At 38.4% G+C, this 114,048-nt stretch overlaps 2 protein-coding genes across 2 annotated transcripts; one reads left to right on the forward strand and one right to left on the reverse strand.

Moving 5' to 3' along the window:
• The first annotated feature begins 39,092 nt into the window (after positions 1 to 39,092).
• Positions 39,093 to 87,455, forward strand: ADAM17 (ADAM metallopeptidase domain 17). Its single transcript, XM_036748928.1, has 19 exons — positions 39,093 to 39,440; positions 55,087 to 55,219; positions 59,055 to 59,185; positions 59,982 to 60,070; positions 62,068 to 62,236; positions 64,151 to 64,281; positions 65,790 to 65,879; positions 68,056 to 68,169; positions 69,944 to 70,088; positions 70,279 to 70,367; positions 73,712 to 73,864; positions 76,599 to 76,798; positions 77,878 to 77,981; positions 80,699 to 80,833; positions 81,112 to 81,242; positions 83,435 to 83,513; positions 84,411 to 84,499; positions 85,982 to 86,032; positions 86,733 to 87,455. Exons 1-19 carry the CDS (start codon positions 39,344 to 39,346, stop codon positions 87,075 to 87,077), a joined length of 2,475 nt encoding a protein of 824 aa, XP_036604823.1. The 5' UTR covers positions 39,093 to 39,343; the 3' UTR covers positions 87,078 to 87,455.
• A 1,270-nt stretch (positions 87,456 to 88,725) lies between these two features.
• On the reverse strand, positions 88,726 to 113,616 carry IAH1 (isoamyl acetate hydrolyzing esterase 1 (putative)). The gene is given in 7 exon segments (XM_036748929.1): positions 88,726 to 88,845; positions 88,847 to 88,990; positions 97,837 to 97,958; positions 102,360 to 102,521; positions 106,370 to 106,518; positions 109,082 to 109,134; positions 113,493 to 113,616. Coding segments are annotated over 7 exon segments (771 nt in total). The 5' UTR covers positions 113,580 to 113,616; the 3' UTR covers positions 88,726 to 88,791.
• Positions 113,617 to 114,048: the final 432 nt, after the last annotated feature.

Below are 114,048 nucleotides of genomic sequence, written 5' to 3' on the forward strand. Positions count from 1 at the left end.
ACTTTTCAATTTTACCAATCAACTTTGTTATAGCATCCATTTCACCGTTCTAAATATTATAGATTTTTATTTCAGATTATTACTGTTAAGGATCATTTATAAGCCTCTTGTCTGTCTCCTCTGCAGAAAAGATTAGTACTTTAAGAGAAGGCCAGTACTGGATTTCATTCTTCGTGACCTTAATCATGTCTCAAAAGTCTCATTTTTTCTGAATAGCTGCATTTCAGTGATATTATTTGTGAGCGATTTTGTCATAGAGATGATCCTTCAGGTAGCAAAGCATTCCCAGGTTAGATTTTGAGATTTGGGCCAGTATGGAACTTGATCTGCTTATTTTAAGTCCCTAATATATTTTCATCTTAAATTTGCAAAGCATTTTTAGGGTGTTGTGGAAGATTCTTTTGGGGCACAGGTTGGATTAGATACTGGATTTCAATGTTATCTATATTGAATACTCAGATTTTATATATATGTGGAATATTTCCCACATATAGTATTTACAGTGAATTTCAGTTTAGCCAAAGTGATTATGATGTCAAATCTGGAGCTGAAGGCACTTTAGATCATCTAGTTCAATACCCTCATTTTATAGATGTAGGGGGCATGAGTAGTCTTCAATTCAGAATCTTGAAGACCTGCATCTGGTTATTGCCTCAGTCTCTCACAGGAATGTGCTCCTAAACAAGTCATTTAAATTCTGTAATTCTCAATTTCCCTAATCTATCTTTGATGGGAAAACAGTCCCAGAGCTAGTGCATTAATAGGTTCATGGGATATTAGGGTTTAGAAGACTACCTTAGATCTGTCACCTAGTCCAGGGCCTGCAGGCTACAGGTTCCCCACCCCAATAGTCCTAAATTTCATTTTATAAATAAGGAAAGAGGTCTAGAGACCTTGTGATTGCACCAAGATAAAGACAGGTAGCAGTGCCAGAGTTGTAACCAAAATCTTATAACTTTAAATCCAATGTCCTTTTCACTACATATTCACGGGAATGTGATGGTGTACATACTTTGACATATGTATATATAATAGTGTAGAGTGGATTGTGTATCCAGTGTAACTTCCTATCCATGTCCTCACATAAATCCTTCAGAAACAAGTCCACCCAGTGTTTTCAAGGTCTGCCTTCAAGTCTCATGACACTTGAGCAGAACAAGAACTCTCAGGACACGACTGGCCCACCTTTCCTCTTTATCCTTTATGCCATTTGTTGGTAAAATATCTCCTATGTACCCTCACTATTGTTTGTATAACACCACTTTAGCTCTTAGGATACTGTGGCATTGAAAGATGTGGGCCTGGGGCAGGTAAGTGGCACAGTGAGTAGAGCACCGGCCCTGCAGTCAGGATGAGTTCAAATCCGGCCTCAGACATGACACAATTACTAGCTGTGTGACCTTGGGCAAGTCACTTAACACCAATTGCCCTGCCTTCCCCCCTGCAAAAAAAGATATGGGCCTTTGTTTTGGAGAGAAATTAAAGGTGGTTAAAAGAACTATAACTTGCCCAAAACAATCTCATCTACTCTTAATTCAGGTTCCTTCCATTTCAGTCAGAGTATGCAATGATGAACTTGAATGGCTCTCTTAGGTTGTCCATAAGACTGCTTTTGGTCAGGACAATAGACATTCTTTATCCACTTGGATTTTCTTGTGTGGATAATTAGTATAAACTCTTTAAGTGAATATAGATCTCACTTAAGACTGCAATGTTCAAGAGCCTGATACAGTCAGCATAGTGTCCTCTGCAACTGATAACACCTGGAATATTTTGCTATAGGGAATTCCTTTCCCATTTGGACTTGCCTGTTAACCTCAATGAGAATGGCTTTAGCCAATATATCTCCCTTTCTTGATGATAAGGCTTGTTGAGAGATAATTTATTCATATTCATTCTCATGTTTGGTTGGACTCAAATTTTGGTTAGCTCAGGTGGAGCACTGCTCTAGGAAATTGTGGCCTCCTTAATAGTAGCTCAGTGTGGTTTGCTCTAAAGAAGTTAGAAACCTCTTTAGGAAATTAAGGAGTTTACAATTTCATCAATCTGTTAGGTTGGACTATAGCCAGCTGACTGGTTGCAGGGGTTGGGAACCTGCAGCCTCGAGGCCACATATGGCCTTCTAGGTCCTTGGGTGCCACCTTTTGATTGAGTCCAAGTTTTACAGAACAAATCTTTTTATTAAGGAAATTTGTGAAGTTTGGATTCAGTCAAAGGTCCACATTTGAAGACCTAGAGGGCCTCGTGGCCTCAAGGCTGCAGGTTCCCCACCCCTGTTTTAGGGTCATTGTTAATACTACATTCCCCAGTTTGGTAGTGGTTTATAATAAAGATTTGCTGATGTTCATCAATGTTAAGTGACTTACAGTTTCTCTTCCTGTGGCAGCATAAACTCACAGGGAATGCATATGAATGGCACTGTCAAAAAACTAAAATTTTTTAAAAATTAAAAAACCTTTTAAAGGGCTAGTTGAAATTCAGCTCAGTTTGCAGCAGTAGATATCCTGCTTCTACCCCCTTCCCCAAGAATTATAGGTGACCAAATCTAGCTATTTGAGATACTCAAAGCAAGCTTTATACTGCCCAAATCAGAGATGAGTAATCTTGCCCTTCACTTTCATCTTGGATCTCCGTCTCCCTGCTGGTTGGAGGCCACTACAGGTCTAGGAAACTCTTAAACCAGCAAGTTAGAGGAGGACAACTTTAGGGTTGTGGCTCTGGAAGTGGAATTCTTGAGTTCCCATCGCAGCTCAGCTACCTGCTACCCGTGTGGCTTTTTGGACAGGTTACTTCCCATCTACAAAATGGGGATAGCACCTCATCCCAGGGTTGAGGATTAAGTGAGATAATTGTAGAGTGCTTAGGATACCGTGCCTGGCATATAGTAAGTGCTAAAATACTAAATTGGTCCCTTCATTCTCTTGAACCAGCTTGGCAAGTAAAAAGGTTTGGATCCTTGCAATTTCCCCTTCAGGCAAAACAGCATTGATCTAGCAGCAGACCAGCTTTTTCCCATCTTTTGGCCAGGGATCTGATCCCCTCCAGCCCAACCATTCTTTTTAATAGCTAACATGTATATAGTACTTTAAAGTTCTCAATGCTTTACATTTCTAGTCTCTTTTGATCTACTCTATGATTATGTGAGGTAAATTGTTATCCCCATTTTACAGATCAGGAAACTGAGGTAGGTGGGTTTTTTCCCCCCAGGGTCCTGAGGCAGGATTCAAATTCAGATCCTCCTGTCTCCAAGGCTAGCATTCTGTCCATTACATCACCTAGCTGCTGTGTTTTGTACCTGATACCTAGATTTAGGAAATATTTAGTAGATATAATGAGGCTATTCTTTTAGAACCACATGCTCTGCATCCAGATTGAGCATTTCATCTGGAAGCCCAGCTCCCTTCTAGGATCCAAGGAATTACAGTACTAGGTGCCCTCTGATGGGAAAAATTTAGAATTAGAACTTGTATTTCTAGTATTTCAGAATAGGCAGCCTCACTACAATTAGGTAAGGCCCGTGTCTGGAAGACACGACGATTTCAGGGTTTAGAGGTCTTGGAGACCTCTCGTGTTGATGTAATCAACAACTGCTTCAAGGAAGGTAAGAAATAGGAGTGGTATTGGGTTCAGTGGCCTGTGGGGTAACTTTAGGCCATTCTTCTGTACCTGTTCTGACCCTGCTCCTTCCCACATTTGTATAACATGGCCATGGGAAGGTCTGGAATGGCAGTCTGCATAAGTGGTGATGAGCATGATTGCCAAGAATGGAAAAGTCTTAGTAAAACAAGATAGACCATAACGTATCTTAGATTGGAAGGGCCTTTAGATGGAAATTCCAGGACATTAGCAAGTAGAATATGAGAATTATAGAAACTGGAGATTTTTAAACTGGAGAAGAAACTTGGGGATAGGATGTAGGAGTGGCACGATAGCTCTGTCACCTTCTTGTGAAATCACATGGGAAAGGGATTAAACTCACTTGGCTTGGACCCAGAGTGCCAAATCAGGAAGAATGAATTCAAGTTCCAGAGGCCCATTTCAGCTTGATGTAAGGTGGTGAGAGGGAGAGCAACTTCTTAACAATTGCCCCTAAATTGAATGGTCTGCTTTGGGAGGTGGTAGATTAACAGAATCTCGGAATTGGAATGGCCTTTAGATGCCAGTTAGTTCAAACTGTCTAAGAATCCCCTCTACACTATCCCCAGCAAATAAATGGTAGTCCAGCTTTTGCTTAAAGGCTTTCCATGAGGGAACGTAGATTTCCAAAGAAGCCCATCTGACTTTTGAGTAGCTCTAGTTGTTTGGAAGTTTTTCTTTATTTCCTATTAAGACTAAACTTAGTTCTCTTAATTACTTGCTCCTAGGTTTGTCAACTGACACGTAGCAAAATAATGTTAATTTTCTTCCGTGACAGCCCTTCAAATCCTTTGACAGTTATATTCCCCCCAGTTTTTTTTTTCAGTTTTTCTATGTTTATCTCATCCCATTAAAACAACAACTCTTGTAATTTATGCATAGTCAAGCAAAACAAATTCCCACAGTAGCTATATCCAAAAATGTAGGCCTCATTCTATACCTTCAGTCCATCCCTTCTCTGTCAGGAGGTGGGTAGCATGCTTCGTCATTGATTCATGAATCTTGGTTGGTCATCATGTTGATAAGAGTTGTCAAGTTTTTCAAAATTGTTTTTCTTTTTAATGTTATGTAAATTGTTCTGGTTCTGCTCACTTCATTTTGCATCAGCTTGTACAATAAGTAACTGTTGCTAACAAAGGAAACCCAATTGAAAGATGCCAAGTTTCGTATTAGAAGTCAAACTTAGTTCTTCCTGAAAAAGCTACTTCAAAGATGTCTTTTCCTTTCTAAGACTGATAAGAGCAGGGAGAGCTCGTTTGAACCAGCTCTGTTCAAAGCCAGAAATGGGTGTTTTGAGAGCTTATGAAAATCAAACAGAAATGTAGGGTTTCTACCCTGACCCTTTTCTGAGCAGCTGTTGCTACATTCTGCCAAAGAGGGAACATCTGAAGGGCTGCACCTCCTTTCAGTGGGCTAGATTTCAGACAGCATTCAAAACACCAAAACAAAATGTAGCCAGGATTCAAACAGCCTGTCTGGCTTGGGAAACTGCCTCATTCCAGAGAAGTATTGCAAAATCTATACATGCATTCTCAAGGAACAAACAAATAAATTAGTCCTTGTGAGGCTTATTATGACAGAGAATCTTCATGATTGGGTGATGGATAGAGTTTTTAAAAGGCGTTGAAATATTAAAAATAAATACAAAACTTCCCATTTTTCCAGAGCTGAAGAGACTATCAGTGTGAAACATTACCTTATTGTCGCATTCTGTTGATCTGTTGGCTAATTTTGCTGAACTGCTTCGTTTTCCTTTCTTTTTCATTACAAGAGATGATTTCCTGGGTGAGGGAAGGGGAAGTGATAACTTGGAACAAAGGTGATATAAAACCAGAAAATGCTAATAAAAACTTTGAAAATCAGAAACTTGTATATAACACATCAGAAATACCTATGATATCAAAAACTGAGATTACTTCATGAGGTTCCACACTCCTGTTGGCTCAAGCTGCCAGCCACCACTATGCCTCGGACAACTCAATAGACTGACACCAACTAACTTCTTTTGAAAACATAATTCCCACAATGTATCAGAAAAATTTTCCATACCTCAGGGATCTCTGATTCATTTGAAGGCTTGGTGTATAGGAGAGGAATTATTAGACTTGATCTGCTTGGCCACAGAGGGAAGAACTATAAGCAGTAGGGGGAAGGTACAAAGAGGCAAATTTGTGCTAGGTGTAACGAACACCTTCCCAAGAATCAGAGCTGTCCTAGAGTAGAATGGACTGCCCTGGGAAGTAGTGGGTACCCCTGAACTGGATGCGTGTGAGCAAAAACCAGATGATGACCTTTCAGATATAGAGAGGATTCTTATTCAGGTATAAGTAAAGCTAGAGAGACTTTGAGGTCCTGTCCAACTCTGGGAGTCTGTGATCCTCCTGCTACTTTCTCTTCTCAGCCAGTCAGGACATTCACTGCTGCCCTTCCCCCACCTCTGGTACCCTCGTTGCCAGGATCTTACTCTGATGTAGCCAATGGCCAAGTCTTCCAGCAGAAGTCACAGTTTCAGCTGTTCCAGATCAGGAATCCTTATCTCCATTTGAGACTCAGTCCTGTTTATAGAAGTGCCACCAGAAACAGGACCATTGTGTCTCTTCAAGTTGTCTTCTCTCCTTTGTTGGGAAATTTCTGCCCTGGAGTCCAGTTTAGTCAGAAGCTTGGCCTATACTTGTAAGTAGGATGAGGAATAAAACCTAATCAGGTACACTTCCTACATCTCAGCATCAGGGTTGGATGGTTTTTTCCCCAAGGGACTAATCCCTCCGTGTTCAAGGGTTATCATTACTCCTCTGTTGTCCCCCTATTTACTCTCAGCCATGTGGTAGTATTTCGAATCACTTAGAGCACCCAATATAAGTACTGGTCCCACCCCATCTCAGGTGAAATTGTATTAATAGTCACAACTTATATTTACACAGCACTTTACATGCATGCTGCTTTCCTTATAACAACTCTATGAGGTAGGTAGAGAAATACTATTTTATAGATGGAGAAACAGGCTCAGATAAATGATAGAAATAACCAAAAGAACATTGAAATTGGAATCAGGAGAACAGGGCCTGAAACTTAGCTCTGTTATTTACTACATTCATGATCTTGGATTTTTTTTAACCTTTCTAGGCCTCAGGTTTCTTCATCTGGAAAATTGAAGACTTGGAGTAGATGCTCTCTAAAATGTCTTCCCGTTGCAAAATGTTATGATCCTATGTTGAACAATGAGAAAATATGGAAGAGATTTTAATTTTGTAAATTTACCTAAGTTCATAACTAAAAAATAAAATCCAACACGAGACATTGCCCTAGGTACTGGGACTGTAGTAAAGATGAAAAACATTATAGCTAGCCAGGGGTGAGTTGTTCTGATTGGTAGGTTAGTGTGTCAGTGAACTCAGCTAGCGCACTACAGATGGGCCCTCAGAAGCCAGATCAGACCATACTTCACATCCCATCTAGCTGGCCACTACTCTGGCCAGCTTGCCATCTAGGGCATAATTGTATAACCTCTTTCTATTTTGTACTGGACTCCAAATTAGTACTAGCAAATTACCATTGTCTCTGGTAAGGGAGTATCATTTGACTGTCCTATGGGTCAACTTACCATCCCTCTGATTCACTAAACATACCTATATATGTTCTGCCTCTCCCTAGGAAAATGTAATTTCCTTGTATACGATGTCAGATTATTTCAATGTATTGACTGCAATATTACCCTTCCATTTCCCTTTTCAGATTCACCTTATATTTACTTTGTCAGCACTCTCTTCATCAGTTTGCCAATGCTGTGTAAACAAGTTATGCAGTTGTTCCAGAAATAGAAAAAGCTCAGTTTTTCACATCAAGAGGCACTGAGGTACACAGTGTATTCAGAGTACTGAATATGGAGTTGGAGGAGCAGGGTGTGGATCTCGGCTCTTACAGTTACTGCCTGTGTAACCTCTCTGGGTCCAAATTCCTTATCTGTAAAATGAAGAGTTGCACTAGTTTGCCTCAAAGGTTTTCCACCCCGGCCCCTGCCCCCCCCCCCCCCCCCCCCGCCCCAGCTCTAAATCTGTCATCTTATCATATGATCCTAAGTGAGAAAGATTTCTTGCTTGCTCCAAGGGCTCCCAGGAAGAAGCAAAAGCTTTTTATTTTCTCTAAAGTTGGCCCTTTAAAGGGTGAAATTCCAGAGCAAGAGATGCAAGGTTGATTCAAATTTAGCATCCCTCTCTTTCACTTCTAAGGAAACAAACAGTACATGTGTTCTTCAGCTCCACTAAGTGACTAAGAGCTCTCTGGTAGGTATGAGAGCACTTCACGTACTGACCACTGCTAAAGTAAATATTTCACTAATTTAGATACATGGGCAAGAACTCAACTTAACTATCCTATAATTGAGGCAATCTGGTACAGTGGAAAGAAGAGTCACAGGATAGGAAAAGGATAGGATATCAATATCCCACTTACCACTTGAGACCTTGGGCAAGTCATTTAATCTCCTCTGCCTCAGTTCTCTTCAGAAAATGAAAGGGTTGAACTACCCTCACGTCCCTTCTAGCTCTAAATCTATGACCCTATAAAATTAGTTGATGTTTGCATTTCAGCTGTTCTTTTCCATTTTCTCTCACTGAGTGAAAGCCCCTAGCAGGGCTTTCTGAGAATTAGCTGGAAGCATCTGTTGCTGCTAAACACAGGGTCTTATTTGTGTCTTATCAACTGACAGCCTCCCAGAAATGTATCTTATACTGCCATCTTTTGTCTCCAAGTTTTAGGTATGTGAATCCCTGCCTCTAATGGGAGTGCTCATGGCCTATAGGAGATAAACCTGGAGGGCATATCTACAGGATGTCCCTAACGTCTGGACACACATGAAAATTGATGGCAATGTGGAGTTATTGCATCGAGTTCACGTGAATCTTGCAAAGCGCATCAACATTTGCATCACAAATGATGTTTGAAGATGTTATTTGTTAACATTCTAATTAAATAAAATGTGGTTGAAAAGTTCATTCATTTCTTGAAAATATGCATTTTTGCCTATGTGTCCAGACTTTAGTAACACCCTGTATAACGACAACCAGGAAACTTCAGCCTCTAATTCAATTCCACAAACACTTCTCAAGTACCTACCACATGCAAAGCACTGTGTGGAATAATGGGATTACAAAGATAAGAAGTGACCAGTCCCTCTCCTCAAGAAAGCCTACATTCTAGTGCAGTGGATGGAGAGGGGCAAGGTGGTACAATATGTGTCTCCTCATCTTTGAAATGAAGGGGTTGAACTCTAGGTCTCTTTCAGTTCTACATTCATGTACCTATGTACACTCATAGGTAGGGGATGAAGGGAGACAGGAAAAATCAGAGAAAAGTGATCTAGGAAATTTTGAGAAATCAGAAAGCACTGGAATCTCAAAGGATAAAGGAAGGTCCCTCAACTGAGCCTTGAAGAAGAATTCTGAAAGGCAGAAATGATGAGGGAGAATATTCCAGGCAGATTGTGCAAATGTAAAGAGGTTAGGCATGGAATGTCAAGTATGGTGAACAGCTGGTAGTAAGTAGTCTAGTTTGGCTGCAGTATAGTGTGTGAAGGAGAAGAATGTGAAATAAGGCTAGAAAGATAGCTTGGAGCCAGGTTATGGAGGGCCTTCAGTGACAATCCGTAGGGTTTATGTTTTATTCTAGAGGCAATACAAAATTGCTGGCAATTTTTGAGTAGAGGAAGGACATTAGTGAAACCTATATGTTTGCAAGATTATATTTGCATCATTATTCCTCCCCTCTCCCAACCAACCCCTCCCCCAAATTTCCCAATTTCTATTGAGGTACCATTATTCTACCAGTCACACAGGTTCACAACCTAAGAGCCACCTTTGATTTTTTTTTCTCCTTTACACCTGTTGTGAGGGAGAAAGAAGAGTCAACTACCAAATTCTGTGCCTAGGTGACTGGAAAGAGGGCAATAACCTTAAGAGAAACAGACAAGTTTAGAAGAAGGGTAAGTTTAGTGGATGAAATATTGAGCTCAGTTTTGCACCCGTTGTTCTTTAGGTATGACAGGACATCCAACATTGGCAAAGCAAGTTTCTCTAGATTAAACCAATTCTTCATTATTTAGGAGCCTGGTTATCCAAATCTTTGCTCCTCCTTTTCAGTCTCCTGCTGCTTATCTATACCTATATCCATCCCTTAAGTAGACAGTGAGAACAGGATATGACAAAGAGCTCTAAAAAGAAGAATTTAAAGGTATTTATAATCACATGAAAAAAATGCCCCAAATAACTAATAATAAGAGAAATTCAAATTAGAACAATCTTGAGATTTTATCTCATACTCTGTAAATTGGCAAGGATGACCAAAAATGGCAATAATCAATGTTGGAGGGGTTATGGGATGGTAGGTACACTGGTTGTCCTTCATTCTCACTGATACACTAATACATTGTTGGTGGAGCTGTGAAATCATACAACCATTTTGGAAAGCAATTTGGAATTATGCAAATAAAGTAACTAATATATTCATACTAAAACGTTCATACCAGAGACTCTGCTACTGGATTTTTATACTCCAAAGGAACCATCAACAAGAAGAAAGTCTCCCTCAAAATATTTATAGCAGCACTTTTTATGATAGCAAAGAATTGGAAACAAAGTAGATGCCTATCAATTGGCAAATGGCTGAACAAATTGTGATACATGAATGTAATGGAATATGACATGCTACAAGGAATAATGTATGTGATGAATATAGACAAGTGCAGAAAGATCACATGAACTGATACAGAGTGAAGTAAGCAGAGCCAAGAAAATAATACACACAATAACTACAATGTAAATGGAAAAAATGACCACACACACAAAAAGTGAATGTTGAAAAATTACAAAGCTCAAACATGACTCAAATGAAGAGAGTGAAAGGACACCCCAACACACCCCTTCGTGGAGGTGGGAGATCCACAGGTGTTACATATTGCACATGTTTTCTGACTTTTTCAATGTACAGATCAGTTGTGCTGATTTTTTCTTTTTTCTTTTTTTTTTTGTTTTTAAAAAATACTATTTGTCATATAGGATGGTTCTTTGGGAAGAGGAGAGGGAGAGATACTAAGAGATAACCATAATGACATAGAAGCCAAGATTTCAATAAAAACTTATTTTAAAAAAAAAACCTGAATTCTAATCCCACTTCTAATGCTTATTCTCTATATGACTGTGGACAGGTCACTTACAAAATAGTTTATAAAGCTACAGGTTGAATTTATTATAAACTTGAAAAGCAAGCTGTACAATAACAGAGACCTACAGTTTCATGGGTAAAATTATATATTCTCATCTACTATATATGTGGTTGCAGCTAGGTGGAACCTAGCTAGATAGAGCGCCAGGCCTGGAGTCAGGAAGACTCATCTTTGTGAGTTCAACTCTAGCCTCAGATATTTTCTAGCTGTGTGGCCTCTGGACGAGTCTTTTAATAACCCTGTTTGCCTCAGTTTCCTCATCTGTAAAATGAGCAGGAGGAGGAAATGGCAAACCACTCTAGTATCTTTGCCAAGAAAACCCCAAATGGGGTCACGAAGAATCAGATACAACTAAAAAATGATTGACAACACCACTACTATATACATGGAAATGCCCATTTTATTTAGTGTTTGTTCTGAATAAAGATACTTTTTTTTTTCAAAAAAAGCTCAGCCACTTAAATACTCTGAATCTGCTTCCTCATCTGTAAATTGGGGTTAACACCTATCTTACAGAGCTATTGAGATGATCAAATGTGATAGTGTATGAAGAGTTCTATAAAAATGTTGGCTACAATTACTAGTGCCATGCTAGGGTACTTTTGATTCATTTAGCACCTGGTCCAGGGGCACATTTATTTTGAACCATGTTCAATTATTAACTTGAATTATAACAACAATAGATATGAAGTAGAGGTAAGGATGAGGATAAGGAGGGATAACAAAGGGAACGCTGCCTGAATTATGCACACTGAGTTGTGATAGCCAACAGGTAGAAGAACCAGCAGACCACTCACTATATAGTCCCTTTTTTAAAATTAAATTTTATTTTTTTAATCAGCAAAAATCTTCCTCTCCCCCATCCCTTCCCAAATGAGAAAGAAAAACAACCCCCTTGAAACAAACATGTATATTTAAGCAAAACAAATTTCCACATTGGCCATATCCAAAAAAAAAAAGAAAAAGAAAGAAAGAAAGAAAGAAAGAAAAAAAGAAAGAAAGAAAGAAAGAAAGAAAGAAAGAAAGAAAGAAAGAAAGAAAGAAAGGAAAAGAGAAAGGGAGGGAGGGAGGAAGGAAGGAAGGAAGGAAGGAAGGAAGGAAGGAAGGAAGGAAGGAAAAGAAAAAAGAAAAAGATTTCGCTTTGCACTGAGTCTCTCACCTCTCTATCAGGAGGAGATTAATATGTTTCATCATAAGTTCTCTGGAATCATGGTTACTCATTACTCTGATCAGAGTTCCTAAGTCTTTCAAATCTTTACATATTTTAAGTCTTTTAAGACTTTACATTTTGTTGCATTTGTATAAATTTTTCTCTTGGTTCTGCTCACTTTGCTTTGCATCAGTTCATACAAATCTTCTCAGGCTTCTTAGAAACCATCCCCTTCATCAGTTCTTACAGCACAGTAGTATTCTATCACATTTATATACCATAACATATTCAGCCATTCTCCAGTTGATGGACACCCTCTCAGTTCCTTGCCACTGTAAAAAGAGCTATAGAAATTTTTCTTACATCCTCAGATTTTCTTTTAATTAGGATTAATGCCTCCCTTAAGCTACTTTCTCTCAAATTCCCGCTTCTTTCTTCCCTTTCCCTCCTGTTTCTATGAGTGAAATGTGTATCTGTGCCCAACTGTGCATGTATGTATTCTGTCAGTTTTTCGGTGGGTGTTCTCTTACTTGTCAGTTCCATTTGAATAATTCTGCAAATTTTTGAATTTATTGGATATTTAAGTATTGTTTTTTTGCTATAAATAAACTTTGTATAAGTATTAATATTGAGTCAGCTAGGTGACACAGTGGTTACAGCATTGGGCCTATAGTCAGGAAGACAAGTTCAAATATGGCCTGTGTGGTCCTGGGCAAATCATTTAATCTCTGTCTGCCTCAGTAACCTCATCTATAAAATGGGGATAAAAATAGCATCTACATTCCAGTTTGTTTTGAAAATATAATGAGGTAATATTTGTAAAGCATTTTGTAAAGCAAGCCTTCATAACCCCTGTCCCAAAGCCCACTGATATGGGACTCTCCTTGTTGGTGGAGATGAATGCTTCTCCCTGTGTGAGGGACAAGTGTTGTTGAGAAAAATGAGAAAGCTTTCACCAGCCAATCCTTCGGGACTCTGCAGGACCAGTTACCTTTAGGGATTCACCAAGCTCTGAATCTTGTTCAATCAAATCACTTTGGGCTCTCCTGACTCCTGGCTTCCAGCTTCCAGAGAGAGGATGGAAGAGGCCAATACCACTTGAGAATGCTGAAGGAAAAGACTCTGGGAAGACATGAGAGGAGTGGGCAGTCTCTTCATGACCCTACTCCCAGCTTGTTACTCCAGACTTTAGGAAGCTTCCCCTTGGGTGAGATCTTGGACACTCTCTTGGTTGAGATGAGTTCTCTCACTCCTAATAGCAGAGTTCCTTCACTCTGTATTATCTGGTATATTCTCCTATGTGTACCTTCTCCGATTTCTGCTTTGCTATGATTTGGATAACTGGGCTTCTTTGCTAATTTGTGTGTTCACTGTGGAATTGGTATTTGGTGGAAAAGGGGTCAAGCCTTGGAAATAGAGCTTGGGATCCTCCATTCCTCCCCAAAATGACAAATTATCAGAAGTTAGAACCTGATTATATCCCTAGACTAACAATATTTAAGGGACAGATAGACATAATTCTAGTCCAGTATCCCTCCTCTGAAGAGAGCAGAGTGGCCTCCAGCCCCAACCTCCTGCTTCCCCTCCTCGCAGGAATGAAAGTCTCCCTTGGAGAAGGATGGAGTGAGAAGAGGCTAGAGGTATCTATCCTGCAACATACAACATGTGTATGTGGGCCCCTCTCTACACAGGGGGTTCATCATTACTGCTACTCTCTTCACTAGACCTTAAAGCACTGCAGAAATACTAGCTACTTTTTGGAAGTCATGGTGTAAGGAAAGTGCATTGGAGGGACTGGCACATGTAAAGACATTCTGTAACTGGCTTCAGCTACATAATCAGGAGACTTTCAGCTGGCTATGTAGTTGGTAAATGGAGAGGCTTCAACAAAACCTGAGTCAGCTCCACCCTTCTCTCTCTGATTCATTCAGTAACTCTGCTCATGCTATCTGATGAGAGACCTTGCTTATAAGCGGAGACATCTTGGGGCTTGTTCCCCATGGAAGCCATGAAGCCCTAAGAAATAGGCTTTGGTCCTTGGTCTCTGCGTTTGTCTTCCATTTTAGGTGAAGGAGATTGGAACCTTCAAATTTGTGAGTTCAAAAGGTTAGGAGGGCACTCCAGCATCCTGGTATTCCAGAGTCTAGGTTCTAGTATGTATATCTAGTGGCAAAGAATGACAAAGAATGGAAGGGAGGGAGGGAGAAAACAAGCACATATTAAATACCTACTCTAGGCACTAAGTGCTTCTACAAATATGATTTTATCTGGTCCTCACAACAACCCTGGGAAGTAGGTGCTCTCTATCATTATCTCCGTTTTTGTAGTTGTTCAGTCATGTCTGACTCTTCATGACCCTGTGGACCATACTGTCCATGGGATTTTCTTGGCAAAGATACTGGAGCGGTTTGTCATTTTCTTCTCCAATGGATTAAGGCAAACAGAGATTAAGCGATTTGTCCAGGGTCACACAGCTAGTAATTGAGGTTGGATTTGAACTCAGATCTGCCTGACTCCAGGCTCAGCACTCAATCCACTGAGCCACCTAGCTGCCTCGACTGAGGCAGACAGAAGTTAAGTGACTTACCCGAGACTGAGATACTGATCAAAACGTTTGCACATGTATTCTTGCTATGTCTTTGAAGCAAATGTCCTTTGTAAAAACTCCCTGATGTTAAGTGGTTAAATGGAATTGAGGTGCAATTCCCTGACACCCTGACAATGGGGAGAACATCAGAGTGTATTCACCACCTAATAAAAAGATTTGTTCTTTAAAACTTGGACTCAGTCAAAAGGCTGCACTTGAGGATGTAGAAGGCCACATGCGGCCTCAAGACCACAGGTTTCCCACCCCTGAAAGGGTTTTGTTTTTATCTGGGAGTTGAAGGGAGGAGGGAGAGAAAGTAATTTTTATGTTACACTGGAAATAAGATCTTTCAGGGTCAAGCACTTTTCTGGGGTTGTCTACATCTTGGCACTTAGCATGCTGATGGCACGTCATAGATTTCAAACAATCCAGTAACAACTCCACAGTAACTATAACATTCAGCTTTTCTGAAGAGCACTGAGAGGGTAGGTTATCCAGTTAAGGCCTCCAGTAATTATGTGACTTGGGGAGAATTGCTGACAGTTCCTGCCATCACGGAAATATTGACTTGGGAAATTAAAACTTAAGCTCATTTCAGAACTTCATAAGCTTTCATTTGTACCATTTGTTCAGTCAGTCTCAAGAAGGAAATGCATCTAACAAGAAAACTCAGTTCCATGCTGCACATGAAATAGGACGCCCTGTGTGTTATCTTTTCACTGAGTTGCAACTTTCTTAGGTCTTGTGATTTCATTTCTGGTAAGAATATCAATCGGTCAGTAAAATATTTATTAAGCACCTACTATGTTTCAGGCACTGTGCTAAGCAGTGGGGATGCAAAGAAAGGTAAAAGACAATTCCTGTTCTCAAGGAGCTCATGGTCTAATGAGGGAAGAAAATGTGCAAACTGCTATGTACAAACAAGCTATATCCAACATAAACTGGAAATAAATGACAGAAGGAAGGCATTAGCATTAAGGGGGATCAGGAAAGGCTTCCCATAGAAGGTGGGATTTTAGTTGGGACTTGCAGCCAAGGAAATCAGAAGACTGAGATGAGGAGGAAAAGCTTTTCAGGAATGGGAACATCCAATAAAAGTGCCCAGAGTCCAGAGTGTCTCATTTGAGGAACAATAAAGCAGCCAGTGTCACTGGATCATAGACAACATGGGGGAGAGGGGAGGCAAGAAGTATTAAGATGACCGGAAGGTAGAAAGGAGCCAGGTTATGAAGGGCTTTGAATACTAAACAAAGGAATTTATCTTTGATCCTGGAGGTGATTGGGAGTCACTGGAGTCTGTTGAGTAGGGAGTGACATAGTCAGACCTGTGTAGGAAAATAACCTTGGGGGTCAGTTAGGTGGCACAGTGAGTAGAGCACCAGCCCTGGAGTCAGGAGGACTTGAGTTCAAATCCAGTCTCAGACACTTGACACACCTACTAGCTGTGTGACCTTGGGCAAGTCACCTAACACCAATTGCCCTGCCTTCCCCCCTCCAAAAAAAAAATGAAAAGAAAATCACCTTGAGAGCTAAGTGGAAGATGAACTAGAATGGGGAGAGACTGGAGTCAGGCCAACCAACCTATTATAACAATCTAAATGTGAGGTGATGAGGGTGTGAACCAGGGTGGTGGCAGTGTTAAGAGGAGAAAAGACAGGGTGTGTGAGAGATGTTTTGAAGGTAAAACCAATAGACCTTGGCAAGAGATTAGATATGAGAAGTGAGAGAGGAAAGTCAAGGATGCCCACCAGGTTTTGAACTTGGGTGATGGTGAGGATGGTAAGGGAAGTGTAGAAGGGGAAGGTTTAGAGAGGAAAGAAAGAATAAGTTCAGTTTCGAAGATGTTGAGTGGAAGATGTCCATAGGACCTCCAGTTCATGATGTCCAATAGGTAGTTGGAGATGTGAGACTGGAGGTCAGCAGAGAGGTGAGGGCTGGATAGGTAGATCTGAGAATCATCCGCATACAGGTGACCACTGAATTCATGGGAACTGATAAGATCACCACGTGAAATGGCATGAGTTTCTCTAGTGGTGTGTCAACACATTGGTCAGTGGACAAGGAAGAGATGGCAATGCAGTTCTACGGTTTGTACGCAAGGTGAAAAGCAGAATGATTTTGCTGGTGTACAGAATGGCAGAAACAACAGCAACAGCAGAAAAATTAAACCAGAAAATTCCTCAAGTGAAAAAAGATTTAGAGACTATGCAGACATGTGACAAAGAGAGAAAAATGTAGTTATTAAGATTGTAGAAAAACTGCAAAGGAAAAAAAGTATTTGACTACATACAAATAGGTGGCACAGTGGATAGGCCACCAGGCCTGAAGTCAGGAAGGCCTGAGTTCAAATCCAGCCTCAGATACTTACTAGCTGTGTGACCCTGGGCAAGTCACTTAACCTTTGCCTCAGTTTCCTCATTATTAAAATGGGGATAATAACAGCACTTGCCTCCCAGAGTTATGAAGATTAAGTGAGATAATAGTTGTAAAATGCTTAGCACAGGGCCTGGCACATTGTGAGCCACAGTAATAAATGTTAGTTATCAGTTATTTAGGCTAATCACACAATAAAAATTTCCAGAAGTGTTTTCAAAAAAGAGAAACTATAAATCAATAGAATTTAGAGGGTACTGACAGCGGTAGACCCTCAAATCAATTTACTTAGACACATGATCATAAAATTGTAGGCTTATAATTAATAAGATGATCTTTATAAGAAGCCAGAATTTTTTAAAAAAACCCATGATATATTAAAAACCCCAACAATTTGAATTGCACAAGAATCTTCTATAATAATGTGAAATAATAGAAAAAGTTGGTGTAACACATACCATTGTGGCCCCCACCGCCTGAAGTCTAGGTATATTACATTTCACCCTACCCTCAGGATTCTTTGGTTTCATCTGGGGGGCACCTAGTCTCTCTGCCAAAGGCTTTAGTCCCCAATAACGGTGGTCCCCTGCTCTCCAGCTCCCTTAGCCATTAAAAGTCAGGTTAGCTTTTTTACAGAAATACTTATTTCAAAAGGTATAATTACAAGCATACAAACTTATTTCCTAGGTATGTGAGAGTCATAATGCTCTTCTCTAACTCACCACCTTCTCCCCTCATCCTCTCCATCCCTTTCCTTTCCCTTTTTTTTAGAGTCAGGATCTTGACTTGGCAACTGATTCTCCACTTTCCATGTTCACATCTGCTTGGTTTGATCTCTGAGGAACAAGATGCCGCTTGGTGTCTCCCCGCTCCACCTCTACCCCTTGCTTTTCAGCTTCCTTTTGTGTATTGTGTTCCCCCATTAGTTTATAAACTCCTTGAGGACAGAGACTGTCTTTATTTCTCTTATTTGTATTCCCATCATCTGTTAACACAGTGACTGACAATTAATAAGTACTTAATAAATATTTATTAAATTGAATTGAATTGGGGATTAGGTATGGCTCAGCTCAGCTCCTACAGAGCACAGTCTCACTTCCAAGTCCAAAAATCTCACTTAGGTTCATGTCTCAGGCACCCTGGCTTCTCAGGCTTCCATGACAAGCTAGCTTGGCTATACCACCCAGTCCACAATCCTGGCTCCAAAGGTCACCACTGCTCAAACTCTTGGCTCTGTGAGGATGCTTTGAGTATCATTTTTTTTCAAAGAGACCTAGAGTTTGAAGACGGTTCTTTTAAATACTGATATACAAATCCGAGTGTTATAAGAAGCTATTCCTCCCCAGGAATGTCAGAACTGGCCTCTTGATTCTTCATTTAATTTCCCATTCCTTATTTTCTTCCTGGAAGTGTCTTTTCCACTATAATCTCTATTGCATACACAACTTTTCATTATTCTTACCAATGCCTGGGTGGATTAATGGAGAGAATGGAATCAAATCAAATAATACTTTCCTTCAAAATTTTACTTTCTGGGCAGAGTTTGGACAATTGCTTTTGGAAAAGAAAAGTCAGAGTTGGGATCACAGAACTGCTTTTTACTTTCTGTCATCTTCCAGAAATAGCAACCATTAGCTCAACTGATACACCATATGTATTTTAACACTGGATTTGGCTAAAAGAAAAAATGCTGAGCTTATTGGTTAGATTCAGTACTAGTGTGCACAATTTATATTTCTTTGTTTCTTATTAAAGTAGAACATCCCTACAATAAAATTTATTTCAAAGATGTTAACAGCCATAAAAGTATTTAGCTGCAAACTGGGTAACAGAGCACATAGTGTAAGGGGCATTATTCCAGTCAATCGCATCTGCTTTTGGGAATCAGAAGCTTTCATGGAAGAGGCGGAGCAGCCAGTGATGCTTAAAAGCAATAGGCATGTCTTACACATATATTTTACTCATACGAGGGAAGGAAGAAAGGACAAAATGAGATATTCAGGGGAAAAGAAGGGCAAAGGATGAAGGTTCTAGGTAAAGACCTTCATCACTAGAAAGAAAAAGGTAAAAGAACATTTCAGTCAGCAAAGAGACATTGACAAGCCTCAGGTGCAATGATTGTCAGGACAAAGAAAGAAGAGGAAAGTTAAAGATTCTGCGATGATTCTGGCCCTGACACCCAGGTTATATACCAAGCTCTGGTTACTCTCCTTGTTCTGAATGTTAATATTTAAGTCCTTTGTTCTCTATACAATCAGAACATTTCAACAATAGGAGCATAGACCTGGGTTTTATAGGGAGGGCTGATGTTTCTAGAAATCACATCTTAATTGGTTTCCTGCCTCTAATGTCAGAGGCAGGGAGATATCAAGGATTGGTTTGGAGACCTGGTTGGGTAGAGTATGGGACTGGTAGTTGTCAGCATAGCCTCAAAGAATCCAGAAAAAGGAAAGTATGTTGTATAAGAAGAAGGGACATATCTAGAGCAGAGGCCACATGCTGCAAGAAAGTCTAGGCCCAGAAAACCTCTCTGTACTGTACTGGGAGTCAGAAGACATGGGCTCTGTTCTCAGTTCTGCTACCATCTAGCTGTGTGGCCTGGGTAAATCATTTCACTTCTGTGAGACTGATAGGGGATGACTGGAGTTAAACCTAATAAAATTATAGTTTGAAAAATGATTATGCTACCAAACCTTCACTTCAACCTGTTACTATTGTTACATTTAGTCAATGGAACTAAACTTAACTAATGAACATATCTGGGCTTTTGTAAAATTGGATTTTATATAGTGTCTAGATATTCAATCATACCTGAAAGCTAAAAATTCGGTGGATTCCAGCTAATGTTCTAGCTATTTGGACAAAGATGAAAACAACAGGTGATTATGGCATTCATTGATTAAGGTATTCAGTGGTTCTATATTGTGATGAGAGACAACAAATTTGAATATAAATATATTAATAGTAATTATTTAAACATAAAAATGATACCATGTTGTATATCAGAATCCAAATGAGAGATCCTAAGGCAAAAGTCACTCTGAGTTGAACCCAAGACCAGAGAACATCATTTGAACTGATGGAGAGGTGAACAGAAGGATGAAAGATAGAATAATACTGGACAGGTGATTTCCTTTCTCTGGACATAGTTTGCTCATCCTAAAGACAAGGAGGTTAGATTTTAAATCCTATAATTGTGTAAAATTAATTTCAATTCAATTTAACAAACATTTATTAAATGTCTATGTGTTGGGTGCTAGGGATGCAAAAGACAACAAGATAATCCTTTTCCTCAAGGAGTTTATGTTCTATCATGGGGATTCAATCCCACACAAATAAATAAAATACAAGGTAATTTGAGGAGAGAAAGAGTATTAACACTTGGATGGCTCAAGATAGGCTCTAAGGAGGTTAGAGATGAATCTAAAAGGAAGGTAAGGATTCTGAGAAGAGATGAAGAGGAAGTACGTTTCAGGCATGAGGGAAGGCTTGTACAAATGCATAGTGGAAAATGAAATGTAGCTGGGTTTGGCTGGAACACAGAGTGCATGAGGAAAAAACTGTGACATAAGGCTGGAAAGGTAGGTGGAGGATTAAATGCCATTTGGGGATTTTGTGCTTTATCCAAGAGACAAAAGGAAGCCACTTAACATTTTTGATTAGAGGAGTGATATGGTCAACCTTCAAGAAGATTATTTTGGTAGCTGTGTGGAGGATGGTTTGGAAAGGGAAAAGACTAAAGGTTGACCAATTAAGGGGCTTTTTCAAGAGCTCCAGGGGGAAATGAAAGTAACAGAAATGATAGATTGAAATGGAGATGGAGGCAAGAGATGTTGTGGTATCAGCAATAGGCAACTGTTTATATGTTGGGAGTGGTGAGAGGGAACATTTAATAAGGATGACTTTGTAATTATGAGTCTGAGTGCCTAGGAGGGTGGCAGCAGCCTCCACAGAAATAAGGAAATTTGGAGAAGGGCAGTATTTAAGGGAGAAGACAATGAGTTCCACTTTGAGCACGTTGATTTTAAGATGCTTGTGAGATATCAAGGTAGAGCTGGCTAGTAGGGATTCGATGATGTGAGACTGAAGTTTTGGAGAAAGATTAGAACTCTGATAAACCCAAAGAATCCAGCTTCTGGGTTAAGAATTCACTATTTCACAAAAACTGCTGGGGAACCTGGAAAACAGTATGGCAGAAACTGGGCATAGACCAATGTCTTACATCGTATACCAAAATAAAGTCAAAATGGGTTCATGATTTAGGAAAAAAGGCTGATATGATTAGCAATTTGGGAGAGTAAGGAATAGTTTACCTGTCAGATTTATGGAGAAGGGAAGAATTCATGACCGAACAAGAGATAGAGGGAATTACAAAAGGCAAAATGGACAATTTTGATTATGTTAAACTGAAAAGTTTTTGTACAAAGCCAATGCAACAAAGATTAGGAGGGAAGCGGAAAATTGGGAAAGAATCTTTACAATCAGTGTCTCTGATAAAGGCCTCATCTCTAAAATATACAGGGAACTGAGTCAAATTTATAGGAATACAAGTCATTCTCCAATTGAGAAATGGTCAAAGGATGTGAACAGACAGTTTTCAGAGGAAGAAATTAAAGATATCTATATATGAAAAAATGCTCTAAATCACTATTGATTAGAGAAATGCAAATCAAAACAACTCTTAGGTACCACATCTCTCCTGTCAGATTGCCTAACATGACAAAACAGGAAAATGATAAATGCTGGAGAGGATGTGGGAAATTTGGAACACTGTTACATTGTTGCTGGAATTGTGAACTGATCCAGCCATTCTGGAGAGCAATTTGGAACTATGCCCAAAGGGCTATAAAAATGTGCATACCCTTTGACCCAGCAATTCCACTTCTAGAGCTGTATCCCAAAGAGATGTACAAAAATATTATAGCAGTTCTTTTTGTGGTGGCAAAGAACTGGAAATCAAGGGGATGCCCATCAATTGGGGAATGGCTAAACAATTTGTGGTATATGAATATAATGGAATACTATTGTGCTATAAGAAATGAGGAGCAGATGGACTTCAGAATAACCTGGAAAGACTTATATGTACTGATGCTGAGTGAGGGGAGCAGAACCAAGAGAACATTATACACGATTACAGACACACGATATCTGTAAGAACTAACTTTGATAGACTTGGCTCTTCTCATCAATGCAAGATTCAAAGACAGCTCCAAAGGACTCATGATGGAAAAAGCTATGCACATTCAGAGAAAGAATTATGGAATCTGAATGCAGATTGAGACAAATTATTTGCAATTTTTTTCCTTCTTTTTTGGTTTTGTTTCTTCTTTCTCATGATTCATTCCCATTGGCTATAATTCTTCTTTACAACTGGACTATTATTTAAATAAGTTCAATGCTAAGGTATATGTAGAATCTATATCGTCTTGGCGGGGGGAAGGGAGGAAAGGGAGGGAGAGAAAATTTGGAACTCAAAAACTTCTGGAACTGAGTGTTATAAATTAAAAATAAAAAATTAATTTTTTTTTAAAAAGAAAGATTAGGACTATGGGAAAGCAAAGAAGTACCTCAAGGATGAATTCAAGTATGGGGTATAAAACAATGTAAGCAAAGCATTTTATAAATATTAAAGAGAGTAGGGGGCTAGAACTGTGATTTTGTTGGAATAGAAACCCCAGGGAAGAACTTTCTCTATGCAGATGGAGACCTTCTCTGCAGTTTTAGGTCTCAGAGAGTTGCCTAGAGCAGTGTTGTCAAACTCAAATAGAAAGAGTGGGGGAGAAGCACTAATCCATATAAAAGGATCCCTGGGGCCACATATCAACAGTTTTAAAATGTAATATTATCTAAGTTTTATTGAATTTTTATCTATTTGTTAAATATTTCCCAAATATAATTTAATTTTGTTCTCAATGCACTAGGGAGTGTTGTGGACCCCATCTGGCTGCCAAATGTTTGATGCTTCTAGCCTAGAGCATTGAGAGTTTGTGATTTGCAGAGTGAAAAGTCAGTATGAGTCAGAGGAAGGACTTAAACTGAGGTCTTCTTGACTTCGAAGCCTGCTCTCTATCTGCCAAGCCATGCAGCCACGTGCAAACATAAAGGTACATAAGCAGCAAACTTAAATGTCATTTATTATAATTGTGGAAAACAAATGAGAAATAAGTGATTGATAGAAGATTCGTCACTTGTACATCTGTAGGATGGGCTCATTTTTAGCAGAAAACATGAAGAGAAGCTGTTCTCTTCTTGTTTCTAACAACTCATTCATCCCTATTAGGTTGAAGTAGTTTCTCTAATAAAGGACAGTATTTGCTTAGCCTTTGGATCATGTTCCTCTGGCTCTGTCTCCCCCTTGTGGCACTTAAGATTCTCAAGATTTGGGCAATGAGTAAGGTAACCAGTTATATTCTGGAGAAATGCTTTTTGGATATTTGTCCATAAATTCATCAAATATGATGAGGCTACTATATATAAGACTCTACATTGTGCCATTGGTCATAAAATTAAGTATATTGCCTCTTCTTCCACTATGACATAATATAGGAGGAAATGTTTCTCTCGGGAACTACATCTTCCACAAACCTGAGCAAAGTGTGGCAAGAGATGGCATTACCCTGGTGCAGATCTAGGAGCTGGTTCATAGTGTTGTCTAAATGATACTAATGTGACAATGTCTTTTTTATGCCTTGGGAAGTAATAGTTGTGATTTCTGTCCTGAGGAGCCAGGATTTCAAGACTTCAATGCTTTTCAGGCCCTGAAGATGCTGGGTTTTATCATTAGGACAAGTGAACATTATTTACTCGCCCTTGAGTTGGTTGCTGTGGTCTGCTGTTACTGCAGCCCCAGAAGTGCTGAGATCATAAACCAGTTTTCAGTTTTACTTGTTTATGGGGGCTGATAAACTCAACCAGCAAATGGAGCAAAGAGGGCTTACAACCTCCATTTCCTGACGGTTTGGGAGGTTATACTCAGAAAGGACTTGTGAAAGTGTTCCATTTCTTGATTTTTGTGTCTTTTTCCAAATCTTGAATTCTATTTTATGTAAATGTTCTTTGACATTACAATGATGAAACGTGACTAATTCTGGTTCATTGGGGAGGTTCAGAAAGAAAAATGGCTGGGGGGGGGGGGGGCGCTATAAGCAGCAGATGAATAGATGATCAATGTATTTAAGGAAGGGAATAAGCTTTTAAATAATACCTATTGTGTGGCAGGCACTGTATTAAGTGTTTTGTTTATTTGTTTTTATAAATATTATCTCACTTGATTCTCACAAGAACCCTAGGAGGGAGGTGCTATTATTATTCCCATTTTATAGTTGAAGAAACTGAGGCAAACAGCCGTTAAGTGACTTGCACACAGGGTCACACAGCTTTGTTTTTCAGTTGTGTCTGACTCTTCATGAGCCCCTTTGGGGTTTTCTTGGTAAAGATATTGGAGTGGTTTGCCATTTCCTTCTCCAGCTCATTGGGTTTAAGTGACTTGCCCAGGATCACATAGCTAGTAGGTATCCGAGGATCTGAACTCAGGAAGATGAGTCTTCCTGATCCCAGACCCAGCACCCTATCTACTGTGCTACCCAGCTGCCACATCACACAGCTAGTATATACTAAGTAGTTCCACTACAAATCTGTTACCTAATCTCAACTGGACCTTCACTTTGGCAAGGCAATACTTTTACACCTCCATAATTTAATCATTATTCCTTTCACTATGGAGGTTTTTCTAAACCTTTTCATCCCTCCTGAAACCTCCCATACATTGTTCCCCCCACCTTCTCAGCTGAGAATCTTGACTCATAATTCATTGAAAAAATTGAGGCCATTCACTGAGAATTCCCACTTCTCCTTTCCTATCCCACATTTCTCAAATGCCTTACTCTACTATCTCCTCCTTCACCCTTGTCTTACATGAAGCTATAACCCTTCCCTTTGTCAAACCCCTCTCTACGTAAAAGTGGGCCCATTCCGTGCTATCCTCTCCAGTTTATTGATATGGCTATCATCCTTACTCCCTTACTCATCTTCAGTCTCTCCCTGTTGACTAGCTGCTTCCCCATCACTCATGAACATGCCCAAGTCTCTCTTATCCTCAAAATGTTCTCATTTGATTCATCTATCCCTACTGGTTATCATCCTATATCTTTTGTGGCCACACTCTCTTAATGCAAATGCCTTTCCTCTGTTATTTCCAATTTATCCAGTATATATCTTGTTTGTTCATAGTTATTTATATGTTGTCTCCGACCATTGGCTGTGAACTCCTTGACTCCAAGGACTCTCTTTTACTTTTAATTTTACCCCTACTGCTTAGCACAGTGTCTAGCATGTACAAGGTATTTAATAAATGCCTATTGACTGACTGACTGACTATAAAAGTCTTCTTTAACAGCCAAGAGACCTCTTTTACTGATAAAGTACAGAATCTAAATGCCTTTCTAAGGGGATTTCAGGGAATTCTAAGCAATTACCTCAGACTATGAGGCTTGCCTGAAAATCAAAACAAATCAAAGACAGAGCATCCAAAAGAAAGGGATAATAAGTCAAGGCTATATTTGTAATGGTAAATCATGAAAAATCAGTTAAGATGTAGCCTCTGAGGACTAGAGGATTTTTAAAGGTGTTGTAAATCACACATATTCCAAACAATAGTAGCATGTGAAGTAGACTAATGATTTCTAGTCATAAAAGATTAGTGTCCTCTGATATTTTATAGTATATATGCTAGCATTAGCATGTAGGCTGTTAACTTTGATCAATAACTAGTAGCTTAAAGTTAAATGTCTAATAAATTCAGTTCTTCAGTAAGACCTTTCTTAATTTTAATTTTCTAATAAATTTTCTAGTCTTATATTCTGCTTCTATAATGGCAAACCTGAACAGATTCAAGGAACTTGAATATGACAGTGGGGCAGAACATTCACATAGCCCTTCACATCTCTATTATTACACTTTTGTATATTTTGTATATTTATGCATTCTGTTTTTTGTGTGTGGACATTTCTTATACTCTCTACTAAACTGTAAACTCCATGAGGGCAAAGATTGGGTTTTATCTTTCCTACAGTACTCAGTATAATGCCATACAAATAATTGGTATTTTGATGATTCAAAGTGAGGGTATTCCTTCCAAATGCTGCTGATCAGAACCCTTTCTTGTCTTAGGTCCATAAAATTTGGAGCTAGAAGAGACCTTAGAGATCTACTAATACAGCCTCTTCATTTTACAGATGAGGAACTTGAGCCCTAAAGAATGATAACAACTCAAATTTAAAGCAATTATTCGATAACCACCCTGTGGGTTAAATAATGAAAAGTGTATCACCTACATTTTACAGGGATAGAGAGGTTAAGTGACTTGTTCAGGGTAAGAGAGGTATAGTAAGTAGTAGACCTGGGATTTGCACATGGATTCTAAGACTCCAACTCCAATGTTCTTGCCATTATACCACAATGCTTTTTCATCCTGTGCAATCCTTATTTATGTCTTTCTATAAATCCTTTTTTAGAGGATATACCTAATGCATTGGTGGCTTTCCTCTAATTCTTCTAATAGTTGTGTTAAGTACTTTTAAACTCCAATATTCTCCTAGTAATGCCATGTGGCTATGAATCATGGAAGAATACCACCTCAAACAATCAAAATTGCAGGTGATCTTTGCACAAAAGATATATGCGTGATGGTGGGGAAGTAGGGGCTGGCTTAAAGAGACCAAGAATACCTGCATGTGAGAAATGGAGCAAAAGATATTTAAATACTCTTATGAACAAAACTCAAAAGTTTGATTTCTTCATTGCAGTCATTCCTTTTAATGGCACAGATTATAACAGTACTATGTCTTCTAATCAAGTAAGACTCTAGAAAGAATGAAAAAGTATTTATTTTTTTAATTTAATTTATTTAATATATTTAGTTTTCAGCACTGATTTTCAAAAGAGTTTGAATTACAAATTTTCTCCCCATTTCTACCCTCCCCCCCACTCCAAGATGGCGTATATTCTGGTTGCCCTGTTCCCCAGTCAGCCCTCCCTTCTGTCACCCCACTCCCCTCCCATCCCCTTTTCCCTTCCTTTTTTGTAGGGCAAGATAAATTTCTACACCCCATTGCCTGTGTATCTTATTTTCTAGTTGCATGCAAAAACATTTTTTTTTGTCTGTGAACATCTGTTTTTAAAACTTTTAGTTCCAAATTCTCTCCCCTCTCCCCTTTCCACCCACCCTCCCTAAGAAGTCAAGCAATTCAACATAGGCCACACATGTATCATTATGTATAACCCTTCCACAATACTCATGTTGTGAAAGACTAACTATATTTTGCTCCTTCCTAACCTATCCCCCTTCATCCAATTTTCTCCCTTTTTGAAAGTGTTTGTTTTTGATTACCTTCTCCCCCATCTGCCCTCCCTTCTATCATCCCCCCTTTTTTATCTTCTTCCTCCTTCTTTCCTGTGGGGTAAGATACCCATGAGTGTGTACGGTATTCCCTCCTCAGATCAAAACTGATGAGAGCAAGCTTCACTCATTCCCCCTCACCTGCCGTCTCTTCTCTTCCTACAGAACTGCTTTTTCTTGCCACTTTTATGCAAGATAATTTACCCCATTCTATCTCTCCCTTTCTCCCTCTCTCAATATATTCCTCTCTCATCCCTTAATTTGATTTTATTTCTTTTAGATATCATCCCTTCATCTTCAACTCACCCTGTGACCTCTCTCTCTCTCTACATATATATACACACATACTTGTATACATACATACACACACATATACATATATATATATATACACACACATACACACACACACACACACACACACACACACACACATATATATATATATATATATATATATATATATATATATATATATACATATTCATATTGCCTTCAGCTACCCTAATACTGAGGTCTCATGAATCAAACACATCATCTTTCCTTGTAGGAATGTAAACAAAACAGTTCAACTTTAGTAAGTCCCTTGCGATTTCTTTTTCTTGTTCTTTTTCTTGATTACCTTTTCATGTTTCTCTTGATTCTTGTGTTTGAAAGTCAAGTTTTCTATTCAGCTCTGGTCTTTTCACTGAGAAAGCTTGAAAGTCCTCTATTTTATTGAAAGTCCATATTTTGCCTTGGATCATGATACTCAGTTTTGCTGGGTAGGTGATTCTTGGTTTTAATCCTAGCTCCATTGACCTCCGGAATATCATATTCCAAGCCCTTCGATCTCTTAATGTAGAAGCTGCTAGATCTTAAGTTATTCTGATTATGTTTCCACAATACTCAAAGTGTTTCTTTCTGGCTGCTTGCAGTATTTTCTCCTTGACCTGGGAGCTCTGAAATTTGGCAGCAATATTGCTTGGAGTTTTCTTTTTGGGATCTATTTGAGGAGGCAATCTGTGGATTCTTTCAATTTCTATTTTGCCCTGTGGCTCTAGAATATCAGGGCAGTTCTCCTTGATAATTTCTTGAAAGATGATATCTAGGCTCTTTTTTTGATCATGACTTTCAGGTAGTCCAATAATTTTTAAATTATCTTTCCTGGATCTATTTTCCAGGTCAGTGGTTTTTCCAATGAGATATTTCACATTGTCTTCCACTTTTTCATTCCTTTGGTTCTGTTTTATAACGCCCTGATTTCTCATAAAGTCACTAGCTTCCACTTGCTCCAATCTAATCTTTAAGGTAGTATTTTCTTCAGTGGTCTTTTGGACCTCCTTTTCCATTTGGCTAATTCTGCCTTTCAAGGCATTCTTCTCCTCATTGGCTTTTTGGAGCTCTTGTGCCATTTGAGTTAGTCTATTTTTTAAGGTGTTGTTTTCTTCAGTATTTTTTTCTGTATTTTTTTGGGTCTCCTTTAGCAAGTCATTCACTTGTTTTTCATGGTTTTCTCACATCCTTCTCATTTCTATTCCCAATTTTTCCTCTACTTCTCTAACTTGATTTTCCAAATCCTTTTTGAGCTCTTCCATGGCCTGAGACAAGTTCATGTTTTTCTTGGAGGCTTTTGTTGTAGGCTCTTTGACTTTGTTGACTTCTTCTGGCTGTATGTTTTGGTCTTCTTTGTCACCAAAGAAAGATTCCAAAGTCTGAGACTGAACCTGGGTGCATTTTCGCTCCTGGCCATGTTCCCAGGCAACTTACTTGACCCTTGAGTTTTTGAGCGGGGTATGACTGCTTGTAGAGTAAAGAGTACTTTGTTCCAAGCTTGGGGGGATGCGTTGTTGATTTCAGAGCTATTACAGCCAGCTATGCCACACCAGCACTCCTCTTTCCCCAAGAACCCCCAACCTGGACTGGACTTAGATCTTCAGCAGGCTCTGCACTCCTGCTCTGATCCTCCACTTAATTACTCCCACCACGTGGACCTGGAGCCGGAAGCAACTGCAGCTGTAGTTCTGTAGCAACCCCACCTCTGCTGCCCCCAGGGCGGTGGCTGAACTGTGAACTCTATCCCCCTGTCCCCAGCAGCTTTTCTCACTAAGCTTCTCTGTTGTCTTTGGTGTTTGTGGGTTGAGAAGTCTGATAACTGCTGCAGCTCACTGATTCAGGGCACTAGGGCACTCTCCGCCCAGCTCCTGATCTGGTTGGTCCGCACCGCCCATGCTGGGCTCTGCTCCGCTCCGCTCCCAGCTCCGTGCACCATCCAGGGTGTTCTGGGCTAGAGCCCTGCTTCCCTCTGCTATTTTGTGGGTTCTGCAGTTCTTCTCTGTTGTCTTTGGTGTTTGTGGGTTGAGAAGTCTGGCAACTGCCACAGCTCACTGATTCAGGGCGCTAGGGCCTGCTCCGCTCAGCTCCTGGTCTGGTTGGTCCGCGTGACCCACACTGGGCTCTGCTCTGCTCAGATCCACTCCCAGCTTCATGTGCAAAAGACCTCACCCAGCAACCATCCAGGCTGTCCTGGGCTGGAGCCCTGCTTCCCTCTGCTATTTTGTGGGTTCTACAGTTCTAGAATTGGTTCAGAGCCATTTTTTTATAGGTTTTTGGAGGGACTTGGCAGGGAGCTCATGCTAGTCCCTGCTTTCCAGCTGCCATCTTGGCTCCGCCCCCCGAAAAAGCATTTATTAAGTGCCTACTATGTGCCAAGTACTGTGTTAAGTACTGGAGATATAAATATAAAAGATAGTTTCTTCCCTCAAGAAGTTTTCATTCTAAAAGGTAGCTATAACACACCAATGGTAATCAGAGTGGGACTTTTTTTTACTGTTTTCTCTTTTGGAATGCAAAGGTAATCAAGTACCTTTTATGAGTCTTGCCTTTCAAATGCAATGGTAAGTAAAGTGGGATATTTTGTGGTCTTGAAATGCTTCTCAGCACTGAGGTAATTGGGTGTCTTTGAGTCTTGTTTTTGAAGAGTCATTGATTGGAAACTATGTATATGATGTGGTGCTAATGATTAAAGATCTTTCCCACATCCCTTTTGCTGAGCCCTCAGGGCCCTGAACAGGGTACGTGAGCTCTGAGGTTGGCATTTTGTTTTGGGGCTCTGAAATAGTAAGGCAATAATAACAATGTACGTGATAATTGTCAAAATGCCTATGTAGTTCTGTGTTGCAAAGTATACAGAAGGTAGAAGAAGTAAACCATTTATTCAGACACCAGAGAACCATATCCCACAAGCCATTTATCCAGTCAGTCCCACTTCATCACAACAGCAAAGAACCCAAAACATTCAATACACAATATAACAACCCGGAGCCTCACCATCTCAAAACCTCTCTGACTCCCTGCTGGGGTCTTTCCCAAAACAAACTCACAGTACAGCTAAGTCAGCCTGTTCAGTTCTAACAACCACGAGGGTGGCCATTAGCAACCACAACATCTCTAGCCATAACATCTCTTTCTCTCTCAGCATTTCCTGTGACATAACTTCCTTTTCCTGTCAGGAAGCTCCTCCTACCACATATAATTTAGGCTTCCTGTGACTTGAACAGGTCATATGCCCTGTTAGTGGGTGGGAAAGATCTTCAAATCTAATTGCTACTATAGGCTGTCACTCACTGGAACAGTGTCATATGATTTGACCAGACAAAACTCTGGGTAGCTGTCACGGAGCCCCCTGGCTTTGCTTCTCTCTCTGGTGACTGTTTATGTATTGCTATAGTTAGATGGTTAGAAGCCTATCTATTGATTTGTGTTTATTTGCTCTGTTTATATAATGTATGCTTGTAATTTCTGTTTGTACTCTCTCTGAAGTTCAGGGTACTGGCTTTTCCCCCTGAACTAAGTGAATGATATATGTATGTTTAATTAAAGTAAGATTGTTAACCCCTTAAAGTTGCTTTCCTTAAAAAAGCATATCAAAGAACCTGTGCTAAGCAGCCCCTCCTGTGTGCTCTCATCGTTGGTCTTTCATCTCCACAGCAGCTGCTAGCAATACTGTTGTTACACACACTCAGAGGAGTAGTAACCTAGGAAGGGTGTTTTGGTTTTTGAAAGTCTCAGGAATATGTGAAGGGTGAAATCTGAAATAACTGAAGAAACAAAGGTTCGAGCTTCTGAGCATATCCATTTATTAAGCAATGTATACCAACTGCATATAACAAGTTGGGACCAGGCCTCCTCAGCTTGGCACTGGACCCCAATTACAGGGGGAGACATTTTTTTTTTGCACTAAAAGAAAACATTTAACAGGATATAAACCAGGATACAAGATTAGGTAATCTGATTTCTAAAGGGGGGAAAAATTAGGGGCTTTCCAAATTGGGAGATCAAACAGGTTCAATTCCCTTAAATCAGAAAAAGAGGTATCCTACTTCCTTTGTATTCAATCAAAGGAAAAAAAAAACAGTAACTAGTATGGAGCCAATTTTGAGATAAGACATATGAGTTACTTGAGATGTATTATTGTGATAAAATTCCTTGTATCAGTCTTCAGATCTGACTGCACTTCTGGTCAACATAACCTAGGTCCTAAGTTAAGCACTGGAGGGGGATCCAGCTTCCCGGCTATGCAGGACTAGGTTCAAACAATGCAATAACGTTTTCTCATAATTCCTGTAATTGAATAAAAATTTCTCACAAGACAGAAATTGGACTAGACTCATAATTGAATAGAAAGGGAACTGAGCTAGATTCGGAATTGAGTCACAGGATGGAGTCAGGGTGGTTCACTCACTTCCCACAAATGGGGAGTGGAACCACTGGGGACTAGAGTGACCAAGCTTTTCCAGTAGCAGTGGTAGTATCGATTTTATTATGGTTCCAGAGCTAGAAAGTGGGAGGTGCACAGGAAGGAGGGCAAGAAGATGTCTGGGGTGTAAAAGTGAAACCTGGCTGGTGCTAGCTAGCTAGAGTGAGTCACATGAGGCACTCACCGATCAGGACGGAGACAAAAGATTTAAGTTTCCATTTTTCCATGTTATCCTAGAACTCCTCCCTAGGATATCCACAGTGTACTAGCAACCTTTCTTCATATCGACTGCCATTAGATGGATACCAGTGAAGCATGCAAGATGTCCATCTGTTATCACTTGATATCATAATGATATCATGAATGACTGATTAAAAGAATAACTGAGAAAAGGAAGGGGACCAGGCAAGTTGAGAGACCAAGTGCTAAACTGGTTCTCATGGAATGTTAAAACCTAGAGGAAGGCCTCTAGCATATTAAGTAGATACTCCACATATAATTAATGAGAAGACATTCCTAAGAATGGCTTAGAATGAGAAAACATAGATGGCTTATGCTCTGTGCCATTAAAGAAAGTACTTTTGTTTATGAGATCACAGATTCATTGATTAAAATTATTTATATACTTCAGTTGAGAGTTTCTCAACTGAAACTGCTCTAAGATTACAAATGGTTGCTTAGTTCCCAAGTCTGGTAACCATTTGGTCCTCCTTATTGACTTCTCTGCATTTCACACTATTAACTACCAATCACTCCCACTTCCTAGACCTTCTCTCCTTTCTAGGTTTTTGTGATATTGCTATTTCCTGGTTCTCCTTGCCCAGGTCTGGCTGTTGTTTCTCAGTTTCCTTTGCTGGATCATTATCCATCTTCTACCCTGTATGTGAACCCTAGAACTCTAGCCTGGATTCTTTTATCTCTCTATACACACATTCTCTCTGTCTCTCTCTTTGTCTTTCTGTCTCTGTCTCTCTGTGATCTCATTAGCTACCATGGGTCCAATATCATCTCTAGGCAGACAATTCTTATAACTATATATTTACCACTAGTCTCTCTCTCTTCAACTACATTCTCACACTCATTGGATATCTCCAAATGAATGTTTCATAGTCATCTCAAACTTAACATTCCAAAACAGAACTCATTATGTTTCTTCCTAAGTCCACACCCCTTTTTTTTTTTTTAAACTTTCCTATTTCTGTTGAGGACATCCCTACCCTTCCAGTCACCACTGTTTGTAACTTATGAGTCACTTTCAACTCTTCCCTCTCTTCACTGCTCAGATCTAATCAGTTGCTGAGTCTTGTCAATTCTACTTCCTCAATATCTTTTCCATCTGTTCTCTTCTTCCCACTCACACGGCCACCACCCTAGCTCAGGCCCTCATCACCTCTTGCCCAGACTATGACACTAGCTTCCTAAATGGTCTCCCTGCATCTAGTCTTTCACCTCTCCAACCCATCTTTCACCAGGCACCAAACCAATGCTCCTAAAGTACAGTCTGACCATGTTGTTTTCCTGCTCAAGAAACTCCACTAGCTATTCCTTGCCTTTAGGACAAAATACAAATTTCAGCTTTGTGTTGAAGGTCCTTCCTAATCTGTCTCTAGACTTGCCTTTTAAAGCTTTTTTGCACATTACCCACTTTCGAATACTACATTCTTGTGCAAGTGGCCTACTTGCTATTCTCCGCACACAATCTCCTGCCTTTGGGCTTTTGTTCAGGCTGTTCTCTATGCCTGGAATGCTCTCCCTCCTTGTCACCTTTTCCTCAAAAAATCCTGAACTTCCTTAAATGCCCAGAGCTCAACTTAAATGCCTCCTCCTACAGGAAGCCTATCCTTCTTTCCCTGAAATTATTTTGTATATATTATGTATTTATTCTTCTGTGTACAGTGTATTCTCTCCTCTCCCGGCTAAAAGAGTGTGAGCTCTTTGAGGGCAGAGAGTGCCCTCAGGTTTTTATTGTTGTATCCCCAGCACTTAGAAGAGGCTTGTTGAATGAATGAACAAATGAATACCTAAGTAAGACACCTTTAGAGTAGGGATCGTTTGATTCTTTGTATTTGTGTCCTTAGTGCCTGAGACACTGAAGGCACTTAAGTCAATGCTTGTTAACTGATGCTTTTCTGTTTACCTTGGACAAGTTGCAACCTTGTGGGGTCTGTTTCCTCACCTGGAAAATGAGAGGGTTGGACCAGATGGCTGGCTCAAGAGGTCTCTTACAGCTCTAGATCTAGGATCCTTCAAGGATTTTTCAAATGAATAGAGTATGCATTCTAATAGATGGTGTCAGGTTGTGTACCTTGGGTATACAGAGTAGGTAGAAAATTCCAATCTCTGAATGTTAACCTTTTTGCAGATGTTGATGGTAGATTTTTGAACTGGAAGCATACTTAAGCATCCATTTTTACAGATGTAGAAACTCACACCTAAATAACAAGTCATTCACTATTTGTTCAAAGTTATATGGTTAGTAAGTTGCAGAGACTGAGTTCAAATTCAGCTTCTGTCTTCAAATCCAGTTTCCTTTCCATGACAACTACTTCTTATTCCTCTGCATAATATGTTGGAAAACGTTGAACCTGGAGTCAGGAATTCAAATCCTGGCTCTGACCTTTACCAACTGTGTGACCTAGGGCAAGCCACTTTGCCTAAACCTCATCTGTAAAATGGATATCATAATTTCCTACCTATTATAATTCTTAGTGTCATACAAGTGTTATTACTGTTAATTCTCAGTACATTAAAGCCTGTGTAAAGCAAACAAATTTTATACCCTCTCTCAGATGAATGAACAGATGAACAAATATTATTTGGCTGCTCTTGAGCCAAGGGCCATTATGGTTTCAATGGTTTTCAACCATTAATGATTTCAATCATTAGTGGTGGGTGGGATAAGTGAAGACCTCTCATAAGAAAAAGAGACAAATTAAATAAGCGGGAAATAAGTGAGATAGTAAGGCCTCTCATGAAATTTAAAACTCAGCTTTCTACTTAAGTTTTTTTTTTCTGCAAGAGAAGTCAATAACTGTGAGATCCTCTAAGAACAAGAATAGAAAGGGCAAGGGTCTCCTGAAAGAGAAATGGATGAAAAGCCGGAAAGCCAGATGCAATGTAGCCATGCAAGACCTGGTCAGAAAGACCAGTTAGGTATAAAAATGATGGGAGACAAATGTAAGGGTGCTGGGGGATATCCGTCACAGATGTAAGGGTGATGGAAGGCATCTGTTGCAGAAGCAAGGGTGGTGGGAAAGGCTAGTTTGCCACAGATGTGAAGATGAGGTAACAACTGGCTTCTGCTTGTCACAGACAACCAAACCATTTGTTCATTGTCACTGTCACTGAGCTAGATTTATCACTTAAGATGTAAGAATGGGGGCAGCTAGGTGGCACAGTGAGTAGAGCACCGGTCCTGGAGTCAGGAGGACCTGAGTTCAAATGTGGCCTCAGACACTTGACACATGTACTAGCTGTGTGACCTTGGGCAAGTCACTTAACCCCAATTGCCCTGCCAAAAAAAACCAAAACAAACAAAAAGATGTAAGAATGGTATGTCACCTGCTCGTCAAAAATAACCATACCATTTGTCCTTTGCCATTGTCACCGGGGTAGATTTATCGTGTCCAGATTGTACCCTCAAAGCTTGCATCTTCAAGCCGAGAGGAAGGAGGTTGAGAGGGGGAATTGCAGTTAGGAACATATAAAAACACCTGAATTTTCTGTGTCTAGTGCGCTCTGACACTGGGAGAACCCTTAGTGCCTGAGTTGCCCTTTCCCGTGAGATCATAATAAAATTTCCTTTCTACTTTCTACCTGAGATGCCTCTGATTTTAATTTGTCAACTGTACCACACAGTGGGAAATAAGAACTGCTGGGAAAAGAGGCTGAGGTCTTACTGAATCATACACCAAAATGAACACCAATTTAAACCATATCATGAGGAATTTTTTGGAGCAAGTGCCAAAGCACTAGATAGTTCTCATATTATTGTTTTATTTATTACCTAATACTACATTATAATTGAGGAAAAGCTACCAAACCCAGAAGTTAAGGATTGTCTCTTTCGTACTGTATTACTTTTTTTAAAATTTATTTTTTATTTTTAGTTTACAACACTCAGTTCCACAAGTTTTTGAGTTCCAAATTTTCTTCCCCAAGTTTTGTATTACTTTTATAATGTTTCATTTAGTGACATAAACAGGAACTGAGTGGACTACATCACTACGATATTGTACTGAGTAGTAGTAGACAATAAAAACTTTCTGGGAAATTTCCAACCTAGGCTAAGTCAACCAAACACTCTGCAGTTTTATCATTAGGAGTTTGCTTTTCCCATTTTGATATACGATAATGATTTAGCCCTAGGATTCTAGTTTGTCAAAATGGTGATGATAATTCTACCTTTTAGCAATGTGGATGGGTGTGGGGCGTGGGCACCAGGAGAATAGTTACCAACCTCGTTTGTCTTTATTTATAAACCATCCTCTCCCACAAAAGTTGCCATTGTTTAAGATGATAGATTCAGAGCCAAAAGGGAGCTTAGAGGAAGAGTTCAACAAAGGTACAGTAATTTAAAAACCACAATGCTACAAAAATGTATGCTAAACGACTGATTTTATTAAGAGCAGTGTGGTCAAAGTTAAATAGAAAAGATCCCTGCTGGCTGCATAGTGACTTAGGAAAACACAAATTAACAATATCTATGTTGGATTTTAATTTATTTTGTTAAACATTTCTCAGTTGCATTTTTATCTGGTTTGGTCACCCTGGAGAGTTTTGGAGAATACTTGCTACCTGAGGGGGCTGAGTTTGACACCACTGAGTATAAGTATCTAACATTGTCAGAATACACCATAACTTTAAGCCAAAAGAACAAGAGCCTAAGGAGTGTATTTTGGGATTATTTCCTTGAAGTCACTGACCTACATGCCTCCGCCTATTGGGCTAGTACTTATGAAAATTTATTGACATTTTTACATCAGACAAGGCAGTGTTATAATAGGGATAGCTGGTACTTGACTGGCCTGCCCAATACTTTACTACTAAAGCTGGATATTGTCATTGTTAATGATAGTAACTTGCATTTATATAGTACTTCCTTTGTTGTACAGCACTTTCCTCATAACCTTGTGAGGTACAAATATTACATTACTACCATCTCCATTTTACAGAAGAGAAACCTGAATATCCAAAAGGTTAAGGGACTTGCCAGTAGTCACAGTTACTAAATGTCTGATGGGTAATCCATTCCCAGGTCTCCTAATTCCAAATCCAGCAATATTCCACAGAGGGTTACCCGTTTACTTCCATAGGAAACGGTGACAAATTAGAAGCTTAGAGCTTAAAAGGATTGAAGTCATCTAGTCCCATCAATTCACAGAGGAAGAGGGAGGTCACATGACTTCTCCAAGGTTACATAGCTACTATGGTGATAGGATTAAGAACCAAGATTCTCTGACCATCTCGCATTCTTTCTACTCTACCATTATGGTCCCTTATTTTTCAAGTAAAGTTTTGATTTTGGCAACCTTTGGAATTGTTATGAGAATTTTGGGTTTCCTTTTATTGTTGTTAAGGCTCAAGGCCATTCCTTCTGCAACTTTTGGTTCCCTGAAAGCCTGTCTTCTGTTAATATTAACCTCACCTGACCAAAACCTGACTTGTGGAATAATGGTGTCAAGGGCAGACTGTTTGATTTTCCTCAGATAAGAAGCCAAAGGAGATTCAAAGTGACATTATTTGAAGAAGAATCCCAACTGCTCCCCACTCCTTGGTTCTCTTGGAAACATGTAAATTTCTTCTCCCTCAATCAGTCCATTGTGAACCCTCTAAATGTAGTTTAATCTGTAACCTGACTTAGTGTACCTATAGAATCTGTTTAACTATGTTTGTTTCCTTGGTGTATATATGAGAGCATGTCTCTGTTTAACTGTCCAACTTTTATGACACTGAAGGAAGCACGGGATTATGAATGTCTTTTTTAACTTTTATAGCCTAAAAGAATGTACAATACTGCAATATATAAAAGAATTATTTTTCTGTCACGCTGACATAATTTTGTTTACGAAAAGTCTCTTTGGAATCCTAATTTTTGTTCAGGTTTATTCCCCCCCCCCCCTCCCCAGGCCTGAAGCTGTGCTTAAGCATAATGAAACCTAGGCTTTTACTTTTATAATTTCTGCATCGTGGTAAATCTATTTCTATAGCAGACACCTACCACATGAACTCAAAAAGGAGGTATTTCTTCCATAACAGAAGCTCAGGAAGAGGAATACTACAGAATCCCAGGCTTTGACAAGAACTCTGGAGGCTTGGTTCTCTGGGTATAAATAATTCCTATTAACATAGCATAATACATTAAAGGTTTACATAACCCCTTTCTTAATAGCTGTGGTCTTAGATTTGAGCTAGTCCAACTCTCGTTTGACAAAAGAGGAAACTAAGACTCAGCCCAGACGGCTAAGCTGTGGGCGCCTTTGAGAGCAGGGTCCTTTTTATATCCCCATCATTTAGCACAACGCTCGGGAGCACAGTAAACGCTTAATAAATGCTAGCTTGTCGCAGATGGAACTTTAATTCGGGTCTTTTGGCTTCAAGTCCAGCATTCTTTTCCTTATACCTTTACCTCTCAGAGACTTAGTTTTCTCCTCTGTAAAATGGGGCTAACAACCCGGCAGACCTCCCGGGGTTTTAAGAATCTAAGCAAACAAAAGACGTCACGCACTTTGTAAATGAGGAGCTTCAAGGGCCCAGCGGAGATTATTACGGATCGTTTGGGTGGCTCCTCGACGATTCCCTACACCTCAAAAGGCGGTCGGATGGAGCCGTCACACCCCGGATGAGCCCCACGGCCTGCTGCTGAACGCTGAGCAGAGCCGGGGTCGCGTCGGGGCATAAAGCTCCGCCCCTAGGAGGCGGGAACAGTCCTATACGACAGAAGATAGCGACGGCGGCGGTTGGGCGCCCAGCGCGGTGGGCGGGATCTCACCCGTCGTTCCCGGCATGCCGCGTTCCAGGCCGGACTTCTGGGTGTGGGCGGCAGCGAGCCGCGGGACGTTCTGGGAGAGCGGAGCGTGCGGGCCTCGCGGGAAGTCGTCTTTCACGTCTGACTTCCGGGGGCCGGCGAGTGAGCGGCCGGAGGAGGGGGCGGTGAGGCGGGAGAGGAGCTTGGGGCCGGGTCTCGGGTACGAGCCGAGCCCCAGGCCCCAGGCCAGAGACAGGGAGGAGTTTTCGGGGCCGCCAACATGAAGTTATGCATCCTCGTCCTTTCCGTCTGGTTCCCCCTAACGTTGGCGTGGAGACCCCCAGACGAGCCCGGTTATGACTCTCATCCCCCGAACGGTGAGCCCCGGGCTCGTTTGGCAGTGTCAGCGCGGGCTGTGGGAAGCTTGCGGGCCAGGGTGGTAGCTGGGCTGGGGGGTGGGGGTGGGGAGGAAGTGTGTGTCTGCAGGGGGCGGGTATGTTTGTGTCTGTGTATCGGCGGGTCCATCACTGTGTGTATGGTGGTGGCCTCTTACTGTGTGTTTACAGGGGGAATCTGTCACCGTGGAAGTAAGGGGGGCGGTGTCTGTCGCTGTGTATGAGGGGTCTCTTGCGATGTGTAAGGGCCGGTCTGTCACTGTATGAAGGTGTGTAGGGTGTGTCCCTAAATAAGAGGGTGTTGTGTGCATAACGTGGGTCTGAGAAAGTGGTCTCTCTAAAGGATATCTATATAAGAGCGGTCTATCATTGTGTATAAAGGGGGGTCCCATGGAGGAAGTCGGTCACTGAGTGTATGGGCGGGTGGCTTTAAGGGGGATCTGTCACTGTGTTGGGAGGAATCTGTCCGAGGGAAACGGCCTTAACAAAAGTAATGGGAGGACAGAAGGATAAACCTTAAGTGGGTAAGTGTGTGTGGGGAGGCACCAAGCTCCTAAAGGATGTGATGCGGCCGGGGATTCCATCCCACAGGGTGTTTGTTTAACTGTGTTTGGAAATTAGATTGAAGGTGAAGTTTCTTCTTCCCTCTGGGGAATGTGTGAATGGGATTCCTTTCTGAAGAGGAATGTCAGAGTATGTTCCCTGTTTGGGGGGGAGGGAACCGTGCGTTTTCTGTGTCTCTTTGGGGAAGCGAGGGTGGGGTGTCTTTCTGTCTCTGCTGAAGAATGGAGCGGGTTGTCTGTGCTCTCAGTGGGGAAGTGGGTGGCCGGATATGTTTCAGTTTGGGAGTGCCAAAGAGAGGAACATTTGGTGTAAGATTTGGATCTACCTGGCTTCTTGAGGGCTTATCTTTTAAGCAAACAAGTAGGAATGCATGATTTTTTGGCCTTCTTAAAGAAGGAAATGAATTGTAGCGGGCTAGCATCGTGAGTTTAGAGTCGGAAGAAGTGAATTTCTATTTAGAGTTTCAATAGGAGATGTGTTTTGAAGGTGGAAGTTCATAAAGTGAATCACAGAGTGCTTCTTGATAGTCGGAAGTTTAGTTTGAATTACATACACTATATTAGATAATATGAGGAAACACTTTTTTGACAGGTGTCCTTTCAGGACATTTAGCCATTTGCCTTCTGTAGTTAATAAAAAGCTCTTAAATGTCTTTCCATTTGTAGTATTACGCTATAGACTATGAGATATATGTATGTGTATCTGTTGTGGTGTACCTATAAGTCTTTTTTATGTCTTGGTTTTAATTTTTTATTGTCCTTTTTCTTATTCAGCATGCAGTAGAATCCGTTCCTTACTTAGATATGAACATCCATGAGCATGAAAATGATGAGAGCCAGAGCCCAAACCACTTGATCCCATAAATCTACCATGAGGAAACTTTTGTGTGTGTGTGTGTGTGTGTGTGTGTGTGTGTGAGAGAGAGAGAGAGAGAGAGAGAGAGAGAGAGATAATGATATTTGGAGAAAGGAGCACTTGGATTGCTTGAGGCACTTAGTATTTTTGGTACTCCACCCCCTCATCCCCCAGCACAGGTAAATTTATATTCAGTTTTACTGTTAGGTATAGGTATTCAAGCATATAAACAAGAGCGAAAGAAAAACAATCAAAATGAAAAAGGATTGTAAACAGTTCATATACAGTAGTAAACTTTCCTAGCCATGAAAAAAAAGTAATTTGTTTTTAACGTGGATAACCAAATTATCATGTTTGTTTCTGTGATGCTTTTAAACTTTTCTGTGTGTTTTATAGATTTGTTGCTGTTCTTTTTGTCTTTAATTAGTTGTAGTTGGAGTGTATATTTGGGTTCTGTTTCATTGTGCAATTTTTTCTGTATGTTTCTCCGTTTCTTTGACTTTTTGTTATTGTACAGTAAGAGTAATATTAATATGGTACTGGAAGACCAAGACATTGAATTCAACCTATGTACTGATGGAATAACTCAGCATGCTGACCTAAATGCCCGCCATAATCTAGAAAGTTATTTTTCATCCACTTAATTTTTGCTGTGGGTTATAAGCCTGAATTTGAGCAGTCCTCTAGGAGGACCTGTAATATTCTGGGGCTTATTCATAGACAGGGGTATCTGGAGGACCTCACTATAGGAATTTCCCCTTTGATTTGAACTCTGCGTAGGGCACAAATAGACTATATAGCCCATTTCTAGTAGTGACCTACATATGAGAAGTGGCATAAGGACTTAGACTGGTTATGTGCTGAGGGAAGGATGATAATAACAACAGCAAAATGTCAATACATGACTGAAGCAACGAGGCAGTGTGCTTTTTGTGTCAGCAACACTTCAGGTCAGATTTGGCCTCAGACCCTTTAGCTATGTTGACCTTGGGCAAGTTACTTAATCTCTTTCTTCCTGAATTTCCTCATCTGTAAAATGAGGCTGTATAATAAAAACACCTACCGTCCAGGGTTGTTGTAAAAATAAAATGAGATGACATTTGTAAAGTGCTTTGCAAACCTTAGAGTGTTGTATAAATGTTAGCTATTATTATTATTATTACATATTGGAAGGCAATATTGTTCAGGCATTTCAGTTGTGTTTGACTCTTCGTGACCCCATTTGGAGTTTTCTTGGCAAAGATACTGGAGTGATGTGCCATTTCCTTCTCCAGCTCATTTTTACAGATGAAGAAACTGAAGCAAAGAGGGTAAAGTGACTTGTCCAGTGTCACACAGCTAGTCAGTGTCTGAGGCTAAATTTGAACTAAGGAAGATGAGTCTTCCTGACTCCAGGCTTGGTGCTGTATTCACTGTGCCACCTTATTGCCCCCTCTGAAGGGAATCTATCAGTGAAATAAATCATCAGCTCATTGATGTATTATCAATAAGGAGTACAATTCACATTGGTTTACTAGAACCTTAAACTCATGTGTTTAACTTTCGTCTTTATGGAAAATACTCCCGTATCTATAATGACCTATGATATATAGATAGAAATGTCACTTTTTCTTCCCTGTTTTTGAGTCTTGCATGGTCAACTTCCTGTTAGACATTTCAAACTAATTATTTTCAGGAGACATCTTAAACTCAGCATGTCCAAAACTGAACTCATTCTCTTTCCCCCTAAAAACTTGCCTCTCTCAAACTTTTGTTTCTGTTGAAGTCACCACTGCCCTTCCAGTGTTTCAAGTTTGTAATCTCAGGATCATCCTGGAATCCTGTCTCTCTCTCCTCCCCCTAAATATCCAATCGGTTGCCAAGTCTTGCAGTTTCTAACTTCACACTATCTTCCTCATTCTAATCCCTTATCTCAACTCACAGAGCTACCATACCACCTTAGTTCAGGTCCTAATTCACTTCTAACCTAGGTTGTTGCTATAGCCTCCGAAATGTCTTAAGCTTCTCCCTACTCCAGTTCATTCTACACAGTGCTCCAAAGCAATTTTTCCTTAAGGTGCAGATCTGACCATGTGACTCCTATTCAACCAACTTTGGTGATTCCCTGTTACTTTTAGGATAAAATGTAAACTCCTCTGTTTAGCTTTTAAGGCTCTATACAACTTGGCTCAAATCTGTCTTTCCAAGCTTTTTGGATATTACTCTCCTTCCTGCATTTTGTGATCTAGCCAAACAGACCTTATTTTCTCACAACAATATTAAACTTCCCATCTCAGTTTTCATTTGTGATTGGTGTTCCCAAGCCCTGGAATGTATTCCCTTCTTATCTCCACATTCATAGAGTCCCTCCCTCTCTTCTCTTAAGATGTAACTCTGGCACCATCTTCTGCTTGAAGCCTTTCCTGATCAATCTATCGTGTATTTTGCCATTTTTATGCATTTTCATTTATTTACTTTGTATATATTTTATATGTGCTTGTTGTTTCCATTAGAACTTAAGTTCATGGGAGGAGGCATTCCATTCTTTGTACTTAAATAGCCTAACATATTTTGTAGCTTGTTTTCGTTGTTGTTCAGTTGTGTATGGCTCTTCATGACCCCTTCTGGGGTTTTCTTGGCAGGAGTGGTATGCCGTTTCCTTCTCCAGCTCATTTTACAGATGAGGAAACTGAGGCAGACGGGATGAAGTGATTTGCCCGGTGTCACAAAGCTAGTCATTGTCTGAGGCTGTATTTGAACTCTGGAAAATGAGTCTTCCTAACTCCTGTCTTGCACTTCCTCTCCCAGCCTGGCATAAATTAAGTACTTTATAAGTACTTGTTGATTGATTGAGAGAATTCGTCCAGTCTCAGTCTTTACACATACACTTAAACACACAGAACACTAAATATAGTTCCTAAAAATATCTCTATATATTTTTCAGTGGTTTAAATTTCCCTGCTTTTTTCTCTTTCTGCTTCAAACCTTTCCTACATTAGCATACAACACTATTTGTGATGCCCACAAAGTATTCCCTCATTTCTCTTTCCCTTTATCTTTGTTATTTTGTTGTATTTTTGTTCTTAAATATATGCATATATGTTTTTCTAGTTTTTTAGATATAGTTATATCAAACATCTGTTAATGTTCTCAAACAGGATTGGCCTTGGGGGGAATTTATTTCATCCCCCTTATCCTTTTAGCCAGTCCTGCTTGAGATCTTTAGTGGGCATATGATAAAACTTAATTCCCTCTTTGGGGCAGCTAGGTGGTGAAGTGAATAGAGTGCCAGACCTGGAGTCAGGAAGACTCATCTTCCTGAGTTTAAATCTATCCTCAGACACTTAGTAGGTATGTGATACTGGGTAAGTCACTTCACCCTATTTCCTCATCTGTAAAATGAGCTGGAGAAGGAAGTGGCACACCGCTCCAATGTCTTTGCCAAGAAAACCCCAAATGGGGTCATGAAGAGTCAGACATGACTGAAAACAAAACAAAACCAAAAAAAAAAAAACAATCCGGGGCTAAACAAAAATTCCTTCCTTGTTTTCTCACTGGGAGTGGGGGTGGGGGTGGGGGGTGGGCTTTGCTGTGCTGAGGCATTTGCCTTGAGGTAGTTTTCCTTTGCTGATTCTATTGGGAGCCTTATTTGAGCCTATCTTCTGGCTTTCAGTTTTGTTCCCGCCCAAATCTTGTTCCGCCTCCCTACCCTACCTCTTTGGTATGCTTTATCTCTATAACTTGAAAAGCCTGGACTGCTCTATAGCTATTTAGTCCCCAGTGGGAATGTTCATGGAGGCTTCTCTGGCTTCTTCTGACCTCCCTGTAACTTCCTTGTAGCTAAGAACTGGTCTCTGTTCTTTCCAGAGAAAGGTGATGGGGTGCTTGTGCTTGGACCCTAATTCTAACATCACATTTCTCCTTAGCCTCCGCTTGGGCGCCTGTGCCAGGACCCCAATTCCAAAATCACATCCAGTTCTAAAATCACATTTGGCCCTAGCAGTTTCTCTCCAGTTCAAGGGCAGCATACCTTAGCAAAACACTTATCTCTCCTCCTGATACTGCGGCCAGCTGCACATATAGAATTTATTGATCCCACTGCTTGTGTATTACTAATTGGCTGTGCACTGGAACATAACAATATTTACTACTCACTGACCTTCCTGATATGTATCCTAGACATAGTCAAATGTATAGTCCCTTATATTCATCTTGTCTAACAAGTCATTTGATGGGAGCAACCTGGCTATCTTCAGCTAGCCCTGAGGGATAGTTAACTTAGTGATGTTTCATGGTCAAAACCATATCCCCAGGTAGCCCTGCCTTGGGCTATTTCCCAGTGAACTCTGGGTAATATGCCTTTGCAGTAGATACAAAAAGTACATGTTCCTTTAAGAACTGACCACCCCTTAACCACTGCCTTATCCCACCCCAAAACACTTAATTGACAAGTTTTACCCCCAAATCTTGTATTTGAACTTCTCCTGTAGCCCTGTAAGGTTGCAGGTTCCCTAAGAACTCTTGCCCACTGTAAAGTGTAACTAATCTTTGCCACCTTGACTTAAATAATGTTTGAGATCGTGAGTTCATTCCAGAAGGCCCGACCCTCTCTAGTACTCAGGTTCTTGAGGAGCACTCCCCCTTGATGACCCCATCTGGAAACTAGTCTTGGGGTTCCTGGACCTTGGCTTCCTCAACCCTCAACAAAGGGACTTACGAGGTGACAAGTCTGTTCAGTTCGATTCAAGGAACTTTTATTAAGTACTTATTATTTGGAAGACACTATCCTAGGTACTAGGCAGCCAGGTAGTACAGTGGATAACTGGAGTCAGGAAGATTCATCTTCCTGAGTTCAAATCTGGCCTCAGACACTTACTAGCTGCTGTGTGACCATAAGCAAATCACTTAATGCTGTCTGCCTCGGTTTCCTCTTCTATAAAATGATCTGGAGAAGGAAATAGCAAACCACTCTTATCTTTGCCAAGAAAACCCCAAATGGGGTCATGAAGAGTTGGGCATGACAGAAAAATGACTTAACAACAACAAAAATCCTAGGTACTGTAGATACAAAGATAAAAGTGCTTGCTATTTATTCTACTCAGGAATATAGCACCTACATGGATAAGGTTGGTGTGATCTTGGAAGTGCAGTAAATACCCTGGTCAGGTTGTTTTGGTTTTATGATGTGTTGCGGTGGAACCTTCTCAAAGAATTCAGAGTCAGATCACCTCTAATCCAAGTATAGGCATTTATTGAAATTGATACCTCTCATGAGGTCGGCAAGTTCCAAGAGGAACCAGCAACTTCAGAGAAAGCAAGAGAGATTTTTATGAGGTAAAAATACAATTACATAACAAAAATTATGAATATTAAGTAGGCAGGAGGGGTTGTTAAGGGATTAGGTAATAGGGGAGGGGTCCCAGCCTCAGTGGAAGTCCTCATACAATTACCTATAATGCCTGCAGAAGAACCCATTGGGGGGGTATATATGTATGATAATGATATTATAATAAGCCTCTCTACATCATAAATTCACCTAAAGGACAGCTTTTGCTATTACTGCGCAGGTACCTACTTAGGAAAAGTCCTTCTATTGTTTTGGGGTCCACATCCTGCTCTAGCATCCTGCTGGTACTGCTTTCTGATTGGCTGAGTATTGTGGTTCTGTCTGAGACTAGATGAATGTGGTTGTGGCTGAGTGCCTGGACACACCTGCTGTTTCTGTGGGAAATATTTGGAATGGGTCTGGGGGCATTGGCTAGCTAGAGGCAGTGACTGGGATGCCATTACATGGATACTCCTGTTGTTTCTGTGAGAAATATGAATTCACAGACATACCTGTTGTTCTGGTGAGCAGTGAGGCATATTTGAAGAAGTTAAGATACTGACGTGTGGGAAGTGTGGTGAATGGTAGGGGCAGTAGGCTTGCTGTTCAGTGGGGCCTATAAGGAAGTTAGAATATTGGGGTTGGGGGCAGTTTTATTAGCATTCCATCAAAGTGTTAGGAATCCATGCCATCTACTAACATGTTGCCTCTTGTCCCTTTCCCACCCTTTCTTATTTTCCATTTTTTCTTCTTGAAAGCTGAAGTTTTAGATTGGTACTTCAATTTTCAGACAGGCTCCTAAGTCAGATATCAATATATTAAGCCCTAGGTGTCCAGACTTCATTCTAGGAAAGAATCATGGTAGAACAATATATAAATACTCTAGGACAATTTATAAAATATTGAGTGAATGGTGATGTTTATCTTCTCATGATCTGGATGTATTATCAACATACTGTCAGATTGTACATTAAAAATGTCAACCCTGTGGATTTTTTTTAAAGAATTACTTGTTCTTTTGGTTTGCTCAGTATACAGTGTATTATCTATTCCTACCAGAGTGACATAGATTTCAGGACCCACTATTTTTCAGTCTCTAAAAACTTCATTCATCGTATTTGTGTATTTTTGTCTATTTGCGTAGTACGTACTAACATATGCAAGGTAGTGCATATTGAGTAATCATTACAGAATTGACAGTAGCTTTCATTATAGAAAAACTCATAACTAGAACCATAGAATTGGATGGATCTCTATCCAAGCTTAATTCATCTGAATTGTAATGAATTGCATAATTTGGGAAAATTGTGAATCATACAAACTTAGTCATACAATATCTTGTTAAAGGTGTAGCTGGGGTATTAACTGCACTTTGTGATTTCATGTTGTTTTTCCCTACATGTTGCTTTGAAAAAAAAAAGACCATGAGAGGAAGAAAAGTATAATTCACAAATGAAGGATGAAAATTTGTGCATTGGAAATGTGTATTTTGAAATTTTACTTGACCAGATTTCAGTTATCAGCCGATAGATCCCCCACATGTTAATTCTTGCTTTTAAGTTATTCATAACATCTATTTTTACTTCATACTTCTTTTATTGATAGCTCAGATATTTTTATCATCGTAAAATGTGTACTAATTATTTACTGTGTGCCAGACACTGTACTAAATGCTGGGGATTTTTAAAAACAAAAGCCAAAACAGCACCTTCCCTTAAGGAACTTATATTCTAACTAGGGAGCTAGCATGTCTTTGTGAGTGAGTGAGTGAGTGAGTGTGTGTGTGTGTGTATACACATATATGTGTATATAAAATATGTTTGTGCATACAATGTAGATAAAAAGTAGATACAAAGTTGCTTAGAAGGGAAGGCCCTAGGAGTTAAGGGAACAGGGAAAGGCCTCCTATAGAAAGTGGTACTTGAGCTAGATCTTGAAGGAAGCCAGGGGTTTTAAGAGGTGGTGGTGAAGAAGGAGAATATTTCAGGCCCGAGGGACAGCCAGTACAAAGGCACAGAAAAGGAAATGGAGAGCTCGTATTCAATGAATAGGAGGTAGGCTAGTACCCATGGATGGAGGAGTGTGAAGAGGGTAGTTAGAGCGTAAGAAAACTGGAAAACTAGGAAGGCCAAGGTGTTAAAAAGTTTTAAGTGTCAAACAAAGGAGTTTATATTTGATCCTGGCCGTAGTAGAGGGTGATTGAAATTTATTGAGTGGGGCCAACCTACAATTTAGAAAATACTTTGGCAGTTGTGTGGTAGCTGGATTGAAATGGGAAGAAACTTGAGGCTAACAGTTGCAGTAGTCCAGGTGAGAAGTGATGGGCCTAGACCAGGGTGCTGGCTGTGTGATTGGAGAGAGGGGGACATATGAGAAATGTTGTGGAGAAAGGATTTAGAAGTTTTGGCAACTGATTGGATAAGTGGGGTGAACTTTCATTGATGGAACTAGAACTGTGATATTATGAATAAATTTATGTCAGTTGCACTGATTATAATCTTGAATGATACTGAGGTCTTGTACTAACTTGTACCAGGGCAGCTCAGGAGCTAAAGATTTGTGTCAGCAACACAAAACTGAAAACTCATCTAGACATGCTTTTGGGAGGCAATATATTGTAGTGGAAAGATTGTTGACCCTGAGTTCTCCAGTGATGCCACTTATCATCAGTGTGACCTGCTAATAATGCCAACTCACTTAGCCAGAGTTTTAACTTTCTCATTTGTGAAATTGGGTTGTAACACATATCTTTAGATAGAGTGCTGGGCCTGAAGGCAGAAAGACTTATCTTCCTGAGTTAAAATCTGGCCTCAGACACTTACTAGATGTGTGACACCAGGCTAGTCACTTCACCCAGTTTGCCTCAGTTCCTCCTCTGTAAAAATAAGCTGGAGAAGGAAATGGCAAACCACTTCAGAATCTTTGTCAAGAAAACTCTAAATGGGATCGGAGAAGAGTCAGACATGACTGAACCAAATAAACAATAACATGTTATTTCTCTCAGAGTACCTGCTTCACAAGGCTGTTGTGAGGGCCAAATAAGGTAACACACATAAAGTGCATTTTAACTTATAAGCTGTATTAATATGGGTTTTTTTTGTTGTCCTGCCAATAGATTAAAACAGTCTTCTTTTGTTGGGTTGTAGGAAAGTATCTGAAATACAGTTGGAGGTTTTTAAAGAGAGGCTAAATGACCAGTTAGAGGTGTTGTAGAGGGGATTCTTGGTAGACATAGGTTAGATTAGAGGACCTCTGATGTCCTTTACCAGCTCTTAGATTTATTTGTCTCTCAGGACCCTCTTTTTGCTTTTTCAGCATGACAGCTAGGTAGTCTGATAAACTAATCTGTCTGTGTTAAAATTTTTAATAGAAGAACTCTTAACCTATGACTAATTTCCCTCTACTCTTCACAGGCCACATGTACATTTTGTGGTCCTGTTGGGCAAGATAAACTGCTCTTTTTATGTATTCCCATGTTCACATTAAACTCACCTGTTGATGATATGGATATTCTGAAAAAGTGTATGATTCTTAAAAAAGAATCAATCATCAAACATTTGTTAAGTGCCTGCTATGTCCCAGACACTGGGCTAAGCACTGGGAATACAAAAAGAGGTAAAAGACAGGCTCTGCCCTCAAGGAGCTTACAGTCTAATGAGGGAGACAACAGACAAATGAATATATACAAATCAGCTATGTACAGGATAAATAGGAAATAATTAACAGAGGGAAGACACTAGAAGAGACAGTGGCAGAGGCTTTATATAGAAGTTGAGATTTTGGTTGGGACATAAAAGAAGCCAGTAGGCAGACATGAAGAGAGAAGGCATTCTAGGTATTGGGGAGAGCCAGAGAAAATACCCAGAGCCAAGAGAGAGAGTTGTTGGTATAACAGCAAAGAGGCCAATGCCACTGGATTGAAGAATACTTGTCAGGGAGTAAAGTGTAAAAAGGTTGGAGAAGGGCACTAAGTTATGAAGGGCTTTGAATGCTGAGTAGTTTGCATTATGTGATCATGTGATACTTTGGAAATGGATTTATTTGTCCAATTATGTTTTACTCAGGCCATTTTAAAATTAGTTGTTTCCTGAACACAAATCAGTCATAGAATTTTAGTCTTTGAAGTAATCTTAGAAATCATCTGGTCTTCCTTTATACACATAGTATCTGTCTGTGTCTCTCTCACTTCCTCCCCCCCCCCCACAAAATTTATCATTCCCTAATAGTGAGGAAACTAAGGCTCAGAGCACTTAAATTACTTAACTGAAGTCATTCAGGTAGTTTATTGCAGTCAGGGCTTAAGCTTTAGTTCTCTTGACTACTGGTTGCTTAGAAGGATCATAGCCAGTTGGAAAAAGTTAACTTGGCCTTTAAAGTTTCTTCTGGGTAAGCTATACATGGATAATAGAGTGTTGATTGCATATAAACCTATACTTCTGTTTTCTGTAATTTCAGTTGGTGTGATTATTCAATCCACTGAGACAGATCACCACCCCTTTATTACTTAGTAGATGATTTTCAAGAGTTGCTGTAGCCAAAAAATTCATCACCTTTGGGCCATCCATGTGTTAAAGCTCTCTAAATTTAGCTAGGCTAGTCTTTGGGTAGTAGATATATTAGGCTCTTAATTTAATCCTTTCCAGTTTGGTGTAGGACCTGCCAGTGCTAGGCACTCTATCTGCCTGCCCTTAGAGAATCAAGGGTCGCTACCATATCATGATGAGGCAAAAGCAGTACCTTGAGTGAAGGAAGTTTACTCAGTATAAAAAAATTCTTATCCTTGTTAGAAACTTCCACTGAAAAATGTGATCTTTAAACTAACTGTTTAAAACTATCTTTTGTCAAATCATTGGCCTTCTAAATTCAGCACTTCTAAGATGACATGATTAGACTCCAGTTCATTCATTCAGCAAACATTTGTACCTTCTTTATGGAAGGCATTATATTAGGTGCTACAGGGAAGGGAGGGGGTGATACAATAATGAATAAAACTTGGTCTCTGCTGTTGGGGAGCCCATATTGTGGTTGGCAAGAGAAAACAATTATAAGGTAGAAATAGGTAAATGATGTAAGAGAAGTACAGGCTGCTTTTGAGAGTTCAGAGGAGGAAGGTAATCTTTAGTAAATTTATGGCTACATTGTCTTCCTCCTTCTGCTCATTATTCTTATATTCCAGTTCCATAAAAGCTCATCATACTTCCATTCTGTCTACTACTTCTTCAGTAGTGAACAGAATTTCTTCTGATTTCCTGTCAGGAACCTTAGAACAGGCCCTTCTTACTGAGATTAGCGCAACAGCCTCCTAACTGATCTTCCTTGTCTTCATTCCCTTCCTTCTGTCACTTACACTATTTCTGTTCTTGATGTCCAGATCTTTTAACACACTTTCTCTCCTTAAAATCTCTATTGTAGGTGGTATGGTATGCTAGGAAAAGAACATTTGAACAGAGTAGTAACATGACTAAATCTTTGTGTAGAAGAATAGATTACAGAGGAGAGTAATGGTATAGGAAAGCTCTATTAGGAGACTCTTCCTGTAACCTGGGTGCTTGTGTGGTGGCCAAAGGTTATGAATGCAAGAGATGGAGGCAGGACCAATAGCAGAGTATAGTAGAAAGAGCTACAGATTTGGAATTAAAAGACCTGGGCCAGAATCCTGGCTTGCTATTTATTGCCTGTTAACCTTGAATAAGTCACTTAATCTCAGCATCACTTATTTCATTAAAATGAGGAGTTTAATCTTTTATAGCGTAGTAGCATAGTATTTGGAACTGGAAGGGAAAAGACCATTTAGATAATTTTACAAATGAGGAAACAGTGACTTGGAGAGTTGAACTGACTTATCCAGGACCTGACAACTAGAAAGTGACAAAACTAGGAATCTAATGCTTTTTCCATGATACTGTGTTTTTCTTTAATATTTAGTACATAATGTGTGATTGCTAAATAAATCTTGCAACTTTAATAATTGAGTAATTATAAAAACTGTGTTATATCTAGTCTAGTGCGAAATTAAAGGAAAGGAGGAGGAAATACTTAGTTGCCATAGCAATCTGGTATCTGGGATTTATTAGTCCTACTCTGCTTGCTGCTCAGATTGTGAACTTTTTTTCATCCCTGTTTCTGTCTCCTTTTTACCGTTTCATTCAGTATTCTGATTGTTATAGTGTTTTGAGGGTTGGAGAATTTCTTTAATATAACTGCTTTATTTTATTTTTAAAAATATTTATTGATGTTCCTTTTTAGTCACGTCTCATTGATTCCCTGCTAATGATACCTTTTCCCTTGTTTAAGTAATTTTTGTTTTCTGTTTTATCATACACTGGGTTATTGAGTCCCATTGTTTCTGATTCACTTGTCTAGTCTGTTCCATTGATCTACCTCTCTTTTTTTTAATCAATAAGAGATATTATGACTGTTGCTTTATAATATAGTTTGAGGTCTGGAAGTGCTTTTTTCTCTTCATCTCTACCACTTTTCATAATTTTCCTTGATATTCTAGGTCTTTCATTTTTCCAAATGAATTTTGTTAGGATTTTATCAAGTTCTATAAAGAATCCCTTTGATAATTTGATTGGCATAGCGTTACTACTTTGGTAGAATTGTCATTTTTTTTTAAATATTGACACAGTCCAGCCATGAGCCCTGAGTATTCCTCCAGCTATTTGAGTTGCTCTTTATTTCTTTAAGGAGCGCTTTGTAATTGAATACATAAAAGTCTTTTATGTGTTTTATTAGATTGATCCCCAGGTGCTTTATGCCCTTTGCAATTCTGAAGTTTTTTTTTTCTTTTTTTTTTTTTTTCCTTTACATTGTTGTGGTCATCATGAAGATTGTTCTTTTGGCTCTGCTTACCTCAGTCTTCATCACTTCATATGTCTTTCCAAAGTTTTTGTTATAGCATAATAATACTCTATTACATTCATAATTTATTTAGACATTCTTTAATGGTTGGATATTCATTTTTCTTGAATTTTTTTGTTATTATCAAAAACTTTTTTTACATATGGGTCTTTTTTTCTGCTTTTTACTTTCTTGATGTATATACATAGTTTTAGTATTACTTGGTTAAATAGTTATATAATAGCTTTAACATTTCTTATTGCGTTAAGGGAGCACAGCACAGTTAAAATAGAAAATCTAGACTCAGACTGCCTTAGAATGCTCAAGGAAAACAAGAATACAGAATGATAAAGATGCTTCTTTTGGCACAGACATTTACATGGAATATAATGTTATAATTGGGGGAAAATGCAGCTAGGTGTCACAAAATATTGAGTTCAGATTCATCCTCAGACACTTAATCACTTGGACAAATCACGTAACCTCAGTTTCCTCGTCTCTAAAATGAGAATAATAGCACCTATTTTCCAAGGGTTGTTGTGAGGATAAAATGAGATATTAGTAGAGCACCTTGCAAACCTAATTAAATGAATGTATGAACTTTTAAGATTAATATTGCAACATTGTATAGAACAGATTGAATGGGGGAGAAATCAGTTAATTCAATAGTTTAAATGAATGTTGATGAAGGCCTGAAGAGAGGTGGATGCAAAGGAAAAAGAAAAAAGGGAACAAACAGATTTGGGAGAGGATTGTCAGAAAGTGGCAGCTAATGGCTTTGGGGAGTAAGTGAAAGAAATTTTGTAAAATAATTCTAGTGACTACAAGATTGATGATGCCAATAATATTAATAGAGAAGTTTGAAGGAAAGAGGAGCAGGTTTGAGGGGGTGGTATTAGCGTAAGATAACTTTGGCAGGTTACTGTTTTAGAAGTGGCAAATTATTTTTCCTTATATTTTTCCTCCTTTTTTTTAGTTTGTATCATATTTTTTGATTACCATTGTGCAGTGGGCAGAAATGGTCGCTAACTTTCTGTAACGTCTCCTTTTCATCACTCTTGAGGGACACATTTAATTTAGAATTTCCATGCAGTAAAATTGGCTCTTCACATAATGAAAACTATGCTATGAAAATTACTTTTAGATGACAGTAAGTGTTGAAGGGTAGCTAATAATGGAGTCAGGATCCTAAAGGATCTTAAGAAACTGGAGCATTGTGCTAATAAGATGAAATTAAATAGGTTTAAGTGTAAAAGTCTTGAATTTGAGTGTAGCAGTTGTTCTGAATAAGATCTTGGAGTTTTAGTGGCCTTAAGGCACAATACGAATCAACATGTGATGAAGTAGCTAGCAGCCCCAAAAAGCTAATTTGATCTTGGGCAGCCTTAAGAGAGCATAGCTTCTAGGCACAGGGAGGTAATAGTGACACTGTACTTTGCCTTGGTCAGACTTGATCGGGTTCAGTTCTGGGCACCACAATTTAAAAGAACATTGATAAGCTGAAGAGGATTCAGAGGAGGACACCAAGATGGTGAATGAGTTAATGCCATACAAAAAATAGGTTGAAGGAATTGGGCATATTTAGCCTAGAAAAAAAGATTCAGGAGGACATGATAGCTGTCTTTCAGGTATTTGAAGGATTGTCAAGGATTAGACTTGTTCTGTTTGGTCCCTGAGGGCCTAATCTGGAGCACTGGGTCCAAGGTGAAGAGATAAATTTAGGCATTACGTTAAGAAATAATTTATTAGCAGCTAGAGCTATTAAAAAATGGAATGTACGACCTAGAGAAGAGATGGGTTTTGCTTTTTTGGCAGTCTTCAAGTAGAGGAACAGTCACTTGCTAGGTATGTTAGAGGGGGGATTCCTTCTGCATATGGATTGTGCTAGAGGACAGGAGAGCCCATCTAAACTCTATGATTTGGTGAAATGACTAGAGAAGATCTGAACAGTATGAGAAAATCTATTTATCACTAAAAATCTGAGTGTTCTGATTTTACCTTGTCAGATTTTTTTTTAAATGTTCTTTTGAAAATCTATTAAATTTTTCTTATTTATTTCAGAGAAGCTTGATTCCATGCTATCAGACTATGATATCCTTTCTCTGTCAAACATCCAGCAACACTCTTTGAGGAAAAGAGATCTACAGACAGCATCGCATTTAGAAAGATTATTGACTTTTTCAGCCTTACATAGGTAATTAGAATTATTCATATTGAAATAATTTATTTTGTCCTTGTGCTTTATTTGCTTTGGTTAATATAAAAAATAGTTATATTGAATCTTTTGAAACTTTTTTTTTAAGAGATGTTAAAGATAATTGTAATGTGCCATAAATGACTCTTCCATAGTAGGTCATTTGTTCTAATAAGTTTTTGCTTACTTGAATTCAGTCTTAAGTCCAGAGGAAGCTAGAAAATTCCTAATGTTAGTACTGTAATACTGTGTATTTTCCATTTCATCCTTTATGAATTTTAGTTAAAATTAGACCTCCTTTAGAGTATCAATTATATTGCATTTGAAGAGTCGTTAACACTGTTCCCTTGTTTTATCTTACAAATTTTGAAGATTTCTGAAACCAAACATCATGGCACACAAATAATTTGTCTGATGTGGAATTGCCTTTTCTATTTTTCAGTGTTCTGATAACTCTTTGTATGCACTTCTGACAACATTTTCAAATTATTCCTAAAGACTTGTAAGGATCATTAAAGGGCAAGAATTTGGACAGCACAGTGCTCCATGAAGTTCCTTCCCATGTACAACTTTGAGAAGACTAAAGACTGAATAACAGTTTACTAACATTTCATTTTCCTGGCCCGTCTCCACTATTAGGGATACACAAAAAAATGAGACCTTTAGGAAAACAAGTCACAAAGACCATGTACTATTCTTATAGAAGAAGCTCCTCCTCAGAGCTTATTTACTTTTATTTGAGACTACCTTCATTGTATGTGTCCAATAAATATTTATTCATAACTGCTCCGTGACATTGTACAAGACTGAGAAGTCCAGCTATCTGATTTACTGCTTACTGCCTCAAAGCAGGTCAGAAGCAGGACTTTAAAGAGGTGGGAGATGTGTGTGTGTGTGTGTGTGTGTGTGTGTGTGTGTGTGTGTGTGTGTGTAGAAGTGATAGCTACCAGTCTGCCTTGGAGGAAATAGAGAAAATATGAAAAAATGGTCCAAGAACTCCAAAGTGCATCATTATGGGTCCGATAGCTTTACATAATTGAATAGCCTCAGAGGGGATAAAAACTATATATTATAGTATAATAATTGATGTTAGTAGAGGCTTCATGGTCTATTGAAATGGAGTCTTGGGTTTGGGATCAAGACATGGTTTCAGATTTCTTGTACTCTTTATCTCTGTGATCCTCTGTGTGCCATATATCTTAAGTTGGATACAGATTGTGATCTATTCCCACATCAGGAGTTCCCTATACGGATGAAATCACAGATCCTTTGCATAATTGGTGTTCATGATAATAAACCTGAATAATTGAGAAAATGCTGAGGGTGTTTTGTTTGAGAAAGTATAGCATTGTATGGTCCATTTTACATGTTTTTCATCCAAAATGCTTACAATTTTTAAAAAAAGTTTTGACATGAAAAATTACACTTTAGTTATGTGAATAATTCTCTTAATTTGAAACTTTTGACTCTACCATTGATGCCAGATAAATAAGACATTAAAGAGTAGAAGTACATAGATATGGAACTATGGGAAAAGTACTTTTTTCCTTTTTAATGATAACTTTTTTCTTACACTTACCCAAGAATTTATGATCATAAATATGAGAATAAATTTTTGTTGGATGGGAATAAATATACTTAATATAAAACACCAAGAGGATTATACATTTTAAAAAAAGTAACTGTAACAAAGCCCCAAAATTTTAATTTTTTTTTAACTTAATTGATAGGTCATTTTCTTACATTTTTAAAGCCCATGGTTGCTTTGTTTCTAAAATAGTAACACTCATAAATACTATACTAATAAATTTTATTTTTCTGTTACTTTGATTTTGAGATCAAATTAGGTGATGTATGTGAAATGTTTTGCAAATTGCAAACCTATTGTAAGTGCTATTAATATCATATAAACTAAAAAAACTAATTTTGAGAGAGCTGGATAATTATTGACCTTTCCCCCCAAAAAATCCTGAAATAAACTTTATTAAATATTTGAAAGGAGACAGAAAAAGATCAGCAAATATAACTATGAAAAACCAAGAAAGAAAAAAACTCATTAAAAGTAGATAAAAAAATAAGGCTAGTAAGCCAGAAGGCCTCTGACCTGTTAAAGTTCATTAAAGCTTCACATCAGGAAAAAGCAAGAGAGTGGTGGAGCACTTGTATATAAAGGGACTAACACAGTTTAGAAAATGTTTTAAATAAGTAAAATTAATATGAATTATTGTCTCTTAATGATACCTGATCCAGCCAGAAGGTATGACTCAGGCTAAGTTTGGAGACACAGAAAGCAAGACTTCTAATTGTTAACCAACTTTCTTTGTAACTTTTGACAGAAGATTTTTAGCTACCAAAAGCGTAGATCTTCATCTAGAAAATGAGGACTGCTTTACCATTGTTGAAGGAATAGTGAATTAAAATGACACTATAAAACACTTATAAAGTTCTGTGAAAATTAAGTAAACTATTTCAAATGATGCTTTTTTTCTTTGCTTTTTCATTGTACGCTTCATCTTAGATGAAGGAAAAAAAGCATGGTTATGAGTGTGTAAGAAGATATGCTTAGAAGAGCAGGGAGAAATGTTCACGGATTTTATAAAATAATATTCTATTGTCTGTCTTTCCCTCTGACCACAAATGCATTTCCAAAAGAACAACTAAAATAACTTGTTATGCTTCAGAAATTAAAAGTACTTATTGCCATGGTAACATTGCCAGTCCATTCTTTTCCTGGCAATTAAAGACTTACATAAGTAAATATGGAAGCAATATATTATCACTATCATAGCTAGCAAAAATTTTTCCTTCTGCTCTCTGAGACAGGAAGTGAAGAGACTTTCTAGTTTAATCCTCCTTTTTTTCCCTCACATTTTTTTATTTAATATATTTAGTTTTCAGCATTGATTTTCACAAGAGTTTGAATTACAAATTTTCTCCCCATTTCTACCCTCCCCCCCACTCCAAGATGGCGTATATTCTGGTTGCCCTGTTCCCCAGTCAGCCCTCCCTTCTGTCACCCCACTCCCCTCCCATCCTCTTTTCCCTTTCTTTCTTGTAGGGCAAGATAAATTTCTACACCCCATTGCCTGTGTATCTTATTTTCTAGTTGCATGCAAAAACTTTTTTTTTGTTTGTTTTTGAACATCTGTTTCTAAAACTTTGAGTTCCACATTCTCTCCCCTCTTCTCTTCCCACCCACCCTTTATCCTCCTTTTAATGGAGGTTTGCAAATGATAACCTTTGAAAATTTGACAACTATACCCTCATATACTCACCTCTTCTGAGAGCACTAGAATTGTTAGGGGACAGTTGGAAAGCCTACTATAAAATAGACAAGACTGTTTTAACATTTACACTGAGTATCTCACATGTGTATTTACTCAGTGATAGATCTGGACTGCCATGTTTCAAGATGAAGTATATAGACTAAGTTCTAGAAGGAGTGGGAATTCTAGAAGTGCTAAGAAGCATAAGAGGTTGTAGTTGGTATGTGTATTTAATATTTATGACAACCTGATAGCTTATTAGATTTGAACTTAAACTATTCCAAGACCTTTGGTGTTACTTACTCTTTAGATAATCTAGGGAAGCTGAATATACAAAACCTTTTGGTGAAATTTTCCATTGTCAATAACTTATGGCCTATACATGCTTGATTTCCAAGCCCAGTGCTTCTTTTGTAATTTTTGCCCACTTCTCCTTATTAAATGAATATTACATTTCATCCTTAGTGATTCTGACAAGCTGCATAGCTGTTTTCCTGACCTACTGGGGAAAATTCATAGATTTATATTCTGATGTTTGCTGAGAATTAAACAAACCCATTATTTTTCAGGCATTTTAAGGTATATCTAACATCAAGTGCTGAACGCTTTTCACAAAATTTCAAAGTGTTGGTCGTGGATGGGAAAGAAGAACAAGAATATCCTGTAAAATGGCAAGATTTTTTCACGGGGCATGTAGTGGGTGAGTGTGAACAAAGCTGCTGCACAAGCTGTGGGCCTTTGCCCAAGATGACTAAATCAAGATTTTTTCCATGTATAAACTCCTTTTCAATAGAAGAAATGGCCTTCCTTCCTTCTATATTTTCTTTAAATAGAAATTATTTTTTGAAATTAATACATTTAACAAAGTAGAACATGTGGAGGAGAAAAATGGGTATATAGTATTATTCTTTTCACCCTACAAGAATGGTCATTAAAGTTCATTAAGTAAAGAAGATTCTACTTCTCTACATCCAGCTAGTGCATTTTAAGATTGCTTTGTGAAATTATTATAGAGAAGGTAGATGACCATTTCACTTGTGACCTTAGTTCAAATTTTCCATCGGAAACATATCTGCATTGGGAAAAAGGAAATGCAATGAAACCTTCAGATTATACCCAGTTCATTAGCATAGATGTGGTATTGGTGAAACCACATTTCTCTTTCCTGCCTCCCTCAAAAAGTAGGTAAATACTAGGACTTATTCTTTCTCAGAGATGATCCTCTTACTTGGCTTGAAAGAATGGAGTAGGGTTTAAGGGAATGGATTTCAGCCTATTGGTTGGGTGGTGGGAATCAACCTGACTCTTTCGGAGGCCTCTCTTTGCTGCAGATTTTTCACATACTTTCCAGGCAAATCCCAAAGAAGCAGTGGTTGTCAATGTGCTCTCTGACACTTATTTTTTTTTTTTTTACTGAAATTTGATGGAATAAAGTTTGGTTGGGGGTGTTTTCTAACAATAGTTTTATTAGTCTTGTTCTTTTTCTTGGCTTTAAGGTGAACACAATTCCAGGGTTCTGGCCCATATAGGTGATGATGACTTTACAGTAAGAATCAATACAGATGGAGCAGAATATAACATAGAGGTAATTTTTTTAGTCTTATTTTTGAAATTAAATACTTACAGCCTTTTAAGAATGGTGCTTTCCATCTAACTGTTTAGTAATGTAGAAGCAATGTCATTTTTACCTATGCTATTTTTTTGTGTAATTAACCATAGTTAACATACTAATCTTTTTTTTTTTTCCAGAAAAGTAGAAAGCAGAATAAGTTGGAGGGTATTTTAATTTTGTTTTTTAGACGTGAAATAATGTCGCTAAAATGTATCCTATTTTTCCTTAATACTTTGAGAAATCACATGTAGAGCATGTGGTAAGAGAGAAGTAGTCTTCTTCTTTTCTTTCTTTTTTCTGTCTCATTCCCTGTTCCCCTTTGTAATATCCAGATATCTCACTAAAAGGGTATGTCATTTTCTCGGAGGTCAAAAAAGAATTAATTCCCATCTAACCTCCAGAGTTATCCTTCTAGAGACATTGTGAATACAAGTAATTCTTGGTGACCAGAGCCACTGAAGTAAGAACTATAAGAACTTCTTTGCTATTGAAGTATGGCTAGTGAAAGCCAAGACAGAAATACTTAATTGCATTTAAGACACATAAGATATAGATGGCTCATTTTTTAGCTAAGAATACCAAATATTTGTTTGTTCTCATTTGCACATTGATGTGCTATTCTAGAAGTGCAAAAGTACCCTGTATGAGTGATGATATCATCTCCAAAAATCATGCAGTGGGAAAACTGAAATTAAGGCCAATCAAAATAAAATCAACAAATACTTAGCAATGCCTCTTGTGGGCAAGTCACTGTAGATTTGTTTGATCTCTAGGCCACTGGCTTTTCATTCTTGTGGCTACTGTACTTGGAAACAATTTATTTTCTACACTTCTAGTTCACTATCTCTGGTTTTGTCATCATGCTAGTGTTTTTTAAAAAGATGTTAGGACTGAAATAGAAAGCGACCCTGAGGTTAATCTTGAATATTTATATTCTAGAGGATTAATCTCTGAACAGTGTTCTATCCTTTTTAGAGTTTGACTTTATATTTTAGTTTGTATATGGTGTTGCTTAATAATAATGATCTCTAATTATAGATGCCTAACCTGAAATTTATGACAATAAGATTCATGTTGAAGGAACTCTTTCCTTTTTTTTTTCCAAATTGATATTTTTAGACTAGCCATTAAAGCAGTAGTAGAATTAGAGATTCTCTCTTTTAGAAGTGACTATAGTCAACATTCACTGTGTGGTAGCTGAGACATCTTTTGAAATGCTTACTTTATAAAGCAAGTCTAAATTGTGTATTGAGTCACTTGTGAGTGATAAGACTTTTTAAACTTTCCCAGTGTGAAATCATATTTTTTCTTCTGAAAATGGTAGTTTTTTTCTACATTTCATCATATTGTAATGATTTTGATATCAAGTATTAACTGTAAAAAAAAAAAGTCCCATAACTGTGTGAATAAGCATGCTCTTAGGTTCAAATTCAGTAAGATCTATATATCTAATATGTAAGTACGATTCATCATTAGCCATTTAAAATTTTGGCTGCTTTTACCTCTTAAATATACATATATGAATTTTGTGTGTGTGCATAGAGGAAGAAACTTGTTTTTTTAATGGAACAGAAACCTTCTAGCCTTATTAATAAGTTATTGATAAGACTCCAAAAATATTTGATCCTGAAAAGAAAGTAAAGCTCACACCAAGACTCTGGTAATTCAAGTTCTGGTCCTTGCTTTGCCTCTATCCTGCTAACCTTAGAGTCATTTTACCTGTTGGGGCCTTCGTTTTTCATTTTTAAAATTGATTTTGTCAGCACAGAAATCTCCCCCAAATAAAACTTATCTTAGATTTCTATCATAAAATGATTCATTAAAGTATTTAATCTAAAAGGTCAAATCTGGGTACGTGAGAAAAGAAATATCCCCAAATGTGGGCATTTTGTGTTTGCTGAAGATTCTAGTCTATGTAATAGTTCATATTTATATTGTGTCTCACATATTCACATTTTATATTATTTTAGCCACTCTGGAGATTTATTAATGATACCCAGGACAAGAGAATGTTGGTTTATAAATCTGAAGATATTAAGAATGTTTCACGTTTCCAGTCTCCAAAAGTATGTGGTTATTTGAAGATTGAAAAAGAGGAACTGCTCCCTAAAGGACTGGAAGACAGGGAGCAACATACAGGTGGGAATTAAAGCATAGTTCACATAAGGACTAAAATCTAGTCTAGTGCCAGACTAGTGTTTAGCATGTAGTGTTAGAAATTGAATAATAGCTAATGATGCAATATGATTGCCAGGTAACTTTAGTGTCTCAGGCCTGCTGATTAGAATTCTGACACAAAAATTATTGGATTTATGTGTAATGTTGAAAGCACTAGTGAGGGAAAGAACACTATAAATTACGGTCTTAGTGTTGGAAGGGTCCTTTTATAGACGATCTAGACTAACTCCTTGGTCAAGTCACTTAACCTAGCTCATGTCATAGTAGAGCCAGAACTAGAAGCCATATCTCTTGATTCTCCAATTCATGTTCTTTCCTATATACCATTTAGTTCAATTCAACAAGCATTTATTAAGCACACATTGAATGCCAAGCATTCTGGTGCTAACATGTGTATTTGGGAAGTAAAATTCAGTATTTAAAAAAAACAAATTTGAAACATCTGAGGGAAAATAATCTGACTTTGAAAATTATTTATTAAAAATAAAATATTATAGCTTATAAGAAATTGATGGCTAAAATTAGTTGTAAAAACATTAAAAAGCCCAAATGATAGACTTTAAGTTTGCAAAAAAGCTTACATCATCTAGGCCAACCTTTTATCTCATCCTATAATCACCTATACAAGATTCCTAAGGGATCTAATCTCTGGTTAAAGCAGTTTAGTTTTGGGAAAGCCATTGTTTTTTGAAGTAGACTGTTTTAATTTTTAACAAATCTGTTAAAAGTTATTCTAGTCTGCCTAAATCTCTTTGTTCCTAACTTCCACTCAGTAATCCTAATTTAACCCACTGCAACAATGTCTAATCCCTCTTCTTCACTTTAAATCAATTAAGCATTTATTAAATGCACATTTTGTGCAAGGCACTGTGATAGCCTTTCACATATTTGAAACTACTATGCTCCTCCTGATTTTTTTTTCCTCTGTGTTAAAATATTACTGATTCCTTTAATTCATCTTTGTGAAATATAGTTGCAAATAACCTCCAGAAATGCTTTAGTTTGTTGATGTTGCTCTTGGGATATGGCACACAGAGCAAAACACAGTGGTCTTAACAGCACAGAGTGCAGTGACAATGTTACCTCTCTTATTCTGGACACAGGATTGCCTAGGCTGAGTCAGAGACATTGAGTTCTGAGGCTACTTTGGGCTTTGTTTCATGCCCATCTTGTCTTATCTCAGTCTAAAGGAAATATTCCTGAAGTAAATAAACACTAATGCTAGTGTACAAATTTAGTATTTCTCAAAATCTCTTGAAGATTTTAGTAAGGAAAAATAACGATCAAAGATTTTTAAAATACTGTTTTGCATTATTTTTGTATGTATTTCTGTGAAGTTGTTTTGGAGCATTTCAGTTCCACAAACATTTACTTTATTATACATGTGTTCATTCATTTGTTTGTCTATATTTATTTGCTTGTTATTTATGTGCAATGCATTGTAATAGGCACTGGGGATACAAAGATATAAGACTTTGTCTCAGCAGTCTAGGCAGGGTAAGGTTTAAGACACACATTGAATTAACTATAATGTTAGTTATAATTTAATTGCATAGGAAAAATCCAAATGGGAGTTGCTGTGGAGGTCTTGTTCACTTCCAGAGAGAAATAAGAACCTCAAAGAATGGGCTTGTGGTAGTCAGGTTAATAAAAAGTTTTATTTTCCCTTGACTTAGACTATCATATTAGTTTTTAAACTTTCTTTTACTTTCTACTTCCTTATCTTAAAAAAAATTGGTTTAGGATACTTTAAAGGAATTTAGTTAAAATAATGTTCGGATAATAGTACGTTTATAATCTATACATTTTAAAAGCATTACTGTCAAAGAGTTCATATTTTGATACATTTAATAGTATGTAAAAAATTCATATTAGTGCATGTTCATCGGGAGAAGAGAGCTCCTCCAAATCCAATGAAGAATACATGCAAGTTACTGGTGGTAGCAGACCATCGTTTTTACAAGTACATGGGCAGAGGGGAAGAGAGCACAACTACAAATTACTTAGTAAGTATCTGATAGTAGATAAGATAATTGGCTGGGAGAAAAATTCATGAAGAGAAGCAGACTCCTTTTGGGAGATAGCTGCTGTAATTTGAAGCCTAACAAGATAAAAATTTGTTTAGACATTATATGATTTATTTTACCTTGTGAGGGCCATTCACCCAAGAGATTCAAGATTATTTTAAGGCAGGCTTAGTTTCAGGTTTATGAAAATGTATATTACATTGAAATGATAAATAGTATTTTAAATGAATTATTTCATTTTTGTACTATTTAATTTAGAGTTCATTTCTTTGTATAAACCAGACTGCCTATTGAAAAATTTAAAAAATTACCCCAATAGATTGCATTGCTGGGTGCTCACAGTGTTACTACTACATATACAGATACATGTGTTCAGAAAAAGAAAAGGTATATATCTTTAATAGTAGGGCTGTGTGTATGGATGGATGGATAAAGATATGTAAAGAGAAAATGTGACCATGTAATTTTGCATATTAGGACTAAACAGAAATAGCTGTATGTTGGAATATAGCTATGTGTATCAGACTTTATTTTTTTAATGGTGGTACTGATATAAAGGAACAATTGAAATAACATTGAAGATAGAAATTAATTTTTAATTCCTGAGCCTTTGTTTTTTATAATCGAGTGATATATTACATTGACATTTTTCATAGGATGATCTCATTCACCATATTGAGTCTTTCACAGTGCAAGCTGTTCATGTTTTGTTAGCCTGGCCCAATAAAGACATGGTCCTCACAGCCTTGCCCTCACCCTTTTCTCCTACTTACTTTGTTCTCCCAATCCCCTATTCCGTGGACAATGAATGGATTTATTATGTAAGTAGTGGCAGTTAACAAGAAATTGTTCTATCACCATGCCAAGTACCAGGGGAAGTAGTAATTCACTATAATTCTTGTCTCTAGTGAGATTTTGAAATTAATATTATTTTTTTCATTGGGAGTCTGTTCTTACTATTCACTTATTGATAACTTTTAATATTTTAAATGCAATAAGAGATTAATTCTTCATTATTTCCATGGAGCAATTATCTCATTGTGGGTATTCCTACCAGTGATACAGATTACAGCCCATTCTTCCTTCTCATCCAGTGCCATTCTTGTCCACCTCCCCCCATAAATCCTCCAACATAGAATGTACAACAGTTCCCTTCTTAAGGCCTTCCTCTAGGTCTTTTAACAGTTCATGGGTTTTAGTACAATGCTTGTACTGTTCATCTGTTATCCTCATTCTTGCTATGTGGCTGGCCTTTTTTTTGCCTAGTCACATCTTTGATAATGTCTGATGCTATTTTTCATGAGCAAATCATCATTGGTAATGGTAGGTTGCAACCTACTTATATTCACCATGCGTGGCTTGATTTTATTTTTACTGATCAGTAGAGACTTTTTTTTGGAATCCTCTCCAGAAGGAGTTTTTTAGTTTTATATTGTATCATACAGATTTGTAAAGATCTGCATGATTTCCTTTCCTTTCATCCTCAGATTGAGCTGATTGACAGAGTTGATGACATCTATCGGAATACCTCCTGGGACAATGCAGGTTTCAAAGGTTATGGCATACAGATAGAACAGGTATTTATTTATCAATGGATGTGGCTTGTGTTTGCTGACTCAGAATTGTGCTTTTATTTGAACATTTGATATCTGGTATACCCCACTCCTAGACTTTGATTTTCATGAGGGCAGGGGACTATCTTATTTAATCTTTGTATTTCCTACAGGTCCTACTACAGTACTTTTTGGAAATGGCTGGTTAATTTGTATTCAGATGTGAATTATGATCAGAATTTTTTTAAAAAACCTGTTTTCACATTTAGTGAAATCAATGAATTATGCTTACACTAGTGATTCTTCAGTTGAATTAGAGTGCACTTCTCTTTTGTAGCAAAATGGAAAATGCTTCTTGGCTTTTTGTTGTTGTTGTTGTATGGAGATAGTGATCTGGACCTGTGAGTTCTATAAGAAAACTCCCTCTATTCAATGTAGAGGGAAAGGTTCCAGCAGGGAGGGGCTAAGAAAGTCCTCCAGCAGAAGGTAGCATTTAATCTGAGTCTTGAAGGCATCTGTGGGTTTTAAAAGGTGATAGTGAACACAGAGAACATTACAGGTTTCGGGAAAAGCCAGTGGCAAAGGCACAGAAAAGAGAGTGGCGTGTCGTGTATAAGCAACATCAAGCAGGCCAGTATGGTTGAGTGGAAGAATATACTGCAAAGTATAAAGACAGGAAAGGGACATGAGTTTTTAATGTTAAATGAAAGACTTTGAATTTGATCCTGGTGGTAACAGGAAGCCACTGGAGTTTACCGAGTAGAGGGATGTCATAGTCAGATCTGAGCTTTGGGAAAATTGTTTCAGTGGCTATGTGGAAGATAGATTGAAGTGGAACAAGATTTAAGGTAGCCTATTGCAATAGGCAGGGGATGATGAAACAGGGTGGTGGCTATGTGAGAAGAGAAAAGGGTTATGTGGAAGAGATGTTGTGGAGGAAGAAATCAGAAGGTACGGCAACTGACATTTGAGGCAAGAAGACCAATTAGGAGACTGTGTATAGAGCACTGTGGAAGGTGCTGGACGAAAAAAAAACAAACCCGGAATCAAAGGAATTTACATTCTCCTTAGGAGAATCTAAACCAATAAGTATAATGGAAGCTAATTTGAAGAGGAAGAAAGCACTGACAATAGAGGGAGGGTATGAGGGAAAGCTTTCAATAAATAGTGAATTTTGTAAAATATTAATTACCTCAGTATGTACCTATTGTCACATTAACTGGGGACTATTGCTAGTGTCTTGTCATTTTAATAAAACTGTTTGATCACCCAAACTTGATAGTACTCCCAATAAATTGACACATTTTAGTATAGAAATTGTCACTTTTGGATCATAATTCTTCTCGACAACTTGACTAGTGTGTAAATTCAATTCGAAGTTGTACGTGGCAGTTATATGGGATTCCATGTCGTCGTGGGGAGGGAGGGAAGAAAATCTGGAACTCAACATTATGTAGAACCGTGTGTTATAAACTAAAAATAAAATAAAAAAGAAATTGTCACTTTTGTATTTCTTTCCATATTCTTCTCCTACACTTAGGGTGGTTGTGGTGGTGGTATCGTATAGTTTTTGTCGTCATCTTTGTTGTTGTCTTGGCTAAAGAGAGCCTTTTAAAATAAATTGGTAGTAATAATACCAATACTGTGTTCTTAAAGTTTGGAGGTTTGTGATTGGGGTAAATCTTTTTTCTCTTCACAGAAGCCATGAATTTTATCTTTGTTAAATCTTTTATGAGAAGTAGTAAAGGCAGCATATTTATATGAACTACTTAGAAGGATCGTGTTCTCTATAATCTTTTCTGTTAGTGGCAAGAAATACCAGATATTAGTAATGGAAGTCTTCATTTTATGATCCATAGTGACTGTAAATCTCTATTTTGAAAAACATTACCTTTTTTTAATAACTAGTGATATTCTAACCTCGTGTCTTCTAAGTCTTAATTTCTGAAATTTCTTCAATAGAATTACAAACATTAAAAAATCAAGTTTATCAGCAACTGTACATTTTTAATTGTACTGGGTTTTGTTCTCTATGCTTCTCTGTTTTTTAGACTACTTAACTTTAGATTTTAAAGATTTATAGAGTTTAAAAAACATTTTTCCTATTCTGGCATAGTGTTTTGGCATTTATGAAATTGTTGGAGTTTTGCTTTTTACTTTCTATGGCTTTACTCTAATTATATCCTCTTTTTAAGTATAGATTCGTATCCTCAAGACACCTCAAGAGGTAAAACCCGGTGAAAAGCACTTTAACATGGCAAAGAGTTATCCCAATGAAGAGAAGGATGCTTGGGATGTGAAGATGTTACTAGAGGTAGGTCACAGTTTAAGATGCAGTGACTCATTTAAGGATTCTTTACATGAATATAACTGAATTATACACATTGATGAAATAGGGCATCAGGATAGATAATTGAAAACTAGGAATAATTCATTTAGCTTTTTCAAACAATAGCACTGTATTGTGTATCAGGAAAAGCAGCTTTGGGAAACATTACAGGCCCTTATGGCTTTTTCACTGTAATGAACTGTGTAATGAACATAAAACTTTCAGGAAAATACTGTCTTTCTGCTGTACCAATTTTGCGGGGATATGGTATTGGCACGTATCAGTAGAGGCAGCCTCAGTATCTGTATGAGCCCCATATTTGCACATATTGCTAGCTTCTTGAGGGCAAGAGTGGCCACCTACACACAGTGCCTCACACATAGTAGGTACTTTTAAAAATTCTTGTTTATTGATGGATTGATTTAGTTGCAGGATTAGGGTTCCCCTTATGATAGCATCTTCTTCCTTTCTCCCTCAAGTCTACTTTGGTTCTTGCACATTGAGATGGAAGAGTAGTGGATGAAGCTGAAATCAAAAGGCTTGGGTCCTAGTCTGAGCTCTCTCATTACTAGCCATATCATGCATGTAAGCTCCTTGAGCCTCAGTTTTCTCATCTTTGAAATGGAGATTTTAATACCTGTCTAGCCTTTGTAACAGGGTTGTTGTGTAAGTTAAAGATATAGTCCATCTACATATAGCTGCTTACTCATCCCAGAGTTATTGAGTGAAAAAGCCCTTTGTAAACTGTGAAGTACTGTATAGCTACTATATATTAGAAAAAAAAGAGCTATCTCTGTGTCTTGCTTTTAAAGCCTTGTATCTGATCAGTCTGCCATTAGGAGAAGGCCTCTCTAAAGGATGACTCAGCATTTATGTAGAATTTTTTTTTTTGAGGGGGGAAGGCAGGGCAATTGGGGTTAAGTGACTTGCCCAAGGTCACACAGCTAGTACATGTGTACGTGTGTCAAGTGTCTGAGGCAAGATTTGAACTCAGGTCCTCCTACTCCAGGGCTGGTGCTGTATTCACTGTGCCACCTAGCTGCCCCAGAATTTTCTTTAGAGCACGTCAAAGAATTTATAGATAGAGTCTAAATTTTACAGCTATTTGTAAAGGAAATAGAGAGGCTGAAGGTCAGATTCTCTTTTCATGGATTTAAAAAAGGTGAGGGTCAATGCAAGTTAATAACATTCATGGGGGTATACTATCAGTTTGGCAACCTGATCTCTGGACAAAAACCAGATATTTTAAAAGCGTTTTTATATTTTACCAGGAAATTTATCAGCGTTATTTTTTCCCCTGTGGAACATCACTCTTGGTGTAGTAGTATTATATGTCTTCTAGCTAGCCTGAAGATGATAAAGTAGTGTTACAAGATTTTCTTTTCAAGGAACCTTTTTTGCAAGGGTTCCCTGGGACAGCTTTAAAAGACATTCTAAAATAGAGAATTACAGTGTCTTCTTGTTCTGGGTTCCTTGTCATCAGACCTTAGGGCTTCAGCCCTGAATATCTATAAAGAGTTGCTGCGCTGTTTTACTCTAATATCTTCCTGTCAGGCATCATATTGAATACTTTTGTCTTATGCACTTGTACAGCTGGTTGAAGCTCAGACAGGTAGATGGAGGTATTGGCTAAAAACTGCTGGAGCAATTGGTGGGTTGTGATGCTGGGCTGTGAATAGTAATGAAGAACTACTTGGGGATGTTTAGTAACGATATCTTTTAGTCTGATATTATTTTGTATCTAATTAATTTTTTAAAGCAATTCAGCTTTGATATAGCTGAGGATGCATCAAAAGTTTGCCTTGCGCATCTTTTCACATATCAAGATTTTGATATGGGAACCCTTGGATTAGCATACGTTGGATCTCCCAGATCAAACAGTCATGGAGGTGTCTGTCCAAAAGGTAAGTTTCTTTTTTTTTTTTTTTTCAGTTCCCAGGTGAATATGATAATATGATTTCGGTATTGCTAGCCAGGGTGGCTGGAGCATAAGTGGGGTAGTGGAAGGGAAGGGAGAGAGAGGAAAGGTGTGTGGAGATGTATTCCATAAGCAATTTGTCTTCTCTCCTTTCTACCCCCCCCCTTTTTCTCTAGCTTATTATAGCTCAGTTGGGAGAAAGAACATCTTTCTGAACAGTGGTTTGACCAGCACAAAAAATTATGGTAAAACCATCCTTACAAAGGTATGTGTCTTGATGGTTCTTTAAAATACTTTAGTCTATGATAAATGCTGTACTTTATAGGTCACAGATATTCATAAACCCAGCACACTGAGTTGTGTTTTTTCAAAGGGCTCAAGCCTGACTTGTATTCCAGATTTACTTCCATCTTCAAGTGATGTGCTCTAGGTAGTACATTTTGACATCCCACTAGTCTTTAGTACAAAGTTTGATTGGAATCCTGTATTGTCTTATATTATTCCTTCATCATTCATTAACTTAATTTTGAATGGGCGTGTGAGAGCCATATGTAGTAGAAAGAACATTGGACTTAGGGGTCTGAAGAGTCATGTCTTAGTTCTGCCACCTACTATCCATGTGATCCTGGGCAAATAGTATAGTAACTTTTCTTAGCTCTCTGATTGCTTATCTGTAGAATGAGGATTATAATTTCTGTTTTAACTTCATTACAAGGAGCTGTGAGGATTTAAAAAAAAGATAATGCTAATAAAGTGCTTGATAAATTGTACTACACCACAATTAAAAATAACACAATTTGACTTTGAAGTTCCGTAACATACCTTCCCTGAAATTTATATTTTTAGTTATCATTGGTAAATAGAAAATATTTTAAGTAAAAAATGTTGTGTTGATACCAAACCCTGTATTAACTATTCACATTTGTTCTTGTAAATTCAGTTTGGGGTTCTATTTTAGTATTCTGACTTGACAACTCTGCTAGTTTTTTAAAAGGGAAATTACATATTTGGGGGAAAGTACTGGCTGAATTGTAGCAGAGCTGTTTGAAATCTGGATGATCCTCAAAAGTTAAGATTACGTAATATATGTAGTGATTTAAATTTTAGGAAGACCTTCAAAGGGAGGCTTGCCACTATCGCGTTCTTTGATTCAGTGATTAATGAGGGGAATTTATTTGCAGATTTTCAGACATTTTAGTTTTACTTTAGGGAAACTTAAGGTTACGAAAATGTTCTGAAAAGTTGGGATTCTTAGTCAGTAGGTCTTAGAGTAAGAATAGTCCTAATTCTTCCTAGTCATATGCACTGTCATTTTTTCTGTTTTTTTTTTAATGGCATAAAGGAATATATTATTATTTAATCAATAATCTGTTCATAATCATTTGTTAGAGTGACTGTGGACCACATTTTTTAAAACCATTTTTTCTGACATGAGTATGAAATGAGGTTATTGTAAATGTCTGTCTTATTAGTGATTCATCAGATCATACAATTTAGAGAACACTGCAATATTTTTCCCAATATGGATGTATCAGATTAATTGAATGGCATATTAATAGATTATACCCCTTAAATGAAATCTCTTTGAAAGTATAAAAGTAAATATACTCTTTAGTATACTATACTAAAATTCTAAAAGCTTTAATGCCTTATAACTATATTGAGTCTTTTGGGACACCCTGTATTCTGAAAAAATAACATTGATCATAAGCTATACTTAATTTTATCTTATATTCAGACCAGTATGTTACTTCATTCACCTTTTCTCATATACAGCATAATCAACAGCGGTATAGTAATTACTTCAGGACAAATTTAAGAGTAACCTCGAATCTGCTCTTGTTTGTCATAGAACATATAGAACAAGTAATTCTTTGTTGTCATCTTCCTGTGGTTTTGCACTATGAAACAAATCTGGAAAAAAAGTTTAAGCTCTTTTGTTTTATAAGTGTATTTGCTTTTGTTTTCATTTTTTGAAGCAATTACAACAATTAAGTCAGGCTTTTCTATTAAGTAAACACATGATTCCTTTATACAAGGTATGTAAACAGACCTATTTTAAAATTCCTTAATCACTTGAAATTTTTATATATAAAATCCTTTTTCCTTGATTTGAACTTGCATATGTAATGATAGGGTGCACAGCTAGGTAGTGTAGTGGGCAGGATGCCATGCTTGGAGTCAGGAAGACTCATCTTCTTGAGTTCAGATCTGGCTCAGACATTTATAGCTGTGTGACTCTTAATCCTCTTTCTCTTAGTTTTCTCATTTGTAAAATAAGTTGGAGAAGGAAATGGCAAATCACTCCAGTATTTTTGCCAAGAAAACCCCAAATGGGGTCATGAAGAATCGGACATAACTAAAAATTGACTGAACAACAACAGTGTAATATTTTGTCAGTTTTTATTATTTTCCCCTATAAAATCTATGTGAACTTTAATAGTAATAGGCAACATGGAGTACTTTAAGGATTGTGAAAATGCTTTCCATATATTCTTTCACACGACTCTAAGAATAGCTTTGTGCAGTAGGTATTACAGGTTTTATTATCCTCAGTTTACAGACAAGAAAACTGGTTCCAAAAGCTGAAGGGATTTACCCATGGTCACATGACCTAGAAGTGTTAAAGGGGGCTGGGAAGTTGAAACCCACATCTTCCTGACTCCTATTCAGATCTCTTTCCACAGGCCCTCTTTGCCTCTTAACAGTTGTATAATTCTATGACCTCTTTAGAGTATGAATGTTTTCTTTGTCAAGGAACTTTTAGTTACTAAAATTCTTGACTTACTTTATTAAAATAGATCAGTGAATAGGGTTAAGAATTGAAGAGCAAATGACATACCATTGTTCCGCAAATGTTACTTTGGGGCGTTTTTGGTGTTGATTTTCAAAATCAAAGGATTATAGGCTATTCAAATAAAAGTAAATTTATAAGTAATCTCATCCTTGTTTTGCAGAGGAGAAACCTAAAACCTAGAGGGGAAATGACTTTCCCGAGGTCATATAAGTATTAAGTAGCAGAGCTAGGATTTGAACCCCCAAGTCCTCAGATTTTAAACCTACTTCTCCTTCTATTTTAGTGTTATATTACTTTGAATCTTAAAATCTTTATGTTGTATAGTAGAACCTTTTGATATATTTATGTTACTTATGGAAAAGTGAACTGAAATTTTACTATTGTTATTTTTTACAGTTATTCCTAGATTCATCATGACCTTGTATATCATGACATTATAGGCCCTAATAATAATCATGTCACTTTTTAAATTGATAAGTACATTATAAATCCCCAGTACCTTAAGAGGCCTACCTGCACCTTAATCTTCATGAGTTCTATATTTGTTCCAACTCAGCCATGGTCATAGGTTTATCTTTTTTGCTTAAGCTTTTACAATTCCACTAAATGAGTCAGCTATATGAATTAGAAGCACTATAGTACTAGCATTGTCTAATAGTAGAATAGAATACAGTAACTGGTGATGACCAACAATTGTACTCTGTTATGATTCTGTCCTAGTGTATTTGTGACATAAATCTTGGCCCTTATTGCCAAAATACAATCTATTGTTGGAAAATTATAGCACATTCTTTTCACTGTCTGTCCTTAAGGAAGCCGATTTGGTTACAACTCATGAACTGGGACACAACTTTGGAGCAGAACATGATCCTGATGGCTTAGCAGAATGTGCCCCAAATGAAGATCAGGGAGGAAAATATGTTATGTATCCAATAGCCGTGAGTGGCGACCACGAGAATAATAAGGTATGTGGCCCTTTATTTTCTCATATTACTAATGAGGGGAGAGAACTTGCTTTATCATTGGGAAAGAATCTAAAAATTGTATTCCTTGCCTAAGGATGGAAAAGGTGGGGAGGGGAGGGAACTCAACCTTTCAATTTCCCTCCCACTCTGAAAAAAAAAAAGGAGTGCATGTTGGGATCTCATATGGTTATCTAATTAAAGGTGTCATTTAAAGCATTTGAATAACCAAAAGTAAGGTTTCTTGGACTCTTTCTCCTCTGTTTTTGTTTTTATACTTAAGCTCTATAGAAAAACAGTTGTAGAAGTGGTCTTCAATCCCTTCCCCATATAAAATAATTTTATTAGTGAATAGATCTGATCATGTCACTGCCCTTTTTAGAAATCTTCAGTGGACTCCTATTTCCTCTAGAATAAACTATAGACTTCTTAGCTTAGCATTTAAGGAGTTCCAGTAAAAGACTGAATAACCAGCTATTTTGTGGAGTATAGAAAAGATTCTTGTAAATTTTATACTAGCTAGCCTCTGAGATCCCTGCTATCTCTGGAATTCTTTGATTCGTATATTCACCCCAAATATGTCTTTTTATTTAAAAATTCACAGTGTATAAATTTTAATAAACAGCTGTCCATAAAGATCTTGATTGCTATCCACTGTTCCTCATACAAGGCACCTGCCATGTTCCTTTCTGTTGAAAAATTCCAGAGACAATGTTGAAACAGATTCGAGTGACCCATGATTTCTGAACCATGCCTTAAATTACAGAAATGACAAGCTCTTGGCCAAGGATGAAATGCACCTGAAATGTATTTGCCTGTATTCTTGAAAATCTAATAAAAGGATCTTTTAAACTGTAAAGGTAGGGGAAGAAGGGCAGCTAGATGATGCGGTGGATAGAGCACTGGGCTTGGAATCAGAAGAATCATCTTCATGAATTCAAATCTGACCTCAGACACTTAATGGCTATTACACCTACTGACCCTAGGCAGTCACTTAACCCTGTTTGCCTCAGTTTCCTCAGCTGTAAAATGAGCTGGAGAAAGAAATGGCAAACCACTCCAGAATCTTTGCCAAGAGAATACCAAATGGGGTCATGGAGAGTCAGATATGACTGAAATGACGGAAGAGCAAGGGAAGAGAGAAAACTGCCTGAGTTTATCCGCTGAACCAGATACCAAAAAGATTAGCTCTAGTAGATAGGAAAAAGAATAGCAGTAGAGAGAATTAGAAATTTACAAACTGAAAGCACTCCATGGCCTCAAATGTTTATACAAAGTGTAGTTAAGTATACAAAGTATAGTAAGGCGAACCAGAAATCCCACATCAAGGAGAGAAGTTTGTGGAGGGAATTCTTTTTGTTACGGGAACGGGGAGTAGTGGGAAGAGTTGTATTAGATGACTAAGTCCCATGATTTTGAAAGATACAAAGATGGAAAGAATACCTATCTGAGTTGCAGTTTTCTAATATTTAAAATTGGTGTATAACACCTGTATCACCTCCTCTATCGGCTTGCTGTTAAGCTCATAATAGAGGCAGCTTGGTATGGTTAGATTTGTAGTTAGAGAACCTTTGTTCATATCTTAAACCTTGTCATTTACTATCTCTGTGACCTTGGGCAAGTCATTTAACTTCTCTGGCTCTGCCCAATGAAATGGTTGAATATAAATAGCCTCTGGTGCCAGTGTAGGAAGGTTCTTTCCAGTTCTAAATGCTGCTTTTATATTCCTTCTAACTTTGAAACCTCATAGGTTTTACTAATACCTGGTGAGATGGACTATGTGACATGGTCTATCCAGGCAGAGTACAAAGGGACTGTCACTTACCTTGTTTCTCATTCTCTCTCTCTCTCTCTCTCTCTCTCTCTCTCTCTCTCTCTCTCTCTCTCTCTCTCTCTCTCGTATAATATACTAGTGTGGATGTGGAGTCAGAGACCCAGGGTTCGTATCCTAGCATTCTTACCCACCATCTGTGATTTTCACTGAGTCACTTTTAATTTCTCTAGGTTTTAGTTTTCTCAACTCCTTAATTTTAGAAGATTTCCAGGGCCCCTGATTATATGGTGATAAAGACCTTTCTACTGATACTGAGGGCATAGTCCTGTCTGCATAGAATCATAGAGTCACAGACCATCTAGTCAAGAGGTTTTTTTGTGTTATGGAACCCTTAGGCATTTTGGTAAAGCCCAAGGACCCTTTCCCAGAATAATGTTTTTAAATGCACAAAATAAAATACATAGGATTACAAAGGGGACCAATTATATTGAAATATAAAAATATATTAATGTTATAAATGTTATCTATGTGTTTATCTATACATATATACATATGCATGTGTGTGTGAATACAAGTTCATGGATCCCAGGTTTGTACCCTGATCTAGTTCCACCCATATCTGAACTATGTACTTGGTAGTTGACCAGCAGGGGCAAGACGTATTTACATTTCATAATGATAGTTTGCCTTCCTCTGAAGCTCTTATTAAAGAAGCACTTACCATATCCAACCTAACCTTTCAACACCTTTGTTGGGGGCAAGGAAGGGGTTGGAATTCCAAACAGATGGTACTTAGAAGTAACATTAGGAGCCTTTTGGTCCTTCTGGGACAGTATCTTATTGCAAGTTTCACAGGAAAGACAGTAGTCACTAAGTAAAAGAAGCAGATGTATTTTAACATGGGAATGAACTTTTATGATATGATTTTGGCCTATGTGACTTTTTTTGTGTGTGTTCTTTAAGATGTTTTCAAACTGCAGTAAACAATCCATCTTCAAAACTATTGAAAGTAAGGCTCGGGAATGTTTTCAAGAACGCAACAACAATGTGTGTGGGAATTCCAGGGTGGATGAAGGAGAAGAATGTGATCCTGGCATTATGTATCTGAACAATGACACCTGTTGCAATACAAACTGTACCTTGAAAAAAGGAGTTCAGTGTAGGTGAGTGTTGTTAAACCATATAGTTTGATTAGAAATTCTGTAGCTCACTATAAATGAATGAGACTGAAAATGGTGGTGGCCTTATGCTAATGTTAAAGATAGCCACTTTGCCTCTCAATTTTCTAATCTTTAAAATGTGGTTCATAGTAATGACTTAATTGTGTAATATACTTCTATTGGACAGAGTAATGATTCTCAATCTTTAAGATTTTGCAATGATAGCTTACTTTAGATTACTAGATCATCCATTCTAATGTAAGAGTAAAGGGGTGTAAAACAATGACTCAATTTGGAAACATGGTCAAGGACATTAAATCCATCCTTTATCCCTTCCCAACCCATCCAACTAGTAAACTAATGCCTGGCCAAATATAAGGGGGAAACAATCTTGAAATATTTAAAAAAAAACCTGTGGATAATTGATGGCTAAGCATATAAAGAGCTATTTAAATAAACCATTGTGATGAAAAATCAGCAGCCTTATACATTAGGTGATTAGCAGTTACAAGTAAATCTCATAAGATTTGGTCTTTTAATAATTTTGTTAAGCCAGTAAAAATTAAGAATGCTGACCTATATGGAAAGATATGTTATATGTTCAGTATGCTTTTGCTGATGTCTGATTTCATATACAAGACTCTCATGAGGAAATTCTTATTACTGATCCAGATTAGTACCTTCTCTGCAACTTATATTCTTAAAGATTTGCCTGGGCACAAATACAAGTCACAAGTGACTTTTATAGGATTGCACTGCCAAGATGTGGAGGAGTACTTGAACCTAAGTCTTGTTGATTCTACGTTAAACTATCTGCTTTTCCTCTCTGCTGCATTCTTCATTAGCAGAGAAGTGTGGAGAGTGACGTAGCCACAGTCAGGCCAAATCTCGAGACAGTAAACAAACTGAAATGTTGCAGAAGTGATTGTGCAGTAATGGAGAACAGGGATTTGGGGAGATGGTCTGTAAAGGATAGAGCATATTGGTTGCAGAAGGTTCAGTTGTGATAAAGAAATGATTTTAATATTGAAAATGTACTTCTATTCATGTTTTAACTTTCCCATCGAATGCTCTTCTCCCAGCGATAGAAATAGTCCTTGCTGTAAAAATTGTCAGTTTGAGACAGCTGAGAAGAAGTGCCAGGAGGCCATTAATGCTACCTGCAAAGGCGTATCCTACTGTACAGGTATTTCATCACAATAGTTTTCTTTCTGTTTGATTACCAAACAGTGTGTGCCATTCTTAGGGCATTTGCTCATTCTTCACTTAAAAAATGGTTCATACACACTGTGTCAGTATTCTAGCAAGGATTTCCTGAACTACTTCTAAGGTAGTTTTCTAACTATATGAGCCTTCATCTCTTTTTAATCTTTGGAAAAAGCTGCTTAGTGTCACTTTTCAAATCATATAGCCTCTCCTACCCCCCACCTCCCCATCCAGTTTTATGAAAAAAGTCATGGGTACAAATGCATGCAACAGTTCTTTCTCCTTAGTACTCTAATGAACTTCATATATACAATTCAGCTTTACAGCAAAACAACCAATAAGAAAATTTTATTTTTGGACTGTATGAATATTTCTATGCCTGCCTCATTCAGAGTAAAATGGAATTCTTCATCCAGGGCCCTCATAGCTATAGCACTTTTGTACCCTGTCTTCAGCTGTCTAATCTGTGCATAATGTTTCCACCAGATTCAGAGAGTACACTTTGGAAGGAGGAGGGAGTTGTCACTTGGCTAGCTTTTGAACTACTTTTTTTTTAAATGTATTTATTTTTAGTTTTCACTATTCACTTACATAAGATTTTTGAGTTCCAAATTTTCTCCCCATCCCTCCCCTCTCCCCGCTCCAAGACTGCATGCAATATGATACAGGCTCTATGTATATTTTCACATTAAACATTTTCACATTAGTCATGTTGTAAAGAAGAATTAGAACCAATGGGAGAAACCACGAGAAAGAAGAAAGAGAGAGACAGAGAGAGAGAACAAATAGTATGCTTCAATCTGCATTTAGACTCCATGGTTCATCTTCTGGATGTGGATAGCATTTTCCATTGTGAGTCATTTTGAGTTGTCTTATATCCTTGCATTGCTAAGCAGAGATAAGTCTATCAAAGTTAGTTATTGCACAGTGTGTAAGATGTTCTTCTGGTCCTGCTCACTTCACTCAGCATCAGTTCAAGTAAGTCTTTACAGGTTTTTCTGAAGTTAGCCTGCTCACCATTTCTTATGAAACAATAGTATTCCATTACATTCATATACTATAACTTGTTCAGCCATTCCCCAATTGATGGGCATCCCCTCAGTTTCCAGTCCTTGGCCACCACAAAAAGCAGCTTTTGAACTTCTGCAGCTTTTCATTGAGCTTTCACTTTTAGTAAATTGTGAATAGCTTTTAGGCTGGTTAGGATTCATAATTTTATGTGGTTATGGATTTTTCTTTTGTTAATGAAAAATAATTTTTGAAAAAGCTGTATATACCAGTCAGTAAAACGTGAAGCACTGACAACATGCAAGGCACTGCTAAATGCTGGCAGTACTCACAGAGACAAGCTGAGGAGTACATTTTTTTTTCATATGAGCTGAAAGAGGTTCATAATTATGACTTTGAGGGATGTCAGTCTGTTCTAGGCATCCCTAATGATGAGGGACTTCATCATTAAAAGGGGATCTGTGAATGAAAAACCTTATGTCCTAAACCAATCATCTATAACAACTGAATTTGGTTAATTCAGGCACTTTAGTTTCCACCTTATATGTAAGAAAGGCACATGGTGTTATGGAAAGAACATTTGATTTGGAGTCAGGAAACTTGGGCTTCAGTTCTGTCTCTGCCACTTTCCTGCTATGCAGTGTTAGGTCAACTGCTTACCCTCTTGTCATCCCTGGAGTCCCTGTTACCTGTTTATGAAATAATATTTCCCCATCTACCGCTGTGCAGGACTGCTTCAAGAAAGGGTTTTTAAAGTATACTCACCATAAGTGGCGTGAGGGTCCTCATTGTTGTCACTTTAGGCAGCGTAGCACAGCCAGAGAAGAAAGTGATTCTTGTCGTCTTCATTCTCTGCTGTTTGAGTCCCCTTTTATCTGCAGATTCTGTAGTCTTGGCCTCATTTGAGTTTATCTCATTGTTTTTTATTATTAATGACCACAAACATTTACCTCATACCTGCCATACATAAGGCCCTGTGCTTAGGCACAGGCACTGGGAATGTACAACAGACATGATAGAGCTTCAACCCTCGAGAAGCATTAGAGGAGACAGACCACATTTGCAGCTTTGTGTGGCAAAATGCCAAATGAATGCAGCATGTAGTTCAGGAAGGAGGAGAAATTGCTGTTGAGCGTTCAGACTTTTAAAATGAACCTCAGAGTATTTTCTTTGAAACAGGGTCCAGTTCATTAAAGTCTGATATCTTTCCATAGGGCACTCTCAGAAAATATTCCTGACTGCTTTTACTATTATATTGAAAATGTGGCCCAACCGAGCCCTGGGAATAGCACAGTTGATTCTTCTATAGTTAGCCACTGTTTGTGTGGTGGATCCTGCTGAATTATGAGAAGCTTACTTTTCTGTGCTGCTCTTCTGCACAATTCATGGATCAGCTTTTTGACATAATAACAGCTCACATTTTTGTAGCACTTTAAGGTTTGCAAAGTACTTTCCCCACAATAACCCTATTAGGCAGAGGAAGTGCAGATGTCTTTATTTTTGTACAGATGAGGAAATCAAGTAGGTATTAGATCATTGGGTAAGCCAAGTCATGCCTTTTATAGGATTTCATTTCTCATGGGAGAGACTATATCATGTACCTGTAGATCACGTACTTGTAGGATGGACTTGTAGGAGGATGAAAGAAATATTTTATTCCAGCATAATCTGTTCTCTAATCCTTTGTAGGTAACAGCAGTGAATGTCCCCCTCCTGGAAATGCTGCAGATGATACTGTTTGCTTGGATTTAGGAAAGTGTAAAGATGGAGAGTGTATTCCCTTCTGTGAGAGGGAGAAGAATCTCCAGTCTTGTGCATGTAATGGTGAGCGAAACAACTTTTTGTTCTTGCCATTAAAAATGGCATAAAAGTGGTTCTGACTCAGCAGACCTTCTGGAGGCAATGAGGAAGGAGAAACCAAAGGTGTAAATTGGCAAGATCATCAAAGCCAAAGGCTGTTAATTAGGAAATAGCATTTCAGCAGTGTTCCCCAGAACTTCTGTGCTTTGTTCTTAATCGGATATGATTTAACACCATAAGAAAGAAGAAATTGGTACTGTTTGGAAGCTCCAGTGGGTGACACGCACTGTCTTCTCTTTTAGAAACTGACCACTCTTGCAAAGTGTGCTGTAGGGATGAATCTGGCCGATGTGTTCCATACCTTGATGCTGACAATAACTTCTTATTTTTGAGGAAAGGAAAGCCCTGTACTGTGGGATTTTGTGACATGAATGTAAGTATGTATGTCCTGCACATGTCCTTAAACAATCTGGTGACCCCAAGTAGAATGGAAATTTTCATTTCTTAGAAATGTCGTCATTTATTATGCTTAGGTAATAAGCCATGTACTGTACTGGTGTGCTAATTGACTTATTCTGCATGCACAATAACGTATTATATAATATAGGATCGATCTTGTTTTCTATTTTCTGTTATTCATCAAATATGTCAGAGCAAATTAAGTGATATATAACAATAGTGTGGTAAATGACATATTAAGCTGGCATAATGTCATTCATTCTGACAAAGCGATGGCAGCTAGGTGGTACAGTGAAGAGAGGGCCGCACCTAGAATCAGGAAGATTCATCTTCCTCAATTCAAATCTGGCCTCAGACACTTACTAGCTGTGTGACCGTGGGCAAGTCACTTAACCCTGCTTACCTCAGCATCCTCATCTGCAGGGTGTTCCTAAAGTCTGGACACACAGGCAACAATGCGTATTTTCAAGAAATGAAAGGAATGAAATTTTCAACAACATTTTATTTAATTGGAATATTAACAAATAACATCTTCAATAAGATTTCCATCATTTGTGATGCAGAGGTTGATGCGCTTTGCAAGATTCACGTAAACTCGATGCAATAACTCCATGTTGCTATCTTTAGCACATTCACTCTTAAAGCGTTTTATGCGTTCAGTCAAGTGTGATGCATCTGTGATTTTCATCGAGTACACCTTCTCCTTTAGCAATCCCCAGAAAAAGAAGTTGCTGAACAACGCCGGGTCTTCAGTGAAATGGTTAATGAGATGTTAATGAGATTTCCTACATGTCTAGACTTTAGGGACGCCCTGTATGAAATGAGCTGGAGAAGGAAATGGCAAACCACTCCAGTATCTTTTATAAGAAAACCCCAAATGGGATCACAGAAGAGTCAGACACTACCGAAAATGGCTGCACGACAACATGACAAAGTGATGTCACTGACCACACTGGCTTAATATGTGCCATGTGATAATATACTTTATTATGCCATACCATACTATATATGTGATATTCTGTTATGATTTGCCATATATTGTTCTATATTATGGTATATACTGGATTGTACTGTGGTATCCTATGCTCTGATATATATGATGTTTTATTATATTTTATGCATACTATATACTGTATATTTTACATCATAGCATAGCATAAAATTGCTTACTTTAAATGAAGCAGAAGTGGACTGGTGACCTAATTTTCTTTTTCCTTTTTCATTAGCGTGGTGTCCATGAACTTAGTTTTTGTTTTTATAGATTTAATTTTTTTTCATTTAACAAAAATCTGTTTTCTCGCTCCCATTGAAAAAGAAAGAAAAGCAAAACTCTTATAGCATATCTGCATAGTTGAGTAAAACAAATTTCCTGAATTTGCCATGGCCAAAGTATGTCTCATTCTGCACACTGAATCGTCCATCTTGTTGTCAGGAAAGGGGGGTAGCATGTTTCATCACTGGTCTTCTGGAATCAAGATTCTGCTTACTTAAGCCAGGAAAAAATCCCTTCATTTTCCATGGATACTTTTGTACACAAATACACACAAACACATTCTCTCATATACTTACACACATGTATATACAGTATGTATATACATACATGCTTATGCATATAATGGAAGCAAATTTTAAAATGCATGGAGATTGGTTCGGTAAGTATTTCCACAGTACTAGCAGAATGACTCTTTCTAGGGCAACAACTAAATTTCCCCCAAAATACTTTTTCTTTGATTTTGTCTTAGGTTAAAAGATTTCTTCCAGCTCTTGCTCCTGATTATAAGTCCATGAATCGTTATTGTCATTAAAAACATTTCTAGTTAGTTGTCCCCTTCTATGGTGCTACATTTAGGTGGTCTATGAAGTTAGATTTTTATATAGTAGTAATAATAGTACTAATATAATTTTAAAATTATCTCATTTGATCCTTAGAACAACCCTTAGGAGCAGGTGCTATTGTTCCCATTCTACAGATGAGTCAATGGCAAAAAGTGACTTCCTCAGAGTTACACAGCTGGTGTCTGAAGTCACATTTGAACTGAGGTCTTCCTGACTCCAGGCCCAGTACTCTATTCATTATGCCACTTAGCTGACCTTTGAAGGGACTTTGAGACTCTGTTTTTCAGTGTTTATGGCATCAATTACTCATACTGACATTTTCCTTTAAAGGGTAAATGTGAGAAACGAGTGCAGGATGTGATAGAGCGATTTTGGGATTTCATTGATCAGCTGAGCATCAATACTTTTGGTAGGTTCTTTCCTGGACTCTGTTTTCATATAGAACTTTGGAGAATTTAGACTATTCTTAGAAGATTAATTGTGGGGCAATGGTTAAGTGCTTTAAAAAAATTTTTTTAAAGATCCAATATAGTGACAAAGAATTATTCACCTATTCTGCTTGATATGTCATTAAAAACCTGACAGTAAGATTTATTTTGGATATATCCCTTTGTGGACAATCAAGAATTCATTGTATATGTGTAGAATAATCCAGAAAAAGTAGTGGGTTTTTTTCAGACTTGCTAACTAGAATCATAAGATCGAAGAAGTGTAAGCTTTTTAAACACATTTATCACAAACAAGTTTGATCACTTCAGATAAAACTGCAGTAATGTAGATTTGTCATTCTACATGGGTCGGGGCTAAAACATTGTTTTCCTTTCTAAAAGAATATATCCCTACAAACATAATATAATCCTGTTGGCTCTAGGTGTAATCTGATCAAGAGCCACTTATTTTACTGACACTACTTGTCAACTAGTTGACATTTAGTCAACTGATTTTCCAGGAACCAAAGCATATTATTGGCTTCTGGGACTTTATATTAACATGTAATCCTCACTGAATAGCACAGTCCATATTCTATAAGGATTGGTTTCTTGAACAGTTGGCACCAGTAACAGTCTGAGTTAGCACCAGCCCTTTAATGCTGCATACGCTATCTTCAGCTGTTGCCTCAAAGAACTTTAAAAGTACTTATTTGCAATGAAATTTTCAATTTATCACATTCTTCAAGTGTATCTTCTCAGTAAAGTATTTCTATAACAAAGAATTATGGGTCTGATACTACATTGATAAGGAAAAAAGATTTGGATTTGTCAAATACTGACATAGGACATTTACAGTTTTTCCAAATTATTCACAGGGAAGTTTTTAGCAGACAACATTGTTGGTTCAGTCCTTGTCTTTTCCTTGATTTTGTGGATTCCACTCAGCATTCTTGTACATTGTGTGGTAAGTCACAAGTCTTTAAGTGATTATGAATTTAATTTTGAGTACAACAATTTTCTATACTTTATGAAGGCTAGGTCGAATTTGATCTTGGCAAAATATTGCACAAAACTTTTCTGCAACAAACCTTGAATGTTATGGGGACATTGCTTCTCACTGCTTTGACCTTATATTCGTCAAAATTTGGATTTCTTTTAAAAGTAAATCTTAGTAAGAATCCAGTTAGACTCCTCCTGTTTTGCAGGGGAGTACTGTATTAATCATAGATGATTTTACATCTTTGTTTAGTTTTAAAATACAGTCCTTAAGCATTAGGGGACCCTGATAAGGTGGTCCAAACAAACATTTTAAAGACCACTTAAGTATAAGCAGATACTTAAAGCAACCATAGTTGTTATCCATCTAGTTCTGGTTGCACTAAGTCAATCTAGTAAAAAGTGCATCTTGTACCACTTGCAGTAAAACTTTGAGGAACTCAAAATGCTTTTCAGATTGCCTTTTATGTGGGGTAGCAGGTAGGGAGGCAATATTTTCTCCGTTTTAGAGACCCCACCCCAAAACTCCTGCTGTTCTTTTGTTTACCCTTCCTATAGTAGTTTTCAGTAGGATCATCACTTTTTAAGTGGGGCAGATGCCATAAAGCCATTTATAGCCATAAAGGAGGCTCTACCAACCAGGAGTAAGAGCATGGATCCTGATTCTTAGTTCTATAAAAATATAGCATAGTTCAGGAAAGGCTTTTTATGTATCTGATGCCCACATGAGCTTTGTGTTTTGGAAAGACTTGCTTTGGGCATTTGCACTGATCCTAGCCCAGTTCTTCTATGTGGTCCACTCAGCACAGGGCTGGCTGCTCATTGAAAAGGCTGTGGAGGAAGTTAGAAGCAGGGAGGTGGAGGGACAGGAATGAGAGGGACGTGGTAGTGAACAAAGGTATTTAGGTGTAGCTACATTTTGGAGACTCTTTGGGAATGTGTACACACCTACAAAATAAATGACCTTTGCTGTTACATTTGAACTGTCTTGTGCTCTTAATACAATAATTAATCCCACTGAGAAAATACTTGAGGAATTGCCTTGAACTCTCTTTTCTACATCTCCCTGTTAATTCCTCCATCCCAATACTGCCTTGCATTATTATCGTGTTGCTGTACTAGAGAACAGGACATCAGTAGAGCCTCTAGAGGCCTTTGACATTCTCTTGCCTGGAGAATAAAAGGGTGGTTTGAAATACTGCCATGAAATCTTACCTCTGGTCACACTTGACCCTACCAATATAATGGTACAAAAGCTTTTGTTGAAATGCTTCACATTTGCTGGTGGCAGAAGAGCCATTCACCTGCTGGGCCTCCTGATGGTTTTATAGTCGTAAGCATCCTTTTTAGTGTCATAGAAATGGCCCAAATTGGGGATGGGCAGAGAGATTGCATATATTGCTTAATTTTGTTTGAAGAAATGTTTTCTTAGCTTAAATTTATTTTCTAGGACAAGAAATTGGATAAACAGTATGAGTCCTTGTCTTTGTTTCACCCCAGTGTAAGTATGCCATGTACATGGACACATAATGTATCTTTGATGCCCTCTTACCTTTCTCTCATACTACTTATGTTGGAGTCAGCGTTTGTGCATCTCTTGCACAAATTTGCTTACGATGCTGCATAACTAAAATACCTTCCATCCCTTCTCTTCCCTTTTCTCTACCTGTTGAAATTCTACTCAGTCTTGCTTAAATGTAAGCAAGTGAAGTAAGTAAAAACATCAGACAATATCATATAGAAGCCTAGTACTATGGAAAAAGTACCAGATTTAGATTGAGAGGACCTTAACTACTTATGTGATCTTAATACTTAGACAAGCCACTTAACCTTTCTGGGCCTCAGTTTCCTTATTTGTAAAATGAAGAGGGTTTGACTAAATGGACCAGGTCCCTTACACTTTGAAATCTATAATTCTGAGAATGTTCCTGTGGTTTGAATGACAAAAGGCAGCTTCAGGTCCATTGCATTGCACAAGCCAGGATATGATTATGCAGAAGATAAACATTTAGCTCATATGCTTAGATTTTCAGATGGCTCAGCTCAATAGGGATTCCCCACGATGACTGTTTTTCCTCTCATGTTAAAATGGTGAATGGAAGTTTAAAGAGAAAAATTTTTCTTAAGAAAATCTATACTCAGGTTGAATGAGAGTAAGGAAAAGTTTTAAAAATAAAACCTTTTTAAACCTATCTTTTCAGAATGTGGAAATGCTGAGTAGCATGGACTCAGCATCTGTTCGCATCATCAAACCATTTCCTGTGCCTCAACCCCCTGGTAGACTTCAGCCACTCCAGCCTGCTCCAGTGATGCCCTCCGTGGCTCCAAAGCTGGACCACCAAAGGATGGACACCATTCAGGAAGACCCGAGCACTGATTCAATCCTTGATGAAGGATCCTTTGAAAAGGATCCTTTTCCAAATAGCAGCTCGGCTGCAAAGTCTTTTGAGGATCTTACAGACCATCCTGTCACAAGGAGTGAAAAGGCATCCTCTTTTAAATTACAACGCCAAAGTCGTGTGGACAGCAAAGAAACAGAGTGCTAGTTTAGGGTTTTTGTCTCCAGCTTTTTTGACTTGCTTGTTCAAAATAATTTTTTATGGGTTTAATCTAAAATCATTACATTATTTCAAGGGGCTAGATAGGAAATGGGACAAATAAGGAAGTAACTTAACAGCAGATGCTGGGCATGTGTTTGACCTTCCTTTATTGAAATAATCCTCCTGTCTTAGCCCTTTTTCCTTTCAAGGAGGTAAGCTTGTTTTGAAGCTTTTTGGTTTGATTTAATTTTTTTGAATCTTTAAAATGTACTATAACCTGTGGTGCAAAAAGCAGAAAAATCTAGCTAGATCAGACTGTGTATGTTTGCTTTTTGTAATTTAACTTTTTCTTCATAACAGCACTGATTAGAGAGGTGAGATTTTAAAAAAAAAAAGAGACATGTAGACATGGGAGACATGTAGAAATTGTCATGAAAACTACATCATCACTTATTTGTTTTCAAATGAAGATTGAGCTGAACCAAAATGTCTTTTTAAGTGATCTAAATGTGGGTTTCAGGTGTTCTCAAGAGCCAAGAGCAGATAAGGGGGTGGGTCATAAAATCTTAGAAATAATTTTTTGTTTATACGCTCTTAAATAGGGCAAGAGATAATATAGGTTCACAGTTTCAGGAAAAGGGAAGATACATATGTTTTTTAAAAACACCCTATTTTTGAAGTCTTCCAAATGTTTAGACCTTATCTGCTGGTTGTTGTCTTTGTGTTCTGTGAGTCTCTGTGAATTCCTGTTGCCAAGAACTTTATTAAAAAGTCGCTTATTTAAAGGAGTCTATACATTGGGCAGGAATCCTGACACAAAAAGCAATTCAAATGCAAAGTATGAAGAATTAACCAAAAGTAACTTAAAATGTGGTTATAGATCAGTCAACTTATCAAGCAGATAGTCTTTCTTTTTGAGCTTCTTGACCTCTCACAATTGTTACTGTAAAGAGTTTTTGATAGATTGGCAAATAGATTCTTGCATTACTTGCTGCTTTTAGAAGTGTCCCAGGATCCTGAAAAATCGCCAATTGCTACATGAAGGATAAATCATGTACAGTTAATTTTGATTTACACAGAATTATGGAGTTAAAATAAGCGTTTCTAAGTACTAAGAAAGTGCTCACCAGCCAAGATATTTTGATTCAGCTTGTATTTATAAAATTGATGGGAATTAACCAAACCTGTGACAGAATGTGTTTTTTGAAGACTATATTTGTTACATGGATTCTTGTTACACTAATACTTGAAACTTGTGCCTTATGGTATTGTTATTGTTAACTATTCATCATGTTATATTTTTAGTGATACTTTTGGAATTTGAACACTGGGGTGCGTGTGTGTGTATGAAAGTGTGAGAGATCCATATAATTTCCAGAAAAATATAATATAACCATTTTTTATAAAATTTTATGACTTTTTTAAAAACCGAATTGTCTTTGCCTTTCCCTCTCCCTCATATATAGAATTAACAAGGTGCTCAGCATGGAATTTGTAGCTATGGAACTGATACTACTTACCTTAAATTGTTAATAAATATTGAATAACATCAAAACAGTGTTCCTAATTCCCACTACCTTGTAATTTACATAAGAAATTGCAAATGGTAATAAATAGATTTGTCCAAGACTGTAATAACCAAGCACTAGAATTCTAGAATTTCATTGGTACTTTAATGCTTTTTAAATCAAATGCCAGCTCATTTTATGTAATTAATTAATTAATGGTCACCATCCCCTAGAAGAATGTGTTCAAGAAGACTGTAATCAGCTTTCCAGTTGAGCCATATCCCGCCAATAAGGAAGGATTAAAGGCAGTGGGGCTGCTTTCTTCTCTAGCAAAGGCCAAAGATGTGATGATAGAAATTCACTTCCCTTTGGTGATAAATGCAGCCCATCTGATAAATAGGAAGAAAAGTCCTGTAAATGAAGAGAAGGGGGAAAATAAGGTTTTCAGTTGTCTGAAATTGCGCTACATAACATTTTGCTGTTGCTAACATTTTAAAAGCTGCTGTTTACAGTAGTGACCTCTGATCTACAAAGATTCAAATTCCAACAGTCAAAGATATTTTTTGTTTTAGAGAGAACACACTTAAAGCATTAGTTATTTATTAGTTCTAACATGCAGCTGTGGGGACAGGGCAAAATGTGTCCAGTTTTTCTAACTATGTAAGCCTCTGTTGTTCTCCCATCTTTTCCCAAACGCCACTCAATCACACTCCACTGGACCTGTTACCTTATCACTGTGGGTACTATGTGCTGAAGACCTTGTTCTCTGTATTGCCTGGATACTGCTGGATCACATTGGTTATGTCAGTTATTGAGCTCTCTCTTAATATAAATGCCTTTTTTACTCGTACATTTCTTAGATGGTATATTTTAAACTCTATAAACCCTAATTTGCATGGCAAATTACGTTGTTATGTTACATTGACCTTTGGGTGGTCTTCAGCTTCATTTCTTTGAAAACCATCTAGCTGCCCTCTGAATTTCAGCCATATAACATCACTGAAATAATGTTTAAAAAGATGGGCCTGGGGTCATTACAAGAGTTTTATAATTCCCAAAGGATAAAAATTCCCAGCCTACCTTCCTCTTTCATTAAATTCTGGACTCTCTTCACACTCAATTTTTAATGTCTGTCCAATATAAATATTAAAATGTATGACTTCTTTAAGTTGTCATATCCTACTAAACAATACTTCTTTCAAGTCTCTTAAAGTACTGGAAGACAGCTATTGCTCTCCCAATGTCCCCCAAGCAAAATAAACATGGCAACACACACACACAACTTTCAAACAGTTCTCATGGTGGTCACTGGTGCCCTTTCGCTCTCCTGGCTGCATTCTTCTGAAAGTTCTGTGGGCTGTCAATGTCCTTCCTAAAATGTGGCACCCCAAACTCAAGACAGATGTGGTCTACCTAAGGGAGAGTACAGAGTATCATTCTGCTGCCCCTGGAAGTTGTGTCTCCCTAATGCATGACTTCTCGTTGGCTTTATTGGTTGCCCTACTACACTGTTAATTCCTGTTGAGCTTGGAGACCTCTCAAGAACTTTATTGCTATGTAAACATACTTTCCTCCCTGTTATACTTGTGAAATTGATTTTTTTCCCTTCTCTTCAGATTTATCCCTGTTAAATTTAAAATCTTCTCCACTCTGGCTGTCATCCTCATCTCCCCATCTTAATAAAATACCAGATTCTGTAAGTGAACTTTAGTCTTGCCCTGAGCCATTTCCCAGCCATCTCCACACCATGCTGCCTACATTCCAGCCTTCACCCCAGTCTCCTCTCCAGTGTAATCTTGAACTCTTCCCCCCAGGACAGTAGGCTCTAATAGGCGAGCCTTCATCTTGCCCAGAACCAGGCTTCTAATACAACTTGCTGGCCATTTCCATACCATGCTGTTGCTGCTGTACTTAGCCCCGTCTCCAACTGGCTTTAATGTGTTGCCCTGTTAAAATGTTAAGTACCTTGAGGGTAGGAACTGATTTGCTTGCCCATACAGTGCCTGATACATAATAAGCACTTAATAAATGCTTTATCTTAAATTTGGTTCTGTATTCTGCCCTTCCAAGATGCTAATCCCTTCAGTTTTGCACCAGCTACACAGTTGATAAAGATGCTATGTCTTTATCTAAGTTACTGATAGATATGTTAAACTACAAAGGGTGAAACACTGCAGACCACTCTAAGTCAAGCCATTCAATGAGATCCAAATCCATCTAACTGTACTAATGTGTAGCCCACATTTTTCCACAGGAAGAGCAAAAGATGTAGGTTTCCTACATGGTCTCACCAGTTCATTAACCTTTTTTTTTTATTTTATTTTATTTATTTAATATATTTAGTTTTCAGCATTGATTTTCACAAGAGTTTGAATTACAAATTTTCTCCCCATTTCTACCCTCCCCCCCACTCCAACATGGTGTATATTCTGGTTGCCCTGTTCCCCAGTCAGCCCTCCCTTCTGTCACCCCACTCCCCTCCCATCCCCCTTTCCCTTCCTTTCTTATAGGGCAAGATAAGTTTCTATGCCCCATTGCCTGTGTATCTTATTTCCTAGTTGCATGAAAAACTTTTTTTTGGTTTGTTTTTGAATGTCTGTTTTTATAACTTGGAGTCCCAAATTCTCTCCCCTCTTCCCTCCCCGCCCACCCTCCCTAAAGAAGTCAAGCAATTCAACATAGGCCACATGCATATCATTATGTAAAACCCTTCCACAATACTCATGTTGTGAAACATTAGCCATGTTTTGCTCCTTCCTAACCTATCCCACTTTATTGAATTCTGTCCCTTGACCCTGTCCCTTTTCAAAAGTGTTTGTTTTTGATTACCTCCTCCCCATCTGCCCTCCCTTCTATCATCCCCCCTTTTTTATCTTCTTCCTCCTCCTTTCCTGTGGGGTAAGATACCCAATTGAGTGTGTATGGTATTCCCTCCTCAGGTCAAATCCGATGAGAGCAAGATTTACTCAGTCTTCCTCACCTGCCCCCTCTTCCCTTCCTAGAGAACCACTTTTTCTTGCCACTTTTATGTGAGATAATTTACCCATTCTATCTATCCCTTTCTCCCTCTCTTAATATATTCCTGATTTACCCATTCTATCTATCCCTTTCTCCCTCTCTTAATATATTCCTCTCTTATCCCTTGATTTTATTTTCTTAGATATCATCCCTTCATCTTCAACTCACCCTGTGCCCTCTATGTGTATATGTGTGTGTGTGTGTGTATGTACCTACATATATACATACATAGACACATACGTGTATATATATACATACACACACACATATATATATATATATATGCATATTCCTTTCAGCTACTACGATACTGAGGTCTCATGAATCATACACATCATCTTTCCATGTAGGAATGTAAACAAAACAGTTCAACTTTAGTAAGTCCCTTATGATTTCTCTTTCTTGTTTACCTTTTCATGCTGCTCTTGATTCTTGCGTTTGAAAGTCAAATTTTCTATTCAGCTCTGGTCTTTTCACTGAGAAAGCTTGAAAGTCCTCTATTTTATTGAAAATCCATATTTTGCCTTGCAGCACGATACTCAGTTTTGCTGGGTAGGTGATTCTTGGTTTTAATCTTAGCTCCATTGACCTCTGGAATATGGTATTCCAAGCCCTTCGGTCCCTTAATGTGGAAGCTGCTAGATCCTGTGTTATCCTGATTGTTTTTCCACAATACTCAAATTGATTGTTTCTGGCTGCTTGCAGTATTTTCTCCTTGACCTGGGAGCTCTGGAATTTGGTGACAATATTCCTAGGAGTTTTCTTTTTGGGATCTTTTTGAGGAGGCAATCGGTGGATTCTTTCAATTTCTATTTTGCCCTGTGGCTCTAGAATATCAGGGCAGTTCTCCTTGATAATTTCTTGAAAGATGATATCTAGGCTCTTTTATTGATCATGACTTTCAGGTAGTCTAATAATTTTTAAATTATCTCTCCTGGATCTATGTTCCAGGTCAATGGTTTTCCAATGAGATATTTCACATTGTCTTCCACTTTTTCATTCCTTTGGTTCTGTTTTATAATATCTTGATTTCTCATAAAGTCACTAGCTTCCACTTGCTCCAATCTAGTTCTTAAGGTAGTATTTTCTTCAGTGGTCTTTTGGACCTCCTTTTCCATTTGGCTAATTCTGCCTTTCAAGGTATTCTTCTCCTCATTGGCTTTTTGGAGCTCTTTTGCTGGTAGGGGCCGAGTTAGAGCTGAGCCCTGTCCTCCTCGGACCTCCAGGCCCAGGGGCCTGCTGAGATAGACTCGGGGCTTTGGGATGTGGGTGGAGCCAGGAGGAGGGGTCTTGCCTTTGTTGCCTCCCTGGAAATTCCAGGTCTTTGCCTGGACCTGCCTGACCACATAGAACTTCCGGTTCTCTGCCTGGGCTTGCCAGAGCACATGGAGCTTCCGGTTCTTTGCCTGGACTGCCTGACCGTAGGGAGCTTCAGGTTAGCGGGAAGAGAAGGGGAGGAGAGTAGGCGGAGTCAGGGCGATGCTAGTACCCAGGTGTCTTGATTTTTACCTGTCCTTCACCTATGTAACTAAAGAATGTACCTACATCACTAAAGATATAAAGGTGCTGCCTGCTGAAAATTCGGAGTCACCATCTTTTCGGCTCCCACCCCATTCATTGTCCACGAGATCAGGTCCTTTGCTTAGGCGAAGGCCTGGGGCTTGGGGGGAACCCCGAGTATAGTTACGAGGCTTTGGGAGCCCATAACATTTTGCCATTTGCGTTAGTCTATTTTTTAAGGTGTTGTTTTCTTCAGTGTATTTTTCATTATTTTTTGGGGTCTCCTTTAGCAAGTCATTGACTTGTTTTTCATGGTTTTCTCGCATCCTTCTCATTTCTCTTCCCAATTTTTCCTCCACTTCTCTAACTTGCTTTTCCAAATCCTTTTTGAGCTCTTCCATGGCCTGAGACCAGTTCATGTTTTTCTTGGAGGCTTTTGTTGTAGGCTCTTTGAACTTCGTTGACTTCTTCTGGCTGTATGTTTTGGTCTTTGTCACCAAAGAAAGATTCCAAAGTCTGAGTCTGAATCTGAGTCCATTTTCACTGCCTGGCCATGTTCCCAGCCAACTACTTGACCCTTGAGTTTTTTGTCGGGGTATGACTTTGTAAAGTAGTAAGTACTTTGTTCCAAGCTTGAGGGGATGTGCTGTTGTTTTCAGAGCTATTTCTATACAGCCAGCTCTGCCACACCAGCACTCTTCCTCCCCCAAGAACCACCAACCCGGACTGGGACTCAGATCTGAGCAGGCTCTGCACTCCTGCTCTGATCCACCACTTAATTCCTCCCACCAGGTGGGCCTGGGGCCGGAAGCAACTACAGCTGTAGTTCTGTAGCTGCACCACCCCTGCTGCCCCCAGGGCAGTGGCCGAACCTCGAACTCTTCACTCTGTCTCCTGCAGCTTTTCCCACTAACCTTCTCTGTTGTCTTTGGTGTTTTGGGGTTGAGAAATCTGGTAACTGCCACAGCTCACTGATTCAGGGCGCTAAGGCCTGTTCCGCCCGGCTCCTGGTCTGGTTGGTCCTGCCACTGCCCACACTGGGCAGCGCTCCCAGCTCCTGCTCCCAGCTCCCTGTGCGATAGACCTCACCCAGTGACCATCCAGGCTGTCCTGGGCTGGATGCCTGCTTCCCTCTGCTATTTTGTGGGTTCTGCAGAGCTAGAATTTGTTCAGAGCCATTTTTTATAGGTTTTTGGAGGGACCTGGCAGGGAGCTCATGCAAGTCCCTGCTTTCCAGCTGCCATCTTGGCTCTGCCCCCCTGTGACAGTATGATGAAGCCATACTAGTTCTTTGTTATCATCACTTACTTTTTTCCCCCATCTATTTAAATTTTATTCTTTTTTCAGATCTGTATTCTCTCCCTTTTACCTCCCTGCCACCCCCTCTTTCCTGTTAAGAAATCAAGAAGCCCCTGTTATAGTTAAGCAAAACAAATTCCCTTATTGGCTATGTTAAAAAAAAAAAGTCTGTGTCCATCACCTTTTCTAACAGGTGGGTAGCATCTTGAATACCTGGAATTGTGTTGAAGCTGTTTGTCTTTATGACATTGCTATTACTGTATGAAGTGTTTCCCTAGTTCTGTTCACTTCACTCTGTGTTAGGTCATACAAGTCTTCTCATGTTTCTCATAGCACAATAGTATTCCATTACATACATATCAAAACTTGTTCAGCTGTTCCCCAACTGATAAATACCCTTTTAGTTTCCGTCTTTACTGCTATAAAGTTTTTTGTACATATTGGTCTTTTTCTTTTTTTAATCTCTTTAGAGTATAGATCTAGTGATGGCATCATTGGGTCAAAGTACTCACAGTTAAGTAGCTTTGGGGGTAGTTCCTAATTGACTTCTAGAATGCTTGAAGCAGTTCATAGCTCTAACAACCTCGCATTAGTGTACCTGTTTTCCCACAGCATTTTTCATTTTCTATTTTTGTTCACTTTGCCAATTTGATGAATATAAGGCAGAACCTCAGAGTTTTAATTATGTTTCTCAAATTATCAATGATTCAGAACATTTTTTATTTTTTTTTCTTATGATTTTCATAGGGCTTGAATTTGTTCCTCTAAAAACCATATTCATATCTTTTGACCATTTACCAATTGGGGAATGTAGCTTATTCTTACAAATTTTAATCAATTCCTTATAGATTTTAAAAATAAAACTTATCAGAGAAGCCTACTATAAAGATTTCTCTTTTATTTATCAGCTTCTCTTCTAATTTTAGTGAATTCGTTTTAAGTTTTATGTAATCAAAATGGTCCATTTTATCTTTTGTGACACCCTTTCTCCCATCTTGTTTTATCATGTTTTCTCCATAGATCTGAGAGGTAATTTCTTCCTTGCCCCTCTAATTACTTTATATTACCCCTTATAAGTCGCATACCCTTATGGGGCTTGTTTTGGAATACGGTGTGAGATGTTGGTCTGTACTTTGTTTCTACCAGACTATTTTCCAGTTTTCCCTTTCTGCTGAATAGTGAGATTTTTGCTTCAATAACTGGAATCTTTGTATTTATCTAGACTATTATGTTCATTTGCTTCTATATATTTGTACACCTAATCTGTTCTGCTGGTCAGTTACTTTTTGCTTAACCGGTACCCAAATTGTATTGATGTTTAATAATTTATAATAAGGGATTTATTATGCCAGTGTGATAAGTGACATCATGTCAACATAATAAATGATTTATTATGGCTGCTTAACATGTAATCTATCACACCATGGTTATATGTCACATATCACCGGCATTATAAATGCCATATTATAATGTTCTAAGCTATTCACTGCACAGCACAATATGTAAAATGCCACATTACCATGTACTATGCTACGGTATACTATATACTATGCCATAGCATATCATTCTACACTGTACTGTGGACTCTGCTGTGTAATGTGACATAATGGCGTGGGATCGTACGCTGGAGTAACGTAGAAAGCATAGCGCAGCACATTATAACGTAGCATCATGAGCCTATTAAATGTCATAAAACTGATCGAATGCATTTCCCAACGTTACATCGTGCCCGCCTAATGTCATTCACTTCATCGTATAATGAATGCCATAAAACGATGCTCTATAATACGCTCTGCCCTTCTCGGTCCATGCTGTGCTGTACTGTACCGCATGTTACTGGAAAGCACAGGGCAGTACAGTTGGCACCTCAGCATATACTTTATATACTGTATGCTGTGGAGTCACTTCAGTTGTGTCTGACTCCTCATGACCCCGTTGGGGTCTTCTTGGCAGCAGTACTTGAGCGGTGTGCCAGTGCCTTCTCCAGCTCATTTGACAGATGAGGAAACTGAGGCAAACAGGGTGAAGTGAATTGCCATGGGTCACACAGCTGACAAATGTCGAGAGCGGATCTGAACTCAGGTCTTCCTGACTCCAGGCTCTATCCATCGCACCACCTAGCTGCCCCATACTGTATGTTAGAGTATAATTATCTAGTATAACAAAGTATGTAGTATGGAAAAAAAAGTTCTACTGCACTAGATGCTGTGCCATAGTACAACGGTGCTTAGCATCATGCTGTATGTCACAGCACAGCACAGCTGAGTAGAACAGGGTAGGCTGGCGCACAGCACAGCGGAGTAAAGGCAGTCCAGGACAGTGAGTCAGACAGCCAGGTACTGCCTAGCAGCGGTGCCACGTGGTGTTGTCTGGGACACTCCATACGATGCCACACTGTCTATGACATGAGGCCACACTGCCCCACACGCTACAACGGCTTCCCACTCTCCTTGACGTTGTGCTGTTCTTCTGTACCTCTTCTATCCCATCTTACCCTAGTACCCTGTGATGTACCAGGGCATGTGACGTTATCATCTTCAAGGCCATGTTGTACTTTATTTTGCCGTACTGTTCCTGTACCACATACTGTACTCAGTATGAGCAACACTCAGTGACAAACTGCTAGATACGTCAGAACATGCTAGGCTTTTTTAGGCTGGCATTATGTTACATCACACTGCCTTAATAAATGCCATATGATAATGGGCTATGCTAGGCTATATTAAATAGGATATATTGTATATAACAGGAATAACGTGATCTATAGCAGAGCATAAGATAACAGTATAGTTCACTATAACATAGGATGGAATGGTACATAGTATAACATAAAACATACTTTTATACAGAAATGAAGGGAAACTCTCAAATATGAAAAATACAGGTATATGATATGAGGGCCCCACAGTCACTGTCATTAGTTCATCTGCCCACACTTACCTTGCAGTAACCCTGCTGGGCCTGGCGGAAATCTAGCTAATCCTTCTCTGTCTCAATCTGCGACACAGGCAGTTGTAAAGTCAAATCGGTCCTCTGCCTCACACCCAATGATAAGTAACCAGTGTACTTTCAGGTGGTTAGGGATCACCTCCCTGATGAAGATACTTACTTCATGGTACCTCATGGTGTGTGTGTGTATACACACACACACACACACATACATATACACTGAAACTATGGAAGGAGAAAGTTAACTAGGAGCAAGGGGCAGTCAGTAATGAAGAGTCAAAATTCGAACCTAGCTCTTGACTCCAAACCCAAAGGATGCTGCCCCAGGAATAGGTCTTGTCTTTTCTATAGGATAATAATTAATATCCCAAATCTTCTAGTGAAAATGACTGTTTTATTTCATTTCTATATCACAAATGTTTCTTAATAGATTATGGAGAACGTGACTTGAATTTACGTCAATCCTGGTAAGTATAAACAAGTTATCCTACCTTGTTATCCTTTTGCATTAGTGTCCACAGGTCAAGGACATCCGTCCCACAGTTTTGGCCCACTTGCAAACAGGCTTTGGCATATTCACCAACAACCAGATTCATTCGATTTAATTTGCGGCCTGAGGTAGGAAAATGCAGATATCAAAATTCAAACTACCCATTAAATGCCAACTGTAATCAAGAATAACTACACTTTTGTCTAAGAGAGTAGTCCTGACTAGCATGTGACTAACCAATTTGGCCTATAAGGTGCTATTTTTCTGCAGAAATTCAAATGGGAGTCAGAGCATTGATTGACTTTTCTTGGTCACACAGTCATAAGAGCTGACTCAATACTTGGACATTGATCCTACTTTGTGTATAATCTAGACTTTGATAATATTTCAAAATTTTTTGTAACAGTCTTAGAATATACTTTTCTGAAGAATCACATTGTGCTATCCCTCTTAAGTAGTACAGAGATATCCCTGACTTATTAAAGACTATGTCAGTTGGCCACCTGCTCAGGTACCTACCAAGCTAGAAAAGCCTTCAGAATGGACTCAGTGACCGATTGCATTTGTTATCAAAGTTCAAGACTCAGCATCCTGGCTACATAGTGATGAATTTTTCAGGGACAATTTCTGAAGACTATCTTAGAAGTTATAGAGGGTGGGAAAAGGCATTCACAATGATTAAATTACCAATCCTTAATTTAGTGAAATAGTACATAGAATTTTTCAGTTGTTGCCAGATATTTTATACTAACCTCATCTGAAACGCTTTATACATTTTTAATTATATAAATTAATCCAGTATAACAGAAAGATCAACTAATGATTACTTGTCCGCAGAAGGTCATTATAAGAAGGGAAGGCCCTAAGGATGTCCAATGGCTTTCCCTCTTGGTACAAAAAGACTGTCAAATTAGTTGATTGCTATGTTGAAAGGCAAGGTGAGAATTAGTATTGAGGCATACATGCCAACAATAAGGGTAGGGTGGGAGTGGGGGGGCAGTAGCTAAGGAGAAGAGGCCCATGTGACAGATCTCAGTGGGGTCTCTGCTTGATATAATAGGGCTGAGAGGGAAACATGAGAGTTCTAGGCCTCAGCTCAGCAAGACCTGAACACTTCTAACAAATTTTTTTCAAATCTGTATATCATATTAATGAGTCAACAGAAAGCTACAAATTTGTTTATCGTGGCTAAAAGAACTCTGGATGTGCACTTAAAAGATCTCTAGGATTCTAGGTGTTTGGCTTTTTTTGCTTCCCATTGTTCATCTAGTAATCACGTTGCTGTTTTTAGCATGTGAAGTATGTTCCTGGACAGAGAGGTAATGAAACCTGAATCCCTGAACTCTGGTACTTTTTATCTTCCCTGTTACCACAGTAAGTCTCTATGGTCAGGGCTGTTTTTGGTTTTTGCTCATTTTCCAGCCTATTTCATGACTTTTAAGGTTGAGCTCTGCTCCTAGGACACAGAGGATACTGTCCCTTGTGCCCAGGGTCAGGGGCCTGGTCACTGGCTTGGAAGTTTACTTGCTGTACTGGGGCTGAAGGCCTCACAGTTGGCCTGCTGAGCCGGGATCACTGGGCCTTGGGTGTTGATGTGTGCTGGAGCTAGGAGCCTCCCAGTGGCTTGCCCGGGCACAGGTCGCAGTAGGCTGTGCTCCCCTTTTACCCAAGTGAGACAGACCTTTCCTGTAGTCCTTGTAAGTTATCCTTGGCTGGAAAATTCACCCCATCTTTTGTGGGGTCTGTCACTCTAGAATTTGTTTTGAGGTTTAATTTAAAGTTGTTTTAAGGATACTGGGGAGAGCTCTGACAACTTCCTGCCATTTCTCTGCCATCTTGCACTCTGCTACTTATTAATAAACTGTCTATGTCAAGGGAAGGGGAGGAGAAAGTTGAAAATTTTAAAGTAAACTAAAGTACCTTTGGTTTTTTACCATCTATGCTCTCATAGATAATTGAAAATAGTCTGTATGTGCCATGCCAATCAAACTATAAGAACAAATGGTCCAGAATATCAAGGGAATTAATGAAAAGAAATGCTAGGGAAGGTGGCCTAGCTATACCAGATCTTAAGTTGTATTATAAAGTATCTATCATCAAAACCACTTGGCACTGGATAAGAAATAGAGGGGTAGATCAGTGGAATAGGTTAGGTACACAAAACATAGTAGTCAATGACTATAGCAATCTACTTTTTGATAAACCCAAAGACCCCAGCTTCTGGCATAAGAACTCACTGTTTGACAAAAACTGCTGGGGAAACTGGAGAATAGTATGGCAGAAACTGGGCACAGACCAATGTCTGACACCATATACCACAATAAAGTCCAAATGGGTACACGATCTAGGTATAAAGGCTAGTACTATAAACAGTAAACAAAACTATAAAAGCAAGGAATAGTTTATCTCTCATTTATGGAGAATGGAGGAATTTATGACCAAACAAGAGAAAGAAAACATTATGAAATGCAAAATGGATAATTTTGATTACATTAAATTGACAAGTTTTTGCACAAACAAAACCAATGCAACCATGATTAGGAGGGAAGCAGAAAACTGGGAAAGAATTTTTACAACCAGTGTCTCTGATAAAGGCCTCATTTCTAAAATATATAGAGAACTGAGTCAAATTTACAATAATACAAATCATTCCTCAGTTGATAAATGGTCAAAGGATATGAGCAGGCAGTTTTCAGAGGAAGAAATTAAATCTATCTATAGTTATATGAAAAAATGCTATAAATAATTATTGATTAGAGAGATGCAAGTCAAAACAACTCTGAGGTACCACATCATACCTATCAGATTGGCTAACATGACAAAACAGGAAAATGATAAATGTTGGAGAAGATGTGGGAAGTTGGAACACTAATTCATTATTGGTGGAGCTGTGAGCTGATCCAACCATTCTGGAGAGCAATGTGGAACTATGCCCAAAGGGCTAGAAAAATGTGCATACCTTTTGACCTAGCAATACCACTTCTAGGGCTGCATCCCAAAGAAATCATAAAAATGGGAAAAGGACCCACATACACAAAAATATTTATAGTAGCTCTTTTTTTTGGTGGCCAAGAACTGGAAAACGAGGGGATGCCTATCAATTAGGGAATGGCTGAGCAAGTTGTGGTATATGAATCTAATGGAATATTATTGTGCTATAAGAAATGATGAGCAGGCTGACTTCGGGAAAACCTAGGAAGACTTATATGAACTGATGCTAAGTGGAGGGAGCAGAACTAGGAAAACATTGTACACAGTAACAACCAGTGTGCAAGGATGGGTTTTGATAGACTTAGCCCTTCTCAGCCATGCAAGGACCTAAAACTTTTCCAAAGGACTCATGATGGAAAATGCCATCCACATCCAGAGAAAGAACTATGGGGTCAGAATGCAGAGCGAAGCAGACTCTTTTCTCTTTTGTTTTTTTTTTTCTCATGGCTTCTCCCATTTGTTACAGTTCTTCTATGCAACATGATTAATGTGAAAATGTGTTTAATAGGAATGTATGTATAGAGCCCATATCGGACTGCATGCTGTCTTGGGAGGTAAGGGAAAGGGAGGGGGAGAAAATTAAAAAACTTATGGAAGTGAATGTCTGAAATCTGAAAAATAAATAAATAATTGAAAAAGAAAATAGTCTGTATGTTTTGCTGAACGCACTTTTTTTGGATCACCAGATGGTTAGAAATGAGGAAGTTGTGGTAATAAGCTGAAATGGTATCTGCTCACCATGTTACAGTGGCAAATATAACTAGGCCCCACCTTTGAAAGGCACATTGATTTAGAAAAAAAAAAAGAGCACTCTTATGAGTTAGAAGCCTTGGATTTAAGCTCTTACTAGCCATGTTATCTTGGGGCACATCATTTATCCTTGCTGAGCCTGTTTCCTCATTTATACTGGAGCGGGACGGGACCTTAGACACCTCATACAAGACTCCTCATTCTATAGATTGGCAAACTAATGGCCAGAAAAGCTAAATGATTTATTCATTGTCACACAGGTAATAAACTGCAGAGCTAGCATGCAAACCTGATTTCAAATACATTGTCCTTTACTACAAGATAGCTTCCAAAGACATGGTCCCTTCCCCTATGCTAGTGGAGAGCAAGAGGGAGGTTTTGTAGGATTTTTGTTTGTTTTTTAGGAAAAAGGGTGGTCCCATGACCAAAGTGAGGTATCAAAGGCTATAGTGGAAAAGAGGGATCCCATTCTTTAGGCAAAACTGGAGTAAAATGCAGCCAAAACCTCAACAGAAGAATCCAAACGCACCCAGACTGAGGACCTCAACGTTAAAGGGCAAATGAATCCCTTTGTCTTGCTACGAAGAGATGTGGAAAAGAGTGATTCAGCTAAATTTCAGATGGCTAAAAGTCACAGTAAGTGATGCTTATCTCTTTACAATTACTTAACAGTTTTGTGTATTAGCCATGGTGTAACTTAAGGTTTGTCAAAAACAAAACAAATGTATATATATATATATTTACATATTATATTTATATTATACATATAAATTTTTTTTTTACCTTCAGCAATACATTCCTTTTCCCAAGCTGATTCACAAAGAGGAGGTGGTGTTATAAGAATAATTTTACTTTCAGGAACATCCACAGACTTTAGATACTGTATCATGTTCTTTAAATTCTCAACATACTCATCCAGTGGAATGTGTTGCTCAGGATTCTCATCTGTTCAAGGGAAATATTAAAATATTATTCACCAAAGCCGAACTATTCATACCTTCATGCAGATAAGTCTAACTTTATTCAGTCACTGAAAAGATCTACATACCACTCTTCCAAAATAAACACAAAATCATCCTCTCAACTGCTAGTGCCCTTCCTCCCAAACTACTTTGTATATGTTTGTGATTATTTACTTTATGTTTATAGTGTATAGATTGACATATGTTCTTGTCTTCCCCATTAGGATATAAGCTCTCTGTGAACAGGAATTGTTTTCAGTCTTTTTGTAGTATATTGTATAATTTAAGAAAAAGGGATTAAAAAGAAAAAAGTAACTCATTTCAGATATGAAACCTCAGATAAATTGAGCTTAAATTTTTCTGGAGTTCTATGGATTCTTGCAATATAAACAGTACTTTCAGCAAGTCAGCTAGGACTCCTTGTATCCAAGTTGCCAGCTGGCCTGTCCTAAATACCTATTCCATAATGGTAATGCATACAGTCAGCTCCATCTAGGGAATCCCTACTTATAAGAGCAAGATGCTTAGAGTTGGTCCTGTGCCAGCTGAAGATACGGAAAAAGTATTCTTAGCCTACTGGGGGGAAGGGTTAAATGTCAAATGGGCTGAAGTTGTTTTTCACTGTATCAAGCAGTTACTTCTACTTAGTGGGAAGGGGGAGAGGTGAAAAAGGAAAAAGGTGGTAGAGTGTAGGAGAAATAGCACTTGGAGTCAGACCATGTAGGTTTGAATCTCAGCTCTGTTTACCACCTGTGAATGCCTAAGCAAGTCACTGAGGGCTCTGTTCCCTAGTCCCTTCCACCACTTGTGCTGGAGGAGAACAAGGCCCTTGCACCTGACAGGCCACCTCAGGCTATACCCATACCTTAACCCTGCTGGTGGTCATTGCTGGGTGTAGGACTACCTTGCCCCATTCCAGCCACCCTGGAGAAGAACAGGGCCACCTGTACGGGGAAGATCTTAGCCAAACCTAGACCCAGGCCCAATGACTGCCTCCCACCTCACCCCCATTTAATTGGACTCAAGATGAAGAACAAGCAAAAACCCAGCTCACCTCTCTCTGTAACATCCTTGGAGACTGAGCTTCTCTCCCCATCTGCTACTCACTCTGCCTAACCCTGTAATAATTATCAGTGACGTCTTAAACAAAAACTGCCCCCAGCCCTGTTCCTCATTCCCCTCAATCAGACCTCATCTTGTCCCTAATCCATCACTGCATACCCTTTGTACGTATTTTCTCTCAGCCCCTTCAACATTTGTCATATTCTTCTTTCATCATCTTTGCCAGACTAATAGGCTGTGAAGTAGAATACTTGTATATCTCTAATTATTAGTGATTTAGAGCATTTTTCATATGATTATTGGTAACTTGGATTTCTTTCTTTGAATGCTGCATATTTATATTTTTTTGTCATGGGAAATGACTCTTAATCTTATGACCTTATTACCTTTATCAGAAAAACTTATTGCAAATATTTTTCTAGTTACCTGCTTCCTTTCTAATTTTTATATTAGACTCATTTGTGCAAAAACATTTTAATTTTATATAGTCAAAACTATCCTTTGTATTTTCTGGAATCCTCTCTATTACTTGTTTGGTCAATGAACTCTTCCCTTATTCACAGATTCAAAAGATAATTTCTAATTTCTTCCTTGTACCTCTGATTTATTTATGATGTGACCTGTTCTATCAAGATCAAGTATCTACTTGGGGCTTATCTTAGTGTATGGTGAGGTCTTGTTCTAAACCCAATATCCTGACTGCTGTCCATCTCTCCTAGCAGTTTTTGTCTAATAGTGAGTCTTTCCCCCAGTAAGTGAGTTCTTTGGGTTTAATACAATATTATGCTACTGTGTTTGCTTCTGTACATTATGTGCTTAATCTATACTATTTCAATTAATTTTTATTTAATTCTCTTAAGATTCTCTAAACATACCATCATACCATCTACAAAAAGTGATCATTTTGTTCCCTCCTTGCCCTTGTTAACTCTGTTTCTTGTTCTTGTCTTACTGTTACAGGTAGAATTTCTACCACTGTTAAACAATAGGGGTGATGATGGACATCCTTGCTTTGTTCCTGATCTTGTTACAAAGATCTCTAACTTTTTCCCATTACATATAATGTTTGCTCTTGGATTTAGATAAATACTGTTTACTATATTGAAGAGCCATTTATTTCTATTTTTTTTTTTACTTTTTAATAGAAATGAGTATTAGATTTTGTCACAAGCCTTTTCAGCATGGATTAATATCATATAATTTTTATTACTTATAATGCAAACATGGCTTGTTATATTTATTATCTTCCTTATATCTGCATTCCTGGTATAAACCAGGCATTCCTAGTCATAGTGTACAATCTTTCTAATATATTGTTTTATTCTATTTGCTAATATTTTATTAGAAATTTTTGCATCAGGTATCAAGACCATATGTGTATCACAGAAAGAGATTTTGAAGGGTATTTTATTTTCTTATTGTTGAAAACAATTTACATAGTAATTAATTGTTCTTTAAATGATAGAATTCACTTATAAATCCAACTGGTTCAAAACTTTTTTTTTTCCGTTGGGAGTTCATTTATGGTTTGTTCAATTTCTTTTCCAGATAATGGGTTATTTCAATAGTTTATATGGATTCTTTTGTTCATATGGGTATTTTATATTTTTGCAAACATTATTCCAAGTTACCAGTTCTATTAGCACATAATTAGGAAAAGAGTTTCTGATAATTTCCCGTTTTCTCTTCAATTGTTGTAAGTTCTTTTTTATTTTTGATATTAACAATGTGGTTTTTGTCTCACTTTTGAAAATCAGCTTAGCAAATTGGTTATTAGTTTTTGGAAATATCAGATCCTAGTTTTACTTATGAATTCAATGGTCTTTTTGCTTTCTACGTATAAATTTTTTCTTTGGTGAAATTTCCCTTTGTTTCTATAATTTGTTCTTTGATCCAGTAGTTCTTTAGAATTAATCTAGTCTCTAATTCCTTTTAAATCTTTTCTTTAACAGATCTTTATTGAACATAATTTTATTACGTTGTTAGTAAATGTGTTAAGTGTTCTGCTTTTCTACATTTTTGGTGAGGTTCTCATGCCCGAATACATGCTTCACAGTTTACATTTTGTAGGAGGAGACACCATATACAATAAGTATAAATATAAGATGATATATACAAAATATAAATGGGGGAAAGGAAGAGAAGTAGAGGAAGGTAGCACCCGTAGGAGAGATCAGGACAGGCCTCCTATAAGAGATTGTATTTGATTTCAGCTTTGAAGCAAACTAAGAATTTTAAGAGGCAGAGTACATTTCAGGTATGGGAGACCACTTGTGCATAGCTGTGCATGGAGATGAGAAATGAGTGGTTATTTTTGAAGACCAGTGTGGCTGGGTTTCAGAGTGAATGAGAAGTACTACTACATAACAAGAATGTTATAAAAGTTATAAAAGGTTTTAAATACCAAAAAAGAATAGGTTGCATTTTATACTAGAGACAAGTGGAACACATGAATTTCATGAGCAGTAGTATGGCACTGTCAGACTTATCACTTTGGGACTTGAGGTAGGGAAATACCAGCTCTGCCAACAAACAGGGTAGACAGAAATGTACTGGAAAAAATCCACACTAAAGCCAAAAGAGAAGCATAAAATGATATTGGGAAACTCATGACTTACAAACAAACTTATTTACTAATGTACTAAAGCAACCACTTCCTCTTCTTCCCCTTCCCTGCCTTGAAAAAAAAAATGGTTACAGATACTTTCACTGTGAGATAAAAATGGATAGAAAAGAACCTGGAAAGAAAAGAGAAAAAAAAGTCATTACCTTTTAAAGCACTGTCGTTGGCACCAAAGAAAATTGTAACTGCAACGATGTTTTCAGCATTACTACTTTTCCCGATTAATCTTGGAAGAATGATTTTACCCCATCTGGTATTGTAACCTGAAAATCCACGATTTAGAACATCACATTTTCTGAAATAAAGTTAATTAAAAAGAAAAAATCTGAGTAAGAAAAAAATTACTGATCCATTTAGCAAATCTTCAATATGATGCTGTACAATCTTGCCATCACTGATATCCTATTATCTGGCTAGATATGGCTCAGTATGAGCGAGTAATAAATGAATAAATGGCATTTAAAGAAATAGTTTAAAGGCCAGGGTCAATACAGTAGATTCCAATTAGAATACACCAGGAGACAAAAATATAATTTTTTTAACAGGGTGTACTACAGTGAGATATATAATAGTGACTTAGTGGAAAAAGCATGGTTTTTTTATAGGTCAATAACTTGGGTTTGAATCTTGGCCCTGCTACTTGCTCTAGATATGATCTTGGGAAAGTCATTTAACCTTTATGGGTCTCAGTTTATATATGTGAGATAGGAATTCCTATCCTGGCTTTGATACTTATTAGTGATGCAATCATGGACATGTAACTTAAGTTTACTTGCATAACTCACAGGATAAGATTGTTATAAGGAAAATACTTTGTAAGCCTTAAAATGCTATATAAATATAAACAATCATAATAATGCCTAGTGTATTAACTACTAAAGATGACAACTACAACTATCTCTGAATTGTTGAGAATATTTACTAGGATTATTTCAAATGACAACTGATTTTTAAAAATGGTAATATTGAAACTTAGTTGACTTATCAAACTCTAACAAATAGTAATTCAAAAAAAGGAGATCGGGCCTCAGATCCAGTGTCTTGGCTTCTTTGGGTAGACAATCCTCAAATTCTCCTTTTAACTAAAACTACAGGGCAGGGCAATTGGGGTTAAGTGACTTGCCCATGGTCACACAGCTAGTACATGTGCCAAGTGTCTAAGGCTGCATTTGAACTCAGGTCCTCCTGACTCCAGGGCCGGTGCTCTACTCACTGCTCCACCTAGCTGCCCCTTTCTTATACAATCTTAAAACTTATTCTTCACAACTTTTTAGTTTTGCTTTTACATAAAGTGACAAGAAATACCTTTTGCTAACAATTTGGTTTTTGTCTCATTTTTAAAAATCAGCTTGTCTACCCTTTATCCAAATTTGGTGAAGTTGTAGACTGCACTCTGAAGTTAGATCCAATCACAGGGCGATCAAGGGATTTTGGCTTTGTACTATTTAAAGAATCAGAGAGTGTAGATAAGGTCATGGACCAAAAAGAACACAAATTGAATGGCAAAGTGATTGATCCTAAAAGGGCCAAAGCCATGAAAACAAAAGAACCTGTTAAAAAAAATTTTGTGGGTGGCTTTTCTCCAGATACACCTGAAGAGAAAATAAGGGAGGGCTTTGGTGGTTTTGGTGAGGTGGAATCTATAGAGCTCCCCATGGACAACAAGACCAACAGGAGGCGTGGATTCTGCTTTATTACTTTTAAGGAAGAAGAACCAGTGAAGAAAATAATGGAAAAGAAATATCACAACGTTGGTCTTAGTAAATGTGAAATAAAAGTAGCCATGTCCAAGGAGCAGTATCAGCAGCAGCAGCAGCGGGGCTCCAGAGGAGTATTTGCAGGAAGAGCTTGTGGAAGAGGTGGTGACCAGCACAGTGGTTATGGGAAAGTGTCCAGGCGAGGCGGTCATCAAAATAGCTACAAACCATACTAAATTATTCCATTTGCAACCTCTCCCCAACAGGTGGAGAAGCAGTATTTTCCGATTTGAAGATTCATTTGAAGGTGGCTTGTGCCACTTGCTAACAGCGGTTCAAACTAAATTTTTTTGTATCAAGTCCCTGAATGGAAGTATGATGTTGGGTCCCTCTGAAGTTTTAATTCTGAGTTCTCATTAAAAAACAAAATTTGATTCAATTGTTTTATTTCTTAATTGCTATGCTTCAGAATGAATTTGTGTTTTATGCCCCTCCCCAGCATTGTAGAGCAAGTCTTGTGTTAAAAGCCCAGTGTGACCGTGTCATGATGTAGTAGTGTCTTACTGGTTTTTTAATAAATTCTTTTGTATAAAAAAAAATCAGCTTGTCTACCCTTTATCCATACGATCCTTTTCAGTTTTAATAAGCAAAGATACAGTACCATAAACTGAGAACTAGAAAGGTCCTGAGAAGTCATTTTGTCCAACCTCTACATTTCACAGAAGAAGAAAGTGAGCCTCGAGGGACGAAGTACCTTGGCCAGGGTTTTATGAGGGGTTTTTTTTATTTGTAATTTTATGGGTGAAAGGAATTCCCTGGTTAGAAAGCTCCCTCTCTCAAAGCAGATCTTCAGCTGTTCTGCAACTTACAGTATCAGTGAGCTGCCTGACTCACGGAGAGATTAAATGAGTAGGTCCCTAAGGCAGTGTGTGTCAGAGGTGGGGCTTGAATCTGAGTTGTGATGCTTTGTTGCCTCTTAGATATTAACAGAACCAGGATTTGAACCCAAGACTACACAAAGACTCCAAAATGAGCACATTTCTCACTATACCATATACCCAGTGCCTTAATGAAAAGGCTATGTCTTTACAACTTTCACTAAGATGTAATCATATTTTAAAGTAATAAACACCAAGATATAATTATAGAAACTACTTTTACCTGGCTAGCTTGTCAGCCAGTGATGCTCCCCATCCACCCTGCTGGAAAGAAAACTGAAAAACAAGTTATTACTTTAACCGTTTGTCAGTTATTTATATATTTAATTTAAAATTTTAGTGAGGGGAACTTTGATTGGCAATTCATAAGATTCCTTTAAACTGCCATCTCTTGACCCCCAACATTTCATTTTAAAGTCATTTTTGGTGGCCATAGTAACACCTTAGAATTAATCTCATTTATGATGTGATTTTCCTTCCTGTGATAATTAAGAGATTTCAGCTTGTCTACATTTTATGAAGGCAAATAAAAGTGTTACTTATCTTGAGAAGCAACATCAAAATCTATATCCTCTATCTATAGAGATTGCCTATAAATTTAGTGGGAAAGCAGACAACTCCAAAGACTATGTTAATGTAATATTATAATTAAAAGCATTAGTAGCAAGGAAATTAGTTACTAGGGGACCTACGTTAAAGTTGATTCTACACCTTTGATTTATAAGCTTTTGTTTCTCTCTTCACCCCACTCCCATGCTTGAGATTTAATTTATTTACTACTGGCCATAACAGCATTGACTTAGAGTTGTCAGTCTATGAACTCATCCATATGGACGGCCCCTCCAATGACAGACATCACAATCTCTCCATTTTTGTCCTTCCTCACTCAGGCAACAAACATTTCATAAGCCCTTTACTATGTGCTGGGGAAACCGAAAGAGGCAAAAAATCCCTGCCCTCAAGGAGCTTACAGACTAACAAGGGCGACGACAAGCAAACACATGTGTACAAACAAGCTACGAACAGGCTAAATGGGAAATTATTGAGAGGGATCGAGAAAGGCTTCCTGTAGCCACATCCTCTCATGAGCTGGGGGGAAGGCCACACATAGCTTAACAAACGTGCTGGGGGCTTGACTTGCTTTCCCTTGCCAGTCTGAGGATACCAGTAAATGTTTAATATAGAAATAAAAAAAAAGACTTGTAATTTTCACCTTTCCTAAATTTAACTTAACAAAATTATTATAATAGACACTGAATTGACAGTCTCAAAGGAAAATGTGTATTTCCTTCTGGACCATTTTATTTTAAAGTCAGGAAGTGTAACAAGTGCAACAGGCTATAATAATTAAACAATAATAGCTATAATCACAGCTAACGTTTATATAGCAGTGCCAGGCACTGTGCTCAGGCGCTTTAAAACTGTTACTTCATCTGGGAGATAGATGCTACCATTATCCCCATTTTTCTGATGAGGAGACTGAGACAATGAGAGGTTAAGTGACTTACCTTGGGTCACATAGCTTAATTGTCTGAGGATAGATTTGAATTCAGGTCTACCTGACTCAGGCAGGCCCAGCACTCTTTAATGTCAGTGGGTGTCCAAAGCTAAAAAGGTTCAAAACCTTTCCTAATGTGAAAGGAACACACTGTACAGAAAATTATATTGCAAGAAATAGTTCAGATAGCCTTCAATCATCTCTCTATTCCATATTCTTTACTATTCTCTGAAGCGCACTTATAAAGGGTCTTGTTAAGCATTTTATGTAGGAGACTAAAACATGTTCCAGGCAAATAAATTCTACCCATGTCAGAAGACACCAAAAATGTAATCAACATACTGTGGATGACTTTGAAGGGTATATGCAGTTACTATTTTATCCAAAAATAAGGTCTTCAGGAAGTTCAGCTGCTGAATGCCCAGACTACCAAGGACTCCTAAGAGTAAACTTGCCAACACGAAACAAACTGGGTATGCGTGTGTGGCTGGGGGAGGGGGGTATGAGATATTTATAGGTTAGGAGCTTGTAGCTTTTAAAACAAATTCAAGAAGGTACTCTCCTTCTACAGCTTAAAGTGAAAGAGTCCAGATCCAAGAGAGAAGGAGTAGCCTGACAATCAAGGAAGAAAAGTGAGTAGGAAGTGAAGGGTTAAATTTTTTCCTATGACTAGCAGAATGCTGTAATGAGGGGAGGTAATTCAGGCTGACCTGCGAAGTTACAAACAGAAAAAGGAGGCAATAGGGTTGCTGATAAACTGCAGGATTGTCTGTACAGGAGACCTCTGGATGGTTTTGAAAACAGAATGTGCTCAAGACAAGAAAAAGGAATTGTGTCAATTATTGTATCAACTGAAGAGCAATGTTTGGTAAAGAGAAGCCAGAGTTATTTGATCAAAGATATAAAAATTGAGGCGATTTAGGGGGAATTTTGTGGTCTCTTGTGCAGGTTATCTGCATGCATATATTTGGCCTACATGGATACTTTCTGGCTCCTGCACGTGACAATCAATAAACTCCTCAATTTGGGATAATTTCTGCCTCCTGATTTTTATGATCCAACAGAAAGAAAGCTCAGAAATACAATCCTACTCTAGGCAAAGATGTTAAAGAACAGAGGAATTACTACTGGGGCAGAAAGTTCAAGAGACAGATGGAGACACTGGTAGAGAAGGGCTAAGGTAGGAATGGAGTGGTGCAAAAAAAAAAAAAAGAACACTGACAAAGGGACAACTGAGGGACATGGGAGTATGCGGGAATTATTGGGTTCTATGGAATGAGACTATGGGTCCTTGTGGGTGAGGATATAAGGAGGGGGGAGGGAGAAAGATGAAGATACACAATGGAGACTGTGGGCTCCGAGGTACAGTCGAAAAAAATACCGGAATCAGAAAAATCGTATTAGAGTCCCATCTCTGCTGTTTCCTCCTTTTGTATCTTTTGGCCTCATTGTCATATGCCTGTGAAACCTGGATAGTCTACCAGTGCCATGCCAGGAAACTGAATTCAGCTTCCATTAGGAAGATCATGAAGGTCACCTGGCAGGATAAGATATCACACACTGAGGTCCTTTCTCTACTGCAGAGAGCGCACCACTCTGATGGGCTGGCCGTGCTGTTCGAGTGCAGAATGTATGCTTGCCAAAAAGACTATCTTGGGGAGAATTCACATAGGGCAAGTGCTCACATGAGGGTCAGAAGAGATAGGAAGTCTCTCTTAAGAACTTTGGAATTGGTCATGAGACATGGGAGACACGGGCACAGGGCCACTCGGCATGGCGTGCCCTCATCAGAGAAGGTGCCGCGCCCTATGAGCAAAGCAGAACTGAAGTAGCTCAAAAGAAACACAAGATGTGCAGATTTAGAGAATCCACCTCAAATATTCATATGGACTATCTGTGCCGACCTGAGGTAGAACATTCCGAGCTCATTTTGGTCAGATCAGCCACAGCAAGGACACACTGTAACTTGGCTCTAGCATAGTGACATCATTTTGGTCTCCTTCGAGAACGAAGGACATTCAACCATCTTTTGGCAAGTTACTTAATCTTTATCTACAAAATGGGGGGTGGGGTGGGAATGGGGGCTTGGAAATGAGTAGTGTGGAGTGTACTGGATTTGCAGTCAGGGAAGACCCGACTTCAAATCCCGCCTATGACACTACTTTGTGACTATAAGCAAGACTTCAAACAGTCTGTTTGCTCATCTGTAAAACAAGGATTAGAATGCCTGTAGGATCTACCCTGGTCCATCTCCAGCTGTGAGGAGGGAATGTATTTTAAGAGTCATCTAAACCTGCCGGGCTACACAAATGTCAACCATTATTATTACTCAAAACAGCTGGACTATTTCTAAGGTCCCTTCCGGCTGTAAATCTGATCTCATGGGCAAAACAAGATGTTGAGGGAAGCCTGTGGGACCAAACTGGGGAGAACAAGGAGCCATGGAAAGAGGATGGGGTCAAGGATGAATACTAGAATTATGTGAGCAAAAAATGAACATGAGATCCAAAGGAGAGTTGAGAGAGTACGGTGAAGGTAACGGGGATAAAGGGAAGCAAATATAGAGGTGAGGGATGGGACCCAAGAGATGAGAGTAGAATGACACGACCGAAACTGAAGAATGCAAAATTGTAATGACCCAAGACAAGAGAAGGTAGCTCCCCTGGTCTTTGTGGAGGTGGAGGACCATGGACAGGGAGGTGTCACAGTCGATAAAGTGCTGGGTCTGGAGACAGAAGCCCTGAGCTAAAATTCGGCCTCAGACACATAACAGCTGTGTGACCCTGGGCAAATCACTTAACCCTGGTTGCCTCAGTTTCCTCATCTGTCAAATGAGCTGGAGAAGGAAAGGGCAACCCACTCCGGTATCCTTTGCCAAGAAGGGGTCACGAAGACTCGGACACGACTGAATAACTGAACAACAAAAGGACCATGCGCGTGGAACACTACATACAACATCAACCTTTTTCGATAGGTCGGCTTAGCTTTTTAAAATTCTCGGAAGGCGGTAGCCCTTGGGAGAGACTGGGGGGAGGGAAGCCCCGGGAAATGGAGGTCATCTAAAACCGAAAGAGAGAAATGGCTCAGGAAGAGGGGATCCTGGGAAGGCCGCGCTCTCCTGGGCGGGCGGTAGTACCTGGGTGATGGAGTCCCCAAAAAGCAGCACCCGGGGCCAGCGCACAGCACTTCCGACCGCCTCCACCAGCGAGCCTGACGCCGACATTCTCCTCCTCCCAAGAACGTGAGCCTGGATATGCGTCACGTGGAGCGGCAGCCCGCTCTGGACCCGCCGCCAGCCCCGCCCCCGACCAATCCGAGCCCTTAAGCCCCGCCCCCGTCCACTCTGAGCCCAGGCCCCGCCCGATCCAAGTCCCGCTCCCGCCCACTCTGAGCCTTGGCCCCTGACAATCGCAGCCTCGACCTCTGCCTTATAGTAGCCCCGCTCCCCAGCCTGTTGTGAGCCTCACCGCCCAAGTCTGCTCCTGTGCCCCTTGCAGGCCCCTCTCCAGCCTACGCCCTGGACTTTAGCTTTCGCCTGTTCTGGGCGATCCTTCCCTACCAGGATCCCCTAGGCCCCCGTCTCAGAGGGCGTAGGTTTACGTTCTCCTCTGTCGCTGTATGACCTTGGGCATGTCCCTTGACCTTTCTGGGTCTCGTTTTTTCCTGGTTCAGTTGCTCCCAACAGGTGAAAA

This window comes from Trichosurus vulpecula, chromosome 3 (genome assembly GCF_011100635.1).
Source record: "Trichosurus vulpecula isolate mTriVul1 chromosome 3, mTriVul1.pri, whole genome shotgun sequence".
NCBI lineage: Eukaryota > Metazoa > Chordata > Mammalia > Diprotodontia > Phalangeridae > Trichosurus > Trichosurus vulpecula.

What these genes read in the sequence shown, in the direction of transcription:
- ADAM17 (XM_036748928.1), top strand. Translation starts at nt 39,344, where the DNA reads ATGAAGTTATGCATCCTCGTCCTTTCCGTCTGGTTCCCCCTAACGTTG. An exon ending in TGACTCTCATCCCCCGAACG is followed by an intron (nt 39,441 to 55,086) that starts GTGAGCCCCGGG and finishes TATTTATTTCAG; the next exon opens with AGAAGCTTGATTCCATGCTA. An exon ending in GCTGAGCATCAATACTTTTG is followed by an intron (nt 83,514 to 84,410) that starts GTAGGTTCTTTC and finishes AATTATTCACAG; the next exon opens with GGAAGTTTTTAGCAGACAAC.